Genomic DNA, 144179 nt, shown 5'->3' with positions numbered 1-144179 from the left:
CAAATTTCTTGCTAACAAACTATAGTTTTGGCAAGTCGGTTAGGACATCTTTGTGCATGACAAGTAATTTTTCCAACAATTGTTTACAGACAGATTATTTCACTTCTAATTCACTGTATCACAATTCCAGTGGGTCAGACTGTGCCTTTAAACATGGAAAATTCCAGAAAATGATTTTATGGCTATAGAAGCTTGAGTCAATTGGAGGTGTACCTGTGGATATATTTCAAGGCCTACCTTCAAACTCAGTGCTTCTTTGCGTGACATCATTGGAAAAATCAGCCAAGACCTAAAAAAGGTTTTTTGTAGACCTCCACAATTCTGGTTCATTCTTGGGAGCAATTTCCAAACGCCTGAAGTTACCACATCCATCTTTACAAACAATAGTACGCAAGTATAAACACCATGGGACCACTCAGCCGTCATACCGCTCAGGAAGGAGACACGTTCTGTCTCCCAGAGATGAACGTACTTTGGTGCGAAAAGTGCAAATCAATCCCAGAACAACAGCAAAGGACCTTGTGAAGATGCTGGAGGAAACCGGTACAAAAGTATCTATATCCACAGTAAAACGAGTCCTATATCGAAATAACCTGAAAGGCCGTTCAGCAAGGAAGAAGCCACTGCTCTAAAACCACCATTAAAAAAAGCCAGACTACGGTTTGCAACTGCGCATTGGGACAAATATCATACTTTTTGGAGAAATGTCCTCTGGTCTGATGAAACAAAAATAGAACTGTTTGGCCATAATGACCATCGTTATGTTTGGAGAAAAAAGGGGGATGTTTGAAAGCCGACGAACACCATCCCAACCGTGAAAATGGGGGTGCTTTACTGCAGGAGGGACTGGTGCACTTCACAAAATAGATGGCATCATGAAGAAAGAAATTATGTGGATATATTTAGGCAACATCTCAAGACATCAGTCAGGAAGTTAAAGCTTGGTCGCAAATGGGTCTTCCAAATGGACAATGACCCCAAGCATGCTTCCAAAGTTGTGGCCAAATGGCTTAAGGACAATTAAGTCAAGGTATTGGAGTGGCCATCACAAAGCCCTGACCTCAATCCCATAGAAAATTTGTGGGCAGAACTGAAAAAGCGTGTGCGAGCAAGGAGGCCTACAACCTGACTCAGTTACAACAGCTCTGTCAGGAGAAATGGGCCAAAATTCACCCAACTTATTGCGGGAAGCTTGTGGAAGGCTACCCAAAATGTTTGACCCAAGTTAAACAATTTAAAGGCAATGCTACCAAATACTAATTGAGTGTATGTAAACTTCTGACCCACTGGGAATGTGATGAAATAAATAAAAGCTGAAATCACTATTCTGACATTTCACATTCTTAAAATAAAGTGGTGATAAACAGACCTAAGACAGGGACATTTTTACAAAGATTAAATGTCAGGAATTGTGAAACTGAGTTTAAATATTTGACTAAGGTGTATGTCAACCTCTGACTTCAAGTGTGTGTGTGTGTGTATCGGAAATGTTTGGGATACCATAAATAGGGATGTATATCTTATCGGGGTCTTGAGGCAGATTTGGTTAGATTTATTTTAGAACTTTAGATGGCGCTGAATTTGATCTTAAAAGCGTTTGAGGGATTGAGATACTTTATCTGGACAATGTAAGATATTATTGGCATAATAATGAGATGACATAATCCGTAGAATTGAGAGATGTTGGTGTAATTTCTTTCGATTGTCGAATTGCCAGGGGCTCCAAAGACAAATAGCAGAGGTGAAATGGGATCACCTTGCCTGCTTTAATTGTGCTCCTAGATTTGTGTGTTTCTACATTTCTACTTCGGAGCACATCATGTACTCCTTGTAAATTTTTTTTTTTAAATGTCAGCGTAGAGCCCTGAACTGTCATGTTGTATAATTATTGGAGACCGGCACAAAAATACGTAATAGGGTATTTTATTTTCTCTACCCAAACAGAAGAACGAGGAGTAAATCTCTAAATTATGCACGGGACGAGACCCGTAAAACAAGGGCACAATAACACGTAGTATGGAAGCCGATCCAATAGCACATGGTAACAAGGACAATGAGGAACAGAGGGCACATGTAGACACATACTAATCGGGGGGAATGGGAACCAGGTGTGCGTAATGAGACAAGACAGTCCGGGGTTGGTGGTAATGAATCCATTTCAGTGACGCCTAGAAGGCCGGTGACGTAGACCTCCTGAGCTGGTGAACCGAATGTGCAACAGTACCGGGGGGATCCGTGACTTGAACTACGGATGAGGACAACGAGGTCCAGACCTCCGTCATTTTTTTTCTATGTATAATTTTGGAACTCCGTCGGGGTCTCACCTTACTGTTGAGAGTTAGAATAGTAGAATACAAAAGGTCAAATTTTGAAACTTAGTTGTGCATCAGTTGTTTTCCTCTTGTTATATGTCACTAACAGTCACTCAATTTGCTCATGTCAGTAAAACAAATGTAGATGGGTAAATTATTTTAGTAGTCACACATCATATTAACATTGCATAAATCAAAATGACTTATGCCGTTGCTTTAAAACTGCATAAATTTCTCCCAACTCCATATGGCAAAATGTGTAAAATTGCAGGAAATTTAGCTGTAAAACTGCAAAATGTGTTCTGTAAAGCAAACTAATTTGTCTACTTTGTTTATAAATATTTTTTTCTGCTAACAGATCCCTCTTTATATGTATTTAAATTATCTCCAGACCACACTAAGACACTGGTTACGGCCCTGCCTGAACTATAATAATAAATAAGCCGTATCACTCAGCATTTTGTGACGGGGCAGGCACTTTGCTGATTATTGGTCTAGTTGTAGAACTGTTGATCTGTTTTTACTATTGCATCATGCATCTAAATTATTGATTTGAACATGTATTGTTTAAAAGATGCAGGTCACAAAAATGAAATGAAATTCAGCAATATACCACAATACTTCATACTAGTAATACATTTATTGTTTTTAGAAACATTACAAAGCATGCTCATCCATTTCAAAACTTTTTTTTTGCAATTATGGCGGAAACATTTTGGCTAGTTAAAAAAAATCTCCACTCACTCACTCACTCACCAAAAAGTAAGTAAGTTTCCAACCCTGCAGGCGCAACTATGTGCCCAGTGGGATGACATCACAATGAGGTTAAAGGTGGAGGTCCTGAATACCAGTGCCACCCTGCCTAATAAGGTTTACTGGATCGCCAGCATCAGACAAATACACTGAAACTGACTGATCTGAAATGGCACCCTTTCCCTAGAAGTGTACAACTTTTGAGTGCATTACACAGGAAGCAATTTTCCACTTATGAATCATACTGAGTCCTCACACTTGATGTTTCTTGTCAAGTACTGTATGTTACAGTTTACCTCTCTGTGGTCTAGCTCTTCCTCCCTCTGTTTTCCAGGCTACAAAGTTTGGTTGAGGTATGAGGGCTTTGAGGAGGACAGCAGCCTGGGCTCTGGAGACATGTACCCCATCGGATGGTGTGCCATGACCGGCAAGCTGCAGGTGCCACCACAGGGTGTGTGACTGCCACAATAAAGAGTATTATAGGTATTAACGTTTTAGGTGAAATGTCAGTAAAAACAAACGTTGGTGTGTATATATCACACACACAGTTGAAGTTGGAAGTTTAAATACACCTTAGCCAAATACATTTAAACTCAGTTTTTTACAATTCCTGACATTTAATCCTAGTAAAAATGTCCTGTCATATCAAAGAATGATTGATTTTTATTTCAGCTTTTATTTCTTTACATGCAACCAAATACTAATTCAGTGTATTGCCTTAAATAATTTAATCTTTGGTCAAACGTTTTGGGTAGCCTTCCACAGACTTCCCACAATAAGTTGGGTGAATTTTGGCCCGTTCCTCCTGACAGAGCTGGTGTAACTGAGTCAGGTTTGAAGGCCTCCTTGCTCGCACACGCTTTTTCAGTTCTGCCCACAGATTTTCTGTAAGATTGAGGTCAGGGCTTTGTGATGGCCACTCCAATATCTTGACTTTGTTGTCCCTTAGCCATTTTGCCACAAGTTTGGAAGTATGCTTGGGGTCATTGTCCATTTGGAAGACCCATCTGCGACCAAGCTTTAACTTCCTGACTGATGTCTTGAGATGTTGCCTCAATATATCCACATAATTTCTTTCCTCATGATGCCATCTATTTTGTGAAGTGCACCAGTCTCTACTACAGCAAAGCACCCCCACAACATGATGCTGCCACCCACGTACTTCAAGGTTGGGATGGTGTTCTTCGGCTTGCAAGCCTCCCCCTTTTTCCTCCAAACATAATGATGGTCATCATGGCCAAACAGTTCTATTTTTGTTTCATCAGACCAGAAAACATTTCTCCAAAAAGTACGATCTTTGTCCCCATGTGCAGTTGCAAACCGTAGTCTGGCTTTTTTATGGTGTATTTGGAGCAATGGCTTCTTCTTTGCTGAACGGCCTTTCAGGTTATATTGATATAGGACTCATTCTACTGTGGATATAGATACTTTGGTACCTGTTCCTCCAGCATCTTCACAAGGTCCTTTTGCTGCTGTTCTGAGATTGATTTGCACTTTTCGCACCAAAGTACATTCATCTCTAGGAGACAGAACGCGTCTCCTTCCTGAGCGGAATGACGGCTGAGTGGTCCCATGGTGTTTATACTTGCGTACTATTGTTTGTAAAGATGTGGAGGTCTTGGCTGATTTCTTCTGATTTTCCCATGATGTCAAGCAAAGAGGCACTGCTTTTGAAAGGTAGGCCTTGAAATGCATCCACAGGCACACCTTAAATTGACTCAGGCTAACTGACATCATTTATCAGAAGCTTCTAAAGCCATAACATCATTTTCTGGAGTTTTCCAAGCTGTTTAAAGGCACAGTCAACTTAGTGTATGTAAACTTCTGACCCACTGGAATTGTGATACAGTGAAATAAAGTCTAAACAATTGTTGGAAAAATGACTTGTCATGCACAAAGTAGATGTCCTAACCAACTTGCCAAAACTATAGTTGGTTAACAAGAAATTTGTGGAGTGGTTGAAAAACAAGTTTTAATGACTAAACTTCTGACTTCAACTATATGTATGTATCTAAGCAAAAAAATAAATATCCTCTCGCTGTCAACTGCATTAATTTTCAGCAAATGGCAAGATTCAATAACTGAGACATAAACTGAACAAGTTCCACAAACGTGTGACTAACAGAAATTGAAAAAAAGGGGGGGGGGGTCCAAATCAAAAGTTAGTCAGTATCTGGTGTGGCCACCAGCTGCATTATGTACTGCAGTGCATCTCCTCCTCATGGACTGCACCAGATTTGCCAGTTCTTGCTGTGCTATGTTAGCCCACTCTTCCACCATGGCACCTGCAAGTTCCCGGACATTTATGTGGGGAATGGCCCCAGCCCTCAACCTCCGATCCAACATGTCGCAGACTTGTTCAATGGGATTGAGATCCGGGCTCTTCGCTGGCCATGGCAGAACACTGACATTCCTGTCCTGCAGGAAATCACACGCATTACGGCTGGTGGCATTGTCATGTCAGGATGAGCCTGCAGGAAGGGTACCACATGAGGGAGGAGGATGTCTTCCCTGTAATGCACAGCATTGAGATTGCCTGCAATGACAACAAGCTCAGTCCGATGATGCTGTGACACACCGCTCCAGACCATGACGTTTTTACGAATTGTCTTTGAAAGACAGGGTCCTGAAAAAGGTTTCTTTTTTGCTGAGATAGATATATATATATATATATATATATATATATATATATATACTGCTCAAAGAAATAAAGGGAACACTTAAACAACACAATGTAACTCCAAGTCAATCACACTTCTGTGAAATCAAACTGTCCACTTAGGAAGCAACACTGACAATACATTTCACATGCTGTTGTGCAAATGGAATAGACAACAGGTGGGAATTATAGGCAAGACACCCCCAATAAAGGAGTGGTTCTGCAGGTGGGGACCACAGACCACTTCTCAGTTCCTATGCTTCCTGGCTGATGTTTTGGTCACTTTTGAATGCTGGCGGTGCTTTCACTCTAGTGGTAGCATGAGACGGAGTCTACAACCCACACAAGTGGCGCTACCAGGAGACAGGCCAGTACATCAGGAGACGTGGAGGAGAACGTAGGAGGGCAATAACTCAGCAGCAGGACCGCTACCTCAAATTTATTTTATATATAGCCCTTCGTACATCAGCTGATATCTCAAAGTGCTGTACAGAAACCCAGCCTAAAACCCCAAACAGCAAGCAATGCAGGTGAAGAAGCACGGTGGCTAGGAAAAACTCCCTAGAAAGGCCAAAACCTAGGAAGAAACCTAGAGAGGAACCAGGCTATGTGGGGTGGCCAGTCCTCTTCTGGCTGTGCCGGGTGGAGATTATAACAAAACATGGTCAAGATGTTCAAATGTTCATAAATGACCAGCATGGTCGAATAATAATAAGGCAGAACAGTTGAAACTGGAGCAGCAGCACAGTCAGGTGGACTGGGGACAGCAAGGAGTCATCATGTCAGGTATTCCTGGGGCATGGTCCTAGGGCTCAGGTCCTCCGAGAGAGAGAAAGAAAGAGAGAATTAGAGAGAGCATATGTGGGATGGCCAGTCCTCTTCTGGCTGTGCCGGGTGGAGATTATAACAGAACATGGCCAAGATGTTCAAATGTTCATAAATGATCAGCATGGTCGAATAATAATAAGGCAGAACAGTTGAAACTGGAGCAGCAGCACAGCCAGGTGGACTGGGGACAGCAAGGAGTCATCATGTCAGGTAGTCCTGGGGCATGGTCCTAGGGCTCAGGTCCTCCGAGAGAGAGAAAGAGAGAAGGAGAGAATTAGAGAACGCACACTTAGATTCACACAGGACACCGAATAGGACAGGAGAAGTACTCCAGATATAACAAACTGACCCTAGCCCCCCGACACATAAACTACTGCAGCATAAATACTGGAGGCTGAGACAGGAGGGGTCAGGAGACACTGTGGCCCACTCCGAGGACACCCCCGGACAGGGCCAAACAGGAAGGATATAACCCCACCCACTTTGCCAAAGCACAGCCCCCACACCACTAGAGGGATATCTTCAACCACCAACATACCATCCTGAGACAAGGCTGAGTATAGCCCACAAAGACCTCCGCCACGGCACAACTTAAGGGGGGGGGGGGGGGGCGCCAACCCAGACAGGATGACCACATCAGTGACTCAACCCACTCAGGTGACGCACCCCCTCCAGGGACGGCATGAGAGAGCCCCAGTAAAGCCAGTGACTCAGCCCCTGTAATAGGGTTAGAGGCAGAGAATCCCAGTGGAAAGAGGGGAACCGGCCAGGCAGAGACAGCAAGGGTGGTTCGTTGCTCCAGAGCCTTTCCGTTCACCCTCCCACTCCTGGGCCAGACTACACTCAATCATATGACCCACTGAAGAGATGAGTCTTCAGTAGAGACTTAAAGGTTGAGACCGAGTTTGCGTCTCTGACATGGGTAGGCAGACCGTTCCATAAAAATGGAGCTCTATAGGAGAAAGCCCTGCCTCCAGCTGTTTGCTTAAAAATTCTAGGGACAATTAGGAGGCCTGCGTCTTGTGACCGTAGCGTACGTGTAGGTATGTACGGCAGGACCAAATCAGAGAGATAGATAGGAGCAAGCCCATGTAATGCTTTGTAGGTTAGCAGTAAAACCTTAAAATCAGCCCTTGCTTTGACAGGAAGCCAGTGTAGAGAGGCTAGCACTGGAGTAATATGATCAAATTTTTTGGTTCTAGTCAGGATTCTAGCAGCCGTATTTAGCACTAACTGAAGTTTATTTAGTGCTTTATCCGGGTAGCCGGAAAGTAGAGCATTGCAGTAGTCTAACCTGGAAGTGACAAAAGCATGGATTAATTTTTCTGCATCATTTTTGGACAGAAAGTTCCTGATTTTTGCAATGTTACGTAGATGGAAAAAAGCTGTCCTTGAAATGGTCTTGATATGTTCTTCAAAAGAGAGATCAGGGTCCAGAGTAACGCCGAGGTCCTTCACAGTTTTATTTGAGACGACTGTACAACCATTAAGATTAATTGTCAGATTCAACAGAAGATCTCTTTGTTTCTTGGGACCTAGAACAAGCATCTCTGTTTTGTCCGAGTTTAAAAGTAGAAAGTTTGCAGCCATCCACTTCCTTATGTCTGAAACACATTCTTCTAGCAAGGGCAATTTTGGGGCTTCACCATGTTTAATTGAAATGTACAGCTGTGTGTCATCCGCATAGCAGTGAAAGTTAACATTATGTTTTCGAATAACATCCCCAAGAGGTAAAATATATAGTGAAAACAATAGTGGTCCTAAAACGGAACCTTGAGGAACACCGAAATTTACAGTTGATTTGTCAGAGTACAGACCATTCACAGAGACAAACTGATATCTTTCCGACAGATAAGATCTAAACCAGGCCAGAACTTGTCCGTGTAGACCAATTTGGGTTTCCAATCTCTCCAAAAGAATGTGGTGATCGATGGTATCAAAAGCAGCACTAATGTCTAGGAGCACGAGGACAGATGCAGAGCCTCGGTCCGATGCCATTAAAATGTCATTTACCACCTTCACAAGTGCCGTCTCAGTGCTATGATGGGGTCTAAAACCAGACTGAAGCATTTCGTATACATTGTTTGTCTTCAGGAAGGCAGTGGAGGCAGCCTTCAGGAAGGCAGCCTTTGTGCAAGGAGGAGCACTGCCAGAGCCCTGCAAAATGACCTCCAGCAGGCCATAAATGTGCATGTGTCTGCTCAAACGGTCAGAATCAGACTCCATGAGGGTGGTATGAGGGCCCAACGTCCACAGGTGGGGGTTGTGCTCACAGCCCAACACCGTGCAGGACATTTGGCATTTGCCAGAGAACACCAAGATTGGCAAATTCGCCACTGGCGCCCTGTGCTCTTCACAGATGAAAGCAGGTTCACACTGAGCACATGTGACAGACATTAGTCTGGAGACGCCATGGAGAACGTTCTGCTGCCTGCAACATCCTCCAGCATGACCGGTTTGGCGGTGGGTCAGTCATGGTGTGGGGTGGCATGTCTTTGGGGGGCCGCACCTCCATGTGCTCGCCAGAGATAGCCTGACTGCCATTAGGTACCGAGATGAGATCCTCAGACCCCTAGTGAGACCATATGCTGGTGCGGTTGGCCCTGGGTTCCTCCTAATGCAAGACAATGTTCCTGCAAGAGGAAGGCATTGATTCTATGGACTGGCCCGCCTGTCCCCCAGACCTGAATCCAATTGAGCACATCTGGGACATCATGTCTCGCTCCATCCACCAATGCCACGTTGCACCAAAGACTGTCCAGGAGTTGGCGGATGCTTTAGTCCAGGTCTGGGAGGAGATCCCTCAGGAGACCATCCGCCACCTCATCAGGAGCATGCCCAGGCGTTGTAGGGAGGTCATACAGGCACGTGGAGGCCACACACACTACTGAGCCTCATTTTGACTTGTTTTAAGGACATTACATCAAAGTTGGATCAGCCTGTAGTGTGGTTTTCCACTTTAATTTTGAGTGTGACTCCAAATCCAGACCTCCATGGGTTGATACATTTCCATTGATCATTTTTGTGTGCTTTTGTTGTCAGCACATTCAACTATGTAAAGAAAAAAGTATTTAATAAGAATATTTCATTCATTCAGATCTAGGATGTGTTATTTTAGTGTTCCCTTTTATTTTTTTGAGCAGTGTATTAAATAGTACTCTACAAATAAAAATGTTGGGAAGAGAAAGCTTTTTTTAAGCAGTATCTGAAGGGGCGTTATACAGTGGGGCAAAAAAGTATTTAGTCAGCCACCAATTGTGCAAGTTCTCCCACTTAAAAAGATGAGAGGCCTGTCATTTTCATCATAGGTACACTTCAACTATGACAAACAAAATGAGGAAAAGAAATCCAGAAAATCACATAGTAGGATTTTTTATGAATTTATTTGTAAATTATGGTGGAAAATAAACTTTTGTTATTGACCAAATACTTATCTCAGTACTTTGTTATATACCCTTTGTTGGCAATGACAGAGGTCAAACATTTTCTGTAAGTCTTCACAAGGTTTTCACACACTGTTGCTTGTATTTTGGCCCATTCCTCCATGCAGATCTCCTCTAGAGCAGTGGTGTTTTGGGGCTGTTGCTGGGCAACACGGACTTTCAACCCCCCAAATATTTTCTATGGGGTTGAGATCTGGAGACTGGCTAGGCCACTCCAGGACCTTGAAATGCTTCTCACGAAGCCACTCCTTCGTTGCCAGGGCGGTGTGTTTGGGATCATTGTCATGCTGAAAGACCCAGCCACGTTTCATCTTCAATGCCCTTGCTGATGGAAGGAGGTTTTCACTCAAAATCTCACGATACATGGCCCCCTTCATTCTTTCCTTTACACGGATCAGTCGTCCTGGTCCCTTTGCAGAAAAACAGTCCCAAAGCATGATGTTTCCACCCCCATGCTTCACAGTAGGTATGGTGTTCTTTGGATGCAACTCAGCATTCTTTGTCCTCCAAACACAACGAGTTGAGTTTTTACCAAAAAGTTATTTTGGTGTCATATGGTCAGATGACATTCTCCCAATCTGGATCATCCAAAAGCTCTCTAGCAAACTTCAGACGGGTCTGGACATGTACTGGCTTAAGCAGGGGGACACGTCTGGCACTGCAGGATTTGAGTCCCTGGCGGCGTAGTGTAGGCTTTGTTACTTTGGTTCCAGCTCTCTGCAGGTCATTCATTAGGTCCCCCCCGTGTGGTTCTGGGATTTTTGCTCACCGTTCTTGTGATCATTTTGACCCCATGGGGTGAGATCTTGCGTGGAGCCCCAGATCGAGGGACATTATCAGTGGTCTTGTATGTCTTCCATTTCCTAATAATTGCTCCCACAGTTGATTTCTTCAAACCAAGCTGCTTACCTATTGCAGATTCAGTCTTCCCAGCCTGGTGCAGGTCTACCATTTTGTTTCTGGTGTCCTTTGACAGCTCTTTGGTCTTGGCCATAGTGGAGTTTGGAGTGTGACTGTTTGAGGTTGTGGACAGGTGTCTTTTATACTGATAACAAGTTCAAACAGGTGCCATTAATACAGGTAACGAGTGGAGGACAGAGGAGCTTCCTTAAAGAAGAAGTTACAGGTCTGTGAGAGCCAGAAATCTTGCTTGTTTGTAGGTGACCAAGTACTTATTTTTTGCAAATAAATTCATAAAAAATCTTACAATGTGATTTTCTGGATATTTTTTTTTTTTTTTTTTTGTCTGTCATAGTTGAAGTGTACCTATGATGAAAATTACAGGTCTCATCTTTTTAAGTGGTAGAATGTGCACAATTGGTGGCTGACTAAATACTTTTTTGCCCCACTGTAATTAGAAGAACATGAGGGAAATTTTGAATTGCTCTTAATTCATCAATATTGGTCGTGTCATTTAATGGTGACTGTTATTTTATCAAATTCTTTCTCTGTAATTATTATTACTGATTAACTAATCATGTACATTTAGTTAACTGGGAAGTCGGGGAACCACGGAAAATCTTCAGATTACAAAGTTATAATTTTGCAAATATAACTCTAGATATTTTAATATTTGATCAATTAGTCTATCAATTAATTATTCTTTACCCTTACGCCAGTCTCATTTCAAGCATTGTAGAATACTTGGTTATCTGCAGAAACACAGCCTAAACTATGACTCATCCATACACCAATTGGCTCAATTATTTATTTACTAACCAATTACAGAATATACAATACATAATAACATATCGTCCCTAGTGGACTAAACCGAAACAATTGGGTTATAACACAATAGATTCAGAAAGAAAAGAAGGGGGTTTTGGAAGGAAGACTGAGGGACTTTGGTCTTTATCGGACCTGGGAAGCTATTCTCACAAATACATATGCCACTAATGATCGCTCATTTGGAAAAGCAATGTATTGTATTTACGTGAAGCTGGTGACGTGAGGCTCTGGTTTTCCCTGTCCTTTGTGGAATCTTCCGGGTTGTCATGTGGTCCACGTCGGTCAGTGTTCTCGTACTAGATTTGCTACCTTTCCAGCTACAGTCTGTTAGGCTGTCATCTAGGACTCTGTTCTTCTTGAGTGATCAATAGTTCAGAGTTCATAAGATTTCACATGTAGAGCAAACTCCCATGTTTCCTGGCCTGTAGGTTGACATTAGAATTAGCCCTTTTAAAAACGTGAGGACAAGTCCTCCCGTTATTTGGAACTTAGGTGACTTTGGGTCACGGGGGCTTTTATAGAAATGTAGATTAGGGGTTGGTTCATAATTTCCAACCAATGCCAATTCACTTGGGTGTGGCTACTGACTTAGTTAAACTTCACAGGGAAGATTTTCTCATTTTAAAAGTTCACATTACATCATTTTGCAAATAGTTTCATTTTACTTCTACTTCTAAAAATGAACCTTTCCAGAAACAAGTCTCTCACCGTTGCCGCTTGCTATAGACCACCCTCTGTTGTGCCCTGGACACCATATGTGATTTGATTGCCCCCCCCCCCCATCTATCTTCTGAGCTCGTGCTGCTAGGTGACCTAAACTGGGACATGCTTAACACCCCGGCCATCCTACAATCTAAGCTTGATGCCCTCAATCTCACACAATTTATCAATCAACCTACCAGATATAACCCCAAATCCGTAAACACGGGCACCCTCATAGATATCATCCAACTAACTCACCCTCCAAATACACCTCTGCTGTTTTCAACCAAGATCTCAGCAATCACTGCCTCATTGCCTGCATCCGTAATGGGTCTGCAAGCAAACGACCACCCCTAATCACTGTCAAACGCTCCCTAAAACACTTCTGCGAGCAGGCCTTTCTAATCGACCTGGCCGGGGTATCCTGGAATGACATTGACCTCATCCCGACAGTAGAGGATGCCTGGTTATTCTTTAAAAGTGCCTTCCTCACCATCTTAAATAGGCATGCCCCATTCAAAAAATGTAGAACCAGGAATAGATATAGCCCTTGGTTCACTCCAGACCTGTCTGCCCTTAACCAGCACAAAAACATCCTGTGGCGTTCTGTATTAGCATCGAATAGCCCCCGTGATATGCAACTTTTCAGGGAAGTTAGGAACCAATATACACAGGCAATTAGGAAAGCTATGGCTAGCTTTTTGTAAACAGAAATTTGCATCCTGCAGTACAAACTCAAAAAAGTTCTGGGACACTAAAGTCCATGGAGAATAAGAGCACCTCCTCCCAGCTGCCCACTGCTCTGAGGCTAGGAAACACTGTTACAACCGACAAATCCACTATAATTGAGAATTTCAATAAGCATTTTTCTACGGCTGGCCATGCTTTCCACCTAGCTACCCCTACCCCGGTCAACTGCCCGGCATCCTCCACAGCAACCCGCCCAAGCCCCCACCATTTCTCCTTCACCCATATCCAAATAGCTGATCTGAAAGAGCTGCAAAATCTGGACCCCTACAAATCAGCCGGGCTAGACAATCTGGACCCTCTCTTTCTAAAATTCTGCCGACATTGTTGCAACCCCTATTACTAGCCTGTATAACCTCTCTTTCGTATCGTCTGAGATTCCCTAAGATTGGAAAGCTGCTGCGGTCATCCCCCTCTTCAAAGGGGGAGACACTCTAGACCCAAACTGTTACAGACCTATATCTATCCTACCCTGCATCTCTAACGTCTTCGAAAGCCAAGTTAACAAACAGATTACTGATCTTTTTGAATCACATCGTACCTTCTCCGCTATGCAATCTGGTTTCCGAGCTGGTCATGGGTGCACTTCAGCCACGCTCCATGATCCATCGATAAGAGGCATTACTGTGCAGCTGTATTCATCGACCTGGCCAAGGCTTTCGACTCTGTCAATCACCCCATTCTTATTGGCAGACTCAACAGCCTTGGTTTCTGAAACGATTGCCTCGCATGGTTCACCAACTACTTCTCTGATAGAGTTCAGTGTGTCAAATCGGAGGGCCTGTTGTCCGGACCTCTGGCAGTCTCTATGGGGGTGCCACAGGGTTAAATTCTCGGGCCGACTCTCTTCTCTGTATACATAAATTATGTCGCTCTTGCTGCTGGTGATTCTCTGATCCACCTCTACGCAGACAACACCATTCTGTATCCTTCTGGCCCTTTTTTGGACACTGTGTTAACTAACCTCCAGATGAGCTACAATTCCATAACTCTCCTTCCGTGGCCTCCAACTGCTCTTAAACGCAAATAAAACTAAATGCATGCTATTCAACCGATCATTGCCCGCCCATCCAGCATCACTACTCTGGACGGCTCTGACTTAGAATACGTGGATAACTACAAATACCTAGGTGTCTGGTTAGACTGTAAACTCTCCAGACTCCCATTAAGCATCTCCAATCCAAAATTAAATCTAGAATCGGCTTCCTATTTCGCAACAAAGCATCCTTCACTCATGCTACCAAACATACCCTCGTAAAACTGACCATCCTACCGATCCTTGACTTCGGCGACGTAATCTATAAAATAGCCTCCAACACTCTACTCAACAAATTGGATGCAGTCTATCACAGTGCCATCTGTTTTGCCACCAAAGCCCCATACACTACTCACCACTGCGACCTGTACGCTCTCGTTGGCTGGCCCTCGCTTCATACTCGTCGCCAACCTGTAGCCAGTGGGTTTATCTACAAGTCTCTGCTAGGTAAAGCCCCGCCTTATCTCAGCTCACTTGTCACCATAGCAGCACCCACTCGTAGCACGCGCTCCAGCAGGTATATCTCACTGGTCACCCCCAAAGCCAATTCCTCCTTTGGTCGCCTTTCCTTCCAGTTCTCTGCTGCCACTGACTTGAACGAACTGCAAAAATCACTGAAGCTGGAGATTCCCATCTCCCTCACTAGCTTTAAGAACCAGCTGTCAGAGCAGCTCACAGATCACTGCACCTGTTCATAGCCCATCTGTATACAGCTATCTACCTCATCCCCATAATGTATTTATTTATTTTGCTCCTTTTGCGCCACAGTATCTCTACTTGCACATCCATCTTTTGCACATCTACCATTTCAGTGTTTAATTGCCATATTGTAATTACTTCGCCACCATGGCCTATTTATTGCCTTAACTCTCTTATTTTACCTAATTTGCACTAACTGTATATAGACTTTTTTTATTTTTTTCTACTGTATTATTGACTGTATGTTTTGTTCATTCCATGTGTAACTCTGTGTTGTTGTATGTGTCGAACTGCTATGCTTTATCTTGGCCAGGTCGCAGTTGCAAATGAGAACTTGTTCTCAACTAGCTTACCTGGTTAAATAAAAGTGAAATAAAGAAAAAATATACAATAATTAGATGCAAACCTTATAACTGAGGCACCTGTAGAAACAGATTTAGGGTATCGTCTTTCATGAGGTCATGAGGTCACAAACATGAAACAAAATGTACCGGGTCGTAGCTGGCGTCTCCACCGACAGTTTACATATTCTCCAGAATAGGAATATTGTTCAGTTCTCCAATTCTGGGATGGAGTAGAATTGCGTGGGAGGATCCCTTTGTCTTACTGTGAAACTCTCTATCCATACTGCATGGCCAGGGAGAGTCTCTTTACGGAATTTATGACTGTTGTAAAACTGCTCCCCCCTTAACAGGAGAGGGGGGTTGTTCACATCTCTGCTAGCCAATTCACTGAAAGGGCTAGCGTCATGACAGTTGTGTCCCCTTTCTAGCTTTGCACTAGAGCATCCCAGACTGGAAGGAGTACCCGATGAACTGGCTGGTTGGAGCCAGAACTCTGCCTATGGATTTGTATATGAAAGTAACACTTGTGACAAACATACTGCCTTTTCTCTGTGGTAGAACCAACCAAATTACCGCTGCCCCCTTTTTCTCTAATGACCCTTCCTTCTCACAGACACACAGCTGGCAGAGTGTATGAAGGGTCCGTTCCGTACTGGGATGCATGTGGTGGACCGGACTCTGGTGAGCCTGGACGCGACTGGCGGTGGTGGACACTGTAACCGGGGGCCACCTCAGACTTGTCTATGATGACGGGGAGCAGGAGGCCCATGGGGAGCCCCTCTCTGACTTCTGGTGCCATATGTGGAGTCCCCTACTGCACCCAGTGGTCTGGTCCAGCAAAGTGGGCCATGTCATCAAACCACCTGCTACGTGATTAAACCAAACGGTACACTTTAAAAAAAAAAAATAGAGCGCAGTGTCTCTGCATGCCACAACTGCTTGTTTCATGACTGTGAACCTTTTATAGCACCGCTATGCTTAACTATGACCCCCCCCCCCACCCATAGCCCAGGACAGTGTACATGGAGGCTTCTTTGATGTGGGGATAAAAATAGAGGCCATCAACCCTCTAAACCTGGGCAACATCTGTGTGGCCACTATACACAAGGTAACAGAAGATGAACAGGAGTTTGCTATAATGGCTACTTCTAGCTAGCAGACGAGTGATTCAACCTGATGAAAAAGGTCTCTTTCTGTCTCCGGTGCTGTTGGATGGCTACCTCATGGTGGACATGGATGGCACAGGTGACGGGTCTGACTGGTTCTGCTACCACACTATCTTCCATGCGATCCTACCCAAGGGATACTGCCAAAAGCACAACATACAGCTCACACCACCCCCTGGTAATATCCTATTATCTCCTCCCTACTCTCTCCCCTACATTCTCGCTCTTCCTATTTCTTGTTGCTCTGGTTTACTTTTCTGGGCAAACGCCACCTGCTTGGTGAATCTATGATAAGAATGAAGTCAGTGGTTCCCTATGCTATGTCATATCCCTTACACAAGTGGGATATTCATCTTCTCTACCAGGCTATGACTGGAAAACCTTCAACTGGGCCAAATACCTGGAGGAGAAGGGAACCATAGCTGCGCACAGGTGCCCAGCTTACAGTATATGGGCTTATGAGATGCTATTCTTACTCAGAGAGGTTTGGGAATTCTGCATCTATGGTGTGTATGAGTGTGTGTGTCTTACAGGACGGCTTGAGTAACGGCTTCACTGAGAACATTAAGTTGAAGGCAGTGGACCTGATGGAGCCTCGGCTGGTGTGCGTGGCCACCGTGAGGCGCTCTGTGGGCCGGCTGCTGCTGCACCTTGACCTTGATGGCTGGGAGCCAGACTTTGACCAGTGGGTGGCTTTCCAGATATCAACCATGTGGGCTGGTGTGAGGTCACAGGATACCAGCTCCAGCCACCCATTGGACCAGGTAAGAACTGAGGACTCGGCGGGATGTGTGGAGAGACGCACACGAGCACATGTGCACATGCACGAGCCCACTATTTGCTGTTATATTGATGCAAGCTTTGAGTGTCGTTTGATTGGCATGTGTTGTTTGTGTTCTCCTTTTCGTAGATCCTGTCGCAAGAAACACAAGCCTATGGGGAAAAATAGTAAGTTCTCCCAAAACCATCCCGCACCACAGATACTATCTAAACCAGATAACCCGCTTTTAGATTCAACCATGCAACTCAATACTTATTCCTCTGTCATAACCCTTTCTTTTCCCGTTCCAGAGAAAGGGGTGGTTAAGAAGAAACTGGCAAACTTTATCTCCAAGAACCCCCCCCCCCCCCCAAGCCAGCCGAGCAAACTGTCTGAACCAGAGGCTGGAACACCAGAACAGTCAGACCCCACAACTCTAATACAGTAGATTAAGGCTGAGCCTGAGAAGCAGGAGAGTGAGTAGACGCATACCCTTTCAGTTACAGTCCATACAAGATGAAGTTGATAACTTGGAAGATACAGATTATTATTGAATGCCTGTCACTTGTATTAATTGCTCTCAGAGAGTCCTTAGACATCTACAGGAGAACCACAACACAGAGGGGGAATAGGAAGGGAGAAAAGAGAAAGAGGAGCATAAGAGATTGCAAGGGGGTAAAAAGAGGAAAGTAAGGGAGATATGAGAATAGAAAGTAGAGGAGTGACAGGAAAACCACAGATGTACTGGCATATAAATATATCCCCTCACCTACAATCCCATGCCATCCAGAAACAGATCCTTCAGTGCCCTAGCCAATAGCTGGAAAACATGCGGCCAACTCCAGCGACTGGGATTCCCCGACAGCTGTAATGCTCCCAGGTTGCCCGTCTTTGCGAACGCCTCACTGGGCACCACCTCGGATAGAGCCCGTTCAACTTCTCAGCCCCAGTCAGAATCCCTGGCTACAGCTTAGTGATGGAATTGTTCTCCATGTGAAGGGCCAGCAGGCCAGGTAGCAGCTTGAACCGGAGGCCTCACAGGTCAAGGAGGCACGTGTTGGGGGAGAAGCCGTGGGGGACTTTGGTGTGGCCGCAGTTCTCAGAGGAGGAGTGGTGTCTCAACCTATGGGGAAAAAGTGGATGAGGGATGTGTGAGGGAGTAGAGGTGTGGGAGAGGAGGATAACATAGAAGCGAGAGGGTTTGGTGAGGTAAACCTATTTTAAAGATGGCAAGACCATATCAAACTCCCAGCATCTCCATCTCTCACCTTGCAGGCACAGTTGGCGGGACACGACATTGTTGGTGGGGGTTGGAATCCCCCTTGTCTGCTCCTCAAACTCAGCCTTTAGCATGACCTCCTGGCTCTGGCAGCGCAAGTCCCGGAAGTGGATGGTCTCCAGGATCTCCCCAGAGAAGTGGGCTGGTCCCCCGCAGGCCCCCATCAGCCATGTTGAGGGTGTAGGTGAGCTGGTTGTGGGCAAGGGAAAGCAAGTTGAGGGAGCCCAGCTGAGAGAAGATCTCTGGCTCGATCTCCTCCGCCGGGTTATGGTCAATCAGTAGCTGCTTCAGCGAGGAGAGGCTGCCGAACGCCTCCTGCAGACGTAGAGGAAGAGAGTGTGGAGCTTTTAATTTGCAATACCAACTTCTCCCAGCAACATAGTCAAACCGCAGCAAAGAAACAGTCACATATAACACTGTCTCGATCTATTTTACCTGATAGTGGATCTCGATGTTGTTGTTGGCCAGGTTGAGGAAGACGAGGCGGCCCAGAGCACGGAACGCCCCTTCCTTTATGGTGTGGATGTTGCTGGGCTGCATGGACAGGTGCATCAGGTATGGTATGTGTTTGAATGCACCTGATGGCAGCTCCTGGATGTCGTTGCCTATCAGATCCAGCTTCACTGTGATCTGATGGGGAATGGATTGATAAGGATTGAGATTTGTTTGATACATATTTTATTTTCGTCTTGTATTCAAACAGGTTTCTCCTTGAAATGTAATTCAGTTGCTTACCTCATTGTGAGACTGTCAGGTTTTTGTTGATGCAGGTAACAATGAGTGAGATTTGTTCACACACACTCTTTTAGGCACTTGCCAAGGTGCACCCAGAGATGGCCAAGCGCAATACCAGCAGAGTCCATAAGGCCGCGTGACAGACCATGGAATACATCTGGAAAATCAAAGGCGATTCAATTGGCTGAGCAAAAATTATACTAGAACATAAACAAAGTTTACAGCCATTCCACTTGTTGGGGGCCTATCCTATAGCCTACAGGTCTTAAGAGTCTCAAATGTCCTGGCCCTTGATCGAATTAATACACTTCCTCATCCCGTCTTTTTTTCGAAGAGTCATTTGAACCATTTGCTTTCTCAAATATTTGCTGGTATGCGTCGGATTTCACCAGGCTACATTCCACGACTTAATGATCATTTCGGTGAGTCGCCGTTTCACACCTCGCTGCGTCAAAATTATCCACAGACATGTTTTTAAATGTGATCCCAACAACTTCAATTACGCATTCGGTTAATTCCATTAATACATGCGTAGTAACGATACAAATACATATGTTTTCAATAGTCTACAAGAGTTATGTAGGCCTACCTATATGCTGAAGTAGACTATAACTACTTGTAGGCGTTTATCCACATTTCAATAAATGACTTGGCTTATAAAAAGGAAAAGACAGTTCCATATCTGCCATGGTATTTCAAAGAGCGCTTAAAAAGTGTGTATGTACGCTATTTCATCACACTTGTGAAACGGTTATCACCGTGTAGTCTGAAGGTGCAGTCTACCTGAACCAAAACAATACACCACTGCTTATGGAAATAGGTCTATGGGGTTGGGAAATTACTTGCTCTGCCTGAACCGAGGAAAGTTTCCAGATAAATCCAACCAAAACTATGTAATCTTTGTTTACCAATCGCCTACTTGTTCCTATTTAGCAATTGAAAAACGATGTTTTAACACATTTTTCCAAAGATGTGTCCATCTACAATGATCAGACGTAAATTTTGAGTGAGAGAAAGAGCGATTTGTAAGCGATGGGGAGAAATAAGAGACCGCATAATTTCCTAGGGCAAAGACTGTGTGTGTCAATGTCCCCCCGGGGATCAATCGTTCAAACTGCAGTTGAGCAGGAACGCCGGCTGCGCACAAAGTGTATTCACGCCTGGGCACCTTTGCCGGACTCATGGCTGCGGATTGTCTCCTGTAAATAAACCAGGAGGAATGCTGGAACACAGTTCCCTGTAGTGGTTTCCTACCGTTATCTGGCTAATCCACGAAACATGACCCACGTCTGTGTGTTTGCTGACAGAAAATATGACACTGTCCCACAGCGGCGTAGCTACGGGTAGGCCGGCCTACCCAGTTTGATCTCGGGCCTACCCCCCAAAAGTTATTATTATATATACATTTTTTTTTTTTTTTTTTTTTTTTAAAGAAATGCATGTGGGATTTATTTTCTATGTGTAATTTTAATATGATGTAACAAAGAAATAGTCCGCGACAATCAAGACAATGGCTTCCGACTATTGGTTACATTGTTTTAAAAAGCATACGGTGGTTTACCTGAACAACATAACGTGGATAAACTTTGTAGCGCATAAACTAGCAAGCTCTACTACGCTAGTTTACTCGAATTGACTCACCAGCTAAGGTAATTTAGTAGTTCTAGCAATGGCAAACCAAATGTCGATCGCTAGGTTTTTCAAACAAAGACGTCTGGAGGAACATTTTCTGGCACAATCTACCGATTGCTTCCAGAATGAGACATTAATAGGTGGCGGCAGGATAGAAACAACCGCCAATGCCACATTGAGACAGGCATGCTTGCCTACACCACGGTCTCCTCTCGTTCTTGATGCTGCGGGCGGGGGTGAACCTGCAGTAGGTCCACCGACAGATTTGTCTGCCGTTGATGAACCAGCCTGTCAACCAAAGCTAGTATGATAAATAGCAAATCACGCTGCTTCTCTTCAAGGTGGTATGACCTGTTCGTGTGGATTAAGTATAGTAAAGCTAAATATGCAATTTATTGTACATTATGTAGGCACTTTCCTGGGGCAAATGTTGAATTCAGATTTGTACGAGATGGATTTTTAACTGGAAACTCTCAAATGCTTGCTGCAAACACGAGAATAGACAATTACATGCTACTGCCCTTGCAAAATGTATTTTTATTTCACCTTTATTTAACCAGGTAGGCTAGTTGAGAACAAGTTCTCATTTACAACTGCGACCTGGCCAATATAAAGCATAGCAGTGTGAACAGACAGCAACACACAGTTACACATGGAGTAAACAATAAACAAGTCAATAACACAGTATATATATATTTTTTTTTTACACATAAAAAAAAAAAATAGTATATACATTGTGTGCAAAAGGAATGAGGTAGGCAAATAATTACAATTAAGCAGATTAACACTGGAGTGATAAATGATCAGATGGTCATGTGCAGGTAGAGATACTGGTGTGCATAAGAGCAGAAAAGTAAATAAAACAGTGAGGATGAGGTAGATTAATTGGGTGGGCTATTTACCGATGGACTGTACAGCTGCAGCGACCGGTTAGCTGCTCAGATTGCAGATGTTTAAAGTTGGTGAGGGAGATAAGTCTACAAGTGGGTGTTGCAATCGTGACTAGTGAACTGAGATAAGGCGGAGCTTTACCTAGCATGGACTTGTAGATGACCTGGAGCCAGTGGGTCTGGCAACGAATATGTAGCGAGGGCCAGCCGACTAGAGCATACAGGTCGCAGTGGTGGGTGGTATAAGGTGCTTTAGTAACAAAACGGATGGCACTGTGATAGACTGCATCCAATTTGCTGAGTAGAGTGTTGGAAGCTATTTTGTAGATGACATCGCTGAAGTCGAGGATCGGTAGGATAGTCAGTTTTACTAGGGTAAGTTTGGCGGCGTGAGTGAAGGAGGCTTTGTTGAGAAATAGAAAGCCGATTCTAGATTTGATTTTGGATTGGAGATGTTTGATATGAGTCTGGAAGGAGAGTTTACAGTCTAGCCAGACACCTAGGTACTTATAGATGTCCACATATTTTAGGTTGGAAGCATCCAGGGTGGTGATGCTAGTCGGGCGTGCGGGTGCAGGCAGCGAACGGTTGAAAAGGATGCATTTGGTTTTACTAGCGTTTAAGAGCAGTTGGAGGCCACGGAAGGAGTGTTGTATGGCATTGAAGCTCGTTTGGAGGTTAGATAGCACAGTGTCCAAGGAAGGGCCAGAAGTATACAGAATGGTGTCGTCTGCGTAGAGGTGGATCAGGGAATCTTACAAGGCGACCCATGGGCCTAGAAGTCGAGGGACTGTGTTAAACATGGTGATGCAAACATGGATTTTTTTCAAAACCATTTGTGTGAATACTTGTTATAGATCAGTGACTCCTGCAAGTCCAGGAATGTTGGCATAACGTTCTGTTCATTTAGAGTTGATCAGTATGGAAACTGATCATCATTCAATCATGGGCATGTCTATAAGTTATCATATTAGTGTTTTTATCTTTGTAAAGTGGTCAAATATATTGTTCTAATGGGTGCAAAACAGGATATTCCACTCAGGGCATAGAGAAACCGAAGAGGCAATCAACAAAGTTAACTTTTTAGAAATCTTAAATTTAATCTCAAATTATGACTCAGAAATACAAAACAGGCTTAATGAGTTACTTCGCAATGCCACGCTTATGAGCCCCGAAATTCAGAACGAGTTGCTGGATTGTGCAGCATCATTGTTACTGTGCAGGATACAAGATGGAAGTTCATTCTGCGCTTTCCACGTATGTTGCCATACTAGCAGATGAATATAAAGATCAATCTAAACGAGAACTTAATGCTGTGTGCATCCGATACATTCATGCTGGAATGATTAAAGAACGAGCTATTGGGTTTGTGGAAACTGATTTGTCTGCACAAGGAATTTCTCAGAAAATAGTTTGTGTTGCAACCTTTGGCGTTGGATCACACTGTGTGGATTTTTGTTTCGATGGCGCTTCAGTCATGTCGGAACAGAGGGGTACATGTCCTACTAAAGAAAACATTGAAGCAAGCGGTATATGTGCATTGCAGCACCCACCGTTTAAATTTGGTTCTGTGCACCGTGGCAAAAGTATTGGGAAATGTCAGTATTTTTTTGGGACACCGTAAACCAGCTACACACATTTATGAGTGGATGCCACAGACATGCTCGATTCATAGAAGTACAGAGTCGCGTCCCGGTTGACCATGTATCGAGAAACATCCGTGGATCTACTTTGGAGTTCAAAATCAGGGTCAGTGAGTAAAGTGCTGTTACTGCTAGTGCTAATTTTAGAGGTTCTTGCAGATTTTACAGAGGCTTGTGGACAAACCAAATTAGAAGCCGATGCCCTCGTCCAACAAATCCAGAACAATACGTTTTTATTCCTGTTAGTCACGTTTAGTAAATTGTTTGACACTAGTGATTTTGCTACGAAGGATTTACAAAGCTCTACATTATCTGTGACGGGACTGTGTTAGTTTAATTGAAATCCTCAAAATAAACTTTTCTACGTTCAGAGAACTCATGGGGAGACTTTGATAAAGTTCTCAAGCTAAATGAAGAGATTATGCTTAAGCATGATATTAGTAATTGGGATGTGAGCGCATCACGGCAGTGAAAACTGCCTGTAAAAGTGGCAGACAGTGTAGTCACAACTTCATTAGGGAAAACGTCCTGCATCAAGAGTGACAGTGACCTGAGGCAAAGCTGCCCTGATGATATTTTCCCTAATATAAACTATCTGATAAGGATCATTGTCACACTTCCAATGACATCATGCAGTGTGGAGAGACTTCTCAACAAGAACTAGGATAAAATATTGTCTTCGCACATCAATGACAAGCGCCCGACTGAAGCACTTCAGTTTGCTGTCTTTTGAGCGTCAACTGACAGATACATTGGCTTATGATGAAATCATCACCATATTCAACTCAAAGCCTCGCCGTCTGCGCCTTGTGATGTAGGTCATGCCTTATGATACGTCTATTTAAGTTAAGGTACAATGTATAGTACTACTTCCCGCCGTGGTATAAATGGTAACATCAAATATAGGCTTGTTTGCCCATCGAGATTAAAGTGCGCCTAAAGATGGGTTTTATGTTGTTGGCAACTGGTCTAAAGTCATATTTTAATATGCTGGGATAGGTCATTATTTGTATATGTGACGAGGTTGCTCTATGTACTATGCACTAGTATAAAACAATTGTATTACGAAATATTATACGGTGCACATCGCAAAATAAATGTAATAAACAAGTAGAAAAAATGCCTATCCACATTTTTCTAGACCTATCAACAAACAAAAAAATCCAGTCTAAGCCCTGCTGTCCCATCTTCCCAGAAGTTAGAAAAAAGTTGGGCAGTATTTTTCCATGATGTATATTGTACATATCGAAAGCTCTCATTCCTGACAAAGTTGACGTTTCATTCTACCGCAACCTCGAATCTGATGCATAGTAATGGTTCCGACCTGGTTGAACTCAGGGGAATATTATGGTCTGATAATATTATGTTTCAGCAGTACAAATGTGGCCAACTAGGTTCTCAGTAAAAACGTCTATGTAGGGTACATCTATAACTTCTTACTAATTCTGACCACCATCCTTGTTTGTGCATTCATCAAATTTACTTCAGTATTTCTTCGTGTTCAAATAACTTTGTCCCTTTATGCCTTTAAATACTTAATGAAAATGTCCCTTTGTATAAAAATAGTAGTAGCAAGAACCAGTAAAAATATTTAATTCAGAGGAGGAAATCCTGTCTAAATAAATAGTCTTCTTCATTGGGGGAGCTTCATGCATCTAAAACACACAGGTATGTAGGGAGTGTAGATTGATTCCTTATTCCTTGCGAATCACAAGCATACCCATAACATGATGCACCCACCACCATTCTTGAAAATATGAAGAGTGGTACTCCGTGATGTGTTGTGTTGAATTTGCACCAAACATAGTGCTTCCTATTCAGGATGTGCACTAAAGTTCATTTCTTTGCCACATTTTTTGCAGTTTTACTTTAGTGCCTTATGGCAACCAGGATGCATGTTTTGGATTATTTGTATTTTTTACTTTGTCAATTCGGTTAGCATTGTGGAGTAACTACAATGTTGTTGATCCATCCTCAGTTTTGTCCTATCACAGCCATTGTAACTGGTTTAAAGTCACCATTGGCCTCATGGTGAAATCCCTGAGCAGTTTCCTTCCTCACCGGCAACTGAGTTAGGAAGGACGCCTGTATCTTTGTCGTGACTGGGTGTATTGACACACTGTCCAAAGTGTAATTAATAACTTTACCATGCTGAAAGGGATATTCAGTGTCTTTTATTTTATTTTTACACATAGTTGCACTTTTTTGCAAGGCATTGGAAAACCCCCCAGGCCTTTGGTTGAATCTTTTAACATTTTAGTCATTTAGCAGATGCTCTTATCCAGAGCAATTAAGGTTAAGTGCCTTGCTCAAGGGCACATCAACTCGCCCATAAGACTCACAGCTGTAATTGCTGCCAAAGATGCTTCTTACAAAGTATTGACTCGGGTGTGAATACCTTGGTACATTTGATATTTCTGTATTTCTTTTTCAATAGATGTAGCCTACATTTTCTGGTTTGGATGAGAATGTGTTATATTGTCACTACTTCTGTGAATGTCTGAACATTGCATCCAAAAATAAAATGCTCACATAACGTTGCAAAGACTGTTTTTTCACAGAAAATGTTTGCACAAACACAGAGGCCAGCTCAAATGCTGACTGTTGCGTCAATCGAAACTGGACGTTCTAAATAAGTGTTCTAATCACATTTGCAGGGACCACTGTGTCAAAGGGTTAAGGCCATGTACCTGGCACAGCCAGAAGAGGACTGACCACCCATCAGAGCCTGGTTTCTTCCTAGGTTCCTGCCATTCTAGGAAGTTTTTCCTAGCCACTGTGCTTCTACATCTGCATTGCTTGCTGTTTTGGATTTTAGTCTTTGTTTCTGTATAAGCACTTTGCTTTGTAACATCTGCTGATGTACAAAGGGCTTTATAAATACATTTGATTTGATCATCCCAGTATAGTTGATCCCATTCTGGGGCATGTGCACCTCCTCTAGGTTTCTATTAACTGATAAAGAGAGGGGGGGGGGGGGTTGGGAGAGAGTATGAGAGAAATTGGGGGGAGGGAGAGAGCACAAAAGAGATCTGAGGAGAAAGAGGGAAAGGTATTAGACCACGCGTGGTGAGTGATTAAGGGAAATGTCTGTTTTACATTGAATGACAAAGTGGCAATTTGTGTCAGTTTGTCTGTACCTGAAATGCCAGGGCAAGGGTTGTGGCTCCTTCGTTCTCCAAGCGGTTTCTGACTGCGATGAACACTTTAAATTTCAGGGGGACACCCAGAGCGCTGGACTGTTTCTGACACTCAGTCAACGCTGTCGCCAGGATCTAAAGACAGTTACTTTGTGGTACATCCTAACAGAAGACCAGAAAGCGATGGAGAAAAGTTGTTAATGGCCTATGCTCCCGATGGAGTGATGGGCCTAATTAAGTCCTTATGAAATACCTTAGTCTCACAGTTAGTGTTTCCAAACTCTCACCTTGCCCCCTCCGATGCTCATGCCACAGTTGAGTCTCAGCTCCTGTAGAGAGTGACACGCAGAGAGAGCTCTTCAGTAGAGTTTCAATGCCCTTTGGTCCAAATGCGTTATCACTCAGGTCAAGCTCTCTGTCTGGTTGGTCCCTGCTATCATCAATGCTCTGCCCAGGGATCTCTGAGGATGAAGAGAGACACATGAAGAGCTAACGACTTTAAAACATATGTATAAGCCCAATGATAGTTTATCACGTGCAAGGGGAGGTTGTTAGTGATGACTCACCAAGGGCAGTTGGGATTTCAGATGCAGGCAACCCATGAACATATCACTCCAATGGCAACTCTGAAAAATATACAGTGAAAGCTAGATGTGAAGAAATACATGCAAGAGTAAAATGCTAATACCCTCCAAAGGATCATGTTGTGGTGTGAATTTGTGACTTCACTATTTTCAGCAGTTAGCGCAAGTCAGTGTTCTTTGCTCAGACTGACAGGCACTTGATCTCAAGGCTCTCTCTTCCTAGTACCTGAAGCTGGTCTTTGCTCTCCCAGGCTTTGGCGATAGCCTGCGCTGCCTCCACTCCCACTGTGTTTCCCTCCAACCACAGGGCCCGTAGTCCCCGGTAGTCCTCTATTTCCTGCACCAACTCCTTCACTGCAGAGAGAACCAGATTCACCAACACAAGACAAATTATTAGCAAAGTCGTTAACTGTGTTGGCATTGATAGAGAACAATGCCATATTGAAGTCTCCTATTGTTGAACAGTTTGAAAGTGATTTAAAGATGAATGTGTGTTTGCAGTCAGTGCTCTCACCAGACTCTGCGTTGTCCATCTTCAGTCCCCGGCCCTCGTAGCTCAACTCTTCTTCTGCATCTCCTACATGGGTCTTGGACAATGCATCGGCCACCAGGGCAATGTCATCGGAACCCATGGTGGTCTGAGAAAGCAAGAACAGTGGGATGAATTGGCTCACAAAGCACTGCTGCAGGAGGTTATTCTTTGAAGACTAGCAACTCACTGACAGTGAGTACCATTACCATTGACTTATCTCTGTGCTCATATGAATCAACTAACTACTCAGCCAGGTAACATGGGGTTTGAGTTACATAGCTAGTAAGATAACAAATATAATGGGAAAAGGGAACGCAGTACCATTCTGTTAGGGTGACTAGCTGGCTGCTACCCCATCATTCATAGACACTAACTACCTTTAGCGCCTATTGATGATAGTATCTTTTGTCTGGGGGATTTTTATTAAGAGACCTGACGCTTGCTCTAAATGTTAACAGGCATCGCTTGCGGTACAGTTTTGGAAACACAAGGAATGTATCTTACATATTTATCAGTGAGAAATAATATTAATTTTTAAAAATGTAAAATTACTAGCTACAGATCTTTGTAGGGTTCCCATATTTCAGCCATATTTCCATGTTAGTGCTTGTTTATGGAAAACAGACAGAAGACAGAAGACAGAATCGGTCCGTTCTATCCACTATCCTTGGGATGTCACTACCCCATTGAAGTTGAAATTTAAAATGGTTAGGTAAGGGTTATGGTTAGGGGTTAAGGTTTAGGGCTTAGGTTAGAGATGTCCCAAGGATTCCAGATAGCACTGATGATAGAGTACCACAGTATGAGTCATAATACCCATAAAACCTAGTGGTCAAACAGGGAAATGGTTCCAATAGTTTTTCTACCATTCATTTTTCCAATAGGGGATTTTAGAAACACTTTTCTTTTTTTAAAATGGTAGTGTTTCGTGTAGGCTTACCCTGGCGTTATGTTTTGATAACCGTGTAAATCTCTCAGACAAGGTTACTTTTTTTGCCTCAGACATGGATAATAGTCACATTCTGCAATATTAAAGCTGATCTACCCCCTAATTTAAATTTATTTAAAAAAATACTTTGAGATATCGTGTTGCTATTGACCAATTGAAGTTCACTGGTTTACAGACCCTACTGGGATTGGATATTGATACTTAGCACTAATTAGCCTGCTTGCTAGCACCAACATGAGGGTAAAGCAAGGTTGGCTGTCTGAATTTACTCCTTCAAAGGATCTCAGCAGTCAGACAGTAGGATGAGTTCAAGTGCGTTGTAGGCCTACATGAGCCCCAAGTCCAATACAATCGGTTTTGAGGACAGCCGTTTTAGCAAACCCTGGTAGAGTTTTCTGTCTGTGGCTGTTCTTGTTACGTCGGATTTGGATCTCTCAAAGTGGTCAAGCCTCCGACCTACAGGCCTTTGCGCACACACACCAACAGTTATTAATAATTCGCACCACCGCCAGGGAAACCGAAGACTGGGAAGAAACCCCCATTTATCTACCCATAGGCTGCTATAGCCTACATGTTTATTTAGATTGCCATTCTATTGTTTTCACAGAATTTTTGTGGTAAATAAATATTATTGATTTGGAATATTTCTACAAGCTTTGTGCATTCTCAAATTGAAAAAAGTTAGGGGGCATCCCACTACTGCAGCACTACATCCCTGGCTATCTCTCACAGGCTGACTACAACCTTCACGTCGCAAAATAAATGTAGAAATCTATAATATTCAATTATTGCACCCACACTGCTTGCGTGGGCCAATGAGAGTCTGCGTTTCCAAGGGCTAAAATAGAAGTCAGTTCTATTTGTGAAGCAGATTGCGCTACAAGTCCTGCCATCTCCTCATTGGTTTATAGAAGCAGGTACCCACGTTCCATCTCCTCATTGGTTATACCCATGTGGGTGACTGAAATACGAACGAGGTCAGTGGCGGTAATGCACCTAATTTATGAAAGTTGCCAATCGCAATATGAAGTCAAGAGAAGGAAAAAGCCTGGAAGGAGGAGAGATGACTAGAAATGAGTCGGTTGACCGTTTTATGTGTGGATTAATTGGCGGAGTAGAGGACCTTGTGCATTTCAGGTAAAATAACAACTCAATGTTTATATTCCAGGACAAAATAGCTAGCAAAAGCAAGCTAGCTAAATATGACAAATTAGCTAGCAAGTGCAAGCTAGCTAGCTAAATTTCCATAAATGTTTAATGCTTTTCGACCTGTCCCCAAATGAATGTAATTGGTTCAGAGTTTGTCTTGATATTTTAACCTGCGTGTCGTGATCGCGTTTGGTGTGGGGGGATAAAATACATTTATGCACGTTGGCACACGTAAGCAGCCGGTTTGGGTTCCGTGTCAGCGTCTCCGAACACCTGTGCGTAAACGGAAGACTGACGCCACAAACGTGTTGTCGCTGGAAAATACTGTTGGCTGCAATTGGGTTAACGTCTTTGGGACTGGGGGGCAGTATTGAGTAGCTTGGATAAAAAGGTGCCCAGAGTAAACTGCCTGCTACTCAGGCCCAAAAGCTAGAATGTGCATATAATTAGTAGATTTGGATAGAAAACACTCTGAAGTTTCTAAAACTGTTTGAATGATGTCTGTGAGTATAACAGAACTCATATGGCAGGCAAAAACCTGAGAAAAAAAACAACCAGTAAGTGGGAAAACTGAGGTTTGTAGTTTTTCAAGTCATTGCCTAACGAATATAAAGTGTCTATGGGGTCATATTGCACTTCCTAAGACTTCCACTAGATGTCAACAGTCTTTAGAACCTTGTTTGATGCTTCTACTGTGAAGGAGGGGGGAATGGGAGCTGAATGAGTCACAGGTCTGGCAGAGTGCCATGAGCTGATCACGCGTGTGCCCGTGAGAGGTAGCTGCGTTCCATTGCATTTCTAAAGACAAAGGAATTCTCCAGTTGGAACATTATTGAAGATTTATGATAAAAACATCCTAAAGATTGATTCTATACATCGTTTCACATGTTTCTACGAACTGTAATATAACTTTTTTGACATTGTCTGAACAAGTGATCGCGCATTATGCATTTGGATTACTGGGCTAAACGCGCAAACAAAAAGGAGGTATTTGGACATAAATTATGGACTTTATCGAACAAAACAAACATTTATTGTCAAACTGGGATTCCTGGGAGTGCATTCCGACCAAGATCATCAAAGGTAAGTGAATATTTATTACGCTATTTCTGACTTTTAAGACACCTCTCCTTCTTTGGAAAATGGCTGTATGTTTTTCTGTGACTTGGCGCTGACCTAACATAATCGCAAGGTGTGCTTTCACCGTAAAGCGTTTTTTAAAATCTGACACAGCGGTTGCATTAAGGAGAAGTTTCTATAATTCCATGCATAACACTTGTATCTTTTTATCAATGTTTATTAAGAGTATTTCTGTAATTTAATGTGGCTCTGCACTTTCACCAGATGTTTGTTTGAGACGATGCATTTCTGATCATAACAACAATTTCAAATGAGGTTTTTGGACAAAGATTAACTTAATCGAACAAAACACACATTTATTGTGTAACATGAAGTCCTGTGAGTGCCATCTGATGAAGATCAAAGGTTAGTGATTAATTTAATTGCTATTTCTGTGAGCCCTCTCCTTAGCTGGAAAATGTCTGTATGGTTTTCTGTGACTAGGTGCTGACCTAACATAATCGTTTGGTGTGCTTTCGCCGTAAAGCCTATTTGAAATCGGACACTGTGGCTGGATTTACAAGAAGTTTCTTTAAAATGGTGTAAAATACTTGTATGTTTGAGGAATTTTAATTATGGGATTTCTGTTTTGAATTTGGCGCCATGCAATTTCACTGGCTGTTGGTGAGGTGGGACGCTACCGTCCCACATATCCCAGAGAGGTTAAAGGTGGACTCAGCAAAATTTTGTTACCACAAACAGCACTGCAGATGAGTAAGATGAAGACTTCTTTTTCACACAGTCACACACAGTATCTGCGCATGTGCACGTTTTTGCTTCACGCTGTTAGAGCGTGGTAGCCACGGAACTGAAACAGCAGAGAAGTTGAGTTTCGCACATCAACGTTCTTAGTTGTTGTGGAAATTTACCCACTCTGCTGTTTACTTTCTGGAAGGACAGTACAGTATGTACAGTAGATAGAGGCAGAAACTGCTTCTCCAATAGAAATCCCCGATCACACTTGTAGCCAATGGCATGGTGAGGTTGGCTAGCTAATGCCGCGTTCAAAACAACTGGGAACTGAAAAGAATGCGAGGTCAAATCATGACGTTAGTGTTCAAGTCGGATAGTCGGAGCTTTAGAAAGCGGCCCGAGTTCCAAAGTTAGAGTTGGATGACCGTTAAAATACATTTTCCTAGTTTGAGCGAATTTTTTTTCAGAGTTCCCAGTTGTTTTGAGCGCACTGAAGTCTGAAGTCAGAGATTTCCAAGTTCTCAGTTCCGAGTTCCCAGTTTTGAACACAGCATAAGCTCATGCGTAGAAAGGAAAGTAAAGAATGGGGAAGGTATTCAGATCCTTTGACTTTTTCCACATTTTGTTACGTTACAGCCTTATTCTAAAAATGATTTTTTTTAAATCCCCTCATCAATCTACACACAATAGCCAATTATGACAAAGCAAAAACATATTTTTAGAAATTTGAGCAAATTCCTTAAACTGAAATATCACATTTACGTACAGTTGAAGTCGGAAGTTTACTTACACTTAGATTGTAGTTATTAAAACTCGTTTTTCAACCACTCCACAAATTTCTTGTTAACAAACTATAGTTTTGGCAAGTCAGTTAGGACATCTACTTTGTGCATGACACAAGTAATTTTTCCAACAATTGTTTACAGACATTATTTCACTGTACCACAATTCCAGTGGGTCAGAAGTTTACATACACTAAGTTGACTGTGCCGTTAAACTAGAGGTCGACGGATTAATCGTAATGGCCGATTTTTAATTAGGGCCGATTTTCAAGTTTTCATAACAATCGGTAATCGGCATTTTGACACTGATCACATTGCACTTCACCAGGAGACTGCGTGGCAGGATGACTGCCTGTTATGCGAGTGCAGCAAGGAGCCAAGGTAAGGTGCTAGCTAGCATTAAACGTATCTTATAAAAAACAATTAATCTTAACATAATCACTAGTTAACTACACACGGTTGATGATATTACTAGTTTATCTAGCTTGTCCTGCGTTGCATATAATCGATGCAGTGCCGGTTAACCTTTGTTAGCAGGCAATATTAACTAAATATGCAGGTTTAAAAATATATACTTGTGTATTGATTTTAAGAAAGGCATTGACGTTTATGGTTAGGTACACATTGGTGCTTTTGTCGTGACTGCGCTTGTTAATTAACCGTTTGGCAAAGTAGGCTATGATTCAATGATACATTTTAACTTTTTGCGATTAGGGGGCGATATTTACATTTTTGGATGAAAAACGTTCCCGTTTTAAACAAGATATTTTGTCATGAAAAGATGCTTGACTATGCATATAATTTACATCTTTGGATAGAAAACACTCTGACGTTTCCAAAACTGCAAAGATATTGTCTGTGAGTGCAACAGACCTGATGTTACAGGCGAAACCCAGATAAAAATCCAATCAGGAAGTGCCGCATTTTTTTTAAACCGCCTCATGCCAATGACTCCTTAAATGGCTGTGAATGAGCTACGAATGAGCTTACGTTTTCTACGTATTCCCCAAGGTGTCTACAGCATTGTGACGTCTTTGTACGCATTTCCGTTGAAGAATAGCCGTAAAGGACCATATTTAGCAAGTGGTCACATGGTGTCTCCCGCAGAAAATCTTGCGTAAAATACTGAGGTAGCCATTTTTCCAATCGCTTCTTATGAGAAACCAATTGCCTCGACGGATATATTATCGAATATATATGTTAAAAACACCTCGAGGATTGATCCTAAACAGCGTTTGCCGTGTTTGTCGATATTATGGAGCTAATTTTGAAAAAAGTTTGGCGTTGTAGTAGTAGCATTTTCTGGTCGATTTCTCAGCCAAGCATGATGAACAAACGGGAGCTATTTCGCCTACAAAAATAATATTTTTGGAAAAAAGGAACATTTGCTATCTAACTGGGAGTCTCCTGAGTGAAAACATCTGAAGTTCTTCAAAGGTAAATTATTTAATTTGATTGCTTTTCTTATTTTCGTGAAAATGTTGCCTGCTGCCAGCAGAGCCTAGCATAGCATTATGCCATGCTAAACTTACACAAATGCGTGTCTAGCGTTGGCTGTAACACATATTTTGAAAATCTGAGATGACAGTGTGATTAACAAAAGGCTAAGCTTGTGTTTCAATATATTTCATTTGCGATCTTCATGAATAGGAAAAGTTTCTACTTGTATTTATGTCCGCTGCGTTATGCTAATTCGTTTGAGGCTATGATTACACTCCCGGATCCGGGATTGCTAGTCGCAAAAGGTTCTTTTAACTAGGGAAATTGTGTCACTTCTCTTGCATTCTGTGCAACAGAGTCAGGGTAAATGCAGCAGTTTGGGCCACCTGGCTCGTTGCGAACTGTGAAGACTATTTCTTCCTAACAAAGACAGCCAACTTCCCCAAACGGGGGATGATTTAACAAAAGTGCATTTGCGAAAAAGCATAATTGTTGCACGAATGTACCTAACCATAAACATCAATGCCTTTTCTTAAAATCAATACACAGAAGTATATATTTTTAAACCTGCATATTTAGTTAAAAGAAATTCATGTTAGCAGGCAATATCAAACTAGGGAAATTGTCACTTCTCTTACATTCATTGCACGCAGAGTCAGGGTATGTGCAACAGTCTGGGCTGCCTGGCTCATTGCAAACTAATTTGCCAGAATTTTACGTAATTATGACATAACATTGAAGGTTGTGCAATGTAACAGCAATATTTAGACTTATGGATGCCACCCGTTAGATAAAATACGGGACGGTTCACCATATTAATGACCTAAGGCTCGTATTTATGTGTTATGTTATAATTAAGTCTATGATTTGATAGAGCAGTTTTACTGAGGGATGGTAGGCAGCAGCAATCTCGTAAGCATTCATTCAAACAGCACTTGTGTGTTTGCCAGCAGCTCTTCGCAATGCTTTAAGCATTGCTCTGTTTATGACTTCAAGCCTATCAACTCCCAAGATTAGGCTGGTGTAACCGACGTGAAATGGCTAGCTAGTTAGCGGGGTGCGCGCTAATAGCGTTTCAAATGTCACCCGCTCCAAGACTTGGAGTAGTTGTTCCCCTTGCTCTGCATGGGTAATGCTGCTTCGAGGGTGGCTGTTGTCGATGTGTTCCTGGTTCGGGGCGAGGAGAGGGACGGAAGCTATACTGTTACACTGGAAATACTAAAGTGCCTATAAGAACATCCAATAGTCAAATGTTAATGAAATACAAATGGTATAGAGAAAAATAGTCCTATAATTCCTATAATAACCTCAACCTAAAACTTCTTACCTGGGAATATTGAAGACTCATGTTAAAAGGAACCACCAGCTTTCATATGTTCTCATGTTCTGAACAAGGAACTAAACGTTAGCTTTTTTTTACATGGCACATATTGCACTTTTACTTTCTTCTCCAACACTTTGTTATTGCATTATTTAAACCAAATTGAACATGTTTCATTATTTGAGGCTAAATTGATTTTATTGATGTATTATATTAAGTTAAAATAAGTGTTCATTCAGTATTGTTGTAATTGTCATTATTACAAACAAATACATTTCTAAATAAATACATCGGTATCAGCTTTTTTTGGTCCTCCAATAATTGGTATTGGTGTTGAAAAATCATAAAATCGGTCGACCTCTACTTTAAACAGCTTCAAGAAGTTCCAGAAAAGTATGTCACGGCGTTAGAAGCTTCTGATAGGCTAACTGACATCATTTGATAAATTGGAGGTGTACCTGTGGATGTACAGTGCCTTGCGAAAGTATTCAGCCCCTCTTCCACATTTTGTTACGTTAGTCTTATTCTAAAATAGATAATTATAATTTTTTCTCATCAATCTACACACAATACCCCGTAATGACAAAGATTTATTAAAAACAAAAAACAGATACCTTATTTACATAAGTATTCAAACCCTTTGCTATGAGACTTGAAATTGAGCTCAAGTGCATACTGTTCCCATTGATCATCCTTGATATGTTTCTACAATGTGATTGGAGTCCACCTGTGGTAAATTCAATACATTGGATATGATTTGGAAAGGCACACACCCGTCTATATAAGGTCCCACAGTTGACAGTGCATGTCAGAGCAAAAACCAAGCCATGAGGTTGAAGGAACGTAGAGCTCCGAGACCAGATTGTGTCGTGGCACAGGTCTGGGGAAGGTTACCAACACATTTCTGCAAGATTGAAGGTCCCCAAGAACACAGTGGCCTCCATCATTCTTACAGTGCATTGCGAAAGTATTCGCCCCCCTTGAACTTTGAGACCTTTTTCCACATTTCAGGCTTCAAACATAAAGATATAAAACTGTATTTTTTTGTGAAGAATCAACAACAAGTGGGACACATTCATGAAGTGGAACGACATTTATTGGATATTTCAAACTTTTTTAACAAATCAAAAACTGAAAAATTGGGCGTGCAAAATTATTCAGCCCCTTTACTTTCAGTGCAGCAAACTCTCTCCAGAAGTTCAGTGAGGATCTCTGAATGATCCAATGTTGAACTAAATGACTAATGATGATAAATACAATCCACCTGTGTGTAATCAAGTCTCCGTATAAATGCACCTGCACTGTGATAGTCTCAGAGGTCCGTTAAAAGCGCAGAGAGCATCATGAAGAACAAGGAACACACCAGGCAGGTCCGAGATACTGCTGTGAAGAAGTTTAAAGCCGGATTTGGATACAAAAAGATTTCCCAAGCTTTAAACATCCCAAGGAGCACTGTGCAAGCGATAATATTGAAATGGAAGGAGTATCAGACCACTGCAAATCTACCAAGACCTGGCCGTCCCTCTAAACTTTCAGCTCATACAAGGAGAAGACTGATCAGAGATGCAGCCAAGAGGCCCATGATCACTCTGGATGAACTGCAGAGATCTACAGCTGAGGTGGGAGACTCTGTCCATAGGACAACAATCAGTCGTATATTGCACAAATCTGGCCTTTATGGAAGAGTGGCAAGAAGAAAGCCATTTCTTAAAGATATCCATAAAAAGTGTTGTTTAAAGTTTGCCACAAGCCACCTGGGAGACACACCAAACATGTGGAAGAAGGTGCTCTGGTCAGATGAAACCAAAATTGAACTTTTTGGCAACAATGCAAAACGTTATGTTTGGCGTAAAAGCAACACAGCTGAACACACCCTCCCCACTGTCAAACATGGTGGTGGCAGCATCATGGTTTGGGCCTGCTTTTCTTCAGCAGGGACAGGGAAGATGGTTAAAATTGATGGCAAGATGGATGGAGCCAAATACAGGACCATTCGGGACGGAGATTTGTCTTCCAACAAGACAATGATCCAAAACATAAAGCAAAATCTACAATGGAATGGTTCAAAAATAAACATATCCAGGTGTTAGAATGGCCAAGTCAAAGTCCAGACCTGAATCCAATTGAGAATCTGTGGAAAGAACTGAAAACTGCTGTTCACAAATGCTCTCCATCCAACCTCACTGAGCTCGAGCTGTTTTGCAAGGAGGAATGGGAAAACATTTTAGTCTCTCAATGTGCAAAACTGATAGAGACATACCCCAAGCGACTTACAGCTGTAATCGCAGCAAAAGGTGGCGCTACAAAGTATTAACTTAAGGGGGCTGAATAATTTTGCACGCCCAATTTTTCAGTTTTTGATTTGTTAAAAAAGTTTGAAATATCCAATAAATGTCGTTCCACTTCATGATTGTGTCCCACTTGTTGTTGATTCTTCACAAAAAAATTGTTTTATATCTTTGTTTGAAGCCTGAAATGTGGCAAAAGGTCGCAAAGTTCAAGGGGGCCGAATACTTTCGCAAGGCACTATATTTCAAGGCCTACCTACAAACTCAGTGCCTCTGTGATGACATCATCGGAAAATCAAAAGAAATCAGCCAAGACCTCAGAAAAAAAATGGTAGACCTCTACAAGTCTGGTTCATCCTTGGAAGCAATTTCTAAAGCCTGAAGGTACCATGTGTACTATTGTTTGTATAGATGAACAAGTATAATCTCCATGGGACCACGCAGCCATCATACCGCTCAAAAAGGAGACGCATCCTGTCTCCTAGAGTTGAATGTACTTTGGCGCGAAAAGTGTAAATCAATCCCAGAACAACAGCAAAGGACCTTGTGAAGATGCTGGAGGAAACCGGTACAAAAGCATCTATATCCACAGTAAAACGAGTGTTATATCGAAATGACCTGAAAGGCCGCTCTGCAAGGAAGAAGCCACTGCTCCAAAACCACCATAAAAAAAGCCAGACTACGGTTTGCAACTGCACATGGGGACAAAGATCATTTTTGGAGAAATGTCCTTTGGTCTGATTAAACAAAAATAGAACTGTTTGGCCATAATGACCATCATTATGTTTGGAGGAAAAGGGGGATTCTTGCAAGCCGAAGAACACCATCCCAACCGTGAAGCACGGGGGTGGCAGCATCATGTACAGCGAGTGCATTGCTGCAGGATGGACTGGTGCACATCTCAAGACATCAGTCAGGAAGTTAAAGCTTGGTCGCAAATGGGTCTTCCAAATGGACAATGACCCCAAGCATACTTCCAAAGTTGTGGCCAAATGGCTTAAGGACAACAAAGTCAAGGTATTGGAGTGGCCATCACAAAGCCTCAATCCTATAGAAAATTTGTGGGCAGAACTGAAAAAGCGTGTGCGAGCAAGGAGGCCTACAAACCTGAGTCAGTTACACCAGCTCTGTCAGGAGGAATGGGCCAAAATTCACCCAACTTATTGCTTAAGCTTGTGGAAGGCTACCCAAAACATTTGACCCAAGTTAAACAATTTAAAGGCAATGCTACCAAATACTAATTGAGTGTATGTAAACTTCTGACCCACTGAGAATGTGAGGAAAGAAATAAATGCTGAAATTAATCACTCTACTATTATTCTGACATTTTACATTCTTAAAATAAAGTGGTGATCCTAACTGACCTAAGGGAATTTTACTAGGATTAAATGTCAGGAATTGTGAAAAACAGTTTAAATGAATTTGGCTAAGGTGTATGTAAACTTCTGACTTCAAATGTAAGTATTCAGACCCTTTACTCAGTACTTTGTTGAAGAATATTTAGTTGCAATTACAGCCTCGAGTCGTCTTGGGTATGACGCTACAAGCTTGGCAAACCTGTATTTGCAGAGTTTCTCCCATTCTTCTCTGCAGAGCCACTCAAGTTCTGTTAGGTTGCACAGCTATTTTCAGGTCTCCCCAGAAATGTTAGTTGGACTCAAGTCCGTGCTCCGGCTGGGCCACTCAAGGACATTCAGAGTTGTCCTGAAGCCCCTCCTGTGTGGTCTTGGCTGTGTGCTCAGGGTCATTGTCCTGTTGGAAGGTGAACCTTCGGCCCAGTCTGAGATCCTGAGTGCTCTGGAGCAGGTTTTCATCAGGCATCTCTGTGCTTTGTTCCGTTCTTCTTTCCCTCGATCCTGACTAGTCTCCCAGTCCCTGCCGCTGAAAAACACCCCCACAGCATGGTCTGAGAGTCCTTTAGGTGCCTTTTGGCAAACTTCAAGCGGGCTGTCATGTGCCTTTTACTGAGCCTTCTCTCTGGACACTCTACCCTAAAGGCCTGATTGATGGAGTGCTGCAGAGATGGTTGTCCTTCTGGAAGGTTCTCCCATCTCCACAGAGGAACTCTGGAGCTCTGTCTGAGTGACCAAGGCCCTTCTCCCCCGATTGCTCAGTTTGGCCGGGTGGCCAGCTCTAGGAAGAATCTTGGTGGTTCAAATCTTCCATTTAAGAATGGAGGCCACTGTATTATTGAGGACCTTCAATGCTGCAGAAATTTCTTGGTACCCTTCCCCAGATCTGTGCCTCGACACAATCCTATCTCGGAGCTCTACGGACAATTCCTTCGATCTCATGGCTTGGTTGTTGCTCTGACATGTACTTTCAAACTGTGCCAAGTTATTTTGTGTGCCTTTCAAAATCATGTCCAATAAATTGAATTTACCACAGGTGGACTCCAATCAAGTTTTTTAAACATGTCAAGGATGATCAATGGAAGCAGGATGCACCTGAGCTCAATTTCGAGTCTCACAGCAAATGGTCTGAATACTTAGGTAAATAAGTTATTTCTGTTTTTAGTTTAATAAATCAGCATAAATGTCTAAAAACCTGTTTTCTCTTTGTCATTGTGGGGTATTGTGTGTAGATAAGGGAACAAAATAATTTAATTAATTTTAGAATAAGGCTGTAATGTAACAAAACGTGGAAAAAGTCAAGGGGTCTGAATACTTTCCGAATGCACTGCAACTATGGTTCTACAAATTCCTGGAAGACCGTCAGTACGGTTGAAAGTGCGGATTATATCCCTCGATCCACGCAGTTCGAGTAATAATAACAACAAAGGAACGCTGGTGACGTGACAGCATGCGAGGATGTGCCCGCGGTTCATATAAAACCGTAAGTCGGAACACACACGGTCTCAGAGAACCTTCTTGCCAGTATTGCCAACTTAGTCACTATATTTAGCAACTATTCTAGCGACACATTTTCAAAAAAAAGTTGACTAGCGTCAAATCTAGCGACCTTCTCTGGTGTTATTGGAGACTTTGAGACTCTGACGTGAAAGCACATACCGTTCTTACTCTTCTCAACGAGCAGCGGGTGCTGCCGTGGGCCCCACCCCTGTCCCAAAAGCACTCAGTCCTCGCGCAGCAGTCTCTCCCAGCTGCAGTCAGAGCAGGAGATGTTCAGCACCCCACGTCCAGACCACAAATGAATCGCGCATGCGGGAAGCCGCCGCTGGTTGATCCCGCCCTGGCTTACATTCAGGGATGTAAATGTAAAATGTTCTTTGTCTAAAATAAATCACTGCATTTGACTCACACAGCCTCAGTCACTTACTCACCTTGTCCACTGTGTGTGTGCCTCTCTGTGACATAAGCAAAACATCTAGCTGGCTAGCTCATCATGTCTCAGTCTAAACTGTACACTCAAAAATACAGAAAGGAGTAGGAATCAAACCCTGAATTCAAAGTCTGGTTGAAGATGTTTTTTGCAGATGATACATGGGCATACTGCCTGTATTGTAAGGCGGATTTCTACGCCAAACTTAGTGATGTAAAAAAACATGACAACTCAAAAACATACTCAAAAGGCAAAGCCTTATAACAGTTCCACTCAAAACAAGCTGCCATTTATGGTTAAAAACATTGACTCTGCAAAAAAGGCTGAGGCCACCATGGCATTAGCTATTGCTGAACACTTCCATGCTGGCATGTGATCACATTGGAGAAGCATGTAGAGCTGCTTTCTCAGACTCCACTGCTGCTACCCACTTCAAAACAGAAATGATTAATGGTGTTCTAGCACCATACTTTCTGAAAAAGTTGGTCGCAGATGTGGGTGACCAGCGTTTCAGCCTCCTCCTCGATGGGTCCACGGATGTAAGTGTTTCTAAGTACCTGGGGGTTGTGATAAGGTACTTTAGTGACACCAAGCAGACAATTGTATCAACATTTCTGGGGCTTGTTGAGTTGGAGGGAGAAGATGTCAAATCTATAGCCCGTGCTGTTGTGGCTTTCCTCGAAGTGTTGTCTTAAAAAAGAGAAACTCCTGGGGAGATGGACTGACAATGCCTCTGTTATGACGGGATTAACAATCGGGTCCATAAAGTGCTGAAGGAGGAGTATGGCCTCAAATATCTGGTTCTTATTCGCTGTGTGCCACTCTCTGCCGCTTGCTGTAAGTCATGCTTCCAATGACACCACCCCCGTAGTGAGGAGTACTTGGTACGAGAGACTAAAACTGGTTTTCAGTGTCTCCAAAGCGCAGGGAGGCCTACAAGGCCATATATGAGACCATCAACTGTGGGAAGAAACCTTTACAGAATACCAAGGTGTGTGCCACACGTTGGCTCTCCATTGAACCTGTGGTTTTACGCATTTTGGACCAGTGGGAGGAGCTTAGGCTGCATTTTTCTGAAGTCAGTGCTGGGTGAGGTTGGCAGTTGGCCATCAAGGCTTTTGAGGGAGAGCAAGTAGATCCTCTTAAGCTACTTGACAGCTTGGTTAGTCTGATCAAGTCTGTGAGCAGCAGCAGGGTGCTGAATCCACTGGCAAATATTGATGTACTCAAAGGGCCAATAGATGGATACATCAGTCCCAAGCCGTACCTTGGTTACCTCTTTGAGTCAAAGGCAGCTGAGCTCCACCTTGCGCCTGAGGATGAAAACAATGTCCGAAAGCGGTGTGTTGCCTTCACCATCTCCCTCACTAATGAGTTGAGGGTGAGACTGCCAGACAACATCGAAGCGGTGTGTAGCCGTCACCATCTCCCTCACTAATGAGTTGAGGGTGAGACTGCCAGACAACATCGAAGCGGTGTGTAGCCGTCACCATCTCCCTCACTAATGAGTTGAGGGTGAGACTGCCAGACAACATCGAAGCGGTGTGTAGCCTTCACCATTTCCCTCACTAATGAGTTGAGGGTGAGACTGCCAGACAACATCGAAGCGGTGTGTAGCCTTCACCATCTCCCTCACTAATGAGTTGAGAGTGAGACTGCCAGACAACATCGAAACGGTGTGTAGCCTTCACCATCTCCCTCACTAATGAGTTGAGAGTGAGACTGCCAGACAACATCGAAGCGGTGTGTAGCCTTCACCATCTCCCTCACTAATGAGTTGAGTGAGACTGCCAGACAACATCGAAGCGGTGTGTAGCCTTCACCATCTCCCTCACTAATGAGTTGAGAGTGAGACTGCCGGACAACATCGAAGCGGTGTGTTGCCTTCACCATCTCCCTCACTAATGAGTTGAGAGTGAGACTGCCAGACAACATCGAAGCATTGCAGTACATGTCAGTTTTCAATGTGGAGGAAACTCTAAAGCACAATAAGAGCCCTGGAGGAATAGAGAAAAAGAGCCAAGCTCCTTGGCTACTCCCCTGCAGAGATAGACAAGATTGTCCAGCAATGGCGTGCCATCCATCTTAGCAAATGAAATGAGACAAAAAACACACTGGGCTTCTGGAGTGAGATTTTGAAGTTCAGAGATGCAGCTGATATCAACCCGTTTCAAGAACTTGCCATGGCTGCTGTGTCTGTGTTGTCCTTGCCACACTCGAATGCTGAAGTCGAGAGAGTATTCAGCCAAATGAGTGTGGTAGAAATTGGATGTCCTTGCAGACCCTTAACTCCATCCTGTACATTCGATATGGACTGAAGCTGTCTGGTGAGGCTTGCTATGAGCACCAGCTGCCTGATAATGTTTTGCAGCTTTTTGGCACATCAGCTGCTTACTCATTTAAGTCAGCTCCCCCAGTTGCTGAACCTGCCATAGAGAGCCTTTAACAAAATGACGAACACCCACTCTTTCTGTGAGCCAGCACAGCCTGTGCGTGTGTGGAGGGGGATCTGGAAGAAAAAAAACTATTAACCTGAATTAGGGCCAGACTAGTTACCATAATTTTCTCACATTGCCATTGACAGTTTTCTATTTTCTCTTTTTGGTCCATTTAGATTGTATACAATTTTTTTATTTTTATGTTATGGTTAAAAATGTTCATGTTTTACTGTGACTTGTTGTAGGCTCCTAAATGGTTGAAGGTTGAAAACCAAACCAAATTAAGAAAAATAAAATATATTTTAAAACTATGTAACTCCTCCAGAGTGTCTCTTTTGGGTCACGCTTGCCGGTCCCAAGCCCGGATAAAGGAGGAGGGTTGGAATTGTGACATAAAAAAAAACAATCGACAGAAGAAAGTTCATTTGTAGTTCTAAACATATTTAGGGTGTTTTTTACTCACCTTTTGTCTCTCCCACGACGTTATTCCTCTCTCCTACAGCATCCATCACAATTACATGCACAGTTATGCAAATTAGGTGATGATGTCATTTAGCGACTTTTAGGACAGCCAATAGCTACTTTCCTTACTGAGGAGTTGGCAACACTGCTTCTTGCCCTAAAGATTCCGAGTGACAGGAAAGTACTGACGGTCTTTGTTGACCCATAGTTACTTCACACTGTCACTGCGGTTTAATCTTTGGATGAATCATACAGTACCAACAAGGTCACGAGGAATAGCACTACTAATCTCTGATTAATGCACTAGTGCCACTGGAAAAATGGCAGAAGATTTGTTCGCTCCACCACATTCTGGAAAGGAGGGGGCAGTAAGGCTGCCAGTTTGATGGCTTGATTGATGTCAAGGAGTGATAAAACCTTAGGCAAAAAGGCTGGTTGGGCCATCAAGTCACGCCAAGGTCGCCTGTCTTCCAGCGTATGCAGATAGGGCTCATAGAGAGCACGTGGAGTTAATTTACACGTTTTGCTGATGAAATAGCCAAGAGGAAAGCAATTTCCGAGAACCATTTTATGTCCGCCTCCTCCGTATGCTCAAAATAAGATTTTGTCAAAGCCTCCAATACTAGCCCGGGGGGATGCAGTAAATGGTTAGACGATATGGCTGAGGCATACACCTTCAAGGTTGAGGCAGAGCGACCTGAGTCCAATTGTTTCTGAAGGAAGCTCAGTAAAACAGGTACAGAGCAAGACCCTGGTTCCTCCGCCCTGGTAAACAGCTTCCAACAACCAGCATACATCATCTCTTTTTGTGTAATATCAATACTTTTCCCACAGGTTTTTTCAAAATGTGTTCAACAATCAAAAAGGAATTTATGAACATGATAAACATGTATTTACAAACTCTTGTTAACTCTGACTCTTCTTGCTCGTCAATACAACTGCCACCTAGTGGTCACATTGAAAATAGCCACTCTCAACCAACCCGCAGTTCTACAGGACCAAGCGTCTCATCTCTTGATTTGAGCGCAACTTCATTGGGGAAGAACTGTGTAGAATTTGGGGTAAAAACTCTCACATGTTCCGTCCAGATTCAACAACCATTTACCCTGGACGAATATGTGTCTGGAGGATTAATATTCTATAAGTTATTTAGATAACAGTTTTTGGAGAAGAACAAGGTCGGGCGGGGTGTTGTTTTCGGTGAGTAGCTAACTTTAGCTAGCACGTTAATGTCCAGTCAGTTTAGCTACCTTACAAATTTACAAAATCACAGTTATGAAGCTGTATATCTGTTATTCAGTTGTCACTGTTATTTTGAACTGACCCAGCCAGCTAACTACCTAGTTAGCCCCGGTGTTACGATGCCGTCCCTTGATGCAGGCAAATGGGCTCTCCATAAATAACGTTAATCAAGAATATGTTCTGTAAACTGAATTGCCAGCTGATATAGCTAGCTACTCTTATGTATTTTATATATTTAACGGCTTGTTATATATATATATATATATTAAAGTAGTGTCACTGCTGGTTGAAGATCAGACGTAAGTAAACAAACCAAAGAGAAACCAACGTTAGTTACAAGCTAAAGCGACTGGGTGGATAACGGGAAAAATTTATTTTATATGTTAGATTCTTCAAAGTAGCCACCCTTTGCCTTGATGACAGCTTTGCACACGCTTGGCATTCTCTCAAACAGCTTCATTTCAATTAACAGGTTTGCCTTGTTAAAAGTTCACTTGTGGAATTTCTTTCCTCCTTAATGCATTTGAGCAGTTGTGTTGTGACAAGGTAGGGGTGGTATACAGAAGATAGCCCTATTTGGCTAGAACAGCTCAAATAAGCAAAGAGAAACGACAGTCCATCATTACTTTAAGACATGAAGGTCAGTCAATACAGAAAATGTCATAAACTTTGAAAGTTTCTTCAAGTGCAGTCGCAAAAACCATCAAGTGCTATGATGAAACTGGCTCACATGAGGACTGCCACTGGAAAGGAAGAGGATAAGTTCGTCAGAGTTAACTGCATCTCTGATTGCAGCCCAAATAAATGCTTCACAGAGTTCAAGTAACAGACACATCTCAACATCAACTGTTCAGAGGAGACTGCGTGAATCAGGCCTTCAAGGTCAAATTGCTGCAAAGAATCCACTACTAAAGGACATCAATAAAAAGAAGGGACTTGCTTGGGCCAAGAAAGATGAGCATTGAACATTAGACCGGTGAAAATCTGTCCTTTTGCCTGATGAGTCCAAATTTGAGATTTTTTGGTTCCAACCACTGTGTCTTTGTGAGACGCGGAGTAGGTGAACGAATGATCTCCGAATGTGTGGTTCCCACCGTGAAGCATGGAGGAGATGGTGTGGGGGTGCTTTGTGGTGACGCTGTCTGTGATTGATTTAGAATTCAAGGCACACTCACCCAGCATGGCTACCACAGCGTTCTGCAGAGATACACCATCCCATCTGGTTTGCACTTAGTGGGACTATCATTAGGTTTTCAACAGGTCAGTGACCCAAAACACACCTCCAGGCTGTGTAAGGGATATTTGACCAAGGAGAGTGATCGAGTGCTGCATCAGATGACCTGGCCACCACAATCACCTGACCTCAACCCAATTGAGATGGTTTATTCAGCCCCCTTAAGTTAATACTTTGTAGCGCCACCTTTTGCTGTGATTACAGCTGTAAGTTGCTTGGGGTATGTCTCTATCAGTTTTTGTTTTGCACATCGAGAGACTGAACATTTTTCCCATTCCTCCTTGCAAAACAGCTCAAGCTCAGTGAGGTTGGATGGAGAGCATTTGTGAACAGCAGTTTTCAGTTCTTTCCACAGATTCTCGATTGGATTCAGGTCTGGACTTTGACTTGGCCATTCTAACACCTGGATATGTTTATTTTTGAACCATTCCATTGTAGATTTTGCTTTATGTTTTGGATCATTGTCTTGTTGGAAGACAAATCTCCGTCCCAGTCTCAGGTCTTTTGCAGACTCCATCAGGTTTTCTTCCAGAATGGTCCTGTATTTGGCTCCATCCATCTTCCCATCAATTTTAACCATCTTCCCTGTCCCTGCTGAAGAAAAGCAGGCCCAAACCATGATGCTGCCACCACCATGTTTGACAGTGGGGATGGTGTGTTGCTTTTACGCCAAACATAACGTTTTGCATTGTTGCCAAAAAGTTCAATTTTGGTTTCATCTGACCAGAGCACCTTCTTCCACATGTTTGGTGTGTCTCCCAGGTGGCTTGTGGCAAACTTTAAACGACACATTTTATGTATATCTTTAAGAAATGTCTTTCTTCTTGCCACTCTTCCATAAAGGCCAGATTTGTGCAATATACGACTGATTGTTGTCCTATGGACAGAGTCTCCCACCTCAGCTGTAGATCTCTGCAGTTCATCCAGAGTGATCATGGGCCTCTTGGCTGCATCTCTGATCAGTCTTCTCCTTGTATGAGCTGAAAGTTTAGAGGGACGGCCAGGTCTTGGTAGATTTGCAGTGGTCTGATACTCCTTCCATTTCAATATTATCGCTTGCACAGTGCTCCTTGGGATGTTTAAAGCGTGGGAAATATTTTTGTATCCAAATCTGGCTGTAAACTTCTTCACAACAGTATCTCGGACCTGCCTGGTGTGTTCCTTGCTCTTCATGATGCTCTCTGCGCTTTTAACGGACCTCTGAGACTATCACAGTGCAGGTGCATTTATACGGAGACTTGATTACACACAGGTGGATTGTATTTATCATCATTAGTCATTTAGGTCAACATTGGATCATTCAGAGATCCTCACTGAACTTCTGGAGAGAGTTTGCTGCACTGAAAGTAAAGGGGGCCGAATACTTTCGCAAGGCACTGTAAGTCAAGGCCACAGGGCACACGAGCACCGGAACCATAGTTCAATTAAAATGATGAATCTAATTTATTCTACGACATGCTTTTAGTTACTCGCATTTCTTTAGAATAAAACATTTAATTTGAACTTATTGTTTATGGGATGTACTTTATTTCTCATACAGGACAGGCAGGTGGGTGAACTGGCCCAGGACCTGGCTAAATAACTAGGCCTGATGGTCCGTAAGGCCTACATAAGCCCTCAGATAAGTTTCGTTACCTCTGACTCTACCCACTCAAATATCAAAATGCCAGGACAGGTACAGTGCATTCGGAAAGTATTCAGACCCCTTGAATATTTCAACATTTTGTTACGTTACAGCCTTACTCTAAAATGTATTAAATAAAACATTTTCTTCATAAATCTGACCGTGATTGAACTCTTTGGCCTGAATGCCAAGCGTCACATCTGGAGAAAACCTGGCACCATCCCTATTCGAGGTTGACCGATTATGATTTTTCAACGGCGATACCGATTAATTGGAGGACCCCAAAAAAAAGCCGATGCCAATTTTTTATTTTTTTATTTGTAATAATGACGACAATTACAACAATACTGAATGAACACTTATTTTAACTTAATATAATACATCAATAAAATCAATTTAGCCTCAAATAATGAAAGATGTTCAATTTGGTTTAAATAATGCAAAAACAAAGTTTTGGAGAAGAAAGTAAAAGTGCAATATGTGCTATGTAAGAAAGCTAACGTTTAAGTTCCTTGCTCAGAACATGAGAACATATGAAAGCCGGTGGTTCCTTTTAACATGAGTCTTCAATATTCCCAGGTAAGAAGTTTTAGGTTGTAGTTATTATAGGAATTATAGGACTATTTCTCTCTATACCATTTGTATTTCATTAACCTTTGACTATTGGATGTTCTTAAAGGCACTTTAGTATTTCCAGTGTAACAGTATAGCTTCTGTCCCTCTCCTCGCTCCTCCCTGGGCTCGAACCTGGAACACAACGACAACAGCCACCCTCGAAGCAGAGTTACCCATGCAGAGCAAGGGGAACAACCACTCCAAGTCTCAGAGCGAGTGACGTTTGAAACGCTATTAGCTCGTACCCCGCTAACTAGCTAGCCATATCACATCGGTTACACAAGCCTAATCTCGGGAGTTAATAGGCTTGAAGTCATAAACAGCGCAATGCTTGACGCACAACGAAGAGCTGCTGGCAAAACGGACGAAAGTGCTGTTTAAATGAATGCTTACGAGCCTGCTGCTGCCTACCACCGCTCAGTCAGACTGCTCTATCAAATCATAGACTTAGTTATAACATAATAACACACAGAAATACGAGCCTTATGTCATTAATATGGTAGAATATGGAAACTATCATCTCGAAAACAAGACGTTTATTCTTTCAGTGAAATACGGAACCGTTCCGTATTTTATCTAAGGGGTGGCATCCATTAGTCTAAATATTCCTGTTACATTGCACAACCTTCACTGTTATGTCATAATTACGTAAAATTCTGGAAAATTAGGCGGCCCAAACTGTTGCATATACACTGACCTCTGCGTGCAATGAACGCAAGAGAAGTGACACAATTTCAGCTGGTTAATATTGCCTGCTAATCTGGATTTCTTTTAGCCAAATATGCAGGTTTAAAAATATATACTTCTGTGTATTGATTTTAAGAAAGGCATTGATGTTCATGGTTATGTACACATTAGAGCAACGATACGCACCGTATTGATTGTATGCAATGCAGGACACTCTAGATAAACTAGTAATATCATCAACCATGTGTAGTTAACTAGTGATTATGATTGATTGATTGTTTTTTATAAGATAAGTTTAATGCTAGCTAGCAACTTACCTTGGCTTACTGCATTCGCGTAACAGGCAGTCTCCTCGTGGAGTGCAATGAGAGGCAGGTGGTTAGAGCGTTGGACTAGTTAACTGTAAGGTTGCAAGATTGAATCCCCTGAGCTGACAAGGTGAACATTTGTCGTTCTGCCCCTTAACGAGGCAGTTAACCCACCGTTTAGGCCGTCGTTGAAAATAAGAATGTGTTCTTAACTGACTTGCCTAGTTAAATAAAGATGAAATGGTGTAAAAAAATGTTTTTAATCTGACAAATCGGTGTCCAAAAATACAGATTTCCGATTGTTATGAAAACTTGACATCGGCCCTAATTAATCGGCCATTCTGATTAATCGGTCGACCTCTAATCCCTATGGTGTTTTTCAGCGGCAGGGACTGGGAGACTAGTCAGGAACGAGGGAAAGAAGAACGTAATGAAGTACAGAGATCCTTGATGAAAACCTGTTCCAGAGCGCACAGGACCTCAGACTAGGCCGAAGGTTCACCTTCCAACAGGACAACAACCCTAAGCACACAGCCAAGACAATGCAGGAGTGGCTTTGGGACAAGTCTCTGAATGTCCTTGAGTGGCCCAGCCAGAGCCGGGACTTGAACCCGATCTAACATCTCTGGAGAGACCAGAAAATATATGTGTTGCAAAGCTCCCATTCAACCTGACAGAGTTTGAGAGGATCTGGAGTGAAGAATGGGAGAAACTCCCCAAATACAGGTGTGCCAAGGTTTTAGCTTCATACCCAAGAAGACTTGAGCCTGTAATCGCTGCTAAAGGTGCTTCAACTAAGTACTGAGTAAAGGGTCTGAATACTTACGTAAATGTGATGTTTTTTTGCAGAAATGTTTAAAAACATATATTTTTACTTCGTCATTATGGGGTGTTGTGTGTAGATTGATGAGGGTGAAATAACAATTTAATCCGCTTTAGAATAAGGCTGTAACGTAACAAAATGTGGATAAAGTCAAGGGGTCTGAATACTTTCCGAATACACTGTATTCCAGAGATGGTTTGGTATGGTTTAGAAACTTTGGAATCGAGCTCGAGTTGACAGTGTAGCCCTGTTAGCGCCTGGACTTGTTGAAATATCTTCACGCCTAGAAGAACCTCCATGCTTCCGTCAACTGTCAATATTTATTGAGAAAGTATTAGGAATTACTGGGCAGTTTGGGAAAAAACGAATCCAGTCCGAATCGTCCTCTGGAATAACGGACATTCTGGGGTAATTATTACATAACCAACATTCTCAAATAATACTTGTCCCATGTGAATAGGGCTTAGCCTAAATGTCTAAGAAAATTGAGGAGAGGGCAAACCACAACTTATTTAGGTCTATAATCAATAGCGTAACTGTTAAATGTGCCTGGCTTCATAAATCATCCATATATATCTACAGAAATAAGACAGATCCTGCTTCTGTTGCCTGTTTGACTGTTTGTTTAATAGCCTACTGTTTTCCGTGAGCAACAAGCCTCATGGAACGGTAAAATGTCATATAAAACAATTTCACAGATTTGGCTGTTTTTAGTCTTTTCCATGCTGTAATTAAGCCTTTTTTTTTTTTCTTCGCTACAACAGACTGGTGTTGCTTAGAATTGATTTAATGTTGTTTGCACTGTTCCAAACAGGCAGAAAAATAATATTGTAATCTAACAGCACCTGTTTGTTACACATAATATGCATGCAGTTCTCGCTCCTCTTTTTCTTGATCTCGTTGTTGTTGTTATTATTATGATCATTATAAAAAACAATGCCGTTATCATTAGGAGTTGTATAGCAGCCTTGTATAACCACCATCGAGCAGTAGGCCTACGAGCCTGTTTTGTTTAGTCTTAACACCTCAACTTACTTATGCTTATATTTCAATATATAGGCTACTGTATCAATCATTCATTCGTTCCTGCCATCACACAGCATACAAGGCATTCATGCTTCGAAATGAAATCAAGCATTTTTGCCTTAAAATTAGATAAATGGAGCTTTGAATAATTAACCTAAACAATAAATCAACTACAATTCACAAATACATTCAACTGTTTTTTAGTCTGGTGTAATAAAGGCTTTATAAATATTCTTCTGTTACACATTTATTTAGTGTTTACACTATTCCAAATGGTCAAAAAAAATAATAATTGTAGTCTATCAGCATCTGTTTGGCACACACAATACTCACGCAACACTTGCTCCTATACCCTCCTTTTTCTGGATCTCCAGTAGTTTCCACAACTGTCAAATGTCTTCCACAGATCTGACTTCCACTTTTTCCTCCGGAGCAACCAGTAAACATTTAGTTTTTCACGTCCTCCGCATCCATTTTTCTGTCGACATTACTGTGTTCGGAGTTTATAACCAATTTATTGATGTGATTATGATCGGCTATAGGTTAGGCCCTGTTGGTCGCATGCAATGCTTACATGATTCACGTAAAGAGTGCAAGGGTTGAGGCAATGTGGAATGTTTTTCTTAAACAAATTAGGGATTTCGGGAACAACTTTTCAGTCAGAAACAAGTAAACTAAATGGCTCAAATAATGTTGCAGGGACAGCGCAATAAACACTTGACTGCCGTTTTGGATCTATCATCATGTCACCAGAATAAGAGCCTCAATATTTATTGGAAAGGAGCATCAAGGGCACTTTCACCACCCTGTGAAGTTCATCATAATTTATTTAATCTGTAGCCTAACTGCATGGTTTCCCGAGTCGTAGTGGGATGACCACACCATATCATTGCGTGACTTTAAGTTTAATCCTATATTTTGGTTATTATATCAATATTTCTGCATAAAAGCGTTTCCACTGCCATTTCACTTTCATTTTACCGACACAAAAAGATCACGAATGAACAAAAGATCTTTCTTCATTTATAACATTTTACCAAAACATCCTGTTTCCATCACAGCTCTCTTGATTTTTATTTATACGGTATGACTTTACTCGCATGAAAACTGGGTGGAAATGTGGTTATTGGCATTTTCTTATTAGGGGTGAATGGTTAATGTTTTGATTAACCAAGCCTTGTCTCTTATTTTAGATGTCCTCCAATGGGCAGAATCTTTGACTGACATTGCATCAGGTATGTCAGTTCACCATAAAAACATAACATTTAACTTTAAAAATTTATTTGACATTGTCATTAGCGTGTCTCTCAAATTCCCTTCTCTCCATGGCTCGATCTCATCTTCCTCTTTGTTCTTTATCCCTCCCAGTTGATCTATCCAACGCCCAGTGTATCCCCGCCCCTCTGGCCACACCCATCCCTGTTAGCGATGACCCCTCGAGCCCAGTAGCCCCAGTACAGGCCTGCCCCGCATGCCCTACTCTGTCCCCGTGTCGGAGCACATGGAGGAGTGCAGCGTGATCCCCGACGATCTGGACAGCCTGCTGGGGGATGACTGCATCTCCGAGAAAGTCAGCGAGGTGAGAGGGTCGCTACTAAGGTCACGTCAAGGAAGGATGCTGACCATGCTGTACCGTCCCTCTGTTGACCAGTAGACATTTGATGAGAGAGAGGAGGTACAGACATTCGTCAGTAGAATATAGGAACATTTAAGGAAGTATTTCCGGGAGTTGCATGACAGCAGTGGTGTAAAGTACTTAAGTAAAAAATACTTTGAAGTAAGTTGTTTTTTTACTTACTTTATTCCTAAAGAAAATAATGTACTTTTTACTCCATACATTTTCCCTGACACCCAAAAGTATTTGTTACATTTTGACAGGAAAATGCTCCAATTCACCCCCTTTCAAGAAAACATCCCTGGTCATCCCTTCTGCCTCTGATCTGGCGCACTCACTAAACACACATGCTTATTTTGTAAATTAATGTTGAAGTGTGCCCCTGGCTATCCGTAAATAAATAAAAAACACAAGAAAATATGCCGTCTAGTTTGCATAATATAAGGAATTATAAATTTACTTTTACTTTTGACACTTAAGTATATTTTAGCAATTGCATTTACTTTTGATACTTAAGTATATTTTAAACCAAATACTTTTAGACTTTTACTCAAGTAGTATTTTAATGAGTGACTTTTACTTTAATAATTTTCTATTAAGGTATCTACTTTTACTCAAGTATGACATTTGCATACTTTTTCCACTACTGCCTGACGGGTTGCACATTTTAGTAGTTTAACTTCCACCACTGAAGTACCTTACATGGAGCACAGAGCTATGCATTTCTGGTCTAGAAGGAGATCTAGAATAATACAGTGCCTTGCGAAAGTATTCGGCCCCCTTGAACTTTGCGACCTTTTGCCACATTTCAGGCTTCAAACATAAAGATATAAAACTGTATTTTTTTTGTGAAGAATCAACAACAAGTGGGACACAATCATGAAGTGGAATGACATTTATTGGATATTTCAAACTTTTTTAACAAATCAAAAACTGAAAAATTGGGCTTTGTGGGATATGGACGGCGGCTCACCGCTGTAAGAGGGACCTGCTGCTGTCTCGCTTCAAGAACAAAGAAGACCCCACGCCACCAAAATAACTTCCTGGGGGCCTTTGTGTTTTGCAAAGGTACGTACAGTACTGGCCTCAAAAGTTTTAGAACACCTACTCATTGCAGGATTTTTCTTTATTTTTACTATTTTCTACATTGTAGAATAATAGTGAAGACATCAAAACTATGAAATAACACACATGGAATCATGTAGTAACCGAAAAAGTGTTAAACAAATCAAAATATATTTTCTATAGCCACCCTTTCTATAGCCATCCTTTGCCTTGATGACAGTTTTGCACACTCTTGGCATTCTCTCAACCAGCTTCACCTGGAATGCTTTTCTAACAGACTTGAAGGAGTTCCCACATGCTGAGCACTTGTTGGCTGCTTCACTCTGCCGTCCAACTCATTACAAACCATCTCAATTGGTTTGTGTTGAGGTCAGGTGATTGTGGAGACCAGGTCATCTGATGCAGCACTCCATCACTCTCCTTCTTGGTCAAATAGCCCTTACACAGCCTGGAGGTGTGTTTTTGGTCATTGTTCTGTTGAAAAACAAATGATAGTCCCACTAAACGCAAACCAGATGGGATGGCGTACGCTGCAGAATGCTGTGGTAGCCATGCTGGTGAAGTGTGCCTTGAATTCTAAATAAATCAGAGACAGTGTCACCAGCACATGCATGTTCTCTTACTCAAATAAGCACCGAAGTGCTGGCAGTAGTTTTAATGTTGCTTAAACAGAATTTTCCATCAGTGATAGTAAATATTATGTACTCTCTACCTCATACCTCTTTCCTGCTCCTCCTCTGTCTCCCTGAAGAGGTCCAGGAGCGCCAGGAATGCCAGTATGGGGAGAACTGCACGTTTGCCTACTGCCAGGAGGAAATATACCTGTGGACCCAGGAGAGGAAGGGGGCTCTGAGAAGGGAGCTGCTGTTTGACCCACTGGGCAGCACCGAGAGACGGGCACTCAGCGTCACACTCCTGCTGCAGCAGCACATGGGCATGTTCATGTTCCTCTGTGAGGTAGGGTGTGATGCACATAGACCTCCACATGGTGAACTTTGCAGTATTCTGTATGTACACACACACTCCGTTTCGCTCTCTCTCCCTCTGCAAGACTGTTTTGACAGTAAGCCTCCCATCATCAGCAAGTGCAGCAAAGAGAACTTGGCTGTCTGCTCAAACCTCACTGCCCGGCATCCCTTTGATGATAAGTGAGTCTCCTAGACCTTTCTGTACGTTTCCGTCATCCTCTCTCTGTCCTTCATTGTATCAGATCCAAATAAGCACTTTGTCTTGGTATAATGGATTCTAAATCCAATTTCCCTCAGACAATATTCAAGTCAGCTATTTGCACCCTGTCCCCTTCTGCCCTCTCCTTCTCTCTCCTCCTCCATCTCTTCCCCCTCTATCTCATCCCTGTTTTCTCAGGTGCCTAGTGCATGTGGTGTGTTCTGCCAACGTGCGCCACAGTAAGGTGCGCCCGCTGCACCCCCTCTGCCAGTTTGACATGTCGCCACGAGGTGCGTTACGGCTGCCAGCGCGAGGACAGCTGCTCCTTTGCCCACTCCGTCATAGAACTCAAGTGCTAGGTGCTGCAGCAGGACACCGGTACAGAAGTACTCATGTGTTTGCAAGCATGGCTGCACACACAGACACACTCTATCAAGGATTCCAGCAAAATAACCAAAGTTCACGCTATCATCTGTTACTTTGTGTGTCTTTATTAACTTCCCTCTCTCTCCCAGGTATCACCCATGAAGAGATGGTACAGAAGTCCAAGAGGCTCTGGTACAGGCTAGAGCAAAATGCTCAGAAACAGAAGGTGAGCATGAGATGGGCACGATGTCCTTGTCTCCTAATACAATACACCATTTGCGTTATTGTTTTTAAGGGCCTGATTTACAAGATCTCTCTCACTCATGCTCTCAGCCTGTGCACGTCACACACCAGAGCTGTGGTGGGGGGGAATAGGGGGAGTGGGAGACAACCTCAGGGGTGGAGGGGATGGCAGGGGGTTAAACCTGAAGATGAAGTTTGTCTGTGGCCAGAGTGATGGACAGGTCCACGAACCAGACAAGGCCCTCAAGTACTGCACGACAGGTGAGAGACCATATCAAACTGAGATCTGCACTCATGGTAAGTGCTGAAGTTCTCGTGTCAATATGAGGCTGCAGGGGCTACCATCTGTTTCATGACCAGGCCTGAACTGATAATTCATAGGATAAAAGGAATGTTAAAGGAATAGGCCCATTAAAGGATTAACTCTATAGAAATGCAAAATACCTTGTTCTGAATGGTCAATTTCACTAACTTTATGATTGTAGTCCATAGTCATGTTCTTTTCTTTCTCTTTCTCCCGCCCATCTCTCATCTCTCTTCCTCATCTCTGTCTTCCCCTTTCCCCCTTTCTCCAGCTGGACTAAGGAGCGTTGGGTATTGCTGGTAAAGTCTTTGGAGAAGAAGAAGTGGGTCGTTGTGCGGCCTCTTCTCCCGTGCATACCCACAGCAGTATGACGTAAGTCCCTCCCCCTTCTCTATCCCTCCATCACTCACTCTTTTCGCCCTTCCCCTCTCTCATACACAGTCACACCCACATAAGTATGAACTGAGTCACCGCTCTCTACTAATTTTCTCCATCCCTCCCTCCCCTCGGGGTCTGTTTTAATCTCTCCAATCAGGCAGTCATTTCCAGCAGACCTCTCACATGCTGAATACAGCTGATGTTGTTTACAGCTCTCCTCTTCTCGTCTTTACACCTATAGGCAGCTTGGCCTTTGTTCCACGGTAGGTTAGCTATTTGTCGTGCTACTACTTGTGAAGGAAAGGGGTTTCTGTAAAGAAGGGCCAGTATGTCAGCATCCGTTTCAATTGTGTTTTGACATCCGATTATAAGGATTGTCAAATAAAATCACAGGAAAGTATACAATCAGGACAGACAGTGTAATAATAAAGCAGTCTCCCTAGATGTGTGTCCATGTGATGAAGCAGAAGAAGTGCCACTGACATCGGGAACTGTTCCTTTGCCCACATTCTGGAAGAAAGGGACGTCTGGACGTACATGAAGAACAACAGCTGTAAGATTCTGTCTTTCTGTTGCTTTTCCTCTTTTTGCGTGTGTCATGGCCAAACAAATACAGTGTATTTGTTTGCAACGCTAATCCCTGTCCCCTCCCGTCCACAGTGAGGGACATGCAGCAGATGTTTGACATGTGGCTCAGGCTGACCAGTCAGAATAGACTCACTGATGCAAGCCTAATGGCCTCGCCTCTGGAGGAGAAATGGGTTTCCCTGACAACAGATTCCACTGAGTCATTGGTGAGTGGCTTAAGTCATAGGGGCGGTGGGGTACTAAGGTAACATGGAACTGTTTAAGATGGTCAGTAGCTATTTGATTTGTAATTTTACGACCCCTTTAGGGATCCCCCAAAAATAAAAATACAGGATTTGATAAAATATAGAATTTGGCCTTTTCTACTATAGCCCATATAAACACGTTGAGTAACAGGTTCATAAATGGTAAAAAAGACACAGTTCAAAACCTTATGATTTATTTTTTTGACTATGTCCTATATCTAGGAGATATGAGAAAGCTCAGGAAATATTAAAGTTTTTCTGAACACAATTGATCCCTTATTTTTGTTGGCACAACTACCTTCTTTCTTCCATTCCTTTTTGTATGGGTTACCTTCAGACGACACTTGTGAGAGTCTCCCCTTTCCATAGAGTGGAATAATAGTTTGTTGGCCAAACCGTTCGGACGCTACATAGGTTTTTGTGAGATTCCTCATGGTCTGACAAACAAGGCTACAGCTCGGCCATCTTCTGCAGATGCAGAAGGCCGACATAGGTGGATACAGTGGATTGAGACGCAGCCCTGCAAAAAACCTGATAGCTCTAGCTTGAACTAATGGATTTTGATCGGGATTTTTTATGTTACTTAGATTTGATTCACGGCTGTGTCAGTAGACTCCTTAAGGATTAAAAACAAGTGGTATATTTTTTTATACTAGCCTTTTCTGATGTTGGATATGGAGAAACTCATTTTGTGAGTGTCAGTCTGGGCAGAAGGAGGAGATGTGTGAGTGTTGTCAGGCTGAGGCTGAGCCGCTCCCTGGAGCTGTGGATAAGTGACCCTGATCCCACTACACCAGAGACCAGCTACAGTACCTACCGCCTGTGACGAGAGTCTGAATGCAAACACACACACCCCTTACAGTACGACAAACTGCTGATGCAACAGGCACCATCGCCTTGTGCGATGCACACACAGAAAGTAATGTATAAGAAAATGCGCGTCCATAATCTGAGGGGTTTGACTAAGGTTTGGCTGTTATTAACTTCAATCTGAGCCTCATTGCATTTCTAGCACGCTGCAGATGTCACTGTACTGGACGTGTCTGCCCTTCCCCTATATTACAGCCCTCAAAGTCGCCCCTTTACAAATACGGAGTGGCTGCATGGCGGAATTCTCTTGACGCCTCTTCCCGATCGCTAAACAACCAAACAAATTAGGCTACAAAATATATATATTTTTGAAATGTTCTTTCAAATCGCTGTGGGTTTTTTATTTCAGCTGTTCAGAAATATGACGCAGAGAAATGCGCAGAACGTGTTTAGGCTGTTTAGCTCTGGGGAAGAGGTGTCTAAGGGGGTGAAAACTGGGAGGTCACTCAGCCTTACAAATAAGCCCCTATATATGTTGCTAGGGACAAACGTCTTCAACCAAATCCTACCCTCCTTTCCTTGTAGGAACGTAGAAAGGTGGAGAGTGAAATAGGACAGAAATTGTGAGTATGCCATTTTGTTTGTCTATGGTAGTTAGTGCTTCACTCTATTTGTCTGCCATATTGGTAGAAGACTATGAATGTAAAGCCAGTCAATGAGAAAGCCATCAAATTATATATGGTTGTGGAATGTATTCGGAATACCCAAGACAAATCTTATATAACATTTAAAATGAACCCCTACCCCACCTATCCTCCCCTTTATTGATATAAATTGCATAGCAGTCTTTTGGTTACATAAGCAAGTCAGGCAGCCCAACCTGTGGTCAGCACTGACATGTACACGCATTCACATACATATGCACTGAGCAGGCTCAGAATGGAACACCGTGTTTCATAATATGGCATTGACATTGGAGGACTTTAGGGGTCAAAGTGACTGTAGCAGACTCTTCACTCGGACCCACTCAAACATACTGTGTCGTATGCTTAGAGCCTAGAGTTTTTGTGGACCACATGAACAAGTCCTGGTTTGTCTTGGTCAGTAGGGCTGGCACAATTACAGCATAATCCTGAAACCGACGAACCATTGTTATTATTTTTCACAACCGTTTTGTTTTTATTTACGAACGACTGACTGAAGACGGGAAAGTCGGTTATTCGTGCGGTTGAGTCGGTTTCTGCGGTAACACGGACTACTCACAACGTGATGAATCTTTGTTGCTCCTTGCTGAAACAAGCAAGTTGTTGTAGCAAACAAGTATTTGGTTGCCTAGGCAATGGCCCCACCCTGCAGTCGGGAGAGGAGACAACTTGCAGTCAGGAGGAGAGGAGACAACTTGCAGTCAGGAGGAGAGGAGAAAATGTGCCTCTTAAAATCCCCAAAAAAGACCAATAACCATCATCCAAAATTCCATGACTGTCACAGCCCTCCTGGTCAGGTGACGTGGCTTCATTTGGCATGTGGACCACCAGTTTAACTAGGATAATGTGAAGTTACCTTTGCCACATTAGCCCTCAAATGTAAACCTACGCTGAATAATCAAGGGAAAACTGATTGTCTGGGATGAGGTGTCAGAGTTCATGAAAAGATGATAAGCACAATATCAATGAAGACATAAAAAGTAAATGAAAAGTAAGGTAGGACTACCCATAATTTACACTTAAAAGGTACGTTTTTAGCCTAGTCTTAAATGTAGATGTGTGTATATACATGCACACACAGTGTGTGTGTGTGTGTGTGTGTGTGTGTGTGTGTGTGTGTGTGTGTGTACATACATGCATACTGTGACGGCCCTGAATTTTATGAACCGTGTTAGTGCTTCTCCTTCCAATAGGGCGCTTCCCCTTCAATTGCCAATTAAATAGGGCTTTTCCTTCCAATAGGGTGCTTTCCCTTTAATTCCCAATTAAATAGCCAGCATCAGCTGCGCAAAAGTGGGGTTGTGATGGAGACGTGAATGAGGATGTGTTCAACCCTCAGTTCTGAAGCTTCTCTATTCCGGTTGTTTTGTTGCATTTAAACGTGTGTTTTGTAGCCTAATAGAGTTTACCCAGGATCGGATCCACTCTTTGTGTCCGTGGACTTACACCTCTCTGTTCTTCGTGGCCTTTCTCAGCTGGAGATCTGTTGGCGGATTGGATTGTCTGACTGACCGACTGACTACAACCTTTTTGTATACGGTATTTCATTTGTTTTGATGTGATGTATACAGTGATGATTTATGTAGTTAGTTGTATTTGAGGACTTAGTAAGAGTTGATACGCTTTATAGTTGTGTGGTAAAATAATTGTTATTGATTGTATGATTAATACTGGGTTTACGCTACACTTGAGTGAACGGACAAACATTGCGTGACAAAGGTCACTTGGGTTCTCTGAACTCCTTTACCGGGCTGGACTCTTTTTAGACCCGAGGTACAGGACATTTCTGGTGGAACCAGAACTCATTGTGTTATATGTGTATAATGTGTGTAATCATTGATGTTGGTAATACAACCCACGCAAAAGAATACAGTTGTTTTTGAAGTTCTTTCCAATGTTTTAAGGGTTTATGAAAAGTTTATTTCCATCCTGACTTTTACATAAGTCCTTTGTATTGGTGTAGACTAGACGGACCAGATGGGACTCATTCCCTCCCAAACCAAAAGGAGAAACCAATGTTTTCTCTGGTAGGCACAACCTACCTGGCACCCCTACAAATAATAACCAAGTCAAAACCGTTACAATACATACATACATACATTCTTGTGCTGCTGTAATATAAAAATTAACTTTTTTTTACAAGAATAAATGCATTTTCTGAACACCTCACAACATTAAGTACATATTAAATCTTTAATAATTTTTTCCCCACATCAGGCATTAAAGCCATTTTATTATTGTCAATTTTTTGTCTGAAATGGACACCATTTAGCTTCAACCCTGTCACAGACAATATGGAAGTTGTCTGAATATGATTATATATTTATAATCATATAAATGCTTGTTATAAGATCAACATGTACCTAATGCTCATGTGTCCCCCAAACCAATTAAATACTTATAAATATAAAATGTATGTAAAATCTCAGAATTTTGCTATATTAAACCCTGAAATAGACATTGTGTCAGCAGGTCATCATTTAAATTTAAAAAATGCTTTCAATTCAGAGTTTTGACATGAATCTGATCTTCTTGAGATTGTCCTTAACATTTCAGACTGAGCTCAGAAAACATCAAATTCATATTTATTCATCTTTGACATTTTTATTTAACAAATATTGTCTTGTAACGGGGTAGAAGAGACACATCGGTTTCCATATGAGCTAATTTAGTTTACAATCAAAATCCCTCCAAGATTTACCCCCAAAACATTGCATTTCATTGTATGTAACCATGTAATAAGGACATTTAGATATAGTTAGATTAATATGGGTTTTATTAACCAAACTGCAGTAACATTCAACAGGTTTCATCAGAAAAGTTCAGCGTGTCATCAAACAATGGGAACATTTTCCAAGGGCATTTAGAATGCTAGAACAGCTGTAACTACAGTACTAGTGTCAGCATGACAATCCTTCTTCTCAGAGCACCATATTCATTCATTCGTTTTCTTTCTGAGAGTCTGGCCAACACAACTCTCTCAACGTCTTGGTGGCGGGATGTCACACGCTGTGGGGGTGGAATCATCTCAAGGACTTCATCAAAAAAAAAATTTTTTTTTTAAATAATTAAGTTAAAATGGATGCTATATTTATTTCAATTCATTATACTGGACATTTCAATTTATATACAAAATCTTTTAAAATGTTTATTTTGGTGATCCAATACTTGAAATATAACATAAAAAGTCAGAGGGGCTGCAATATTACCCGAGCCCAAGAATGTCCCATATAGACTAAGCAACAAAAAAAAGAAACGTCCTCTCACTGTCAACTGCGTTTATATTCAGAAAACTTAACGTGGAAATATTTGTATGAACATAAGATTCAACAACTGAGATGTACAGTGCCTTGCGAAAGTATTCGGCCCCCTTGAACTTTGCGGCCTTTTGCCACATTTCAGGCTTCAAACATAAAGATATAAAACTGTATTTTTTTGTGAAGAATCAACAACAAGTGGGACACAATCATGAAGTGGAACGACATTTATTGGATATTTCAAACTTTTTTAACAAATCAAAAACTGAAAAATTGGGCGTGCAAAATTATTCAGCCCCCTTAAGTTAATACTTTGTAGCGCCACCTTTTGCTGCGATTACAGCTGTAAGTCGCTTGGGGTATGTCTCTATCAGTTTTGCACATTGAGAGACTAAAATGTTTTCCCATTCCTCCTTGCAAAACAGCTCGAGCTCAGTGAGGTTGGATGGAGAGCATTTGTGAACAGCAGTTTTCAGTTCTTTCCACAGATTCTCAATTGGATTCAGGTCTGGACTTTGACTTGGCCATTCTAACACCTGGATATGTTTATTTTTGAACCATTCCATTGTAGATTTTGCTTTATGTTTTGGATCATTGTCTTGTTGGAAGACAAATCTCCGTCCCAGTCTCAGGTCTTTTGCAGACTCCATCAGGTTCTCTTCCAGAATGGTCCTGTATTTGGCTCCATCCATCTTCCCATCAATTTTAACCATCTTCCCTGTCCCTGCTGAAGAAAAGCAGGCCCAAACCATGATGCTGCCACCACCATGTTTGACAGTGGGGATGGTGTGTTCAGCTGTGTTGCTTTTACGCCAAACATAACGTTTTGCATTGTTGCCAAAAAGTTCAATTTTGGTTTCATCTGACCAGAGCACCTTCTTCCACATGTTTGGTGTGTCTCCCAGGTGGCTTGTGGCAAACTTTAAACAACACTTTTTATGGATATCTTTAAGAAATGGCTTTCTTCTTGCCACTCTTCCATAAAGGCCAGATTTGTGCAATATACGACTGATAGTTGTCCTATGGACAGAGTCTCCCACCTCAGCTGTAGATCTCTGCAGTTCATCCAGAGTGATCATGGGCCTCTTGGCTGCATCTCTGATCAGTCTTCTCCTTGTATGAGCTGAAAGTTTAGAGGGACGGCCAGGTCTTGGTAGATTTGCAGTGGTCTGATACTCCTTCCATTTCAATATTATCGCTTGCACAGTGCTCCTTGGGATGTTTAAAGCTTGGGAAATCTTTTTGTATCCAAATCCGGCTTTAAACTTCTTCACAACAGTATCTCGGACCTGCCTGGTGTGTTCCTTGTTCTTCATGATGCTCTCTGCACTTTTAACGGACCTCTGAGACTATCACAGTGCAGGTGCATTTATACGGAGACTTGATTACGCACAGGTGGATTGTATTTATCATCATTAGTCATTTAGGTCAACATTGGATCATTCAGAGATCCTCACTGAACTTCTGGAGAGAGTTTGCTGCACTGAAAGTAAAGGGGCTGAATAATTTTGCACGCCCAATTTTTAAGTTTTTGATTTGTTAAAAAAGTTTGAAATATCCAATAAATGTCGTTCCACTTCACGATTGTGTCCCACTTGTTGCTGATTCTTCACAAAAAAATACAGTTTTATATCTTTATGTTTGAAGCCTGAAATGTGGCAAAAGGTCGCAAAGTTCAAGGGGGCCAAATACTTTCGCAAGGCACTGTAAACTGAACAAGTTCCACAAACATGTGACTCACAGAAATGTAATAAATGTGTCCCTGAAAAAAGGGGACGGGGTCAAAATCAAAAGTAAGTCTGTATCTGGTGTGGCCACCAGCTGCATTAAGTACTGCAGTGCATCTCCTCCTCATGGACTGTACCAGATTTGCCAGTTCTTGCTGTGAGATGTTACCCCACTCTTCCACCAAGGCACCTGCAAGTTCCTGAACATTTCTGGGGGGACTGGCCCTAGCACTCACCCTCCGATCCAACAGACCCCAGACGTGCTCAATGGGATTGAGATCCGGGCTCTTCGCTGGCCATGGCAGAACACTGACATTCCTTTCTTGCAATCACGCACAGAACGAGCAGTATGGCTGGTGGCATTGTCATGCTGGAGGGTCATGTCAGGGTGAGCCTGCAGGAAGGGTACCACATGGGGGAGGAGGATGTCTTCCCTGTAATGCACAGCGTTGAGATTACCTGCAAGGACAACAAGCTCAGTCCAATGATGTTGTGACACACCGCCCCAGACCACGACGGACTCTCCACCTCCAAATCGATCCCACTCCAGTGTACAGGCCTCAGTGTAACGCTCATTCCTTCGACGATAAACGCGAATCCGACCATCACCCCTGGTGAGACAAAACCGCGACTCGTCATTGAAAGAGCACTTTTTGCCAGTCATGTCTGATCCAGCGACGGTTGGATTGTGCCCATAGGCAATGTTGTTGCCTGTGATGTCTGGTGAGGACCTGCCTTACAACAGACCTGCAAGCCCTCAGTCCAGCCTCTCTCAGCCTATTGCGGACAGTCTGAGCACTGATGGAGGGATTGTGTGTTCCTGGTGTAACAACAGACCTACAAGCCCTCAGTCCAGCCTCTCTCAGCCTATTGCGGACAGTCTGAACACTGATGGAGGGATTGTTCGTTCCTGGTGTAACTTGGGCAGTTGTTTCCATCCTGTACCTGTCCCGCAGGTGTGATGTTCGGATGTACCGATCCTGTGCAGGTGTTGTTACATGTGGTCTGCCACTGCGAGGACGATCAGCTGTCCGTCCTGTCTCCCTGTAGCGCTGTTTTAGGCGTCTCACAGTACGGACATTGCAATTTATTGCCCTTGCCACATCTGCAGACCTCATGCCTCCTTGCAGCATGCCTAAGGTACATTCACGCAGATGAGCAGGGACCCTGGGCATCTTCCTTTTGGTGTTTTTCAGAGTCAGTAGAAAGGCCTCTTCAGTGTCCTAAGTTTTCATAACTGTGACCTTAATTGCCTAAGCTGTTAGTGTCTTAACAACCGTTCCACAGGTGCATGTTCATTAATTGTTTATGGTTAATTGAACAAGCATGGGAAATAGTGTTTAAACCCTTTACAATGAAGATCTGTGAAGTTATTTGGATTTTTACGAATTGTCTTTGAAAAAAGGGACGTTTCTTTTTATGCTGAGTTTTTGGGGTCACTTAGAAATGTCCTTGTTTTTGAAAGAAAAGCACTTTTTTTGTCCATTTTTAAAATAACATCAAATTGATCAGAAATACAGTGTAGACATTGTTAATATTGTAAATGACTATTGTAGTTGGAAATGGCCTAATGGAATATCTACATAGGCGTACAGAGGCCCATTATCAGTAACCATCACTCCTGTGTTCTAATGTCACTTTGTTAATTAATCCAAGTTTGTCATTTTAAAAGGTTCATTGAACATTAGAAAACTCTTTTGCAATTATGTTAGCAGAGCTGAAAACTGTTGTTCTGATTAAAGAAGCAATTTACACTGGCATTCTTTAGACTAGTTGAGTATCTGCAGCATCAGCATTTGTGGGTTCGATTACAGGCTCAAAGTGGTACATGCATACATACAGTACCAGTCAAACGTTTGGACACACCTACTCATTCCAGGGTTTTTCTTTTATTCTTACTATTTTTATATTGTAGAATAGTAGTGAAGACTTCACAACTATGAAATGTTGTGATATCCAGGAATGTGGGGTTGTGTTACTATAAATGTTGGCTTTCAATTAAAATCATAAGGTTAAATTAAAAACAGGACACATCCAAGGTCACTTGCTCGATGAATGGTCATGTAGTAACCAAAAAAGTGTTAAACAAATCAGAATATATTTGAGTCTTCAGTAGCCACCCTTTGCCTTGAGGGTTTGCACACTCTTGGCATTCTCTCATCTGGAGTGCATTTCAATTAACAGGTGCATTGTGAAAAGTCCATTTGTGGAATTTCTTTCCTCCTTAATGCGTTTGAGCCAATCCGTTGTGTTGTGACAAGGTAGGGGTGGTATACAGAAGATAGCCCTATTTGGTAAAAGACCAAGTCCATATATGACAAGAACAGCTCAAATAAGCAAAGAGAAACGACAGTCCATCATTACTTTAAGACATGAAGGTCAGTCAATACAGAACATTTCAAGAACTTTGAAAGTTTCTTCAAGTGCAGTCGCAAAAACCAAGTGCTATGATGGAACTGGCTCTCAAGAGGACCGCCACAGGAACGGAAGACCCATAGTTCCCTCTGCTGCAGAGGACAAGTGTGCTGTAAACAAACAAAGGCTTGTCACCTAACCGCTGTTTTTAGAAGTGTTCAATAAACAGCCATAATTAAAACAACAAACTCATGTTTGTAAACAAATGGTTAAATTTGTGAATTGACATGCACAACCATATCCACACACACAATTTGCTGATATCAATTTAAATTTCCGATCAGAGTTATGGATTATTTTCAACAACATGGAATAGGAACCAGAATTATAAGAAGTGAAAAAAACAAGGCCTCTTTTTGTACTGTATTTTTACATTTGTTGTTTGTCTTAGTTTTTCACCTTTTCTCACCCTGGTTTGAAGTGAATTATGACCACAATCAAGTGTTTAACAATAAACAGAGACTGTTTTAGAGAAATGGTGTGACTTTGATTTTCTTATTCACCCCACCCCATAAATGAATTTAAAGGTGTAGTATGCAGAATTCTCTCCTCCATTTATTGTTTGCTAAAATTCTAATAGGCTAATTTCATTTTGTGACCATCTAAACCACTGTGAAATATCTTTTCAATATCAAAAAATCATATATTTTCAGATGTTTTAAGCTGGTTTACAAAACCGAAAGTAAAGAACGGGAAGCATAAAAATAGTGCACACAGAACAGATCTGATGCTTATTTTAGACCTGCTTTCAATGATAATGACAGATCTATAACTCACATTTCTATGTGAATTTGTTTGGGATGCCCACAAAGTTATATATTGCAGCTTTAACAGTATATTGAAAGTATGAATTTGAATATTTAAGTTTGGACACAGCAAGAATATTGACCAAAATGATCATTCGAAATGTATCTTACTTCTCTGCTGTATTTGTTTTATTGGACTCGATAGGCTTCCAGTGGTTCTATGAGATTGGCGAACGTTCATAAAGATGGCAGAATTCAGATATTACTTGATTTTTTGTAGCATTATCCACTATGAACCAGCACAATCTACCCTTTTGGTTTTTAAAATTGCCAGCGTCAAGCTAAAATTGGGATCATTTATACTGTGCTTAAAAAATAAAGTAGCGCAATGTAGGCTACAATACCTTAGCAATGTACCTCAGCAAAACAAGGAATTTGTGGCAAGTGCATGGAGGCCGCTATCTTTATCCACCTCTGCTATTACTGGTAGGCAACGTCAACGCTGAAACCAAAAAACCATGATGTACTGGCTCTACAATGATCCTATGATTCTAACCCAGACTCAGATCCCAGCCTAGAAGTATGACCTTGCAAGAGGTCTCCATGGTTATGACTACTCCTATAACGTGGCTGATGTTGACTGACGTGAAAAGTGTTTTGCATGTGCCCAAGATAGGACAGGGTGCCAGCCGAAAGAGATTCATGAGATCTAGCGTGCCCAATTTGACTGGAGCGAGGTTCCCAAAGGCCGGATGGAGCATCAGGCTTCTCGCCCGCTCATATTTCGCTCCATTAGCACTCCACGGTCTCGGGGCATGCCCGCCCCTGCATGCATTTGTTGTCTACTTGTGTGCTGCTAATAGACTCTTCCTTTAGCTGCTGCCGTGGAGTTAGCTAAATATGATATATATTTTAAATAAACTGATAAACACACATTGTTATGAATCAAGTTGACTTACAGAGATGAGGACCAAGAGCAAAGGAGGGAATGCAGTGATATCCACAACTAAAGAATCATTGTGGAATCTGAAAAGACTCTTATACCAAAATGATGATGGTTTACTTGGCTACTATGTGGACATGCTAAAATAAATGAATGAGGTGGGTAGATAACTGTCATTGTAGCAAAGTATTTATAAACTAAATATCAGATATCTTAGACGTTTAGTTAATTTTCGTTCCAGTATCTATGCAATAGGCCATAATTGATTTTGGCCCAATAGACCTGGCATATTCCCACGTTCAAGGAGTTTTCGTTTTTTTTTGCCTTACCAATAGAAGAATAGAAAACAACAACACTGCATCTCTGCCCAGCCTGGCAAGAGTGGCCAAAACGGTGTTTAGCATCCCCAGTGGCACTGCAGGTGTGGAGAGGATATTCTCCGCTGCTGACCGGCTCTCCAGGCACCATCGCAAAAATAAGTCATTTTTCGTTTAATTTATATTTAATTCTAAGTCACAGCCTATTTGCGCAATTTTATATACTATAATGGTTTAATACATTAATACAACGAATGTGTTTAAATGCTGCGCGCTTTATGTCCTTTCAAGCCTATTGTGTCGCACTCGCAAATGCTTCGCAATGTATTTATTTGTAGGCTATAGCCTTGAAATAATTGTAATTAATATAGCCTAAATAATTTCCGTTCCATCTTAGGCTCCCTGTCTTGACCTATTTAGTATTTATGTTCTGTTTAATATGACATGTAGCCTATTTGAAATGATGCTCGCTTCTGACAGTACATTCACCTTTTCATGTTTATTCAAAACTTTTCATTCAAATCCACGTGGTTTGGTTTCAATACTTTAAAAAACAATTAGTAGATTTAGGTAGTCACAAAATAGATTCCCTGTGAGAATGGAGCGGAGCCAAAGGAAAGGACATAGAGCACCAGAACGGTGAGCGTGATTTCCAACCGCTCAACTCCACTCACATACTCTGATGGGTGTGGACCAGTGGCGATTTTAGCATGTAAATCTTGGTGGGGCAAAAGAAAATACAAGTGTGATGCATGCCAGCAAAGCCACAACACAAAAAAATACATTAATTGAACTATAAATGGTGACAAACGGTGGCCACAAAGGGTTAGGGCCTACATAAAGCTGTCCCAACAGCAGTCCCAGCATCTTACTACTGCTACACCTGGCTATCAGCAGTGCCTTGTCTGGCAGCGAAACAGTTAATTTGGCTTCATTGAAGGCCTTAAAAAAACATAGCTGATATGGCTATCTCGCTTAAACAAATGTGGTTTCTACTGACAATTGCGATGTACAAACTATGGCATAAGGGGACGACAAGTGGATCAGTGGCAATCCATTTCGATTAAGACAATGAGGAGCTAGGACTTTTGCAATGTACATGACAGAATTCAGAACATGGGCAGTTCTTGGTGTTCTCCCTGTACACCAAGTCAGAACTGAAGTATAAATAAAGGGGTCATATAAGTAGACAATGAAAGCTCTTACAATATTCTATGATTACATTTCTTCGAAAACAGGTTATAGGCTACATGTGCACCCCCAACTAAGAACAGTAGGACAAATTAAGAGGGGTAAGTATACCAAATGATTAGGGTGAGGCACATGGACTACTAACATCTTACAACACAACATACACTTCGTATTACTTTCTTAGCTCTAGTATACTTATCTCCCTGGCATATTACATAATTTATGCAGCAGCATACAATACATTTTTGGATTCATTTGAGCATGAAGGTGGCACGGCGGTCCTTCGTGGGCAAATTTTCTCCTCAAAGTCTGGCAATCTCTGGATTTATTGTGCTTTCAAAACAACTGGAGGCCGGATTTACAATTTTGACTTGGATGACCGTTCATAACGTATTTTCTAGTTGGAGCTTGTTTATTCCCGACTTCCCAGTTGTCTTGAACTCACTGAAGTCAAGTTTTCTTAGTTTTGTGTTGTTGTTTTTGAGTGCGGCACAAATCATGCTTCATTGACAACATGGCCAATGTTGAATGTTTATCATTTTAAATTAGGAAAATAGCTCCTTAATCCCAGATTTGAGACCACACAGCCACTGTCACTGAATCTTTCCAAACCACTCATTGTTGAATTTGCTATTTCCAACTTGTTGTGTAATGTTTATGTCCAATGGCCAAAGAGCACCAATCCGTTTTATCTATAATTTATATTCATTATTTCTCTTCATATGACAAGGATTAAAAAGGATTTGTAAGTAGATTGTCGACTTGATTCGTGATGATGACTGCTAGCTAAGATTTTGAAAGTAGGATGTTGACATAATCAGTCCAATCACTGCTACTGTACATTTTACGTGATTTAACATAATTTTATCTGTGGCCAATGACCTTAAGCCTTTTTGGATGGGCACTTGTAATGTAACTATGGCTGCACCCGAGAATGTTTTATATATCCCCTTGGGGGTGACGTAGTGTCCCCATGAGTGACCGAACACTGAGCCAATCACAGCGCAACGCTCTGTATTTTCTGCTGGCCTGCCCCACCACAGAAAGCAGTAAACTTGGCTGAAACACCTGCATTTTGGAGCTACCTTACTCAAGAAAACAAAAAAGAGACAATGTTTGTATGTAGCTTTATTAACTCAATGATATATATATATATATTTTTTTTTACATTGTTTGCAAACTGATATGTGACATGTATTAATGCAAAACAGGCAAGCCCCCCCCCCCCCCCCTCACACACACACACACACACACACACACACACACAAATGCTATACCCCATAATCCTCTGCAAAATCCTATTTTCTGTGCAGAGAGCAAACCGCTAGCCAATTTAATTTACCGTTTACATATCTTTAGATCAGTGACCTATTTAGGAAAGACAAACGGTGAGGCATCTAATTCGTTATTTTTTTTGCCGAGCACGTAGACTTATTTCGTAACAACGTATTTTTGTTTCTTAGGTAATACAGTAAACGCATCCGATTGGCTTTCCCTATTTTGTCGGACAACAGGAGAAACCTATCACGACTCTCTCCGTAAGTTTCTAGCAGTGATTGGCTAGATCATGGGGGAAAATCGATGAGGGGCGGGATACAAACCTTGTGGTCATAAAAACGAGGTTTACATTTTCCACATGTCCATCAGTCTCGTTTTACATGTGGATATTTTTTCTGCTGTTGAACTTGGAAGCGTTGATAAATCTTGTCAATTTCATATATCTGCGCCAGTTTTTAATTGATAGTCAGACCAGGAGATCTTTAAAAACTTTTAGAAAAGATGTCTTCAGAGATTCCGGAGATTTTCAAAGCTTTGCTAGAGGACCCCTTCACTGTTCCTACATTTGATTACAACGGTAAGAAGAAGCAAAATAATCGTTCTTTCTTTGTGAACATTGTCAATAAATTGCGCTGTGTCTGAATGATAACAAATAATGTTTCCCCAGCACTATAGTAAACCACGCGCGTACCCGTGTTCCAACCATAAAACGTATTTGATACATTTGTTGCAAGCATAAACAATGTCCTGTCTGTGAACACTCTTCGACTATAAATACAAAATGTTGGAATAATTTCTCACTGCATGTCCTATATATTGCGTAACCTCAATAAAACCCTGGTGCCATTTTGACAGCGTCTCGGTTTAGCCTAGGCAATTTGATCACAAGATTGACCTCCGATTTAATCAACATGCCAGCATCATGTGGTGTGGGGGTTGACGGTAGAAGTAGGATTACGGTTTGTCATCGTTAGAGGGCTCTATTCACTTGTTCTGTTCTGGATGTGGTTGTGTTCTCTCATTTGTGAGATTGGATTGGATGTGATTTATATAAACAGTCCAAGCAGATGTTGTCAACACTTAACCAGATTGTAAAACAAGATTAGAGTAGATATGATTTTTCAGTTAAATTCATGAGACAATTTAAACATGGACAGTTGCAAAATGCAAGTGGTGTCAGGTACTCCTAAACATACTGATCACACTCAAGATACAAATTACTCAGGGCATTCACAACACTTGAACCACTGACATCAACTCCCAATAGCCAAATACCACTGGACAGGACTTGGCACCTAAAACCTAATGATACAACCTGTCCACATAAGAGCTGTCTGGTATGCACTTGGTAAGGAAATGCTGGTAGCTTATAATATGACCTGTAAACACAGAGCTCACTAATCTTGTGATATCCTCGTCCCAAACCAATTGCTGATAATTAGACACATCCACACAAATGTTTGTAAGGCCGTGGGAGACACTGTTAAGTACACACATTGGTGCCCTTGGCTGTGTAGCGCGATCAAAGCCAAGTGCGTCATAGAGGAACCCACACACAATCTTGCCCAATGTTTGAGCTGCTGCCCAGAGGAAGGAGATAAAGGGCCCCACTGTTAAGCAAAAATATAAGCCAGGAGAGTTTCATTCCATCAGCCATCAGACTGCTGAACAGTGGGACATAGGACAGATGCATGCCCAATACAAGGTCGGAAAGTAGGTCGCAGAGGCTTTGAATAGGTGAAAATGTAAATGTGTGACTTGTGTACTAACTTTCCAGTTTTCTGTACTGCATGTGTATTTATATTGTGTCGTTTGTGTATTTGTATACTGAAGTCACAAAATTAATTTCCATGTAAATGGACAATAAAGTATATCAGATTGTATCTCTCACACGAGGGGAGTGGGACAAAGTGTAAGGTCATGCTGGCAGCGCCAGTAATTCCCTGGAGGTCCATCCCCTCGTCTTGATGGTGACAGATACAATCTTGTCTCCTGAATACCATATCACCCCTTTGGAAGGACTTTTTTATAAGGCCTTCATAGATGCTAAACAAATTATTCAGAAGCAAACATCCAGAGAGTGAAAAAGGGTGATGACACATTTGGCAAAATGCCAGATGTAAGGAGGACCTGATACAATAGCTTTTATACTGTATAGTAGGCCAATCAATAGCTTTTAAATTTGTGAAGCATCTATGTAGGCCTTGTAAAGTATTTATGGTGTCTTAAAGACAGTAGTGGATGACATCTATATTTTTCCCTCTTACTGTGGTGAGGATGCTAGACTAGCTCTCTATACAGACAGAACAGCACACTCTGTACTCTTGCAGTGATGCCCCCTAAAAAAATCTATTTTACTCCTCAGATTACAATACAAGAATGCTGTCTTTGCCTCTGCTTGATCTGTAGAAAACAAATGTTTGACAACTTGTGTATCATGTCTATCCCTATATCTAAATGTTTTGAGTAAGGAAAAAATCCAGAAAATCACATTGTAGGATTTTTAATGAATTTATTTGCAAATTATGGGGTGAGATCTCACCCAAAACTCAGATATAATTTACAAACAAAGCATGTGTTTAGTGAGTCCGCTAGATCCGAGGCAGTAGGGATGACTGTGGATGTTCTCTTGATGAGTGTGTGAATTAGACATTGTTCTTGTCCTGCTAAGAGTTCAAAATGTAACGAGTACTTTTGGTTGTCAGGAAAAACGTATGGAATAAAAATTACATTTGACTTTACTACATTCCAAAAGAAAATTGTCAAAAATATATAAATAGTAAAGTACATAAAATAAAGTAGTATTTTTACTTAAGTACTTTACACTACTATTCTCAGGTGTTTTGAACGTGGCATTACCATTTCCCACGAGCACGTGAAGCCAGCAGAAGTCTAACAGAATGGAGATGTCATTGGGGTTGCTCCCCCCTCCCAACAAATTTTCCTCTCATTTATGCAGGATTACAACGGATATATAATATTTTGTCAACCAATGGTGTCACGCCTTGCCTACGTCGCGCAAAGAATTTTAATATTCATAATGGCAGAGAAGAGCACCTATCGGGGCAGGGCTGTTTTATATTTTCTACTCTACGAGGTGCGATTTCTCTTGACCAAAAAAACGTTTTTTTTTTTTGTTGGATTATTTGGAGAATCGATCAGAATCTGAGAGGTTAACTAATGTCGAGTCGTTTGCTGCAACATAACCTTTAGCCTAATCTCGATGTCACTATCTCTGAACTGATAGGCTACTTTTTTTCACGGACAGGAGATTGGTAGGGTAGTCCAAGCTTCATTGTTGAAGTAGCCTATCTTTAAATTTAGTTGTTGCGTAATTACCGGCAAAAATGTCTGGAGAGGATCACAACCAAGAATGAAACATTCAAGGGGTCACCGGGTGCGTTTCCCGTGGTATTGAAGAAAATCATGTTAATGCCCCAACCGAATTTATTCGAGAGCGACGATGGTAAGTCTAGATGCTTCTGTGTGGGGGTTACACGCACCGTTTGTTATAGGCAACAAACTGAGAAGAGGCCGAATGCGAATACAATTTATGCAAAGTAGTAGCCTAAAATGGATAGGCTTACACAAAATCACATCCTGTCTGTTTGTTTCTATAGTGTTATGATCAACCAAGCATTCAGGTATCCTTTTATCTGAATTTGAACTCAAATTGGGTAGCTGCACTTCAGTTCTGTGGTTCTCAGACCGCATACACAGTTGACAGTAAATTCTTCTCTCCCAACTCCCTTCAACTCTCCTCCTCCTCACCACTCACTAGGAAGGTTTCCATTTACTCATCTCTATTGACAAAAGCAATGTCGCAAAAAAGAAAATGCGACACGTGTAAATGGAAATGGCAGATATAGTAGACATTTTCTAAAGATATACACTCCCCCCTTCCGTTCGATAGGGGTGGATTATTCTTCTGACTAACTTTCTTTTTTGCAACAAATTATGATGGAAACGCACCCTAGCCTGCATATTGTATGCAAATTTAATAAATGTCACAAAAAATCTATGACAAGTTAATGGAAACATGGACAGTGATTTTTCAGGTCACAAAGTCTGAGTTGGATGACCGTTCAAAACGATTTTCGTTTCTTCGAGTTACCAGTGGTCTTGAACGCATTGAAGCAGGAGATTTTTCAGTTCCGAGTTGTTTTGAAAACCGCATATATTAATAGGCTAGGTCACATATTCGTCTGGCTAGTGTCAAGGGCCCCTTTCCACCAAATAGTGATGTAGGCCTAATATTTCATCATATCTCTTCCATTGGTTGAAATATGGTGCTTGCATGATCAGATTTGTGGGTTTGGTTCTCACATGGACCACTTATATGGAATATGTCCCGAGTGTAAATGGATTAAACCATTTACTGAATGACCATGTCAAATAAACCCATTTACAATGCCTGTCTTCTCGCAACTTGTTTTATCATGCTTGCCATAACCCATAATATTATACAAGGCTCTTCTGTTTTGCTGCCACAGACAATGACAAGGATAAGCTTTTTACGGGGGACAATGTGGACCTTGGAGGAGGGAGCGGGATGGGTCCGTCGGCCGCCCTGACCCCCGCCATCTGGGATAAGACCATCCCGTACAACGGGGAGACCTTTCACCTGGAGTACATGGACCTGGAGGAGTTCCTCATTGAGAACGGCATCCCCACCTTGTCCCTGGACAATGCTCTCAAAATGGAAATTGCAGGGAAGAAGACAGAGACGCCAACTAGCACCACGACAGCCCCCGCTGCCCCAATCTCCCTGCTGCCGGTCCTGGAACTAGACCAGTGTGAGGAGGAGGTGGTCACCGTCACCCTCAACAGTGCTGATATCACAGCCAACATCGGTAGGCTACACCTGTGAAATCATTAGAGCCTTATGCACTAATGGTCTGTTAGTGTTATTACATAGAGAAGTACCCTAGTAGTTACATGGTATAATACATAAGTAATACAAAGCGTGACTCAAATGTATTTAAGATCAAAGTAAACCAAGTAAGTTGTTCTTGGTTCTGCCATAGACAGTCAGACATGTCTGAGCACCAAGGGCACACATGTCACATGTACGGAGAAACACATACTGGTTTGTTTGAATGTCATTCAAGGCTGTATGTACTGTTGTGTGTGCTGCTGTAGATGGTGGTAAAAATAGATCCTAGCTATGCTGAGTGGTCAAGACAACCGTGGTGTTTATTACGAGCTGACCAACAGATGTGGGCTGGGCTACATGAGGCCATCTTTATCGAATGTAGAAGCCTGGATTTATTTTTAAAATTCTCCAGTTCAGGATATAAACAGGTTAGAGCCAAATGTATGTTTCTACCGAACAGAATGTTCCATTTACATTGGGAGCATTTATTTACCCTTAAAACTGATTGTAGCATTTACCCATCAACCAGTTAGGTTCTGAACAAATAGTAATGACTCAAACGGACTAGAAAAAGCTCAAGCCAAGTTTATTCATCCCATTGGGTCAAACAGCTAAAAAGACAAGCTATAAAGATACAAGTACATATATTTATAACCTCATACTAGGCGGGGTCAACTCCTTACACATCTAGACAGCCAATACATGTCTGTTGCTAGGCAGGAACTTCATTGGTTCCTCTTACTGGTGTAGTCATGGCCCTGCCTGATGCTAGAACCTTTGTGGGCGTGGAAGTGTATGTGTGTGAGAGAACTGTAAAGAGGGTTGTTGTGGTTGGCCCCTCTGGACAACCTTCCAGAGGTTTCTTCTCACTTCTTCTGCTGACTTGACCTCAAGCCAAATTCCTCGCTCCTCTTTAGTTCCGCAGCTGGCTTGCCTTATCAGATATTAACTGTTGCCCTTTGCCTCCCTCAGTAACTTTCGATACACATTCCTTATTCACCCTTCATTGACACAGAATATGAACAGTTATCATACATGTAATGAAATCCATATGTTCTTATATAGTGACAGGAATAAGTATATTTCAAGTTAGAACCCAACAAACCAAAACGGTATACTTGAAACCTTAACCTAATGCTTGGTCACCTGTATCTCCCCCACAGAGGTGGTGACAGACAAGGACAGGCTGACCCCTGAAACCATCGACCCGGAGGAGATTGAGGTGAACGTGAACTTTGATCCGGACCCTACGGACCTGGTCCTGTCCAGTGTTCCTGGAGGAGAGCTGTTCAACCCACGCAAACACAAGTTCTCAGAGGAGGAACTCAAACCACAGCCCATGATCAAGAAGGCCAAGAAGGTGTATGTACCTGAGGATTCTAAGGTAAGTCAGAGACATGGAGGTCGGAAACGATGATATGGGTGTGGTAGGTAGGTGTATACGTTTTCTTTTCAAATTCCAAGAAGAGAAATAGGATGTTTTTTTTAATAGTTATTTAATTGTGGTTTACAGTACCACCAGTTAGTTCATAGAACAGTGGTCACCAACTGCGACTGGTTGATCTTCAAGGCCTTCCTAGTCGATCAACAAACATTTCTGTAGAAAAGCCAATGATGAAGGCTTGTTCCTTTTTTTTTGTGTGTGGCTGTGGCTAAATCTTGTGTCACCGTGCCTACGGCTTCCAGCAAAGTTTGATATTAGCCTACATGAGATTTCATAACTTTTAAAAAAACATGACCTGAGAGAGAATGTAAGGAGTTGCTGTTTTTATAAGTGAGTTTATGTTGAAGTTTTTATACAGCACTGTCAACACTGTTTTTATTCAACACTATTACACAACATAAAATGCGCTTCTTTGTACGACCACTCGCGCTGCAGCTGCTTTGAATTAGTAGCCAAGTGTATTGATAGCCCTGCGTTTTTATTATTAGCAGCTTGACGTGTCTATTTTAATATCGAGAAATATTTCACTTTCTCTGGTCATAGGAACATGCATGAGGCAGATGCTGATGCGGTGCGACTCGAGTTTCGCCATCAGGTGGAAGACCCTGTCCACTCTCTGGTCAGTCTCACCGGAGGAAAGGAAGGGAGAGAGGGACCAAGAGAGGCGGACTCTCTGCTGCTCTCTCCCTCCCTCCGCTGAGACTAATGCCTTGTTCAAAACAAAAGGAAACTCAGAACTTGGACATCTCCGACTTCAGTCTGTTCAAGACAAATGGGAACTCAGAAAAAAACTAGATCCATCTGGGGAAAAATATTTTTGAACGGTCATCCAACTCCGAATTCCAAGTCAGAAACTCAGGCCTCTTTCTAGCACCCCGACCTGAAGATCACTGACTTCATGATTTAATTTAGTTTTTTTTCCTCCAGAGTTCCCAGTTGTCTTGAAAGCACCATGATCATCAGATGCAGGTACAAATTATTTCAATTTATGCTCAGCTGTGCCTTGCAAGTGCTACACAAACTGATCTATTTTGTTATCAAAGCTCAAGTGTTAAAATATACTGAACAAAAATATAAATCAGTCAATTGAAATAATTAAATTAGGCCCTAATCTATGGATTGGACAGGGACACAGCCATGGATGGGTCTGGAATGGCATAGGCCCACCCACTTGGGAGCCAGGCCCACCCAATCAGAATTTGTTTTTTCCAACAAAAGGGCATTATTACAGACCAAAATAAGCTACCCGGGTGGTTGGTCTCAGACGAAGAAGCCGGATGTGGAGGTCCTGGGCTGGCGTGGTTATATGTGGTCTGCGGTTGTGAGGCCGGTTGAACGTACTGCCGAATTCTCTAAAATGACATTCGAGGTGGCTTATGGTAGAGAAATGAACATGTAATTATCGGGTTACAGCTCTGGTGGACATTCCTGCTGTCAGCATGCCAATTGCACGCACCCTCAAATTGACATCTGTGGCGTTGTGTGACAAAACTAGACATTTTAGAGTGGCCTTTTATTGTCCGCAGCACAAGGTGCACCTGTGTAATCATGTTTAATCAGCTACTTGATATGCCACACCTGTCATGTGGATGGATTAATTTGGCAAAGGAGAAATGCACCTAACGAGGATGTAAACAAATTTGTGCCCAACATTTTAGGGAAATACGCTTTTTGTGAGTATTGAACATTTCTGTTATCTTTTATTTCAGCTCATTAAACATTGGACCAACACACTACATGTTGCGTTTTATATTTTTGTTCAGTGTATATAATATGGTCTGAGAAGAACAATATTGCCAGGCATATAGCTAATGTGCTGAGAGAATGTATTCGGCCTACCTACTGCACAAACCTCATTCCTACAGAACTGTTTTTATTAGGTTCATGTAGAAAAATAAGTCATTCAACAACAACAAATTATAATCTGAGCAGTTGATCTCTGCTTGCTTTTTGACTATAGCTCAGCCTTCAACACCATAGTACCCTCCAAGCTCATCATTAAGCTTGCGGCCCTGGGTCTGAACCCCGCCCTGTGCAACTGGGTCCTGGACTTCCTGATGGGCTGCCACCCGGTGGAAAGGGTAGGTAACAGCACCTGCACTTCGCTGATCCTCAACACAGGCCCCACAAGGGTGCTTGCTCAGCACCCGCCTGTACTCCCTGTTCACCAATGACTGCGTGGCCATGCATGCCTCCACCTCAATCATCAAGTTTGCAGACGACACAACAGTAGTAGGCCTGATTACCAACAATGACGAGACAGCCTACAGGGAGGAGGTGACGGCCGTGGCGGAGTGGTGCCAGGAAAATAACCTCTACCTCAATGTCAACAAGAATGAAGGAGTTGATCGTGAACTATAAATCTAATTTTATTTGTCACATGCGCCGAATACAACAGGTGTAGGTAGACCTTACAGTGAAATGCTTACTTACAAGCCCTTAATCAACAATGCAGTTGTATTTTTTAAAAGTGTTAAAGTATTTACTAAAATAAACTGAAGTAAAAAATCAATTTAAAAAATGAAGGAGCAAGAATAAAATAACATTAGCGAGGCTATATATAGGGGGTACCGGTACAGAGTCAATGTGTGGGGGCACTGGTTAGTTGAGGTAATATGTACATGTAGGTAGAGGTAAAGTGACTATGCAAGGATATTAAACGGAGTAGCAGCAGCATAACAATGGCAGGGGGTGGGGGGTGGACAATGCAAATAGTCTGGGTAGCCATTTGATTAGCTGTTTAGGAGTCTTATGGCTTGGGGGTAGAAGCTGTTAAGAAGCCTTTTGGACCTAGACTTGGCGCTCCGGTACCACTTGCCGTACGGTATCAAGGAGAACAGACTATGACTAGAGCGGCTGAAGTCTTTGGCAATATTTTGGACCTTCTTCTGACACCACCTAATATAGAGGTCCTGGATGGCAGGAAGCCTGGACCCGGTGATGTACTGGGCCGTACACACTGCCTTCTGTCGTGCCTTGCCGAGCAGTTGCCATACCAGGCGGTGATGCAACCAGTGCTCTCGATGGTGCAGCTGTAAAACGTTTTGAGGATCTGAAGACTCATGCCAAGTCTTTTCAGTCTCCTGAGGGGGAATAGGTATTGTCATGCCCTCTTCACAACTGTCTTGGTGTGTTTGGAACATGATAGTTTGTTGGTGATGTGGACACCAAGGAACTTGAAGCTCTCAATCTGCTCCACTACAGCCCCGTCGATGAGAATGGGGGATGTGCTCGGTCCTCCTTATTCTGTTGTCTACAATCATCTCCTTTGTCTTGATCACGTTGAGGGAGAGGTTGTTATCCTGGTACCACACTGCCAGGTCTCTGACCTCCCTATAGGCTGTCTCATCGTTGCCGGTGATCGGTCTACCACTGTTCTGTTGTCGGCAAACTTAATGATGGTGTTGGAGACTGCATGGCCAAGCACGACATGAGTGAACACGGAGTACAGTAGGGGACTGAGCACGCACCCCTGAGGTGCCCACGTGTTGAGGAATTGGCGTGGAGGATGTATTGTTACCTACCTTACCACCTGGGGGTGGCCTGTCAGGAAGTCCAGGATCCAGTTGCAGAGGGAGGTATTTAGTCCCAGGGTCCTTAGCTTAGTGATGAGCTTTGAGGGCACTATGGTGTTGAACGCTGAGCTGTAGTCAGTGAATAGCATTCTCACGTATGTGTTATTTTTGTTCAGGTTTCTTGGACAATCGTGTTGTGAGCCATGACAAGCCTTTCAAAGCTGGATTTATTATAAGCGTCCGGATTAGTGCCCCGCACCTGGAAGCGGCAGCTCTACCCATTAGCACAGTGCGGATGTTGCCTGTAATCCATGGCTTTTGGTTGGGGCACGTACGGTCACTGTGGGGATGATGCCATCGATGCACTTATTGATGAAGCCAGTGACTGATGTTTTCCTCAATGCCATCGGAACAATCCTGGAACATAGTCCAGTCTGTGCTAGCTTAGCATCTGTGTCATCTGACCACTACCTTATTGAGCGAGTCACTGGTACTTCCTGCTTTGGTTTTTGCATGTAAGCAGGAGTCAGGAGAATAGAGTTTTCAGATCAGTTTCAGATTTGCCAAATGGAGGGAGTGGAAGAGCTTTGTACGTGTCTCTGTGGGTGGAGTAAAGGTGGTCCAGAGTTCTTTTTCCCTCTGGTTGCACATTTAACATGCTGGTAGAAATGAGGTAAACAGATTTAAGTTTCCCTGCGTTAAAGTCCCTGGCCACTAGGAGCGCCGCCTATGGATGAGCATTTTCCTGTTTGCTTATGGCCTTATACAGCTTGTTGAGTGCCGTCTTAGTGCCAGCTTCGGTTTGTGGTGGTAAATAGACAGCTATGAAAAATATAGATAAACTCTCTTGGTAAATAGTGTGGTCTACAGCTTATCATGAGATGCACTACCTCAGGTGAGCAAAACCATGAGAGTGGAGTTAGGTGGTGAGGTGCTGACTACCAAAACCTCTGTTAGCTACTTGGAATGTATCCTTGATGGAAGCTTGGGAGGTGTGAGCATGGCCAATAAGGTGCTAGGGAAGGTTAATGCCAGGACTAAGTTTTTGGCTAGAAAGTCCAAGCTGCTTGATAAGGACTCCATGAAAGTGCTAGCTACTGCCCTCATTCAATGCCATTTTGACTATGCTAGTACTTCCTGGTTTGGGGGCTTATTCAAACTTATGAAGGGGAAGCTCCAGATAGTCCAGAGTAAGCTGATCAGGGTAGTAATGAAGGTGAGTCCATGTATTCACATAGGCAGGAGCTGCTTTCAGGAACTAAACTGGCTGCCTGTTGAGGCTAGGGTGTCCCAGATTAGACTCGGTTTGGTTTACAGGAGTATTTATGGTCCTGCGCCCAGATATCTAAGTGATTTACTTTCCTTGTGTTAGGGATGCCCACGATCACAGCACCAGATCAGGTGTTGCTGATGTGTGCTTATATAGGTTCAGGAGTAATGCTGGGAAAGGTACTTTCTTGTATACTGGAGCCTCAGAATGGAATGAGTTGCCTCTGCCTATAAAAACAGCGTCCTCTCTGGACAGCTTTAAAAATAAAGTAAAAATATGGTGGATGTCTTCTGTACCCATATGAATAACCCCTATGATGTAACTGGAATGATGAGATAGATGTTCTTCTTCTATGTTTTTGTTTTATTATTTTACTGCCATACTGTGTTGGATCTTGTCTATCCATCTTGTCTCAAGAGGACCACAATGGAAATAAGTCCTAGACTTTGTGTTATCCTCAATGATTTTATTAATGTGCGCATGTATGGCTTTTAAGTTTTATGTGTGCTTGTTTTTTTTAAATGGTCGAATTAATAAACTAAACTAAAATCAGACTGTTAAATAGCCGTCACTAGCTGGCTTCCACCCGACTACTCAACTCTGCACCTTAGAGGCTGCTGCCCTATATACATGGAATGACTGGCCACGTTAATAATGGAACAGTAGTCACTTTCATGTTTATATACTTCTTTACTCATTTCATCTGTAAATACTGTATTCTATTCTACTGTATTTTAGTCAATGCCACTCCAACATTGCTTGTCTTAATATTTATATATTTCTTAATTCCATTGTTTTACTTTTAGATGTGTGTATTGTTGTGAATTGTCAGATATTACTGCACTGTTGGAGCTAGGAACAAGCATTTTGCTACACCCGCAATAACATCTACTAAATATGTGTATGTGACCAATAAAATTTGAATTGACTGCGAAAGTGATCTTGACTCAAATGTTGGTGACCACTGTCATAAAACATTCAGTCATTCTGAAGGTCTTTTTAAATGACCTAGCGCCAGTGAGGGGAAAACTAGCTTTTGCTTTTTAACAAAGCTTTCAATAACTTAGCAGCGACATTGGACGCTTTCAATAACACAGCAGTGACATTGAATTGAAAGCGACCTTAATGCTCTCATCATTAAGGTCGCTTTCAATAACAACCCTGTTCTCTCTCTCTCTGCTCTTTCTCTTTCCCCCTCTCCTCCTCACAAGGATGAGAAGTACTGGCAGAGGAGGAAGAAGAACAACGTGGCGGCAAAGCGTTCCCGGGACGCGCGCCGACTCAAGGAGAACCAGATCACGGTGCGGGCGGCGTTCCTGGAGCGTGAGAACACCGCGCTACGACAGGAAGTGGGCGAGCTACGGAATGACTTTTCCCGCAGCAAGAATGTTGTGGCCCGCTACGTGGCCAAATTCGGAGAGCTGTAAGGGACCAAACACAGACAACTGCCGGCCGTTGCACACAGATTGCATCAGCTATTCACCTCATTTTGGTCAGGGCACTAGTAGCAACATCCTTTGTTTGTGGTCATAAATCAATTGTGAATATCCCCTGTTGCACTGCTCACATTAGCTGCATACGAAACAATGAGAGACAGATGCAGTAAATATGAGCTCCTTAGTGAGACAGATGAGGAAAAGGAAACGTTGACATCACGTTGAGGTAGAGAAAGGCAGGCATATTATTGCAATGAATACACTACAAAATAACCAGTGAGACATGACCTTATGTGTTTTGCTGCTTTATAACACAGTACTCCCTGTATAACACAAGTTTGATGGGTAGAATTGATGAATAATGTGGTAATGAAACATTAACCTCCCCTCATCACCTCATGTTAACTCCCCGTCTTCCTTTCCTGGTAAATAATCTACTTTTTCTCTTCTCTTTCAAGTGCATTGCTGGAAGACCAGTAGACTATTATTGATTTATTTGTGGCGTGGGTGAAGTAATTTAATCAAATACAATGGATAGATGGATCAGAAGATGGAGTGTGGAAGAGAGTGAATGATGTTGCTGTGTAGATACTGTGGAATTGTATTAGTGACCGCTGCTTATTGTTTTTATTTGACTTTTTATTTTATTTAATTTAGGGGGTAGATCAGCTTTAATATTGCAAATAGATTGTAGCTTCCATCAATGTAATTGTATGCATCATTTCTAATCCCCACCCATATATTTGTTTTGTAAATATTTATTTTTATTTTCCCCTAACCCTACCACCCCTCCCCTAATTTGAGTAAACTAATGGACAACAACACTTTGGCTTTTTAAGGACACAGTGTATTTTACAATAGTTGTTTTTAGTCCCATCCTTCAGCTCCCCCCAACCCATCTCTGAAGACCATCCAGTTTTTATTTAATTTTACCATATTTTTAACTGTGCTGTTTCACAAACGTTCTGAACCTATATACATTTTACGGACACAGTATATTTTACATTGGTTATCTTGTTATTAGTCCCACCCTTCAGCTCCACTCAACTCCTTCCATCTATCTCTGAACACCATCCAGTTTCGATTTGCCAGTTTTTATTTGCCATACATGTTTCACCTGTGCTGTGATGTTTCTGAACCTTTCTATTCTCATAGTTTCTACAGATTGTAAATTAAAGATATTTTTTTTTTGCTAACATTATTATATTATTGATGGATTGATTGACTTTTCAAATCACCCAGCAGTGCTATTTGCAGAGTTAGATCCAGGTAAATGTTGCTATTCTTCAGCCATTTATTTAACTTGGTTTTAACTTGTGGGAGTGCTTCTTTCAATACACTACAATGAGAATGTGTATTCTGATCATGTTTTGTACAACATTTGCTGGTATAAAGAGATTGGGATTGGGGGGATAAGGGTGGATGACATTTTAGTAAACTGAAAAGGGCTTTTATTTTGGGGGGATTTTAGTCTAAACTAGCATGGATTGTCCATAAGCAGTTCTGGATTTCAGAACTTTGCTTCCACGTCTCCCGTTAATGTCAAAGGTTAATTAAAATACAATAACAAATGAATCCGGGGACTAATACGGCTTGGTAGTGGTTTTAAGACCATGTTAGTAAGACCTTCAATGCAAGTCTTTTCCTGTACATGTTAACACTTGCTTCAAACTGTACATAATGCTTGGTAATATTTCAGTCTCTCTGTCTTGTATATTGTCCCATGGTCTTGGATCATTGTTATTTCCAGGAAACTTCTTTCTTCAGCTTCTGTGTTTTGTGTTATAAAGAAATGCTTAAAGTTAGCTTTATTTTCTGGACACTTTTTCCTTATATTCAAATAAGTCAACAAGTTGTTTTTGTATGGAGTTATGACATTACTGTGCAATTTACACATTTTCTGCAATTGTGTTCTCAACCAAATGTAAAACTCCAACCTTTCTCCTGTTTACTACTATGGAAAGTGGTTTATCCAACTTCTCTGGGACCTTGATCATATATGGACAGTTGCCACACAATGTAAAAAGGTGACCGATTCTGTGCTGTCTACAATGAGTACAATACATTGTAGTTACCTCATGAAACTGGAAAACAGACTACATCAGAACTTATGGGGAAGTTTATGTTGCAGTTTTTGAATTCCTTTTGTCAAAATCAGGATTTTTTTTTAAACTCAATGTGGCTTACCATATACCATATACCATATCATACACAAATTCAAGCCTCCTTTCAGGGTTTCTGTCTCCTTAGTTTTTCCCCCTTTGGTCCATCATGTTTCCTTATCAAGCCTGATTGTCACTTTCCTAATTCCTGCTGATGTAACTGGAGGAAAATAAGTGATTGCAGTGCTTTCAGCTCGTTTTGGAATTTATCTGAAGAATTACCTTGAAGGTAGTCTGGATGTGTTTTACGGTAAAAAAAAATGGACGTTTTAAAATTGGTTTTGTGCGTTGTGGTGAGAACCTTGTTCAAATTGACAGCTTCATTTATTGGTTGTTTGCAAAATCTGGAGACGACCTTTGTGTGGCAGTGATTGTAATTATTCCAGTCCTTTGACTATAACTCAATAGATCAAACATGTTGGGAAGTAGATGATTGAGAACAGACAAATCAAGAATTTGATTCAGATAAGCTATGTACATCTTGATTAAACCGACCAGTGAACGATGTCAGGAAGGGAAACGGACTGGATTGGGTGCCCCCTAAACACTAGCACAATTACTTTCTTACGCTACAACCAAGAAAATGTTAACATCTGTTATTCAACTGGTGCAGGGGAAATTCTTAACTGTTTGAGAATTGTCTAGACTTAGTTTCTACATATTGTTGCATGTGGCTACTGTATGTCCTGTATATATAAATAAAGTGTGGTTGAAAACAGTGAAGGTGTTTTGGGGCTGAAGTACCTGCCTGTGTAAATATTAGACAGGACAGTTGAAACCATCCAGAGAAAGGAACACACCAGTAGCTTTAGGACAAAGCTTTCTCAACTTAGCCATGGGATAAACTGGACTCTTTTTTTTGGGCCATGCCAGGGGTGTAATCATCAGTCCAACCTTTTGCAATAGCAATGGTTTACTCAAACAGAAAACCTTTCGCACCAAAAATGAGTTTATTGGACAAATTCAGGTAGGTCCCTCAGTTTCGTTTGGTTCATTGTGAATACACCCCTGGTGTTGCATAAGCCACTCTGAGAAACTGAAAAGATGCCATCTGGTGGGGGAGGTATGGAGGAAGAAATGAAAAGAGGACGTGGCTAAGACCAACAATAGATGTGTGTTAGGGGCTGTACCCAATTGAGAATACAGCAAACATTTGTGCATCCACAACACTTATCTAATTTCAATGTAGAGGTGTTGATTAGATTTGCAAGTGGGGATGGAACACTGAATCACATCTCAAATCAGGAGAGCGTGCTTAAATCCACTGTTGAGTCAGGTGATGAGAGTTGTTAGTCAACCCTTCCTGCTGGACATTCCCCAGTTCTAGTTCATGATATCAAATTAGAACTTTAATGTCTAACGCTCAATTCAGAAGTGTGAACACTAGATCATTACCCCTATAACTAAAGGGAAATACATACATTGCAGTAATATAAAAGAAAGCTTTATTGTATTGTCAAAACATGTTTACAAAAAGAAAAGTCAAAACTAAACTGAAGCAAAGCATGTTGGACTGTCCTGTCTTCACCTCTTCTTGAAGCCATACTTCTTCCGTTCATAAAACAGGTCCGTTTTTGAGCTGCCCAGGTTCACAATCTTGGGGCATCCGTCTCGCTGTAGGGTCAAACCAAGAAGTGTAGAGAGAGTAGCAAATGGTTAGTGCAGGTATAAACCAGAGTGGCAGTATAGAAACCAAGACACCTCAGTGTGAAAAAAAAATGAGCTTAACGGGTAGTACATATTGGGAAGGTTTTATGACAAGCCGAACATGTTCTGAGCCCAGAAAGTATTCACACCCCTAGACTTTTTCCACATTTTGTTGCATTACAGCCTGAATGAAACATTTAGTGATATTGAGATTGTCATCACTGGCCAACACACCATACTGTCAAAGTGGAATTGTTTTATGTTTACAAATTTATACAAAATAAAGCTGAAATGTCTTGAGTCAATAAGTATTCAACCTCTTTTTCGTGACAAGCCTAAATAAGATCAGGAGTAAAAATGTACTTAACAAATCCCATAAGTTCCATGGACTCACACTGTGCAATAATAGTTCCATGACTTTTTAATGACTACCTCATCTCTGAACCCCCCCACCACAATGATCTGTAAGGTCCATCAGTCCAAGAGTGAATTTCAAAAATACATTCAACCACAAAGACCAGGGAGGGACATTTTCCCTCAAAGGGCAGTTATTGGTAAAGGGGTGAAAATAAAAAGTTTCATTTTATTTAACTAGGCAAGTCAGTTATTATTTACAATGACGGCCTAGACCGGCCAAACTCGGACGACGCTGGGCCAATTGTGCGCCGCCCTATGGGACTCCTAATCACGGCGGGTTGTGATACAGTCTGGTTTCGAACCAAGTTGGCTGTTGGTACACCTCTAGCACTGAGATGCAGTGTCTTAGACCACTGCGCCCACTTGGGAAATGGAATTATACAATGTATCAACATTTCTCACTGCTCCAATCAAACAAAATGTACAAATCTAATAACAGAAGACTCATCAGGGTCTGGGTCTGCATCCCCAATAGCCATCGCAAATAAATAATATTTGTGGGGGAAAAAATGAAGAAAACAGAAGAGAAGAGAGGACGTGGAAAAGCAGATGAGTGAGGGCTGGTAGGGATGCGGCTACAACTGATATGTGAATGAAAGTGAAGTGGATATTATTGAACCTGCATACAATAGACTAGTGGCTGTTGCTTAAATTCAACTGACTTTATAAACATTGTATAACAGGAGCCAGCAGGTTCTTTAGATCGGTCTGACAGAAAAAGTCGCTAGTATCATATGAAACGGTACTAGGGTATTCTAAAATGTTGGCATCATGACGTTTTGGTGCCTGTATACCTGTGCAACACTATTAGAAAGCAAGACCACTTTGACAGACAGGAATCTTTATCATCTCTTTCCATGGGAAATGCTTTCTCCTTTCCTCTAATATTTATGGTACACCATTGTCTTCTAACAGGTGGTATTACTCATATGCGATGCTCATCCCTCAATCCCGACAGAATCGTTGCGCTATCTGACGTGAGACAACGGGTATAAACTGGATTGCTGAAAATTACAGAACCACTTTCATTTCAATTTCCTGCTTAGACATCTATAAATTGTTTACAACATTAAATGTTGTGAAAGGAGTAGAAATCAAATTAAATTTCATTGGTCACATATTTAGCAGATGTTATTGCGGGTGTAGCGAAATGCTTGTGTTCCTAGCTCCAACAGTGAAGTAGTATCTAACAATTCACACAAATCTAAAAGCAAAAGACTGGAACTAAGAAATAAATAAATATTAGGTTGAGCTTGTAAAAGAAGTACCTGCTGCACACTGTTGAATTATCCCATATAGTTTATTCCAATGTAGATTATATTAACTATACAGGAGCATTCAGTGTGCAGATCTTCCTACTCCTTTTACAAGCGGAGTGTGAGAAAGGGGTGAGAGGATAGGACACCTACATCTTTCTCCTGGATGGTGCACTCCTTGCAGTAGTAAGCATCAGACACCCCGGGACCTCCACAGATGACACAGCGCCCCTGGTACGACCCGTAGTTGCATTCGTCACAGATGCGCACCAGAGTGCACGGCCTCACATACGAATCACAGATCACACACTTTCCATCGCCTGGGAGAGTGGGGAGAGAGGGATGAGTGTGTTAATGCAATTTTGAACTGAGCCATGCACATAAACAAAGCCATCAAAGTGTTGAAATATATAACCGTTCAAAAGTTTGGGGTCACATAGAAAGGGCTTTGTTTTTTAAAGAAAATCTACTTTTTCCATCAAATAAAACATCAAATTGATCAGAAATACAGTGTAGACATTGTTAATGTTTTAAATGGATATTGTAGCTGGAAACAACAGATTTTTCATGGAATATCTACATAGGTGCAGAGCCCCATTATCAGCAACCATCACTCCTGTGTTCCAATGGCACGTTGTGTTAGCTAATCCAAGTTTATCATTTTAAAAAGGCTAATTGATCATTAGAAAACCCATTTGCAATTATGTTAGCACAGCTGAAAACTGTTGTTCTGATTAAAGAAGCAATAAAACTGGCCTTCTTTAGACTAGTTGAGTATCTGGAGCATCAGCATTTGTGGGTTCGATTACAGGCTCCAAATGAACAGAAACAAAGAACTGTCTCCTGAAACTTGTCAGTCGATTCTTGTTCTAAGAAATGAAGGCTATTCCATGCGAGAAATTGCCAAGAAACTGAAGATCTCGTACAACGCTGTGTAATACTTCCACCTTCACAGAACAGCGCAAACTGTCTTTAACCAGAATAGAAAGAGTGGAAGTCCCCGGTGCACAACTGAGCAAGAGGACAAGTACATTACAGTGTTTAGTTTGAGAAACAGACGCCTAGATGTCAACTTGAATGGACAAAAAGCTGCTTTTCTTTCAAAAACAAGAACATTTCTAAGTGATCCCAAACGTTTGAACGGTAGTATATATATATATATATTTATTTATTAACTGCAGGGTGTATGGAGTTAATCTGAGGAAGAGGAGAAAAAAAGTATTAACTACACAGTTTGGGAGAGGGGGACATTGACTTCTGTCTATTGGGTCATTCCATAAGAGTTCAATACCTCTCTGACTGCATGAATCCTTCCATACATGTTAGCCTGAAGTAGTCTAAAAATGTATTTTTAGACCTGAATGTCAAAACATCCAGGAGATCAAGACCCGTTTGACCCGTTTTGTATACCCCATACTACCATCACAAAGTCTCTGTCACTGAAAAATATAAAACGGTTGATTTTGATATGAAAACTTACTAATAGGGTTGTTTGTCAAACTTGTTTGCCACCCCCTTAACGTTGATTATTTAAAAATGCGTAAACGCAATGTTTTTCATTGTTCATACATGTAGCTTAGACCCTATTTTTAATCTGTGGTATTTGTGTTGTGCCTGCCATCGTTTGAGACACAGCACACTCTTGAATAGAGGGTGGGTGTCATGCTTTGGCTGATTAATGTACTTGAATGTGAATTAAGTTGAAATTTCAACTTTCAAATGGTACCACAGATGGTTGAGGACCACTCATCAAAAAAAGCTGATTTGAGTGGGAATAGATGTCAACTTGAATGGGAATGTCTATTCTGACGGTGGGTGGGCCATCTTACTGGTAGTAATTAGGGGTTGAAACCGATTGTTATTCTTATTAAATACCTTTTCTTTACATAATTGAATGTGCTGACAACAAAATCACACACAAATTATCAATGGAAATCAAATTTATCAACCCATGGAGGTCTGGATTTGGAGTCACACTCTAAATTAAAGTGGAAAACCACACTACAGGCTGATCCAACTTTGATGTAATGTCCTTAAAACAAGTCAAAATTAGGCTCAGTAGTGTGTGTGGCCTCCACGTGCCTGTGTGACCTCCCTACAACGCCTGGGCATGCTCCTGATGAGGTGGCGGATGGTCTCCTGAGGGATCTCCTCCCAGACCTGGACTAAAGCATCCGCCAACTCCTGGACAGTCTGTGGTGGGAGCGAGACATGATGTGCTCAATTGGATTCAGGTCTGGGGAACGGGTGGGCCAGTCCATAGCATCAATGCCTTCCTCTTGCAGGAACTGCTGACACACTCCAGCCACATGAGGTCTAGCATTGTCTTGCATTAGGAGGAACCCAGGGCCAACCGCACCAGCATATGGTCTCACAAGGGATCTGAGGATCTCATCTCGGTACCTAATGGCAGTCAGGCTACCTCTGGCGAGCACATGGAGTGCTGTGCGGCCCCCCAAAGAAATACCACCCCACACCATGACTGACCCACCGCCAAACCGGTCATGCTGGAGGATGTTGCAGGCAGCAGAACGTTCTCTACGGCGTCTCCAGACTCTGTCACGTCTGTCACATGTGCTCAGCGTGAACCTGCTTTCATCTGTGAAGAGCACAGGGCGCCAGTGGCGAATTTGCCAATCTTGGTGTTCTCCGGCAAATGCCAAACGTCCTGAACGGTGTTGGGCTGTAAGCACAACCCCCACCTGTGGATGTCGGGCCCTCATACCACCCTCATGGAGTCTGATTCTGACCGTTTGAGCAGACACATGCACATTTGTGGCCCGCTGGAGGACATTTTGCAGGGCTCTGGCAGTGCTCCTCCTGCTCCTCCTTGCACAAAGGCGGAGGTAGCGGTCCTGCTGCTGGGTTGTTGCCCTCCTACGGCCTCCTCCACGTCTCCTGATGTACTGGCCTGTCTCCTGGTAGCGCCTCCATGCTCTGGACACTACACTGACAGACACAGCAAACCTTGCCACAGCTCGCATTGATGTCCCATCCTGGATGAGCTGCACTACCTGAGCCACTTGTGTGGGTTGTAGACTCCGTCTCATGCTACCACTAGAGTGAAAGCACCACCAGCATTCAAAAGTGACCAAAACATCAGCCAGGAAGCATAGGAACTGAGAAGTGGTCTGTGGTTATCACCTGTAGAACCACTCCTTTATTGGGGGTGTCTTGCTAATTGCCTATAATTTCCACCTGTTCCATTTGCACAACAGCATGTGAAATTTATTGTCAGTGTTGCTTCCTAAGTGGACAGATTGATTTCACAGAAGTGTGATTGACTTGGAGTTACATTGTGTTGTTTAAGTGTTCCCTTTATTTTTTTGAGGTACACTGTACCTTCCATAATATTTCCCCAAATGTTATTAGCCTCCCACCTTTTTAATCACGCTATTATTCCTTCCTCGCTTTCAACAGTTAAATTAAATAAGTTGTCCTTATCTTCACCATTCTAATGTCATCCTTTAATAATATAGGACTAGATTTAGATGCAGAAGGCTTTCACTTCTCTTGACAAATATCAAATGGTTATGGGTCTGAATAAATAAACTGCTATACCCTACCGCGTTCACGCTTCTTTCAATCTACCAGGGAGTTCTACTGGGCTGCTGTGCTTAACATTCAGCAACAAAGAGCTTGCGCCCCTCTTCGAATAGTGTATTGGTATAAGAAATGCAAAAAAATAAATGTCCAGCAAGCTATTCTAGTCTAGCTATTCCTGCATGGGACTCCGAAGGGCTAATGAGCGGTTTTTAAGGAGAGGCCAGCGGAGCACAGGTGCTTGCGTATTGCACAAGTGACATAGGCTATAAGTTAGAAGCTTATTAAGATGGCGAGGAACCTCCTCGCGCAGTACAAAACATGATTTAATATTTTCCTGAGTTCTCTGGTTTTTGTAGAACCACCTGCAACTGGACATTTAACCTTTCCCGAGTTGAGAACGAAGAAGGTATCGCCAGGAGCAGGTTAGTTTAAAAATCTATAGCGACGTTTTGTATAAACTAAGCTGTATACTCGAGTATGGAAACATAGTTGTCACATATCTTGCGTAACAAACTGTAGCTAGGTAGGGTATGTAAAATGGGGTCAACTTTGAGCACCTGTATCTCCTGAATGCATTGGCATTCAGGTCCAAAAAGTCACCTTCTGACCACTTCAGCCAACTATGTATGAAAAGGTTTTATTTAGCTCAATATTTGACTAAATGAGCCTGACGTTACTCCTTAGTGAAAGGACCTTTATATGTTCTGTTTAAAGGGCGAATTGGCTCTGGAAGCCAAACACTCAATCTAAACGTGAATCGATTCTCAATAGCGATACGGCTCTAGAAACAAAAATCCCTCTACTTTCATATCAAATCAAAATAATTTCACAAATGCAAAATACACACTGTTTTAAGACGGCTGCAGCATGCAGTCTTTTTCGGTGACAAAACGTTTTTGGCGCCTGTCTTCCATTTACACAGGTGTTCAGAGACGCAGACAGCTAACGTTAATTAGCACAGGTAGTGAGTGCACTGTCTTCAATCTGCTTTCCTTAAACAAGCGCTGTAACATGGAAATATGTCCGCTTGGGAACCCGAACCCTAGGGGGTATCAATTAAACATTTTATTTATTGCCAATATGAAAGATAAAACCCTTATGCTTTCAAAACCGTACCGCAAGTGATGTGTGCATGTTCAAACCGAGCGTCGCGGCCCTTAACAACCCACCGACATGAATGTAAAGTTGTAAACGTTATATTGAAACTTACATTTCTCGCACAATCTTCCAATAGCTGAAAAGTAAACAGAAATCAGTTACTGAAAATTATTGTACAGTAACTTAGCCAACAAATAATTGTTTCATGAAGCTGGCTACGCCAGTAATGTTATGCAATCAATAACGAAGTTGAGTCAATTTAGCTTCAATATAGCTAACTATAACGTTAGAAGGCATGCCAAAGGGTTGACGAAGAAGCAAGTTATGGTAACGTTAACTAGCTAAATGAATGAACAACATTTGCTAACTGCTCCTACTAGCATGTTCGTTACTATACTAGCCTAGCTAGCTAGCCACTATCAACAAAAGGCTTGAGCACAGCAATAACCCATTCACAGCACGGATCATTGCTGACAAGAAGTTAGTAGTAATACAATCATATGCAGTAAAAAATAAAACGAATAGCTTACCGACACCGGCTTGTTTTCTACAAAATATCAAATCTGGATGATGTTTAGCCATTGTCGTCGAACGCAGGGCATGCAATGGCTATGTTGAACTTTGACCCTTTCTTCCTTTCTTTCGGTTTAGTTTCTTTTTCGGATCATATTATTTTAGATTATTTCACGTTAGGTAAAATATTATGGTTATGGATATGTTAGTGAATTAATCTGGCTAAATTCAAAGGGAGAATAATAAATAAGAACTGCACATAATTCATCCCGGGGTCCTTGCAGCTAGGTATACAAAATATTTTCTACATAATAAAGGATTTAATGTTTGGCATTAATGTCGCATATTAGTTAATAAAAATATGATATATACATTTCTGAATTCTAAATTAGAGTAGGACACAGAAAAGCTATATTTCTAATACAACTTTACACGTGCGTTCTATTTTCCTGCAAAGACACGCGACGTAGACGGCTACAAAACCTGACGTCACCTCTGCTCGACACATCTTTGTCAGTGAACAAAATGGCGACATACTGTCTCACCGTTGCCCGGCTGCAGGTAGGTGACATGTTATCACATTTATGTACCATCAGTGTGTGAGAGTTCACCTTCAAATATAAGTGAATGCACTTTGGATGTGGACCTGATGTCTATATATGATGTTTGTCTGAGAGAGTACGATCAGTCTTGCCGACTACCCAGGTCATCTTGTCCTGAGTGAAAGCTTCGTCATGAACTCAAGTTTGTCATTTCCACACAAATATGGCTTTTTAAAGCGATTTGTAACGTTGGAAATTGGATGAAGGTGCCCTAATGTACGATGTCATTGCGCTCTATATGTCATTTCAACCGAGGACACGTTTGTTGGTCGCAAGGTTAACGCAAGGTTAGTGCGCATAGCAACCGCACAAGGCGCTGGCAAGCACGACGCAGCATGTCCAGTGAAAACACGGTTAGACTAGTGTCCGGAGTGAGGGGTGTCATTAGAATGCAGTTTGTCATACGAATCTTGACTTTCTGGTCTTTTTATTTTTTATTTCAAGTCTAAATGGATATATTGGCGTTATGCTAAGGTGTTTTTATTTTTATCTGATCTCTAGAGCTGTTTGATGTTCATAGATCTGGTTTCCTCCCCATACTTTTGAGTGACAGCACCTCTTTGGTGACACAGAAAGACAACAATACCTGTGTATTGCTGTATGTCTCAGCTGTTGTAGCTGTCAGTTGTATGCTTGGGTTCAGGGATTTCAATTGAAGGACTCATTTAGTGCTGATTAGTGACTAAACATTAGAATTTTCCAGATAACTTTCCGTCTTTTTATTTGCTGGCAAACACATGCATATATTCTCGACTGCTTGTTAACCCCACATTGTGCCAATGCTATGATCTCATCTGGTTCCATACAACGAAAGGCCTTAAAGCCATACAATTCCACTGCTCCCATCTAGAGGCACAGGAAGAGCAGTTTCACCTTGAGCTAGAATGGGTCTTTATGTGCTCAACAAGAAAATTTTAAAGTTTTTATTGGCAACTCCAATCCACATACTGCTCTCTATACACACACTTGTGCATAACTTTGTAATAAACCCATCCTTCCCTTTTTATGGTTTATTTCATTGTGGGTGCAGGTGCACTTTTTCATCCAAGTTGTTTACTCATGGGCTACAGTACAGCAACCAAAGACTTATCTAACTCTAGGCCCAAATTATTTTGATGTTTACTTTTTAAAATTATTATTATCTTTGTCCCCAGCTTGCCCTGGGCCAGGGTGTGCGGCGCCTGCACGTGTCTGCAGCCTTCAATGCCAAGGCCAAAGTGTCAATGAGCCGCTTTGAGCCCAGCAACTTTGTCAACTATGAGAAGCTCAATGAGAATGTCAACATTGTGCGCAAGAGGTCAGTATGCCTCTCTGTTTACACTAGAACATGTACCTGTTTCACTATGTTTACAGTGACATGGGTGGCAGGCCTGTTCTAGTGTGGTGCCATTCTGTTTCTGACTAAGCCAACTTCAATGTCTTGCCTAGGCAATGATGGGACTGTAACGCAGGCTTTTTATGTTAATTGTCAGCTGTACAATTAGAGCTACTTGTAGCCCTTTACAGTAACTCTGCACACTCTCTGCCCTCCCTTTCAGACTCAACCGTCCCCTCACCCTCTCAGAAAAGATTGTCTACGGCCATCTGGATGACCCTGTGGGGCAGGACATTGCCAGGGGCCGTACATACCTGCGTCTGCGACCGGACCGCGTGGCCATGCAGGACGCCACGGCCCAGATGGCCATGCTGCAGTTCATCAGCAGTGGTCTGCCCCAGGTGGCTGTGCCCTCCACCATCCACTGTGATCATCTGATCGAGGCCCAGATTGGAGGAGCCAAGGACCTGGCAAGGGCAAAGGTGAGAGGTCAGGGACAGGCCTCAAATTTTCCCGACGACAGCCACGGCCGTCTGCCCCCTAACAAAATCCATGCCTTGCGGCCAAAGTGGCTGAATATAATAATCTGGGGATACAATGTGCGTGTCATTCTTATTTAATGTCGAGGCACACATTGAATAAATTGGGACTGTCCACATTTACTTTTCCTCAGTCAACAAGTTGCATAACATTTATCAAAAGTAATAGCCTGTCAATCTACTATCCCCCATAGTACAAAAATATACATTTTCTATTGGTCAGCTCGTTCTGTACGATAAATAAATATTCCAAACAGAATCTGGAACAGTTGTGGGATGATAGATCCCAAATTCATGAAAAAAAAACTGTTTTAAAAGCAGTTGGGCTGGTGCAAAAGCTCAGATTTTTTTTTGCTTGATATGTTGATAAACTGTTGTCTCTTCACAGTATACGTGCACAAGGCAGTAGGCTATATGTGCGACTCTTCCAAAATGCAATTCGCGGGGAAATGTGGCAAATGAAAATATGCTTTAGAAAGGGGGAAGATATTAAGCTGCAGCTAGGATTGTGTCTGGCAGCTGGACAATGAAAGTTGAACATGAGAGAAATAGCCTACTGGTTTCAATGATATGAGGAAGGGTTTATAAAAATAATTCCCTCAACATTCCTATGGCCAGAATTTGACTAGGCTATTTTGAAGTAAGGTAAGACATGCCTCATAAAATAAAAAGTCCAGGTTTGAAACATTTTATAGTTAAATGGCTTCAAAATGCTGACTGACTCCGCTCAGATTGCAAGGTGGGTGACGTTGTGGTGTGCAACAGGCACTGGCCTATCTTGAGTATGTTGACAGAATCAAGCCTTTAGGTGATAATATTAATTATCCTACATTATATTTTTCATTCAAGTTTGGTGCCTCCTCATGTTGGTGTGGACATGAGGCTGTAGCCAATATGCATAGCCTATCACCTACACTTTGACATAGCTAATTATTTTAGTACTTTTTTCTTAACCAAAAAACACTAGCGTTTCTTTTTTCAAATGCATTTATTGGCTCTTTTGGTTAATGTTCTTGGCGACCTAGCAGGTTGGGCGCCTCTGCAAGGCCAAATGACCCTGCCCCTAAAATCATGATATTTCAGTCCTGGGTAGGGGGATGGAGGCAGGTAGCCTAGCTGTTAATGGCTTTAGGCTAGTAACGGAAAGTTCACTGGTTCAAATACCGAGCTGGCGACGTGAGCGACGCATTTAACCCTAATTGTTCATGTAAGTTGCACTGGATAAGAGCGTCTGCTCAATGACTAAAATGTGAAGTCCTGGGGGATGGAGGCAGGACTAGGGAATAAAGTACCAGTAATAATATTTGTCCTTTTCTCTTGGTCCTTAGGATATTAATGCGGAGGTGTATAACTTCCTGGCCAGTGCTGGAGCTAAATATGGAGTGGGCTTCTGGAAACCAGGCTCTGGCATAATCCATCAGGTACAGTAATGAGGCTAATCTGAAATTACACTTTTGAAGGCACTATTTTTCCTAGTGTTGATTTATGATAATGCATTCACTTGATTATATAATTACATTCCAATAAATTGTTTATGAATGTAGGTCCAGAATTTCATTATGTTAATGTGATGTTATGTTAACAAGATATTGCACATTTTATAATGAAGAGCTATGTTTGCAGTGGCAAGTACCATATTTGACTACCATATTGCACCATTTCAGATCATCCTGGAGAACTATGCCTACCCAGGGGTATTGCTGATTGGCACAGACTCTCACACACCCAATGGTGGCGGACTGGGCTCCATCTGCATTGGAGTGGGAGGGGCTGATGCTGTTGATGTCATGGCTGGCATCCCCTGGGAGCTCAAGTGTCCCAATGTAAGTGTGATTCCTAGTTTATATTTAACAGAAACCTTTTTCCTGAAGTCCCCAGTAATATAGTACTGTGGTATAATGCATTTCTACAACTGATATTACATAAACCTCACTTAACCATGTTCTCCAACGACAGGTTATTGGGGTGAAGCTGACAGGCAAGCTGTCAGGATGGACATCCCCCAAGGATGTGATCCTTAAGGTTGCTGGGATTCTGACCGTGAAGGGAGGTACTGGAGCCATTGTGGAGTACCACGGACCTGGGGTGGACTCCATCTCCTGCACAGGTCAGAGAGAGGGAGGACTTTGTTACCTCTGCACACTACTGCACACTTCATAGTGGTTATGCAGTCAATGAGACAGTTCATAATCTATCTAGGATGGTGACCAGCTGATCTCTGATCTAATATACTGTACTTCTGTTTTATTTTGTGCTCCTCACACCATACATAATCAAAGTGTTTACTATCAAGCCACATTGTGATTTTGTGTTGTAGAAATGCCTATAGTAACCTACAGACCATTGTGGGTTTTAGGAATGGCCACTATCTGCAACATGGGGGCTGAGATTGGAGCCACTACCTCTGTGTTCCCCTATAACCACCGCATGAAGACCTACCTGGAGAAGACTGGCCGTGGAGGTCAGTCTATTCATGTCGTCAAACACGCCTGTGTGTGATGTGCAATGATCTCCGGTTATACGCTGAAAATGTTTGTGGAAGTCCTGGGAATGTGTCCCAAATGGCTCCCTATATAATACCTTAAGGGGAATAGGGTGCTATTTTGGACATTCCCCTGAAAGGGTTGTCATTTCATTTTAAAGAGATGTTTGATCCATTTATCTGACCGGTTGCCCTCCCTATCTCAGACATTGCTGCCCTGGCTGACGATTACGCTGACCTGTTGGTTCCTGACGCGGGCTGTGAGTATGACTCAATGGTCGAGATCAACCTAGATGAGGTGAGTGCCCTCCCCTGCTCTTTCTCTCTCTCTCACACCCCCACACCCCCAACCTAACCATGCTACTTTTCTCTGTCCCTCAAAGCTGAAGCCCCACATCAACGGGCCCTTCACCCCTGACCTGGCCCACCCCATGGCAGACATTGGGGCCACGGCAGTGAAAAATGGCTGGCCCCTGCAGGTCAAAGTGGGTCAGTGCAGCCTTCAGATCCTTTTGACCTCACAGTTGGCCACTGGCTCTCACAACCATGTCTCTGTTTAGAGCTATTTTTGTGCTATTGCTGTGCTATTACTATATTATTAACTATACATCTGACTTTAGCCTTGTATACTGATCTATAGATTTTCTACTGAGAAAGTAGACATGCAGCAGGTGGCTCCTTAAGCTCTGTCCCCTCCCCTCAGGTCTGATTGGCAGCTGCACCAACTCCAGTTATGAGGACATGGGCCGCTCTGCCTCCGTGGCCAAACAGGCCCTGGACAAAGGTCTGAAGTGCAAGGCTGCGTTCACCATCACCCCCGGGTCTGAACAGATTCGCGCCACAATCGAGCGAGATGGATATGTGAGTCCCTGGGCACGGGCAGATGTCTAGTATAGGGGAAGGGGATATGATCAGGGATGTCTTGGGTGCTGGTCACTCACCTAGCAAATCAGGGCGTCAGGATAACTGTTGTAAAATATTGTTAACATCCTTGATTCTTAGGAGGATGTCAACTTTGGCACAACTCTGCTCTCTAGTTTTAAGGGCATCATATGTAGCCAATTTGTAATTGGAGCCTTGGATGTTGATATATTCAGGAACTACTTCTTTTAGCTGCTCCTAATTGAAACTGTATGTTCTGTAGTCCAAGATCCTTGGTGATGTTGGTGGAATGGTCCTGGCCAACGCCTGTGGACCCTGCATTGGACAATGGGACAGGTAATAATTAGTTGACTTACTCATTTATGTTAAGAGCTGTTGAGGTGATCATATTACTGGTAGTCATGAGTCATGACCTCAGTAAAATTCGATGTGACCGTTGGGTCACGGTAATCTCCAGATATGCACTCTGGACATGCATTAGTAGTACATTCATCAGGTTGCTAATGGCCTGGTACTCAGGGGCTCTACTGTCCTTTCGAACCACTCTGACATCAATGCAAATATAATCACAAATCGCATGAAAACGGAATATGCTTTTAAAACTCCCCTCACTGTGATTGATCAATTTGAAGAAAGAAGTTCAACAGGTTGTAACTGAGTGGAAAACAGTTGTGGATGTTTCAAAGCCTAACACAATGAAATGGACAGTGTTTTTCTAAGGTGACGATTAATTCAAAACAGCCATATGCTGTTTTTTGAATTAATAAGCATAGGCCTATATTTGAGCCCAAGCCCCCACCCCCAAGAGAACTGAATTAAAATAATGATTGTCTTTGTACAATACATGGCTTACCGCATAATATACATGACAGGAAAACGTGTATAAATAAATAGGCTGACACAATACCCTTTTAAGCTACAGAATCTCACCACAGTGAGTTTCTCTCTACTCTCTCCTTCCCTTTCTCCAGTGTGCAGAGAGGGGCTGTCAACAGTCTAATCAAATGTTTCGTTGTGAAAATCACTTTCCCAAATTAAGCACTGGGTATCTGCAGGAACATGTTTGGGTGTCCATTTTTCTGTCGTGCAGCGAAATTACTCAAGTAGCCTATCCAACAGAGTAAAAAACATACCTGCAGGAAAGTAGCATCTTCGCTATTCCAGTGTATACGGATGACATGTCTTTTTATCTTGCCAATTTAATAATGGGCCATTCTAAATCGAAACTAATTTGACATATTAGTAAAGATTAACTGGAGAATAGTCTGATGGGTGAGAATATGAAACGGCGAGTGCAGCCTGAGGCAAGGTAGTGGCAGCTTTCTTTTTTTTTTTTTGCGACTTTCTCAAATCATCAATAGTCGCATCATGCAGCCCGTACAGTGCATTCGGAAAGTATTCAGAACCCTTTTTCCCCCACATTTTGTTACATTACAGCCTTATTCTAAAATGGATTAAATAAAAACAATTCCTCATCAATCTACACACAATACGCCATAAGGACCAGGCAACATCTGTTTTTTTTTAGAAATGTTTGATAGTTTATAAAAAAGATGCCTTATTTACAGAAGTATTCAGACCCTTTGCTATGAGACTTGACATTGCGCTCCGGTGCATCCGGTTTCCATTGATCATCCTTGAGCTGTTTCTACAATACAACTTGATTGGAATCCACCTGTGGTAAATTTCAATTGATTGGACATGATTTGGAAAGGCACACAACTGTCTATAAGGCCCCACAGTTGACAGTGCATGTCAGAGCAAAAAACAAGCCATGAGGTCGCAGGAATTGTCTGTAGAGCTCCGAGACAGGATTGTCTCGAGGTGCAGATCTGGGGAAGGGTACCAAAAAAATGTCTGCAGCATTGAAGGTCCTCAAGAACACAGTGACCTCCATTCTTCTTTAATGGACAAGTTTGGAACCACCAAGACTCCCCCCTAGAGCTGTCCGCCCAGCCAAACTGAGCAATGGAGGGGAGAAGGGCCTTGGTCACTCTGACAGAGCTTCAGAGTTCCTCTGTGGAGATGGTTGTCCTTCTGGAAGGTTCTCCCATCTTAGCAGCACTCCACTAATCACGCCGTTATGGTAGAGTGGCCAGATGGAAGCCCGCTTGGAGTTTGCCAAAAGGCACCTAAAGGACTCCCAGACCATGAGAAACAAGATTCTCCGGTCTAATGAAACCAAGATTGAATTCTTTGGCCTGAATGCCAAGTGTCACATCTCCAGGAAAGCTGGCACCGCTCATTACCTGGCTAATACCATCCCTCTGGTGAAACATGGTGGTGGCAGCATCATGCTGTGGGGATGTTTTTCAGGGACTGAGAGACTAGTCAGGATCGAGGGGAAAGAAGAATGGAGCAAAGCACAGGGATTCCTGATGACAACCTGCTCAGGACCTCAGACTGGGGTGAAGGATCACCTTCCAACAGGACCCTAAGCACACAGCTAAGACATTGCAGGAGTGGCTTCGGGACAAGTCTCAATGTCCTTGAGCGGCCCAGTCGGAGCCCAGACTTGAACATAGCTGTGCAGTGACTCTCCCGATCCAACCTGACAGAGCTTGAGAGGATCTGCAGAGAAGAATGGGAGAAACTCTCCAAATACAGGTGTGCCAAGCTTGTAGCGTCATACCCAAGAAGAGTTGAGGCTGTAATCGTTACCAAAAGTGCTTCAACAAAGTACTTAAAGGGTCTGAATACTTATGTGAATGTTATATTTCAGTTTTGTATTGTTAATAGATTTGCAAACATTTTTACAAACCTGTTTTTGCTATGTCATTGGGTATTGTGTGGCAATTGAGGGGGGGGGGGGGGGGGACAATTTCATCCATTTTAGAATAAGGCTGTAAAGTAACAGTGGATAAAGTCATGGGGTCCGAACTTATCGAATACACTGCATCGTTTGATTTCTAAGGTTTGTATAATTCACAACTAAAGTAGCAATTAACTCTAAATCTAGCGTACAGAACCATTTTCCAATTATCATTTTTACACTCAATATAGCCACTTATGCGCATGCTCCTGAATGGGGAAAAATATAATTTTTATTTTATTCAGCTACGTTCAATTATATTCTTACTATAAAATAATGGCACAGAATTTATAAGCATATCCTATGACATGGTGCATAGCCAGATAACATACAGTAGGCCAACACGTATTCTGTTCTTCTGAAATACGTTATGATATGAAGAAAATGTATCTTCAGACCTGCCTAAAATAAATGAATGAATATAGGGCTGACCCCATTTAGTCGATAGGCATTTGGTCGACCGAGATTTATTTTGTCACGCATATAGCACTAAAAAATTGTGTACAAGACACTTGTCTGATTCACACCTGTCTGAGTGGACTAATCCATTGTGGAGGCGGCGCGGTCCATCACTAAGACGTGTTACTGAAGTTGTATATGGTTATTATATAAGAACAATTTTGCAACACAATAACGATGCACTTTCTCCTGCGTTAGATAGGGTTCGCTGTCCGTGGTTCTGAAACATCAGTGCGCTTTTGAATTGGCACCTTTTCCTAGACCATGTTGCTATGTCCATAATAGCAATGTTACCCAGAATATTGGTGGTAAGAACCAATGCGGAGGCAGCAGTGGAGTTAGAAGACGGCATGGTTTGCACAAGGTGATTAAAGTACTTGACGTACGCTCTGAAATTCAAGTACTGGAAGGCCTTAAAAATCTGACATTTTCTGAATTTGGTACTTGAAAAGTACTTTAAAATTAAAACCAAAAATGATCAAATATGTTTATGAAAAATATTAGGAATGTATTGGTCTAGCGAACCCACTATCAGGCAGACTACAGAGTTTGCTTTCCTCAGGTGTTTCACCCACACTGCCACTTAGCAAGGCAGGTACATAACTGACTTAGGTGCTTCCGAACCTCACATCGATAGCTAAAATGCCGGGCAAATGTAGATTCAATCATGCCTGGCGGGATATTGATGTTTTTGCCAGACCCAATCAGGGATGTAGTGGAGGAAAACTCCTCCCACGACAGGCAGAGAGGACACAAACTACTCAGCCCAGACCTACAGTGGCAGAGAGTCTCCACTGACTGAACTTTTTTTTTAAAACATCCATCAACCCCTACAGTGTCAAGACGCACCCCAAACAAACCCCCTGCCTGACTTTCAGAGAATGAGTGTCCAACTAGTAAATAGTCGCTGATATTTCAGTCATGTCTAGGTAGCTCAAGGGCTCCGGCTATAAGCCAGGTAGCTAGCTATAACTAGCTGGCTAGAAGGATGACGCTAACGTTACACGGAGCCTGACCTCAGCAGGAGCAGTTGACTGAAATTTAAGCTAGCTATAATTAAAAGATGGGCTACTATAAGTTGACATAACCAAATGCCTTTTCTTTATAGAGTAGTGAACCCGACTGTGGTGAGTCAGGTTGCAATGAAGGAGATGCAGAGTGAGGAAGCGTTGAAGCAAGCAGGGAGATGGGTTAGTATTCAGGGGTTCCCAAACTTGGGGTCCCTAAAATTCTAAATAGGTGCCCGAGAGAGTCTTTAATCTTTTATCAAACGCATTCATAACTTGTTTCTTTTCAAATGGGTTTAGAATGCAACATTTTACACTTTACACTATCAGAATTTACTTTCATGACATATTTTAAATATTAAGACAATTTAATATGTACACTGAGCAAAAAATATTAATGCAACAATTTACTGAGTTACAGTTCATATAAGGAAATCAGTCAACATCTTCAGTTCTGACTTAGCACTAATGTATGTAGTCATGAAACAGGTATTATTGAGTAGAACTTGTAAGTCAGTCTTTTTTTCATGAGGTTGTGGCGATATACTGCCATCTGTTGGCGACTAGGAAAAATTGCATAATAGGAACTTACAGATTGATGGTCCTTAAATAAATATTAGTGCTTGAACAAGCACTTGAAAGTCCATAAATTTGACTTGCCTCTGACTGTACGAACCCTGGAGACGAGAAAACAGCCATTGCCTTAAGAATAGTGAGGAAACCCTAACTTAATTAGGTCCATTAATATATCTTGCGCGCGCCAGATCCTGCTTGTGTTGCCTGTTTGAGTGTTTAATAGCCTACTGATTCCGTGAGCCTCAAGCAACCACAACCTCTGAAACAATTTCACAAATTCGGCTGTTTTTTTTTAAATCTTTGCTCTTCTGTAATAAAGGCTTTACACTTTGTTAGGGTATTACTTGTTTATTGTGTTTACACTGTTCGAAGTTGTCTCATAATATTTATAATAATGACCCATTTCTTGGTCTTAGTTATTATGATCGTTATAATAACAATGTCATTAACATTAGTAGGCTTAGTATAGCAGCCTTAACCACCATCAAGCTGTAGGGCCTAATACGGAACCCAAACCGTGCGCTATCGTGCATAAATGAATGTTGTCCCCCTACACCAAACGCGATCACGACACGCAAGTTAAAATAGCAAAACAAACTCTGAACCAATGACATTAATTTGGGGACAGGTCGAAAAGCAGTAAACCTGTATGGCTAGTTAGCTTGCACTTGCTAGCTAATTTGGCCTGTGATATAAACATTGAGTTGTTTATTTTACCTGAAATGCACAAGCTCCTCTACTCCGCCAATTAATCCACACATAAAACGGCCAGCCGAATCGCTTCTAGTCATCTCTCCTCCTTCCAGGCTTTTTCATCTTTTGAACTTATATGGTGATTGGCATCTACATTTTCATAGTATTACCATGGCTACCGGCAAAACAGTTCATCTTTCAATCACCCACGTGGGTATAACCAATGAGGAAATGGCACGTGGGTACCTGCTTCTATAAACCAATGAGGAGATGGGAGAGGCAGGACTTTCAGCTCGATCTGCTTCACAAATAGAAAGGAGTTCTATTTTAGCCCTTGGCATCGCAGACGCTCGTTGGCGCAATAATTGAATAACAGGTTTCTAAATGTATTTTGTGATGCTCGCGCATGCAACGTGTAACTTCAGTACTTATATAGGCTACTGTATCAAGCTACTTATATAGGCTACTGTATCAAGCAGTCATTCAGTCGTTCATGTCATTACACAGCATAAGTCATTCATGATTTGAAATACAATCAAGCGTCTGTTTTAAAATAACAAAGCTAACATTTAATAATTTGCGTAAACAATAAATAAACCATTCCATGTCAGCAATTGCATTCACGAATGCATGCGACTGTTTTTAGTCTTTGCTGTAATAAAGGTCTACCCCCCTCCCCCCCCAAAAAAGTCTGGTACGCTTATTTAGTGTTTACATTGTTCCAAACCATCAGACAAATGTATATTGTAATCTAACAGCACCTGTTTGGCGCACAGCGCTGCCAGTATTTTCCACAAGTAGTCAAATTTATTCCACACATCTGACTTCACTTTTCCCTCCTGAGCAAGCAGTAAACGTTCCCCCGTTTTCAAGTTTATTTGTCATGTCCTCTGCATCCATTTTGCGATGCATACATGTGTCACATAACGAGAGGAATGGTTGCTGGAATAGGGCATGTTTTTCTTAAACAAATTAGGGATTCTGTAACAGAACTTTTGTCAAATGGCTGTAATTATTTTGCAGGTTCAGTAACACGAACAGCGCAGTAAACACTGATGTTCTGTGCTGGTCGCTGCAGCAGGGAGGAAAGAGGGAGAGACAACGGGTGCTCGTCAGTCACTCAATGTCTTTTTTATTTATTTTTTAACACTGCGCAGGAAGTCTGAGCCCGCCCAGCACAATCAAATCAACTGCGGTCAGACTCATGCCTTTTAATTATTTCATCAAACGGTGCACTCAAAGCATAAGACGAGCTCAGTGCATATAGTTGATTAGGTTAAAACACATAGGATGTGTCTAAAAATGTAAAATACACGTTTTTAAACATTTCTACCAATTTATTGGTAGAACAGATTACTCTCGATCACCCAATATTATTTTTGTTTGTTTAGGATAGTCCTAAAGGGATATATTGTGATGGTGTATATTCAATTGATTTTGTTCCAAAGGCGCCAAGACCCGCATCAGCAGCTTTTGTGTGGAGGCCTGGAGATGCTAAACGTGTTTGTTAATTAACATCAATTACTGTGAGACCTGCAGACTTTTGCATGACAATAACCAACTGACAATTTCATGACTGCCACAGCCCTATTTATGTTCATTCTGTTATTCATTTAGACTTAAATGTGTCTTTTAAGATTGGTTGTGTTTCAAATAGCATCCTATTCCCTGTGTAGTGCACTTGGTCAAAAGTAGTACACTATATAGGGAATAGGGTGCCATTTGGGATACAGTGTTGAGTTGATGTTTCTGTTCAGGCGTGATGTGAAGAAGGGAGAGAAGAACACCATCGTCACATCTTACAACAGGAACTTCACCGCCAGGAATGACGCCAACCCAGCCACACATGCCTTTGTCGCCTCCCCTGAGGTACTTTTAGGACACTAAATGCACCTTATTTTCTGACTTTCTCTTTTCTCACTCGCATAGAAATATTATACACTTGCGCGCACACACACCTTGCCTCTCTCTCCCTTGTCCTCTGCTCCTCCAGATCGTCACAGCCCTGGCCATCGCAGGAACCCTGGATTTCAACCCCGAGGTTGATTACCTTACGGCCGCCAATGGAGAAAAGTTCAAGCTAAAGCCCCCCAGTGCAGACGAGCTGCCCAAGTTGGACTTTGACCCCGGTCAGGACACCTACCAGCACCCCCCTGCCGAGGGTGGCTCAAAGCTGAGGGTGGACGTCAGCCCCACCAGCACCCGGCTGCAGCTGTTGGAGCCCTTTGACAAATGGGCCGGAGGTGACCTGGAGGACCTGCAAATCCTCATCAAGGTCAGGGGTCAAAGGATAATCTGGGGTTTGTTCAGGAGGGTGCGACATTATAGAACGTTCAGATAGAAATATATTTTGTAACTGAAGACTCCTTTTTAAAATGTGATCCTTTCCAGTCACCCTTACTCTTGTTCTCCTTTTCCCACTCCACCATTCATGCTCTCTCTCCAGGTGAAGGGGAAATGCACCACAGACCACATCAGCGCCGCTGGTCCATGGCTCAAGTTCCGTGGTCACCTTGACAACATCTCCAACAACATGCTAATTGGAGCAGTCAACATCGAGAACGACGGCGTCAACAAGATCAAGAACCAGCTGACAGGAGAGTACGGTGGTGTGCCTGACGTCGCCCGTCATTACAAGGTAAGCACCCCGGATGATGAACAATGATCCATGACCCCTAGCTCAAACAACATCCTTACTTGAGCTCAACAAGTGTACTTTGCACTCTAATTTCCCTTTGAAAGTCTGTCTGTTAAGATTCAGACCCTTTTATCATTTTTATCATTTTTTCCAAGAGGGATTGATATCGATTAGGCATTACCTTAAACATTTGGCCATCAATGTAAGAAACGGCAATTGATTAGGGATTTTAATGGTTTCCCCTTTTTTAATTGTATTTTTTAACTCCCCTCACCTTCCTCTTCTCCCAGGCCAACGGTCTGTCATGGGTGGTTGTGGGAGATGACAACTACGGTGAGGGATCCAGCAGAGAGCATGCAGCCCTGGAGCCCAGGCACCTGGGAGGAAGATGCATCATTGTCAAGAGCTTTGCCAGGATCCACGGTAACTTACTACAAGATCCACTTAGGGCTGGGCGGTATACCGTATTTTACTATATACCGGTATTGATGCACGTACCGGTTTGGGTTTTTACTATACCTTCTGTAGCGGTATTTGAATGTTTGGTAAATGGTCAGTGCAGCACATGCAACAATGTTGATGATTACAATGTTTCCACTTTGGTCTTAATATAAATCCACATTTGTTTGTTTCTTACATCTGCAAACAGCTAGTTTGTATTTTCTTAGCAAGTTAAGCTAAATTGTGTTAGCCATTAATGCTAATCGCTAACTAGCTAATAAAAGTACTGAATCCGGGCAAGCGTAGCTAGCTAATACCAGTGCTGGTGGAGGCTTAAATCCGCATGTTGTTTGTGCAACGGTATCTTCTAAATCAGAGGAATAGGCGAAGCATGAATATGTTGGCTACATTAAATCTTTAATGTAGCCAAAGATTATGGGGTCCCATAGGAAACACTGAACATCACTTTGGTTACTACCCTGTCACAATAACTAGTCAAAGGCATTTTCATTCGTTGTCATGTCAAACAACACTGTGTTCAAAGTGACCACTATTATTTATATTCTAGCTATAAAATAAACATTCTATTTCCATGATTCCTGGGTTTACCTGTGTTTTGATCTAAATCGCAATTGCAACATTTGGTTAAAAATTAGGCCTAGGGGCCTCCCGGGTGGCGCAGTGCTAGCTGTGACACCAGAGATTCTAGGTTTGAGCCCAGGCTCTGTTGTAGCCGGCCGTGACCGGGAGGTCCATGGGGCGACTCACAATTGGCCCAGCGTCGTCCGGGTTAGGGAGGGTTTGACCAGGCAGGGATTTTCTTGTCTCATCGCGCACTAGCGACTCCTGTGGCGGGCCGGGCACAGTGCACGCTGACCAGGTCGCCAGGTGTATTGTTACCTCCAACACATTGGTGCGGCTGGCTTCCGGGTTGGATGTGCGTTGTCAAGAAGCAGTGTGGCTAGATTGTGTTGTGTTTCGGAGGCTCTTGACCTTCGCCTCTCCCGAGGCTGTGCTGGAGTTGTAGCAATGAGACAAGACTAACTGGACCAATTGGATACCATGAAATTGGGGAGAAAAAGGGGTAAAAAAAAAAAAAAGAGGCCTAGTGTTTTTTTTTTTTAGTGTCCCCCCCTAATTGTGGAAATTCATGCAGAATGCAGAGTGCAGAAATTCATGTAAATGCAGGAAATTATTTTTGTTGAATTGAACAGTATAATTTAGAATAGGTGTTACGCACTACTCATAAAGCAAATGTAGAACTTTTATTAATCAAATACCGTCAAACATTTAGAATACCATGTTATTTTGGCCATATCGCCCAGCCCTATATCCACGTTAACTTACAACAGGATCCACGGTAACTTGCGTACAGGCTAAAAGGGACAGTTTGTGTGTAAGCAGAACATTGCATTGCATCTACATTGCTTCTCTCGCCAACTTCATTTTCAACATCCATTCAACTGAACTTTTTTCTTTCCTTCTCTCTGTAGAGACAAATCTGAAGAAACAGGGAATGCTGCCCCTGACCTTCCAGAACCCCGCTGACTACGACAAGATCCGCCCAGACGACAAGATCTCCATCAAAGGACTTGCAACCTTCGCCCCAGGAAAAGTGAGTGGCACTTACACCAGTCTGTAAGCTTTGAGACTGTCCAGGATCAGAATCGCCCACCTCCAGATTAGGGTCTGGGACTTTGTTTCCAGAAGGTTCACATGTCTGTATCTCTAATGGTGTATCCCTGCCCCTCCAGCCCCTGTCTACAGTAGTGAAGCACAGTGACGGCACCAAAGATGAGTTCCAGCTGAACCACACCTTCAACGAGACACAGATCGAATGGTTTCAGGCCGGCTCGGCCCTCAACAGAATGAAAGAGCTCCAGTAACTTGAGAGAGGGAAGAAGAGCTACAGAGACAGGGGGAGGGGTTGAGAGGACAGGGGGACATGCTGTGTTTTTAAAGATATGGGATGTCTCAATATTCTTGAATGGCTTCCTCCCTCTCCTTATGTAAAAGTACTTGTTAATGAGCTCTGTTTAACCAATCAGTGATGAGGGAGAGGAGGCGACTTAAGAGTTTTGAGACTTGGTAAAGAATAAAAACCACACCCCTCCAATATCACGATTCCAGTACAATCATCAACCCCTGCATGTGACATCCACTGCCTTGCACTGTATAGACAAGTCAAACACAAACCACAGAACTTTTCATATGTAAGAAACGCATCAAACTTTGCAGTACAGATAGGAGTGCATACACATAGATGGGTACTACTGTAGAGTTGTTTTAAGGTACTGTGAGTTGCTGTAGTAGACAGAGAATTAACTGTCAGGCATGAATGTTGTCTCGCAGATACTGTATACAAAGGGACACTTACCGTTAAGTGTCATATGTACACGCTCTACTTTTGAGCAGAACGGTAACCTAATACACTGCCAATCGCAGCTCCTCCTGTTATCTGTTCCAACCGATTGGTGAGGCTTGAAGTCTGTTTCAGTCAGTCCTGTATTCACTCACCTTGCCTCTGAGTTGCACCAGTGTAGCACTTTATCTGTTGCAGGCGGCACGGTCTATCTGCGTTAGTGATCGGGTGTCTGCTTTGTCCTTTCTGCTCTATCCACACGCCGTACGATGTGTTTTGTTAATTTTGTGGTATATTCTCCAAAATACAAAGAATAGAATACACATGCTGGTTAATACGAGGCAAGTTGATTTATCTATATGTGCATGTTACCTCTTTGTAACAACATCCCACCACCACTGAATAATAATAATAATAATACAACACAGTTCAAAGCTTCAAATATTTTAGTGATTGTGTTTTTTTTCTCTCTCAAAGCTTGGATGTGCATTGACATGTTTAATGCGGTCTCCTCAGAACAGTGTTGATTGGACTACCAAATTATTTCGTCCTGTGTTTTTTGCGCTCTTTTATCTAATCTTACATGTTAGTGCCCAGAGTTTGTCTGAGTCTGGTAACTTGGCCAGGAAAAAAATCCTTGTCTTTGACACCAGGTTTACTTCAGTGATAAAGACACCTAAAACACTCCCATTGCTTAGCAGTGTATGGGAACTCTCTCAAACATACTAGCTAACTCTGCCTAGAAACATATCCGTAAGGAATTACAAATGTATGAATTTTTCTGTATTTTTATAAAATGCATTTAAACACCAAATCCCAACTGCATTAAAGTTGAGTGATGAAGTGCAGCAGCTTTCCGAGTCTGCTGTGCAATGGGAGAAATGGTACCATGGCCTCAATATCTGTTCAATAAACACCCCCCCCCCCAGACAGGTCATTGCTAGAAAGGCTCCTGCTTTTGTCAAATTAACATCAGATTTGACTTTTCGTAGCAGATTAGAACATACGCAGCAGATTCTGAGAATTAGGTTAGGAAAAGGGTTAGTTAAAATGAAGGGGGAAAAATATACTTTTGATTTTAATTTGACCAAAGCTGGATCCCTTCTAGCCTTGACCCCCTAGACAGGAAACACTCATGCCAAACAATCTCAATCACTCGTACTATCATCACCAACCTCCTCCTGTCTACAGTATGGAAAGTGTTTGGATCCATGTGTATTTAAATGTTTTTCGGTGTTATTTTTTTCTCTATTGCAGAAATGAGTGCTATCCAGTTGCAATGTGTTGTAAAATAAACTGACATTTCAATGACTATAGACCACTGCCTCTGTGGGTTAAGTTGTGCTGTCTGGGGTAAAACATGTTTTGTCTCTGTGAGGGAGGGGGAGAGAGACAATCCTCTAGGACAGGTTTATTTTATTTTTTTGCACCATGTTATTATCTATTGTATTTTCCATCTCTATGCAGCGTGATAGACAGTTGGTCACACTTCTCCAAAGCCGCTGAGCCGAGAAGGGTGTAATTGCAGACCGCAATTTAGGGTGTTTTCTGGTATGGGTGTTTCTTAATATCAAGTTATACCCATTGATGCTAACCATTTGGACAGCTGACGAAGAAAGCTGCAGTCAATAAATTTTGACACGGTCTGTCCATTCTTCCATATACCAGAAACTGATGAAACGGCATGATCATTACACAGGTTCACCTTGTGCTGGAAACAATAAAAGGGCACTCTAAAATGTGGAGTTTTGTCACCAACACAATGCCACAGATGTCTCCAAGTTTTGAGGGAGCATGCAATTGGCATGCTGACTGCAGGAATGTCCACCAGAGCTGTTGCTAGATAATTTAATGTTAATTTCAAATCAAATTTTATTGGTCACATACACATGGTTAGCAGATGTTAATGTGAGTGTAGCAAAATGCTTGTGCTTCCAGTTCTGACTATGCAGTAATATCTAGCAATTCATCTAACAAATTCCCAACTACCTTATACACACAAATATAAAGGGATGAATATGTATATATAAATATATGGAAGAGTGATGGCGTGCGGCATAGGCAAGATGCAGTAGATGGTATAGTATAGACAGCGGGGCAAAAAAGTATTTAGTCAGCCACCAATTGTGCAAGTTCTCCCACTTAAAAAGATGAGAGGCCTGTAATTTTCATCATAGGTACACTTCAACTATGACAGACAAAATGAGAAAAAGAAATCCAGAAAATCACAGTAGGATTTTTTTATGAATTTATTTGCAAATTATGGTGGAAAACCAGACCTGTAACTTATTCTTTAAGAGGCTCCTCTGTCCTCCACTCGTTGCCTGTATTAATGGCACCTGTTTGAACTTGTTATCAGTATAAAAGACAACCTCCACAACCTCAAACAGTCACACTCCAAACTCCACTATGGCCAAGACCAAAGAGCTGTCAAAGGACACCAGAAACAAAATTGTAGACCTGCACCAGGCTGGGAAGACTGAATCTGCAATAGGTAAGCAGCTTGGTTTGAAGAAATCAACTGTGGGAGCAATTATTAGGAAATGGAAGACATACAAGACCACTGATAATCTCCCTCGATCTGGGGCACCACGCTAGATCTCACCCCGTAGGGTCAAAATTATCACAAGGGCGGTGAGCAAAAATCCCAGAACCACACAGGGGACCTAGTGAATGACCTGCAGAGCTGGGACCAAAGTAACAAAGCCTACCATCAGTAACACACTACGCTGCCAGGGACTCAAATCCTGCAGTGCCAGACGTGTCCCCCTACTTAAGCCAGTACATGTCCAGGCCCGTCTGAAGTTTGCTAGAGAGCATTTGGATGATCCAGAAGAAGATAGGGAGAATGCCATATGGTCAGATGAAACCAACTTTTTGGTAAAAACTCAACTCGTCGTGTTTGGAGGACAAAGAATGCTGAGTTGCATCCAAAGAACACCATACCTATTGTGAAGCATGGGGGTGGAAACATCATGCTTTTGGGCTGTTTTTCTGCAAAGGGACCAGGACGACTGATCCGTGTAAAGGAAAGAATGAATGGGGCCATGTATCGTGAGATTTTGAGTGAAAACCTCCTTCTATCAGCAAGGGCATTGAAGATGAAACGTGGCTGGGTCTTTCAGCATGACAATGATCCCAAACACACCGCCCTGGCAACGAAGGAGTGGCTTCGTAAGAAGCATTTCAAGGTCCTGGAGTGGCCTAGCCAGTCTCGAGATCTCAACCCCATAGAAAATCTTTGGGGGGAGTTGAAAGTTCGCGTTGCCCAGCAACAGCCCCAAAACATCACTGCTCTAGAGGAGATCTGCATGGAGGAATGGGCCAAAATACCAGCAACAGTGTGTGAAAACTTTGTGAAGACTTACAGAAAACGTTTGACTTTGGCATTGCCAACAAAGGGTATATAACAAAGTGTTGAGATAAACGTTTGTTATTGACCAAATACTTATTTTCCACCATAATTTGCTAATAAATTCATTAAAAATCCTACAATGTGATTTTCTGAAATTTTTTTCCTCATTTTGTCTGTCATAGTTGAAGTGTACCTACAATGAAAATAACAGGCCTCTCTCATCTTTTTAAGTGGGAGAACTTGCACAATTGGTGGCTGACTAAATACTTTTTTGCCCCAATGTACACATGAGATGAGTAATTGTAGATTATGTAAACATTATTAAAGTGGTGTTATTTAAAGTGACTGGTGATACCTTTATTAAGTGAATTTATTTAAATGGCCAAAGATTTTATTCTTTATGTTGGCAGCAGCCTCTCTGTTAGTGATGGCTGTTTAACAGTCTGATGTCCTTGAGATAGAAGCTGTTTTTCAGTCTCTCAGTTCCAGCTTTGATGCACCTGTACTGGCCTCACCTTCTAGATGATAGCGGGGTGAACAAGCAGTGGCTCGGGTGGTTGTTGTCCTTGATCTTTTTGGCCTTCCTGTGACATCGGGTGCTGTAGGTGTCCTGGAGGGCAGGTAGTTTCCCCCCGGTGATGCGTTGTGCAGACCGCACTACCCTCTGGAGAGCGATGCGGTTGAGGGCGGTGCAATTGTCGTACCAGGCGGCGATACAGCCCAACAGGATGCTCTCGAGTGTTTTAGATGACCAGCCAAATTTCTTCAGCCTCCTGAGTTTGAAGAGGCGCTGTTGCGCCTTCTTCACCACGCTGTCTGTGGGTGGACCATTTCAGTTTGTCCGTGATGTGTACGGCGAGGAACTTAAACAGAACAGGGAGTACAGGAGAGGGCTGAGTGGGGAGTGGGGCCCCAGTGTTGAGGATCAGCGGGGTGGAGATGCTGTTTCCTACCTTCACCACCTGGGGGCGGCCTATCAAAGTCCAATTTCTCTACCATAGGCCGTCTCCAACGGTGTTTTAGAAAATTTGGCAGTACGTCCAACTGGCCTCACAACTGCAGACCACGTGTAACCACGCCAGTCCATCTGACTTCTTCACCTGCGGGATCGTCCGAGACCAGCTACTAGGACAGCTGATGAAACTGAGGAGGATTTCTGTCTGTAATCATGGCCTATGCCCAGTCATGTGAAATCCATAGATTAGTGCCTAATGAATTTATTTAAATCAACTGATTTCCTTATATGAACTGTAACTCAGTAAAATCTTTGAAATTGTTGCATGTTGTGCAGTGGTGTAAAGTACTTAAGTAAAAATACTTTAAAGTACTACTTAAGTAGTTTTGGGGGGATCTGTACATTACGTTACTATTTATATTTTTGCTAACTTTTACTTTTACTTCACTAAATTCCTAAAGAAAATCATGTACTTTTTACTCCATACATTTTCCCTGACACCCAAAAGTACTTATTACATTTTGACAGGAAAATGGTCCAATTCACACACAAGTGCTTCATTTGTAAATTATTTTTTAGTGTTGGAGTGTGCCCCTGCAATTTGTCAATAAAAAAAATGAGTAAATTGTGCCGTCTGGTTTGCTTAATATAATGAATTTGAAATTATTTACACTTTTCATACTTAAGCACGTTGTAGCAATTCTATTTACTTTTGATACTTAAGTATATTTAAAACCAAGTACTTTTAGACTTTTACTGGGTGACTTTAAGTTTTTCTTGAGTCATTTTCTATTAAGTTATCTTTACTTTTACTGAAGTATGACAATTGAGTACTTTTTCCACCACTGATGTTGCATTTATATTTTTGTTCAGTATATCTATCAGATAATAATCATCATCAGCATCGACTTTTTTCCACTTATCCAATTTTGGCCAGATCTTTGAGTCTTTCAACATGACCGCTCTGTGGAAGCTGCCATGTATCTTCATCTGTGATAACAAGTTGGGTATGGAGATGTCTGTAGAGAGGACTTCTCCTAGCACTGAGTACTTCAAAAGAGGGAGACTATTCCTGGCCTCAAGGTAGGACACACACGGTCAGTGGGTGTACAGTATCTCTGCTATATTGACCTTCCTGCCTCTGGGTGTAGGTGGAAGGCATGGGTGCTCTGTTCTGTGTGTTAGGGAGGCCATCAAGCTCGCAGCAGACCACTGCAGAGCCTGGAAGGTGCATAGATGAGAAAGTTATAACACTCTTCAAGCTCTTAAACCAGTTAAGTATAACTTTGTCTCAGACAATCTAATCTCAGAGGGATGATCAGCTTCTAGTATCACACCAGTCTCTTCCCGGACAACGGGAGGATACAGTGCCTTGCGAAAGTATTCGGCCCCCTTGAACTTTGCGACCTTTTGCCACATTTCAGGCTTCAAACATAAAGATATAAAACTGTATTTTTTTGTGAAGAATCAACAACAAGTGGGAGACAATCATGAAGTGGAACGACATTTATTGGATATTTCAAACTTTTTTAACAAATCAAAAACTAAAAAATTGGGCGTGCAAAATTATTCAGCCCCTTTACTTTCAGTGCAGCAAACTCTCTCCAGAAGTTCAGTGAGGATCTCTGAATGATCCAATGTTGACCTAAATGACTAATGATGATAAATACAATCCACCTGTGTGCAATCAAGTCTCCGTATAAATGCACCTGCACTGTGATAGTCTCAGAGGTCCGTTAAAAGCACAGAGAGCATCATGAAGAACAAGGAATACACCAGGCAGGTCCGAGATACTGTTGTGAAGAAGTTTAAAGCCGGATTTGGATACAAAAAGATTTCCCAAGCTTTAAACATCCCAAGGAGCACTGTGCAAGCGTTAATATTGAAATGGAAGGAGTATCAGACCACTGCAAATCTACCAAGACCTGGCCGTCCCTCTAAATGTTCAGCTCATACAAGGAGAAGACTGATCAGAGATGCAGCCAAGAGGCCCATGATCACTCTGGATGAACTGCAAAGATCTACAGCTGAGGTGGGAGACTCTGTCCATAGGACAACAATGAGTCGTATATTGCACTAATCTGGCCTTTATGGAAGAGTGGCAAGAAGAAAGCCATTTCTTAAAGATATCCATAAAAAGTGTTGTTTAAAGTTTGCCACAAGCCACCTGGGAGACACACCAAACATGTGGAAGAAGATGCTCTGGTCAGATGAAACCAAAATTGAACTTTTTGGCAACAATGCAAAATGTTATGTTTGGCGTAAAAGCAACACAGCTGAACACACCATCCCCACTGTCAAACATGGTGGTGGCAGCATCATGGTTTGGGCCTGCTTTTCTTCAGCAGGGACAGGGAAGATGGTTAAAATTGATGGGAAGATGGATGGAGCCAAATACAGGACCATTCTGGAAGAAAACCTGATGGAGTCTGCAAAAGACCTGAGACTGGGACGGAGATTTGTCTTCCAACAAGACAATGATCCAAAACATAAAGCAAAATCTACAATGGAATGGTTCAAAAATAAACATATCCAGGTGTTAGAATGGCCAAGTCAAAGTCCAGACCTGAATCCAATCGAGAATCTGTGGAAAGAAATTAAAACTGCTGTTCACAAATGCTCTCCATCCAACCTCACTGAGCTCGAGCTGTTTTGCAAGGAGGAATGGGAAAAAATTTCAGTCTCTCGATGTGCAAAACTGATAGAGACATACCCCAAGCGACTTACAGCTGTAATCGCAGCAAAAGGTGGCGCTACAAAGTATTAACTTAAGAGGGCTGAATAATTTTGCACGCCCAATTTTTCCGTTAAAAAAGTTTGAAATATCCAATAAATGTCGTTCCACTTCATGATTGTGTCCCACTTGTTGTTGATTCTTCACAAAAAAATACAGTTTTATATCTTTATGTTTGAAGCCTGAAATGTGGCAAAAGGTTGCAAAGTTCAAGGGGGCCAAATACTTTCGCAAGGCACTGTATGTGACCAGCATAGAGACACTCTGTGGAAGAGACTCCAGTACAGAGCTGCATCTCGTCCCAGTTTAATCACTGTGTGTGGTGCAGAGCTAGAGAGCATAAATTGTGAGAAACTGCCGCTCCAATAGAAATCCCTGATCAGGCTATTCAGCAGTGTCATGGAGGCGTTGGCTTCCTTGTTTGATTATTTTTTGTTTAGAAATCTCTCTGGCAGAGTCTTATTGTCACGTGGAGCTGGAGACCTAATGTTACCATGGACACAGCATGAGCGACCCTGGGGATAGGTGAGACGATATTTCTGACCCTGTGACTGTTACTTGACCTCCGGTCCCTCTGCGCCCCTTAACTCCCCACCCACACCACCTCTCTCTCGCTCTCTCCTCAGTCTGTTTTGTTTTAACCTTACCCACCTCTTTGTGTTGCCACTCTTCCTCACTCCCTATTTTAGCCTGTCTAGACACCCTTCAGTGTAGTGCAGTGTTGGTTTGGGATGCACAGGGCTCTGTGTCTTTCTCTCATCGACCAAGGGCTAGAGCTGAACCCTGCTATTCAGGTCTAAACCCTCTTAGGCTTGTGTGCGGCTGCTCGACCATGGAAACCCATTTCGTGAAGCTTTGGACAAACAGTTCTTGTGCTGATGTTGCTTCCAGAGGCAGTTTGGAACTCGGTAGTGAATGTTGCAACCGAAGACAGTTTTTTTTTTACATGCTTCAGCACTCGGCAGTCACTTTCTGTGAGCTTGTGTGGCTTACCACTTCGTGGCTGAGCCGTTTCTCCTAGATGTTTCCACTTCACAATAACAACAATTACAGTTGACCAGGGCAGCTCTAGCAGGGCAGAAATTTGATGAACTGACCATCCTATGATGGTGCCACTTTGAAATTCACCTAGCTCTTCAGTAAGGCCATTCTACTGTCAATGTTTGTCTATGGAGATTGCATGGCGTGTGCTCGACTTTATAAACCTGTCAGCAACAGGTGTGGCTGAATAATCTACACATATTATGGGGTGTCTACATACTTTTGTGTATATATAGTGTAGCTGTTGAGATCAGGAAGGTGATCGAGGATGTGGTCCAGTTTGCGATCTCTAACCCTGAGCCGCCATTGGATGAGCTCTGCAACCACAATTTCGCCAATGAACTACCCCTGGGTCAAACTAAAGTCTGTCAGCTAGACACACATCTGAACCAAACTGCAGGCCATCAGCTACACATCCTCTCCGACCCTTTGAGACACCAACCCCTACGTTAAAGTCTACTCCCCATCTCCTCATCCTCCTTCTCTCATTAGTACTCTAAACACACAAATGAGTTAAACTCTGACCCTGTGATGTCACTGGTATTTATTCACAATATGTACCGTATAGTGTATAATATGTCGTTTTAGGTTAGAGTTGGTATGTATTCTCCTGATACTGAGGGATCTGTCTGAATGGGAGGTGAATTGCATTGGGAAGGCTTTTGTTCCAGCCCAGCACTAACACACCTGATTCAACATATCAACCTCTCATCAAGCTGTATCAGGTGTATTAATGCTGATATGTAACTTACAAAGCTTGTACACCCTATAGCTCTCCATGACCAGGGTTGGGGAGTGTGTGGGGGGTCTGGGTATGTCTCTCTGTTTTTAAGGTTTATTACTGTTTGACGGTATTACGTTCCTAGACTAGATAAACTTAAGAGACACCGCCAGACTGCAAGTAATAACGTCATCATAGGAAAAGGGAATGGAAATGGTAGTCCATTTGTCTCCTCCTGCTCTCTTCCTCTCCTTCTCTTTCTCTGACTCCCTAACCCCTCTCCATGAGGAGAGGATACTGATCCAAGCACTATGGAACTGAAGCATCTGTGTGAATTGAAAGATTGTAATACAGTTTGACGTGATTTGACTTGATCATTAAAGTTGGCTGAGACTTGGGGTGTTTTGAAAAGCTCTTAAAATAAAATGTATTATTTATTATAATAACAACAATAATAGTGCTTGTTTCTGATGACTCTGTAGAGGCCCGTATGCATGAGAGCTAATAATGTACCATGCCAGGTAGGTGAGTGCATTTTCCTGCTCCTGCAACACCACGAATCTTAGTATTAGTCAGAAGTAGTGCTTATAATTAGTGTTTATATACAGTGCCTTCGGAAAGTATTCAGACCCCTTGACTGTTTCCACATTTTGTTACGTTACAGCCTTTATTATGAAATTATGAAAAAAAGTCCTCAGCAATCTACACAGGAGCATCCTGTTTCCATTGATCATCCTTGAGACGCTTCTACAACTTGATTGGAGTACACCTGTGGTACATTTAATTGATTGGACATGATTTGGAAAGGCACACACCTGTCTATATAAGGTCCCACAGTTGACAGTGCATGTCAGAGCAAAAACAAGGTTGAAGGAATTGTCCGTAGAGTTCCGAGACAGGATTGTGTCGAGGTATAGATCTGGGGAAGTGTACCAAAAAATTGAAGGTCCCCAAGAACCACTAAGACTCTTCTTAGAGCTGGCCATCCAGCCCTGAGCAATTTTGGGACAAGGACCTTGGTCAGGTAGGTGAAAGAGCTCCAGAGTTCCTCTGCGGAGATGGGAGAACATTCCAGAAGGATAACCATCTCTGCAGCACTCCAATCAGACCTTTATTGTAGAGTGGCGAGACGGAAGCCACTCCTCAGTAAAAAACACATGACAGCCCGCTTGGAGTTTTCCAAATGGCACCTAAAGGACTCTCAGACCATGAGAAACAAGTTCTCTGGTCTGATGAAACCAAGATTGAACTCTTCGGCCTAAATGTCAAGCGTCACGTCTGGAACAAACCTGGCTCCATCCCTACGGTGAAGCATGGCGGTGGCAGCATCATGCCTTTGGGATGTTTTTCAGTGGCAGGGACTGGGAGACTAGTCAGGATCGAGGGAAAGCTGAACAGAGTAAAGTACAGAGAGATCCTTGATTAAAAACCTGCTCCAGAGTGCTCAGGACCTCAGACTGGGGCGAAGGTTCACCTTCCAACAGGACAACGATCCTAAGCACACAGCCAAGACAACGCAGGAGTGGCTTTGGGACTCTGAATATCCTTGAGTGGCTCAGCCAGAGCCCGGACTTGCACCCAATCAACCATCTCTGGAGAAACCTGAAAATAGCTGTGCATCGACGCTCCCCATCCAACCTGACAGCTTGAGCAGATCTACAGAGAAGAATGGGAGAAACTCCCCAAATACAGGTTTGCCAAGCTTGTAGCATCATATCCAAGAAGACTTGAGGATGTAATCGCTGCCGAAGGTGCTTCAACAAAGTACTGAGTAAAGGGTCTGAATACTTATGTAAATCTGATTTTTTAGTTTTAAATGTGTAATAAATTAGCGAAAAGTTCAAAAAATCTCTTTACTTTGTCAGTATGTAGCTTGATGAGAGAATTTTTTTTTTTAATCAATTTCAGAATAAGACTATAACGTAACAAAATGTGGAAAAAGTCAAGGGGTCTGAATACTTTCTGAAAGCACTGTATGTATATTTCTATATTTCTATACAGTAGACATCAATGGTGTAGTGGAGGGTAAACACAGTTTACACACCTTTTTAGCCACCTTTTGTGGAAAAATGCATTAAAAGTATAGGGACAGTTACTTAATTTACACTGGACGGCAATCAGAATTTACCACATCACTGGTAGAGATAATGTTTTAAGATTTTGAAGTTTGGAGCTAGGGAGTTAAAGAGTTATAACCTGTCACTTTGCCAGAAATTCACACACACAGTCAACACCCATAGACTGTTCACTCAGCTACCGTCCGGCAAATGGTACTGGAACAACTGGACTGGAGCATCAGCTTTTCCACCATAATTTGCAAATAAATTCATTCAAAATCCTACAATGTGATTTTCTGGATTTTTTTTTCTAATTTTGTCTGTCATAGTTGAAGTGTACCTATGATGAAAATTACAGGCCTCTCTCATCTTTTTAAGTGGGATAACTTGCACAATTGGTGGCTGAATAAATACTTTTTTGCCCCACTGTACAGTACCAGTCAAGTGTGGACATACCTGCTCCCTATGTTTGACTATTTTCTACATTGTATAATAATCTGAAGACATCTCAACTATGAAATAACACATATGGAATCATCTAGTAACCAAACAAGTGTTACAAAAATCTATTTTATATTTTATATTCTTCAAAGTAGCCACTCTTTGCCTTGATGACATCATTGCACACGCTTGGAATTCTCTCAACCAGCTTCACCTGGAATGCTTTTCCAACAGTTTTGAAGGCATTCCCACCTATGCTGAGCCCTTGTTGGCCGCTCAGCATATGCTTAACTCATCCCAAACCATCTCAATTGGGTTGAAGTCAGGTGACTGTGGAGGACAGGTCATTTGATGCAGCACTCTGACGCTCTTCTTCTTTGTCAAATAGCCCTTACACAGCTTGGAGGTGTGTTGGGTCAGTGTCCTGTTGAAAAACCCAATAAGCGCAAACCAGATGGGATGGCATATTGCTGCAGAAGGTTGTGGTAGCCTAGCTGGTTAAGTGTTCCTTGAATTCTAAATAAATCACTGACAGTGTCACCAGCAAAGCACCATCACACCTCCTCCATTGCTTCACAGTGGGAACCACACATGTAGAGGTAATCCGTTCACCTACTCTGCGTCTCACAAATAAATGGGAGTTGGAACCAGAAATCTCAAATTTGGACTCGTCAGACCAAAGGACAGATTGGCTACGTTGAAGAATCTAAAATCTAAAATATATTTTGATTTGTTTAACACTTTTTTGGTTACTACATGATTATATGTTATTTCATAGTTTTGATGTCTTCATTATTATTCTACAATATAGAAAAAAAATAAGAAAAACCCTTGAATGAGTAGGTGTTCTAAAACTTTTGACCGGTTGTGTGTGTGTGTCTGTGTATGTATGTATATATACACACATACGCACACGCACACACACACACACAGTTTAAGTCAAAAGTTTACATACACTTAGGTTGGAGTCATTAAAACTAGTTTTTCAACCACTCCACAAATTTCTTGTTAACAAACAATAGTTTTGGTAAGTCGGTTAGGACATCTACTTTGTGCATGACACAAGTAATTTTTCCAACAATTGTTTACAGACAGATTATTTCACTTATAATTCACTGTATCACAATTCCAGTGGGTCAGATGTTTACATTCACTAAATTGACTGTGCCTTTAAACAGCTTGGAAAATTCCAGAAAATTATGTCATGGCTTTAGAAGCTTCTGATAGGCTAATTGACATAATTTGAGTCAATTGGAGGTGTACCTGTGGATGCATTTCAAGGCCTACTTTCAAACTCAGTGCCTCTTTGCTTGACATCATGGGAAAATCAAAAGAAATCAGCCAAGACCCCAGAAAAAAAATCAGAGACATCCACAAGTCTGGGTCATCCTTGGGGGCAATTTCCAAACGCCATGTTCATCTGTACAAACAATAGTACGCAAGTATAAACACCATGGGACGATGCAGCCGTCATACCACTCAGGAAAGAGACTCGTTCTGTTTACTCGAGATGAACGTACTTTGGTGCGAAAAGTGCAAATCAATCCCAGAACAACAGCAAAGGACCTTGTGAAGATGTTTGAGGAAACAGGTACAAAAGTATCTATATCCACAGTAAAACGAGTCCTATATCTACATAACCTGAAAGGCCGCTCAGCAAGGAAGAAGCCACTGCTCTAAAACCGCCATAAAAAAGCCAGACTACGGTTTGAAATTGCACATAGGGACAAAGATCGTACCTTTTGGAGAAATGTCCTCTAGTCTGATGAAACAGAAATAGAACCGTTTGGCCATAATGGCCATCGTTATGTTTGGAGGAAAAAGGGGGAGGCTGAAGAACACCATCCCAACCGTGGCAGCATCATGTTGTGGGGGTGCTTTGCTGCAGGATGGACTGGTGCACTGCACAAAATAGATGGCATCATTAGGATGGAAAATTATGTGGATATATTGAAGCAACATCTCAAGACATCAGTCAGGAAGTTAAAAGCTTGGTCGCAAATGGGTCTTCCAAATGGACAATGACCCCAAGCATGCTTCCAAAGTTGTGGCAAAATGGCTTAAGGACAACAAAGTCAAGGTATTGGAGTGGCCATCACAAAGCCCTGACCTTAATCCTATAGAACATATGTGGGCAGAACTGATAAAGCGTGTGCGAGCAAGGAGGCCTACAAACCTGACTCAGTTACACCAGCTCTGTCAGGAGAAATGGGCCAAAATTCTCCCAACTTATTGTGGGAATCTTGTGGAAGGCTACCTGAAACATTTGACCCAAGTTAAACAACTTAAAGACAATGCTACCAAATACTAATTGAGTGTATGTACCCACTTGGGAATGTGATGAAAGAAATTAACTGAAATAGATCATTCTCTCTACTATTATTCTGACATTTCATACTTATGTCATGCAATACTGCATGATTAATTACTTAAAAATCATACAATGTGATTTTTGGATTAGATTCCTTCTCTCACAGTACCTCTACGGACCTCTACATAATTTGTAAGTAGGAAAACCTGCAAAATCGGGAGTGAATCAAATACTTGTTCTCCCCACTGTGACACAGCTACAGCCACACAAATCCCACATACATAGCATACACACACGCACTCATACCGACACAACACAAGCATCCAACCCGGAAGCCAGCCGCACCAATGCGTTTTCAGCACATGACAAGTAAGATATTATTTGAAAATCCGGCCCCCCTAGTCATAGACTGTTCTCTCTGCTACCGCACGGCAAGTCCCTGAGCGTCAAATCTAGGTCCAAAAGGCGTTTTAACAGTTTCTACCCCCAAGCCAAAGATTGAACAGCTAATCAAATGGCTACCCAAACTATTTGCAATGTCCCCGCGCCCCTTACGCCCCTGCTACGCTCTGTTTATTATCTATGCATAATCACTTTAACTCTACCTACATGTACATATTACCTCAATTACCTCGACTAACCGGTGCCCCTGCACATTTACTCTGTACCACCATTTGATTAGTATATAGCCTTGCTATTGTTATTTTACTGCTGCTCTTTAATTATTTTTTGCTTTTATTTTTTACTTAACACATTTTTCTTAAAACTGCATTGTTGGTTAAGGGCTTGTAAGTAAGCATTTTACTGTAAAGTCTACTACACCTGTTGTATTCGGCGCATGTGACAAATACAATTTTATTTGATTTGAAGTCTCCTTGATACAAATAGCGTGGAACTGACCAATGAACCGACCAATGGCATGCACTGACAGGCGTTTCCTGATATCAATGGACTGACGAAGGGCGGGCACAAATGGGTGTTACCGGATTATCGAGGAATGGCCATATCAAGAAACGCCCCCAAATTTCGGTCTGCAATTAGACTATATTGGCTGAGCCGGAGGAGCGCGAATTCATCTTGCTGTGGAATACATTGCGGCCAGCAGGCCAAACGAACGACTAAAAACGAATCATGACTCTCGAGTCAGTAAAAAGAGTCGTTCAAAAAGAACGAATCGTTCCCGAACTGCCCATCACTCGTACCCCCGCCCTTCTCTCTTTTCTTTTCATTTTGCGCCTTCATCATCCAGACAGACCAGTTTGTGCAGCGAAACCACATACAAGAGGAAGGTATTCTCTCCATATCTGTGCATTATATTGTTATTTCATTATATAATTATCGTCATATAACAGTTAAGACATCAACACGTTTGACCGAAAACAGAGTAACATTTTACGGTAAGAGCACGATTAATCAATAGCCTACATTTTGATAGTGCGCTTTAGGCTATAAATATTTTATTTTCGGAGCTATTTTTGTACAAGTTAGCTACCACCATTCAGGTGAAAATGTTATATTCTATAAACTTATCTGGATAAATATGTATTGTGTGAGTAGCCTAGCCTTTAAACTGTGTAGTCTCGTGCAGCTTCTACCTTATTTTGAATGATCAATGTATTCTCCTGTTGTCTCAGCTGGTTCACATAAGAATGTTCTGGAATCAAGATGCCGGTGGCCTTGATTTGGGGAGTGAGTGAGAGAGAGTCAAGACACCACATGTTAAACCCGTATTAGACAACTCTTAGGGTATTTTAAAGTTAAAAGGGATTAGACAAAGGCCGCCAAAAAAGGGCAGCGTCGTGAGTGACTGTCTGTGGGTAGCCTACTGAATATTTACGTGTCTCCCATGCTGATAATGCTGAGGACAAGCAGCCACAGTACCCTGCAGATTTTGGGAAGTGCATGGTGGTGTTGAGACAGCCTTTGTCTAGTTGAAGGAGCCCAGTCGGCACTGGTGTTTGCACTGCTCCAAAACTAGCCAAATATAAATGTACATCCTATAATAATCCCATTATTTTTTAAATCGGTTTACAGTCACTAACTACTTTTACAAGCAGTATATATAAAATGAGACATATTAGATGGATAAACTGTGTTGTTTGATTAAAGTACTTGTCATTGTATGTAATAGCCAATAATTCAATACTAGTTTTCAAAGTGTTTTTTTTTTTCTGTGCAAAATTGTGACAACAGAGGTGTGTATAAGAGGAGGAGGCTGCTGGAGGGAGGACTGCTCATAATAATGACTGGTACGGAGCAAATGGAATGGTATCTAAAACCATCCCACTGATTCCGCTCCAGCCATTACCACGAGCCTGTTCTCCCCAATTAAGGTGCCACCAACCTCCTGTGGTGTACACACAATCAAGTCAAAATTCCACCAGCGTGTGATGTCGTCAGGATAAAACCTGCCACCTTTCTTTGACACATGGATGGGGGACATTTTATTAATCCCTTTCTCTTAAATTAGTTTTGGGATAAGATATTACACTGCTTCTTACCAATAAAGAGTGCCTTTTCCTTTTTATTGGATCATTATGGTTCCCTACCGCCCTAAACCCTCCTCCCTAAACTCTGGTTGCAACCCTGTCTCCACCCTGACCCTCCAGTCAATAAAGGGCAAACTCCACTTTACTCCACCATGCAGGCAGCTATATTTAGATGGTGCCACTTGTCACATAGAGAGAGAGCAGCCCTAGGGATGCAGTCTGCCACACATTTCCCTCATCTATCTTTTACATAGAAACAGTGTTGGGGAAGCTACTCTGATATCACAGTTTACCAAACTATGAATTACTTCACACTGGAAGAAGTTAATCTACATTAAAGCTACCCTTAATAAAAATATAGTTTACTTAACCGAAGCTACTTTGAAAAGGTACAAAAATGCTTTTTAAATGAAAATTCCAAAGCCTAAAATAGTGAACATTCAATGGCCAAAATGTTGAAAATATTCCACTGTCTCTGTCAAGTCCACATTGGGTAGACATCCTGTTTAGATGAGCATACTTAGGCAGACTAGCCTTAGAGCTGTCTGACTAAATAATTTTACTAGTTCTTCAAAGTAGATAAGGCATAGGCCTACTTTCAAACTGTCTATCCATCATCTCCTTGTGTTGTGTACATTCCTCTCTCATGCGGTCAGTCTGTATGTAACCTAACATAGCAGGCATAAAAATGGATCCATCTCTGTCGGAGCCAGAATGAACCGGCGCAATGGATTATGGGCATTGTAGATAATGACCATGTTTCTGTGCTGAACTAGGTTGAATATTTGCATAGTGAAAACTACAACTCCCTTCAGCCCAGCGTCCCGCATAGTTCTTGACTTGATTTCTCTCGTGATTTATTTTTCTAGAGAAACCGTGCTTTGAGCTCACACAAAAAATAAACTAAATGTAAATCAAGTAATTGAACCGATGTCTGAAAAAATAAACATTTTGGTTAATCACTCAGCACTAGCAAGAACAGATCCCTCTGGAGTCAGATGTTCACAGAATGTGCAATTAAGCATATTAAACACAAAAAATATGTTTCAAATGAGAATTAAGGTCAAATTCCAAAAAAAGGAAGAATTTTTGCCTACTTCACCCATATTCTATTTTAGCAACAACAACAAAAAAGTAGTGTGTTGTTCCAGTATTAAGCTACACTGCTACATGGCAAACAAAGTAATTAACTACTGAAAACATCACCAAGGTTTGAATTCAGTTCAACTACCACTAAACTACTGCAAAATGTAGTTTAATTACTAGTTGAACTACATGTAGTTCACTACTCCCCAACACTGCATAGAAAGCTATGCAGTCTCTAAGAGGGGAGGGCTATTGTGATAGGTCTCAAAAACACAATTCTCTCAATGGCAAAATAATTGGATATTGTCTAGGGCTTTTTCTGTCTAAATAATCTGCTGGTTGCACTGCCTGTTCAAAGCGTTTGATGTCTGAATACACAATACCCGGGTGGGGGGGTAATATGATGTATTAAATATCGAACCTAAGGCTCGGCGAGGCTGGATTATATAGACAGTCTTGGGATGATTTCAAAGCCAGTGACATCAGTGCTGGTGCTTTAAACCAAATCACTTTCTTCAGTGCTGGGGAAGCTACTCTGAGAATATAGTTTACCAAGCTACCAATTACTTCACACTGGAAGAAGTTAAGCTACACTTAAGAAAAATATTGTTTACTTAACTGAAGTAACTTTGAAAAAAAGACTACAAATTGCAAGAACATATAATTCTGGAGTCAGATGTTGACAGAATGTGTAATTTAGTCTAACTATAAATCTAACTATAAATCAAGTGAAAATTAGGTAGGTCTGAGGCAGAAAAAGAGGATATTCTTGCCCATTTCAGACATATTTTCTTACATTTTTGCAAAAAAGAGTAGTACGTAGTTCCAGTCAGTGGTTTAAAAATTCCTTGAAAGTACTACTAAAGAAAATATTCATGACACTTGACTTATTCTACATTTTGTTGTTACATCCTGAATTCAAAATGGATGAAATACGTTTATTTCTCTCGCCCATCTACCCCATAATTACAAAGTAATTACAGAATATAAATATTATAAATACAGAAATATTGAATTTACATAATATTCACACCCCTGAGTCAATACTTTGTAGAAGCAACCTTTGCAGCGATTACAGCTGTGAGTCTATCTGAGAGCTTTCCTCACCTGGATTTTGCAACATTTTCCCATTATTATTTTTTAAATTCTTCAAGCTTGGTCAAATTGGTTGTTGATCATTGCTAGACAATCATTTTCAGGTCTTGCCTGAACTGTAACTCAGCCACTCAGGAACATTCACCGTCTTCTGGTAAGCAACTCATGTGAATTTGGCCTTGTGTTTTAGGTTATTGTCCTGCTGAAAGGTGAATTTGTCCCCAAGTGTCTGTTGGAAAGCAGACTGAACCAGGTTTTCCTCTAGGGTTTTTCCTGAGCTTAGCTCCAGGCTTAATTCAGTTTTAAAAAAAATATCTTGAAAACTCCCCAGTCCTTAATGATAACATGATGCAGCCACCACTATGTTTGAAAATATGTACTCAGTAATATGTTTGGGGCAAATCCAATAAAACACAACACTTTGTATTCAGGACAAAAAAATATAATGCTTTGCCACATTTTATTGCAGTATTACTTAAGTGCCTTGTTGCAAACAGTGTGCATGTTTTGGAATATTTTTATTCTGTACAGTCTTCTTTCTTTTCATTCTGTCAATTAGGTTAATATTGTGGAGTAAATACAATGTTGTTGATCCATGGTTTAGCCTCATGGTGAAATCCCTGAGCGGTTTCCTTCCTCTCCAGCAACTGAGTTAGAATAGAACACCTGTATCTTTGTAGTGACTGAGTGTATTGATCCACCATCCAAAGAGTAATTAGTAACTTCACCATGCTCAACGGGATATTTCATGTCTGCTATTTTATTTTGACCCATCTACCAATAGGTTCCCTTCTTTGCTAGGCATTGGAAAACCTCCCTGGTCTTCGGTTGAATCTGTGTTTGAAATTCATTTCTCGACTGAGGGACATTACAATTATCTGTATATGTGGAGTACAGAGATGAGGTAGTTATTTAAAAAATCATGTTAAATGCTATTATTGCACACAAAGTCCATGCAATTCATTATGTGACTTGTTAAGCAAATGTTTACTGCTGAACTTATTTAGGCTTGCCGTAACAAAGGGGTTAAATACTTATTGACATTTCTGATTTTCATTTTTTATGAATAAAAAAAAAAAATCTAATAACATAATTCCACTTTGACATTTTGGGGTATTGTGTGTAGGCCAGTGACAAATCTCAAATGAATACATTTTAAATTCAGTTTGTAACAAGACAATGTGGATTACTTTCTGAAGGCACTGCATGTAGTTTTTTTGGTATCTGTACTTCACTACTTATTTTTTGACAACTTTTATTTTTACTCCACTGTCTATATGTACTTTTTACTCAGATACATTTTCTCTGACACCCAAAAGTGCTTGTTACATTTCGTATGCTCAGGTAGAATAACAATATGGTTCAATTCATGCATACAGTGCATTCAGAAAGTATTCAGACCACTTCACTTTTTCCACATTTTTTTTTTTTACAGTACAGCCTTATTCTAAAATGTATTAAATTGTTTCCTCAATCTATACACAATAGCCCATAATGACAAAGCAAAAACAGCTTTCATTTTTTTTTGCTGATGCGTGTGTGTTTATATATATATAAAATTATATCACATTTACGTAAGTATACAGACCCTTTACTCAGCACTTTGTTGAAGCTCTTTTGGCAGAGATGACAGCCTCGAGTTTTCTTGGGTATGTGCTTAGGGTCGTTGGTCCTGTTGAAAGGTGAACTTTCGCCCAGTCTGAGGTCCTGAGCACTCTGGAGCAGGTTTTCTCTGTACTTTGCTCCGTTCATCTTTACCTCGACCCTGACTAGTCTCCCAGTCCCTGCCGCTGAAAAAAATGGTATTGGCCAGATAATGAGCGGTGCCTGGTGTCCTCCAGACATGACACTTGGCATTCAGGCCAAAGAGTTCAATCTTGTTTGTCATGGTCTGAGATTCCTTTAGGTGCCTTTTGGCAAACTCCAAGCAGGCTGTCATGTGCCTTTTACTGGGGAGTGGCTTCCGTCTGGCCACTCTAGCATAAAGGCCTGATTGGTGGAGTGCTGCAGAGATGGTTGTCCTTCTGGAAGGTTCTCCCATCTTCACAGAGGAACTCTGGAACCCTGTCAGAGTGACCATCGGGTTCTTGGTCACCTCCCTGACCAAGGCCCTTCTCCCCTGATAGCTCAGTTTGACCGTGCGGCCAGCTCTAGGAAGAGTCTTGCTGGTTCCAAACTTCTTCCATTTAAGAATGATGTAGGCCACTGTGTTCTTGGAGACCTTCAATGCTGCAGAAATGTTACCCTTCCCCAGATCTGTGGCTCGACACAGTCCTTTCTCTGAACTCTACGGACAATTCCTTTGACCTCATGGCTTGGTTTTTTGCTCTTCCATGCACTGAGGGACCTTTATATAGACAGGTGTGTGCCTTTTACTGAGGGGTGGCTTCCGTCTGGCCACTCTACCATAAAGCCCTGATTGGTGGAGTGCTGCAGAGATGGTTGTCCTTCTGGAAGGTTCGCCCATCTCCACAGAGGAACTCTGGAGCTCTGTTATTTCAATGAGTGTCCCTCCTTGTTATTGTTTTGCAGTCTTTCGGATTCATTCATATATTTCTCTATTTCTTACTCTTTTTTTTTTCTATCTCCAGGCAACCACCAAGCTCCTCCATTATCCCGTCTTCCAGACACATACTAAACCAACACCACAAACACAACACCCATCAATCACCCTTATCATGCAGACAGTCTAGGTCTGTCTCCCTGGCTGTGACCCACCCGAGGCTGAGGCAGATTCTCCTACAGAGCTCCACACCCCCAGGGGGACCCCCACAGAGATGGCTGATTCAGACCCCTCGTCCCCCTCCGATCCCCCACGGCCACTGAGCTCCCCCCGCACCCCTCTCTCCCTATCATTCCCCTTCCTCAGGGAGGGAAGTCGGGTGTGGGAGAGGGAAAGGAAACCCCCCCTGATGCCAGGCGAGCTGCCAAGCCCTCTGCCCACCAAACGCACCCGCACATACTCAGCGTGAGTAGGAATAATCTGTGGTGATAGTGAGTGTGTTTGTGCATGGCCTTGAGTGTGATCTATGAGGCTCTGGTCACTATCAGTGACTAGGGAGCCATTTTGGATGCAAGTCCAGAGAAAAGCCTCCATGGGTTAATGTTGTTTCTCTCCTATGTGTGTCTCTCAGGACGGTGCGGGCCAGATCAGGCCCAGTGTATAAGGGCGTGTGTAAGACCTTCTACAGGTCCCAGGGTCATGGCTTTATAAAGCCCTCCAACGGTGGAGAGGACATCTTTGTACACATCTCTGAGTGAGTGATTCTGAAGCGTTAGGATGCAATTATAATCTACAACACACTTTGGGACTGAAGTGTTATATGAGTTGTACCTAATCATATTTTATAATCACAATACACCTTATTGCTTTATCATATATTCATAAACTTTAATGTCCTAGACCTAAAGAGGCCTGGATTCTCTCATAATGTTCTCCCCCTCTCCCTTTTTTAGTATCGATGGAGAATACGTGCCCATGGAAGGTGACGAGGTCACGTACAAAGTCTGTTCCATCCCCCCCAAGAACCAGAAGATCCAGGCAATGGAGGTTGTCATCACCCACTTGGCCCCAGGAACCAAGCATGAGACCTGGTCTGGACAGATCATCAGCTCCTAGACCTCCACCTGCATCTGCAAATAGGCAGTGTGGTGGAGGGTGGGGGTTGGGAGGGAAGGTGGGAAGGAGCCTGGAGAGGTAAAGGGGGAGGTGGGAGAAGTGGAGTCCAGGGTAGGGAGATAAGGTGGGGGAGGAAGGAGCCTAGAGGTAAAGGGGAAGAAGGAGGAAGTAAACAAGCACAGGGAGCAGTGGAAGGAGTGATTACGTGAAGGTGTAACCCTGAGGGTTGGAATGTGGTAATATAAGGCTTAAGACAGCGTTAAGTAGGTTTCAGTTGGAATGTGAATGAGGAAAAGTTAAATATTTAAGTTAGGAAAAGGGTCCAGGTTAAATTGGATTAAAGCTTGATGGTTTATTTAAGATTATTTAAAATGGCAGGAGTCTAGTATGTTTTAATAAGACACTGCTGTAAGGAAAACTGTGAAACAAAGAGCAACAAACCTTCCTAAATGATGTTGTTTTTATTCATACTTTGATTTATTTATTTAATTTTTATTCGTTATGACAAGTGAGGTAGATATTGTTAAGATTATACATTTGTGTTTTAATGCCAATATATGCCTGGTCTAACCCATCGCACAATTCACTCTGATGATACTGCCCTGGTAATGCCCACTCCTTCAGTCTAATGTTGACCAATGACAATTTATTAATCTTTGTAACAGAGTTATTGATGATTACTATATGAGGTTCAAAACTCCTTTTTAAAAAATCATTAAAACACATGTTATCATAGTAATAGACAAGAAATGAACATGTACTGTTGTCAATAGTCTCATACTTTCATCATGCAGTTTTAGTCTTTTGTAAACATAATTAGGTTTATATGCATTGTTAATACCATGTTTTATTTATTGTGACTAAATTATATAGTACTATGTGTCTCTTCTTATGTTGGGAAACTGTCTGAAGTTTCATTGTGTTCTAGAGCACTTTTTACGTCGATTCACTGTGACTAACGTGTTGTCATTAGGATAAAAAGTTACTACTGTATTATTCACATTCCTGTGTGAAATTGTGTTGATTATTTGCATGAATAAGTTAACCTGCAGTCCAAAATAGGTTATTAGCTATTCAAATATTGCTTCAGGAATTGCTTATTAGAACGGTATGTAACATCGATAGTCCATTAGAGGGCAGACAAGGACAAGTAATCTTTAACCAATTTTGGAGAAACTCAAGGGTACACACAGTACTTCACAAAACAGGTCTACTGTGTGGAAGTGTGTCAACCTCTGATGAAGTAATGGTTAACCCTGACCATATATATATTTTGCATCATGCAGTATCTGGGCCGCTCCACTTTTTTGCACTGTAAACCCAAGATAGATAAGCCGTGATGACACAGCTTTGGTTGAATACATGGAACAGATCTAAATCTTTCAATTTTTATGGGGATGTCAACTTTGCAATCTATCCTCCAAACTGTCAACGATCCTCCAAGCCAACATTTTAAAATAATCTTAATGAATGCACATATAAAGAGCTCAGTGGAAACAGATGATGAGATGTGCTGGTGGTCAGTAATCAGAAATAAACCTGCTATTATGCATTTACCCTAAAAAGGACATTGTGCCCCAGGTATACGATAACAACACACTAACGCACTACACACACACACACCTGGACACATGCATCAACGAACCTATAAATGCACACACACATTCACACACCCAAGGACTCATTAAATATACTTAAGTATCAGAAGTAAATGGAATTGCTCAAATGTACTTAAACATCAAAAGTAAAAAATAATTTCAAATTCTTTATATTAAACAAACCAGATGGTACAATTTTATTTTTAGCCAGGGGCACACTCAGACATAATTTACAAATGAAGCATGAACGAATGAACAAACAATCTAAGACAGAAGAACTAAGTAACGTTACACCCAAAGGTCTGTCCCCTGAGCTTTGTTTCTGCAGGTTACACAGGTGTGGGAAATAAAGTCATAGCCAGACAGAATGATCTACAACGAGATGAGCTGATAATGAGTTCTCACCTTTTGGCAATAGCCAGGCATTTGTGAGTTCTGTGACTGAGTAAACAAGTGTGCGTATAATATGATCAGATGACTTCAGAATGTCCAAATTGAAGCAAAAATGACCAATAGTGTTTGCGAGGGATTCAGGCCTCTGGTTGTACCAGCACAGTGGCCTTTAGGAAGCATACTTGTAATTGTCCATCATTTCATTACTGGCAGTCGTTCATGCTTTTGTAGACTTTGTAGTTGTATAAATGGTTACATCCAGCTAACAACACATGTTCCCACAACTTTAGTGAATGTTCCCTTAAGATTCTTATTAGGCCATTAACAAACGTTTTCATTGGACTGTTCCTTTGATGTGCAAGGAATGTTTTCAAGGGACCATTCCCTTAATGTCAAATAGAACTTACCCAGAATGTGGTTACCCTGTTCTCAGAATTTAAGATAATGTTCTATACACGTTTCATGGGAACGTTGCAAGAACATTCACATGTCCAGTTTTCTGAGGGTTAGCTGAATATATCATCAACGTCCCACCAAACATACAACAGACACAGAACATGGTTGCCATGTTCTTAGAATATAAGATATACATTTTCTAGACACGTTTCATGGGAACGTTGCTAGAACATTTCTGTGTATCAGTTGTCAGGATGTTGCCTGATGGTCCCAAAGAAATCCCCCCCCCCCCCAAAAAAAAAATCATTACACACTCTTAAAAGAAAAGGGTTCCTGGAGGCACCTTTAGGGGTTCCTCAGATTGCAACACCACCGGAACACCTAAAGGTGCTGTCACGAGTCCGACCGAGGGTGTTTCCCTTTCCCGGGCAGGTGGCGCTCGGCGGTCGTCGTCACCGGCCTATTAGCTGCCACTGATTGTTTTTCCTCCCCCTCCTTGTATGTTGAGTGGTAGCACCTGTGGATGTTTAATTAGTTTGTCTTTATTTGACAGCCGGCCCGCCTGGTTGTTGTGCGGGATTATTTCTATGTAACCTTCGGCTCTGTGGTATAGGCACGTGTTAGTGCCCGGTCGGGATTGTTTCCCATTGTACATTTTGATTCCCTGTGTTTTGGGAACGTAACCTTTTTGTGAGCACCCTGTGGTGCGTTGGTGCGATTAAAGGACGCGCAGCATTGAACTCTCTGTCTCCTGCATTTGACTCCACACCCACGACACCCGGAGCATTACAGAATCCCGCACCTATCAAATTGAATGGAGTCAGCAGGAGCAGCAGCCAACCCTCTCCCATCGATGGAGGAACGTTTTCTCCACCACACCACCGTCCTTCATCGGATCGGATCCGCGATGGATCAAGTGATGGAGAGAATGGACAGATGGGAGAGGAGTGGGCTCCTCTCTCCACCTTCGGCACCCACGGTTCCGGACTCCCCATCTCCCGACTCCAGCACCCTCCGTCTGACGCTACCGAGGGCTTATGATGGAGCGGCGACGGGTTGCCAGGGGTTTCTGCTCCAGCTGGAGCAATACCTGGCCACCATCAGACCCACTCCCTCAGGAGCAGAGAGGGTGAGTGTCCTCATCTCCTGCCTCACGGGTCGTGCCCTGGAATGGGCGAACGCGGTCTGGAATGGTCCAGACTCAGAGCACTACCCAGAGTTTTCCCGCCACTTCCGTGCCGTGTTTGATCACCCTCTAGACGGCGGAGCGACGGGAGAACGACTATTTCACCTCAGGCAGGAGAGGAGGAGCGCCCAGGATTACACGCTGGAGTTCCGGACCTTGGCAGCCGGATCTGGGTGGAACGACAGGGACCTTATGGACCACTACAGGTGTAGTCTCCGAGAGGACGTCCGCCGGGAGTTAGCGTGTCGGGACACCACTCTGTCACTGGATCAGCTGATTGACATGTCCATTCGACTGGATAATCTGCTGGCTGCCCGCGGGCGTTCAGAGAGGGTCCTGTGCGTTCCACCACCCAGCCCCTCCGCTCCCATTCCGATGGAGTTGGGAGGGGCTGCGCCGAGGGGTACCGGAGGAGGAGGCCTTCCCTGCACCAACTGTGGTCGGAGAGGACACACGTCTGATCGGTGCTGGGGGGGTCCGTCTGGGAGTAGAGATGGCAGGCGGAACGCTTCTCGGTCACCCCAGGTGAGTCAGCATCAAACTCTCCCAGAACCCCCTGTTGGCCACATGTTTGTCTTAACTTTTTTCCTTCGCTTTTTTCCCTCTTCCCAGCATAGGGCGCTAGTCGATTCAGGCGCAGCTGGGAACTTTATGGATCGCGGACTCGCCCTTAAGTTAGGGGTTCCGCTGGTGCCGATAGATTCTCCTTTCCCCGTGCACTCCCTAGATAGCCGGCCATTAGGGTCAGGGATGGTCAGGGAGACCACGGTCCCACTGGACATGGTGACGCAGGGGAATCATAGGGAGCGTATCAGTTTCTTTATTATTGATTCGCCTGTGTTTCCAGTGGTGCTGGGGACTCCCTGGCTGGCCCAGCACAATCCTAAAATTTCGTGGAGACAGGGGGTTCTCCAGGGGTGGTCAGAGGAGTGTTCTGGAAGGTGTTTGGGAGTTTCCATCGGTGCCACGTCGGTGGAGAGTCCAGACCAGGGTTCCACGGTGTGCATTCCCCCCGAGTATGCCGATTTGGCAATCGCTTTCAGTAAAGTGAAAGCGACTAAATTACCACCTTATCGACCGGGAAGGGATTGTACGATAGATCTCCAGGTAGACGCTGCGCTTCCCAAGAGTCACGTGTACCCGCTGTCCCAGGAGGAGACGTTGGCAATGGAGACATATGTCACGGAGGCGCTGGGACAGGGGTACATTCGGTCCTCCATTTCACCCGTCTCCTCAAGTTTCTTTTTTGTGAGGAAAAAGGAGGGAGGCTTGCGTCCGTGTATCGATTATAGAGGTCTAAACGCCATCACAGTGGGGTATAGTTACCCTCTACCTCTCATCGCTACGGCGGTGGAATCGTTCCACGGAGCGCAGTTCTTCACAAAACTGGATCTCAGGAGCGCGTATAGTTTGGTGCGTATTCGGAAGGGAGACGAGTGGAAAACCGCATTTAGTACTACATCAGGCCACTATGAGTACCTCGTCATGCCGTATGGGTTAAAGAATGCTCCAGCCGTTTTCCAATCCTTTGTAGACGAGATTCTCAGGGACCTGTGCGGGCAGGGAGTGGTGGTTTATATCGATGACATTCTGATCTACTCGGCCACTCACACCGCGCATGTGTCTCTGGTGCGCAAGATGCTTGGTAGACTGCTGGAGCATAACCTATACGTCAAGGCTGAGAGAGCCGTCTCTTTTCTGGGATATCGCATTTCCACCTCGGGGGTAGTGATGGAGGGTGACCGCATTAGGGCCGTGCGTAATTGGCCGACTCCGACCACGGTAAAGGAGGTGCAGCGGTTTCTGGGTTTTGCCAACTACTACCGGAGGTTTATCCGGGGTTTTGGCCAGGTAGCGGCTCCCATCACCTCACTGCTGAAGGGGGGCCCGGTGCGTTTGCAGTGGTCAGCAGAGGCGGACGGAGCATTCAACAAGTTGATGGCGCTGTTTACTGATGCGCCCGTGTTGGCGCATCCGGACCCCTCTCTAGCATTCATAGTGGAGGTGGACGCGTCCGAGGCTGGGGTGGGTGCCGTGCTATCACAGCGCTCGGGTACGCCACCAAAACTCCGCCCCTGCGCTTTCTTCTCAAGGAAGCTCAGCCCAGCGGAGCGTAACTATGATGTGGGGGACTGGGAGTTGCTAGCGGTGGTTAGAGCTCTGAAGGTGTGGAGACACTGGCTTGAAGGGGCTAAACACCCCTTTCTCATCTGGACCGACCACCAGAATCTGGAGTATATTCGGGCAGCTAGGAGACTTAACCCACGTCAGGCAAGGTGGGCCATGTTCTTCACCCGGTTCCGATTTACTTTGTCTTATAGACCGGGCTCCCAGAACGTGAAGGCTGACGCACTGTCCCGCCTTTATGACACGGAGGATGGGTCCACCGAACCTACTCCCATCCTTCCCGCCTCGAAGCTGGTAGCCCCAGTGGTATGGGAGGTGGACTCGGACATCGAGCGGGCGTTACGGGCTGAACCCGCGCCTCCTCAGTGTCCAGCGGGGCGAAGGTACGTGCCGCTTGGTGTTCGGGACAAACTGATTCGGTGGGCTCACGTCCTACCCTCCTCGGGTCACCCTGGGGTGACGAGGACAGTGGGGAGCCTTCAGGGGAGGTATTGGTGGCCTACGTTGGCTAAGAACGTTAAGGGTTATGTCTCCTCCTGTTCAGTGTGCGCTCAGAGTAAGGCTCCTAGGCACCTTCCTAGAGGGAAGCTACAACCCCTCCCTGTTCCACAGCGGCCATGGTCACATCTGTCCATAGATTTCCTAACCGATCTCCCGCCGTCTCAGGGGAACACCACGGTTCTGGTGATTGTGGATCGGTTCTCTAAGTCCTGCCGTCTCCTCCCGTTGCCCGGTATCCCTACAGACTGCGGAGGCATTATTCACCCATGTCTTCCGGCACTACGGGTTGCCGGAGGACATCGTTTCTGATCGGGGCCCCCAATTCACGTCCCGGGTATGGAGAGCGTTCATGGAACGCTTGGGGGTCTCTGTCAGCCTGACCTCTGGTTATCACCCCGAGAGTAATGGGCAGGTGGAGAGAGTGAACCAGGAGGTGGGTAGGTTTCTGCGGTCGTATTGCCAGGATCGGCCAGGGGAGTGGGCACGATACATTCCCTGGGCTGAAATGGCTCAGAACTCACTACGCCACTCCTCTACTAACGTGTCCCCTTTTCAGTGTGTGTTGGGGTACCAGCCGGTCCTGGCACCATGGCATCCGAGCCAGACCGAGGCTCCTGCGGTGGAGGAATGGGTACAGCGCTCCAAGGAGACCTGGAGGGCCGTCCAGGAATCTCTACGACAAGCGAGTGGACGGCAGAAGAGGAGTGCTGACCGCCACCGCAGTGAGGCCCCCGTGTTTGTACCGGGGGACAGGGTCTGGCTCTCGACCCGAAACCTACCTCTCCGCTTGCCCTGCCGGAAGCTGGGTCCGCAGTGTGTAGGGCCCTTTAAAGTCCTGAGGAGGATAAACGAGGTGTGTTATCGATTACAACTCCCTTCCTATTATCGTATTAACCCCTCGTTTCATGTGTCTCTCCTCAGGCCGGTGGTAGCTGGTCCCCTGCAGGACAGTGAGGTACCGGAGGTCCCTCCCCCCCCCCCCGCTGGACATCGAGGGGTCCCCGGCGTACACGATCCGGGCCATTCTGGACTCAAGACGCCGGGGGAGGGGCCTGCAGTACCTCGTGGACTGGGAGGGGTACGGTCCGGAGGAGAGGTGCTGGGTACCGGTGGGGGACATCTTGGATCCCTCCATGTTGAGGGATTTCCATCGCCTCCATCCGGATCGCCCTGCGCCTCGTCCTCCGGGGCGACCTCGAGGCCGGTGTCGGTGCGGAGGACGAGGCGCAGGGCGATCCGGATGGAGGCGATGGAAATCCCTCAACATGGAGGGATCCAAGATGTCCCCCACCGGTACCCAGCACCTCTCCTCCGGACCGTACCCCTCCCAGAACACCTTGTTGACGAATGCCTGGAACACTGACTCAGCATTGGCTAAGCCAAATGGCATCACCAAGTATTCATAGTGACCATACATTGTGCTAAAAGTCATCTTCCATTCATCCCACTCCCGGATGCGGATGAGGTTGTATGCACTCCGAAGGTCCAGTTTGGTAAAGAACCGGGCCCCGTGGAGCTGTTCGATGGTGCCGGCCCCAACGTTAGAGGGTAACGGTACTTAGTGGTGATTTCATTGAGTCATCTGTAATCAATACATGGACGTAACCCCCCATCCTTCTTGGCTACGAGAAAAAACCAGCTGACACAGGGGAAGTGGACATGCGGATGAAACCTTTTGGAGCGCCTCTTGGATGTACTCCTCCATGGCCTGGGTCTCAGCCACCGACAGAGGGTAGCTGCGATGGCACAGTCCCAGGGGTGATGAGGAGGAAGACAGGTGGCGCAGGTCTTGGAAAATATCACCCGCAGGTCCTGGTATACCTCCGGGATGTTGGGCAGAAGGGCAACCACATGACTCTCAACCGACGTAGAACCACATGGGATGGGATGCAGGTCCTCCGGCGTTCGGATGACCAGCCTGTGATTCTCATTCTCGACCATGAGATGGTGGGGTTATGGCGTTGAAGCCAAGGGAGGCCGAGGATGATCTTGTGCACTGGTGATGAAGAATGGGAGTGGACTCCACTGTGAGGGGTTGGGTGATGTGTGTGATGGTTCCGGATCCTATTGGCCGACTATCAAGAGCTTGAACCGGGAAAGGAGAGAAAGTATGAGAGGATGTTAAGAGAGGGTCTGGTCAATAAAGTTTCCCGTGGCTCCAGAATCCACTAACACTGTAGACAGTACATGAGGGACAGTCAACTAGTGTGATGAACACCAAAAAGAGTTTAGCAGAAAATTATGAAGAGGGAATACTCACTCCTGCCCCAGGAGCTGGAAGATCACATGACCACCCCTCTGCTCTCGTGGATCCCGGGTTGGGAAGTACCGGACATCGCTGGAGCTGGTGCCCTCCTTGATCACAATAAAGACAAAGCCCCAGCTGTCTCCGTCTGCGTCACAGGCAGGCGTGACCCCTACCTCCATGGGTTCAGGCTCTGATCCAGGGTGTTCACCAAGAGGGAGGGAGGGAGAGAATCGATGAGAGCACCGACGCTCTCGAAGTAGGCAATCCAGACGGATGGCCATCGCAATGAGTGCGTCCAAGGAGAGGTTGTCTCTCGACAGGCCAGTTCCATCTGGACCTCCTCGCGCAGACCTCTTCTGAATAGAGTATGAAGAACCGTCTCATTCCATCCGCTTAATGCTGCTACTGTCTGGAAGGTGAGCGTGTACTCAGAGGCCGTCTGGTCCCCCTGCTGTAATTGGAGTAGCTGCTCACTCCTCTCTCTGCCCTGCGGTGGATGATCGAAGATACATTTGAACAGAGCCATGAACCCTTCATATGAATCTAGCTACTCCTCTTCTCTCTCCCAGACGACCGTGGCCTATTTCAATGCACGCCCAGTCAGCAGAAAAATAACCGTGGTAACCTAGTACCTCTCGGTGGTGGGAGCTTCCATCTGGTGCGCAAAGTAGAGGGAGCACTGAAGTAGGAAGCCACGGCATTTAGATGGGGTGCCATCATATTTATCCGGGAGGGAATCGCTGACCTGAGTGCGTTGCTGAACGGGCTGTTAAGCTGGCTCGCTAGATCGACTGGTTGTAGACTGTCCTCCGCTAGTTGACGGCAACGCCTCCCGTCTATGTTTGAGATGTTGCACACTGCGAAGAACCTCTCCCATAGCCATCCCCAGGTGTGGCAGTTGGCAAGGGTGTTGGCAAAGAAGGTATCCCTGCTCGTCGACCGTCTGGCAGATACTCCTGCTGCTTCTTATTGTTTGAGTCAGTATTCTGTAAAGACACTGAGAGTCAAGAAGCAGGTGGTATGTTTAATATATCAACAAACATGGAACAAGACAACATAGTAGTGGCATCTTAACATAGACACAAAACAGTACTGACTGGGGAAAGAACATAAGGGAGTGCCAGATATAGGGGAGGTGTGGCAAGACAAGTATGTGAACCCTTTGGAAATACCTGGATTTCTATTGGTCATAAAATTTGATCTGATCTTCATCTAGGTCACAACAATAGACAAACACAGTCTGCTTAAACTAATGACACACAAACAATTCTACATTTTCATGTCTTTATTGAACACCCCGTGTAAACATTCACAGTGCAGGGTGGAAGATGGTCTTGTTATGCTGCTGGAAATGTGATTGTTTAACAATGTGAGAAGAAAATATCTAAGCCAGCATATTATGGTCTTGGTAGTCACAATGGTGTAAAAAGGTTATTAGTGTGAATTAATATGAGTAGGAAAACTGAAGGATTCTTACATATCCCTTCCCTGTCTGGTCTCTCAACGAGGGGTACTTTTGAATGAGCGCTGTGCACACATTCATGTATTGCCGGGTAGTGGGGTATCTAAGCAAACGAGAAACATACAACATTACATTTAGACTAACAATTCCGTTTGTAATACAAATGACTTTGATTGATGGTGTTGATTATTATAATGTAAAAGTTGAGGATGTGCTATGCTATCTATCAGCTGCAGTGATTATGACAACAGTATGAAGGAGACTATGGAGGACAGAGACAGGAGAAGGGCGACGCACACACACACACACACAAGCATTATGATTCATAATTGAGGAACTTATATCATGAACATTAATATGGCTTATTAACCTATACGGTCCAAATAATGATGACCCACGCTTCTTTGAAAATATATACAATAATTTATCAACCCTACAAGAAACACAAGACTCTATTATTATGGTGGGAGATTATAATACGGTTTTAAATACCTCTATGGACCGTAAAGGAAATCACACTCTAAACTATCACCCTCGTGCACTTAAGAAAATCATGAATGACATGGCTATATTGGAATTAGTGGATATATGGAGGCTTAAATACCCTGACATAGTGAGATGTACATGGCGGAGGCTTAATCAAGCTAGTCGTCTTTATTACTTTCTCTCTGGCACTGTCACACCCTGACCATAGTTTACTTTGTATATTTCTATGTTGTGGTTGGTCAGGGTGTGATCTGAGTGGGCATTCTATGTTTCATGTCTAGTTTGTCTAGTTCTATGTTCGGCCTGATATGGTTCTCAATCAGAGGCAGGTGTTCGTCATTGTCTCTGATTGGGAACCATATTTAGGTAGCCTGGGTTTCACTGTGTGTTTGTGGGTGATTGTTCCTGTTTTTGTGTTTGCACCAGACAGGGCTGTTTTGAGTTCTCACGTTTCTTGTTTTTTCGTTAGTTTGTTCATGTATAGTGTCGTCAATAAATTACAATGAACAACCACCACGCTGCGCTTTGGTCCGCTTCTCCTCCTACAGACGAACGTCGTTACAGAATCACCCACCACAACAGGACCAAGCGGTGTGGTAATGGGCAAAGGAAAAAGCAGCAGCAGGAGCAGCGCGAGGAGGTATGGACATGGGAGGACGAATTAGACGGTAAAGGACCTTGGGCTCAGCCAGGAGAGTATCGCCGCCCCAAGGAAGAACGGGAGGCGGCGAAAGCGGAGAGGCGCTGGTATGAGGAGGCAGCGCGGCGTCGTGGATGGAAGCCCGAGAGGCAGCCCCAAAAATTTATTGGGGGGGGGCTAACAGGGAGTATGGCTACGCCAGGTAGGAGACCTGAGCCAACTTCCTGTGGTTACCGGTGGGCTAGAGAGACCGGGCAGGCACCGTGTTATGCTGTGGAGCGCACGGTGTCCCCAGTGCGGGTGCACAGCCCGGTGCGGTACATTCCAGCTCCGCGTATCGGCCGGGCTAGAGTGGGCATCGAGCCAAGTGCCATGAAGCCGGCTCTACGCATCTGGTCTCCAGTGCGTCTCCTTGGGCCGGCTTACATGGCACCAGCCTTGCGCACGGTGTCCCCGGTTCGCCTGCATAGCCCAGTGCGGGCTATTCCACCTCGCCGCACTGGCAGGGCGACCGGGACCATTCAACCGGGTAAGGTTGGGCAGGCTCGGTGCTCAAGAGCTCCAGTGCGCCTGCACGGCCCGGTCTATCCGTCACCACCTCCACACCCCAGCCCTCCGGTGGCAGCTCCCCGTACCAGGCTGTCTCTCCGGCCCATCCGTCCAGAGCCTTCCTCCTCTCCAGCGCTGCCGGAGTCTCCCGCCTCTCCGGCGCTACCAGTGCCGCCCGTCTGCCCAGCGCCGCCAGTGCCGCCCGTCTGCCCAGCGCCGCCAGTGCCGCCCGTCTGCCCAGCGCCGCC

The 144179-nt window shown here is 42.8% G+C and overlaps 4 protein-coding genes, 1 long non-coding RNA gene and 2 pseudogenes across 10 annotated transcripts; 6 read left to right on the top strand and 1 right to left on the bottom strand.

Moving 5' to 3' along the window:
• The window catches only part of LOC118941998 (lethal(3)malignant brain tumor-like protein 2), a 23959-nt pseudogene extending 5808 nt beyond the window's left edge, over positions 1-18151 (top strand).
• Positions 18152-44600: 26449 nt separating this feature from the next.
• LOC149974382 (uncharacterized) lies at positions 44601-52597 on the top strand. The gene is made up of 3 exons (XR_016489307.1): positions 44601-44735; positions 52288-52329; positions 52463-52597. It is a non-coding gene; the product is annotated as an uncharacterized LOC149974382 (long non-coding RNA).
• A 1876-nt stretch (positions 52598-54473) lies between these two features.
• Positions 54474-60193, top strand: LOC149974381 (zinc finger CCCH domain-containing protein 7B-like; annotated as a pseudogene). The gene is made up of 10 exons (XR_016489227.1): positions 54474-54922; positions 55140-55319; positions 55457-55533; positions 55641-55811; positions 56126-56226; positions 56390-56495; positions 56676-56785; positions 56893-57026; positions 58461-58498; positions 60055-60193. The product of XR_016489227.1 is annotated as a zinc finger CCCH domain-containing protein 7B-like (transcript).
• A 10568-nt stretch (positions 60194-70761) lies between these two features.
• Positions 70762-85879, top strand: LOC149974380 (thyrotroph embryonic factor-like). 4 transcript variants are annotated; one of them, XM_090212173.1, is made up of 5 exons: positions 70762-71030; positions 74947-75306; positions 76493-76713; positions 82770-82981; positions 83453-85879. In XM_090212173.1, the coding sequence occupies exons 1-5, from the start codon at positions 70955-70957 to the stop codon at positions 83472-83474; spliced, it is 891 nt and encodes a 296-aa protein (XP_090068299.1). In that variant the 5' UTR covers positions 70762-70954; the 3' UTR covers positions 83475-85879. The 4 variants fall into 4 exon arrangements, with proteins under 4 accessions (XP_090068299.1, XP_090068301.1, XP_090068300.1 ...); XM_090212174.1 differs by lacking the exon at positions 70762-71030 and adding an exon at positions 71363-73919; XM_090212175.1 differs by lacking the exons at positions 82770-82981; positions 83453-85879 and adding an exon at positions 77317-78507.
• A 705-nt stretch (positions 85880-86584) lies between these two features.
• On the bottom strand, positions 86585-94118 carry LOC110499097 (PHD finger protein 5A). Its single transcript, XM_021575994.3, has 4 exons — positions 93651-94118; positions 93233-93256; positions 88630-88796; positions 86585-86770 (listed from the first exon to the last, which is right to left on the bottom strand). The coding sequence occupies exons 1-4, from the start codon at positions 93700-93702 to the stop codon at positions 86681-86683; spliced, it is 333 nt and encodes a 110-aa protein (XP_021431669.1). The 5' UTR covers positions 93703-94118; the 3' UTR covers positions 86585-86680.
• LOC149974379 (aconitate hydratase, mitochondrial-like) lies at positions 94067-111757 on the top strand. Its single transcript, XM_090212172.1, has 17 exons — positions 94067-94194; positions 95390-95532; positions 95774-96032; positions 97418-97510; positions 97754-97912; positions 98046-98196; positions 98446-98550; positions 98778-98869; positions 98955-99060; positions 99275-99432; positions 99716-99789; positions 106758-106869; positions 106994-107275; positions 107447-107638; positions 107929-108061; positions 109573-109694; positions 109834-111757. Exons 1-17 carry the CDS (start codon positions 94159-94161, stop codon positions 109963-109965), a joined length of 2349 nt encoding a protein of 782 aa, XP_090068298.1. The 5' UTR covers positions 94067-94158; the 3' UTR covers positions 109966-111757.
• Positions 111758-125232: 13475 nt separating this feature from the next.
• csdc2a (cold shock domain containing C2, RNA binding a) lies at positions 125233-133347 on the top strand. Of its 2 annotated transcripts, none has more exons than XM_021575990.3 (4): positions 125233-125345; positions 131318-131694; positions 131861-131983; positions 132183-133347. In XM_021575990.3, exons 2-4 carry the CDS (start codon positions 131504-131506, stop codon positions 132343-132345), a joined length of 477 nt encoding a protein of 158 aa, XP_021431665.1. In that variant the 5' UTR covers positions 125233-125345; positions 131318-131503; the 3' UTR covers positions 132346-133347. The 2 variants fall into 2 exon arrangements, with proteins under 2 accessions (XP_021431665.1, XP_021431664.1); XM_021575989.3 differs by having other exon boundaries at positions 125233-125453.
• Positions 133348-144179: the final 10832 nt, after the last annotated feature.

The sequence above is a fragment of the Oncorhynchus mykiss genome, chromosome 20, assembly GCF_057628025.1.
Source record: "Oncorhynchus mykiss isolate SJ-2025 chromosome 20, ASM5762802v1, whole genome shotgun sequence".
Lineage (NCBI taxonomy): Eukaryota > Metazoa > Chordata > Actinopteri > Salmoniformes > Salmonidae > Oncorhynchus > Oncorhynchus mykiss.
Note: the sequence above shows the minus strand (reverse complement) of the source record. Positions and strands in the feature narration are given on the sequence as shown.

Excerpts from the sequence above, each read along its gene's own strand:
- LOC149974380 (XM_090212173.1), top strand. The coding sequence starts at position 70,955 with ATGTCTTCAGAGATTCCGGAGATTTTCAAAGCTTTGCTAGAGGACCCC. Across the intron at positions 75,307-76,492 it reads TGATATCACAGCCAACATCG|AGGTGGTGACAGACAAGGAC; the intron begins GTAGGCTACACC and ends TCTCCCCCACAG. Across the intron at positions 82,982-83,452 it reads GTGGCCAAATTCGGAGAGCT|TGCATTGCTGGAAGACCAGT; the intron begins GTAAGGGACCAA and ends TTCTCTTTCAAG.
- LOC110499097 (XM_021575994.3), bottom strand. The coding sequence starts at position 93,702 with ATGGCTAAACATCATCCAGATTTGATATTTTGTAGAAAACAAGCCGGT. Across the intron at positions 88,797-93,232 it reads TGGAAGATTGTGCGAGAAAT|GCGATGGAAAGTGTGTGATC; the intron begins GTAAGTTTCAAT and ends CCACTCTCCCAG. Across the intron at positions 86,771-88,629 it reads GCACCATCCAGGAGAAAGAT|CGAGACGGATGCCCCAAGAT; the intron begins GTAGGTGTCCTA and ends TTGACCCTACAG.
- LOC149974379 (XM_090212172.1), top strand. The coding sequence starts at position 94,159 with ATGGCGACATACTGTCTCACCGTTGCCCGGCTGCAG. Across the intron at positions 95,533-95,773 it reads GTCAACATTGTGCGCAAGAG|ACTCAACCGTCCCCTCACCC; the intron begins GTCAGTATGCCT and ends CCTCCCTTTCAG. Across the intron at positions 96,033-97,417 it reads AGGACCTGGCAAGGGCAAAG|GATATTAATGCGGAGGTGTA; the intron begins GTGAGAGGTCAG and ends CTTGGTCCTTAG.
- csdc2a (XM_021575990.3), top strand. The coding sequence starts at position 131,504 with ATGGCTGATTCAGACCCCTCGTCCCCCTCCGATCCCCCACGGCCACTG. Across the intron at positions 131,695-131,860 it reads CGCACCCGCACATACTCAGC|GACGGTGCGGGCCAGATCAG; the intron begins GTGAGTAGGAAT and ends TGTGTCTCTCAG. Across the intron at positions 131,984-132,182 it reads ATCTTTGTACACATCTCTGA|TATCGATGGAGAATACGTGC; the intron begins GTGAGTGATTCT and ends TCCCTTTTTTAG.